Raw genomic sequence first — 142,837 nt, 5'->3', positions numbered from 1 at the left:
GAATTAAGCCTGGGCTTTTCTACACGAGCCACCAGCTTCAGGTGTAAAAGCCAACCCCACTTCCACACATGGACAAAATAAGAGGTTTTTCAACGGGATTGCGTAAGTCTAGGAGTATAGCTAGATACTAAATTAAATCGTTTGCTGTCCTTTGTTTCAGATCTCAAACCTGACCAAAGTTCCTTTTTCCCAAGGTCACATCCTTCAACACCACTAGTAAAACCATTTTTTGTCCACATCATAATTAATTATGTCAGCATAGAGCAGCATGTTGAACAGCAAGCTTGCACAGACCCAGATAAAGATCAAAGACTCAAGTTACACGTGGGAATCTTGCTCTTCTACCACTTAGCTGTAGAAAGGCCTAGAGGCTGCCTAGTGTAAGAAGCCTGTAGAGGCTGCCTAGTGTAAGAAGCATGGCTTGATACCTTCATCACGTATCACCTCCAAAGAACAACTGGATCTCAGGACAACTCAGAAGAACCACATGCACACAAAGCAATGCTGAAGAGCTGTGCTTACGTAGATACACTGAAATCACTGACACCGTGATTTTTAATTTACCTAGCAGCTAAATTAAAAAGGTGAAGAGAACAAAGACATACGTGGAAAGGTTAACAAAGTGTCCTCACTGTTTGAAGCTGTGTTAAATACCCTCTCCATTCGAGTTACAGCAAATCCTTATGCAGATTGAGATCCTCGCAGCATTAACTCTGATAAATGCTCCCTGGCAGTCGGTAGCATGCATGCCACTCACCAGGTGGCCAGTGGAGAGAGCCACAGGACCACCCCCAGTCCAGTGGCAAGATGCAGCACCATGGCTGCAAGCTGCTTACTGCACCAGTAGCAGAGATACGTGCCTTCATTCCTTGTCATTTTTGCCATTACTCAATGAAGTCTTGGCTTTAACTTAAGAGGAGGACATCAGCTGAAGATCTTCATCTATTTCCAGGAAGACAGTTTGTCCCCATTTGACTTCCAGTGTATCTAAATTGGGTGTCGGCAACGTCTCAACTACAAATACTTCAGATAGACGTTTCACATTCTGAGATACAGCACCTTTCATGTAGATCAAATAACAGCCATTTAGAAAAGGGTTTCTTACAGAAAAGACTTAAAAATGTAGGTTTAAAAATGCTATTACTTTTCTGATTTTTCCTACCTGTGTCTCTTCACACTGCTCCATTTCCCTTTGCCCAGAAAATTAGAGCCTCTCAAGACTACCAAATAAGTCAACCCACTTCCCTTTCTGTCCTACCTTTCTTGGCAACATAAATCCTCTTCCTTATACATTACCTCCTGTGAAGGAGTCTTTGTCCTTTATCCCAGGCCAAGAACACGGCTTATCTGTAAGAACTTCTGCTTCTTTACGTTAACTGCTGGTGGACAGACAGATTGCTGCCTTCTACATCACACTTTCTTACCTGCTTTCAGTTTGTTCATTCATTCTTAAGCTGTTTCCCTGCTTAAGAGTATGAAAAATAATTCATTTTTCAGAAGACTTTTGAAGTTCCCCACATGCTGGCCTGGCTGTACAGAGCTATTCCCACATTTCTTACCAGTCAAAGGGAAGAATGGGGCTTATTGCTAGAACTCTGTAGAGGTAACTCATTCCTCAGTATTAGAAGCTAAAGGGAAAAAAATAAACTCCAATAGAAGTAATTAATTAATCTGGTCCCCTTTATAGTTACTGAAGACTTCTATTCCAGATCGCTTGAAATTGCTCCTCCAGGCAAGAATTACTTAGATGGTCGTTTAAATTATTTCAAGATTAACCAAGATTCTGCTCTGAACACTTTCCAGGGCATCTCAGTAGGAGCTGGGAGTGCCACAGTGCACCTGGCTACCCACAAGCTGATGTGCTGCTTTCTCTGGTAACTGCTGTAATGCCAGTGTGATCCCCACGAAAACAAGGTAAGCTACCTTACATCTATTTTAAGCCAAACTCTTGTGCATGGACTGCAACTACAGAGCAATTTGTGTACTGTGTGTTCTCACCCGAGGTCTACCCTGTAGTAATGTACCGTGATACCTGTGACTTCAGTGCAACTATAAATGAAAAACCTATTTAGATACTTACTTCATTCAGGAAAAATAATCTACCTAAAGTCATGTATTTGTGCTGAAGCCAAAATATTAGAAGTTAGAAATGTCAATGGCAACTACATAGAAAGGACTACCAGTAAAACTCAGTATTTCTCTTTTCTCAGTTTCTACCTACCAGTACTTCCAGCTTGCCTCTACGAGAGGAGAAAGATTAGTACACTGGAGTAGCCTAGTCCTCTTATTTCTACCTTTCCTTTGCAACATAGCCTTAGGAAATCAAGGTGTGGCAGGAGGAACAGATAGTTCACAGAGCTCCAGAACTTACCAATTTGAGTCTCAGAGTCACTTAAGCAAACAGTTTTCTTTGCATTAAAACAATTTGGGAGCACATACAAAGTTGTATATTAATGCAAAGTTGTTAGCTGGAGGGCAGTAACTTCTTAAGCTACTCAAGTTATTCCACAAGCTCTCGTATGATTAGCCACAATGTAAGAACACTGTGTACGCCTACTGTCCTAAACAGGCATTACAGAACTAGACCCCTGTCAGAAGTTACCTCACCAACTACTGCAAGCTTCACAGTATTTCAATGACAAATAGTTCAGTGTACTGTGTGAGTTGGTCAGCCATTTGCAGTACAGGAGTAGTGAGGAGCTCCAAACTTCCACACTACATCAGCTATCTTAACCTGAATGCCTGGAAGATTTCAAATAAGCAAAGAAGGTGTTTCATAGTTTGAAAGAATAAAGTAAAAAACAAAAAGCAGACCAAACACCATTAAATTTCATTTCTGTATTTCAGTAAAACCTACTTGAATACACTTTGAAACAAGAGTACAACAAAATAGAATATACTTCAAATGTTGAATATACAAACTATTATAGTTCATTCTGAACACTGGTACTTCCATCTTAACTTCAACTAAAAAAAATTTACCGGTTTAGAATTACCTGACAAAAGCTCATGCTGGGCGTGACCTTTCAAGTGACAGGGTAGAGCTGAAACTGAAATGTATGCACGGATGTCAAGGCTAACTGAGAGACACAGGTATGTTCCAGCAGAAGGCTGAAAGCCTGCTGCCATTTTGTCCACAATTAAGAAATTTAGACAGACTTTTAACTACCATACAAAATATGTTACATGTAATTCTATAACAATACTGTGCTAGGTACAAGATTTTAAAAAAAATTGTTTTAATAAAAAAGCTTTACACAAACAAGCCATTAGCTTATTTCAAGAAAGATAACTGAAAATCAGTCTAAGGCTTTCATTTTGAATCTGCTTAAGCTGTATGATACAAAAAAAAAATCCCTCTAGGTCTCTGTCTTCATTTAGAAGCTCTTTAATCTTCTCTTTTTCTTCACATTCTACAATACCTAGGAGCAGAGTTTTTCACATAGCACCAGTTGAGTACTGCGGGCACACAGCAGTAATTGCTGGTATGCATAGAACATGCATCAAATTTTGTAAAAATGAGACTTTCCTCTCCCCCTGAAAACTAAAAGCCAAGGCAAACCTCTCACACAGCTCTCTTTTTAGTGTTCCAGGTCTTAGTGTAACTTGGTAACAGGTAACGTAGTGAACTGTTTGGTCCCTTTTCAGTTCCTCTCTCTTTCCTTCTCTGTAGGTTCAGCTGTTTCCCAACTGGAAGAGGCAGTTTTTGTCAGCATTATACATGTGGTTCAATTCCCACTGAAACACGGGAAAATAAATTGTTTTTTTTTGCAGTAAAGTCTTCAACATATGCATGTTTATTGACATTTCAAAACTCTCCTTTTCGACTTTGTGATTGCATCACTTCCCCCCCCCACAATTATGTCAGTATATTCAAAACCGTAACAGTCTACAAGTCCATGCTAGAAGCAGCCAATTCTTCATTTCTCGCACGTTATGATTCCTTCTCTTTTCACTGTTACAGGAAGAGCAATAGCTGAGGGTGTGCTAACTACTACCACATGGGTTACAGTCTTGCTTCCCTCTGCCGGCTTTTCTTCTTTTACCAGCTGCAGTGCTTTCATTTCACGATCCTGTTTTAAAGACGCTGTGTCTGATTTGACTTCTGGACTTTTTATAACAGCACTAATCACCCTGGGAGGAGTCTGGCCAGATGCCTGCTGAGCAGGCACTGATAGTCTCATTACTGGTGTCCCATGAGCTATAGACACTGGGGTTAGTGCTCTAACAGCCAACGGGGTTCCCACGATGTTAATACTTCCTGACCCAGAGAGGCCTGTTTTTGTTTGTAACTGACACTGCGTCAGTTGCGTGGCAGGGATCGTAATGATTTTGGCAGGCTGCATTGTGATTTTGTCTCCATTCTCAGCAGAGGTTGGCATCACAGTAGGGATTGTCTGGATTACTACCTTTGGAGCTGTTCCTGTTGTTGGACTTGTGTTGGTTATTAACGGTGACCCTGCGTTTACCGGCTGCACTGCCACAGTGGAGATTTTCTGTCCCAGAGAGGTCATTACAACAGGCACTTGCATTGCCACACGTACAGTCCTGCAAAATAAAGACAGACGGGTGGTTTTAGGCCAAAACACAGGGCACTTTCAGAGATGACAACAGGGATAGACAAATCTAGGACTCAACTATTTTTAATGGTAAAAGCAAACGAACAAGAAACACCCACACCTTTTGCACATCTAAAAATAGGACTTTGGAAATTCAGTAGCATTCATCTCTCCCTCCCTCTGTATATATAATCTTAAAACGTGTAAGGGCAAGCATATTAAGAGGTGGTTCTGATCACATAAACCAGACTTTCATAATATTCTATCATGTTGCACTGCTGCTTACAAATCATACATGATTTCCAACATGCAAAACATAAACCAAAAAAACTAAAAGACAGCTTTCTAGCCAAAAAATTGATTGTCATTACCAAATGACAAGCCCAAGCCACACTAATACAAACCTTGGAGCTGTCGTTGCTGGGACAGTAGTAGTGGTCGTTGAGGGACGAGATGATGATGTATCATGTGTTGGTGAGGCAATATTCACAACTCTGGTGACTGCTTTTTCTGTTCTGGTACAGCTTAATGGAGAGGAATTTTTTCCTCCACGTGCAGAGGTTGCTCCTTTTAGAAGGTTTTCTGCAGATAAAGACACTCTTTCCAGTGACTTTTCATCTGTATGCATTGGTAAATCTTCATTGCAGGACTCACTTTTGTCATCATCTATGACAACTATATTTTTTGGCATCTCCTTAAACTGATACACAAGCCTCTGACCCTCAACTTTCGCAAGGATTCCTCTTTGATAGTAGTATCTGGAAGAAAAGTGTAATTAAGTAGTAACCAACATAGTGACAGATTTTGAAGAAAATGCCATTCTGTGCTCAGAGGAAAACCTGAAGTAGCCACAGTAAAATCTACAAAGTGAGAAAATACAGAAAGAAGCTGGCAGAGCATCTGAAGCATCTAGCTCAAAAAAAATAATCTGACCTTTTAAATATGTACTTCAGGAACTAAACTGAACATTAACTGATAACATAAAAAGCAATAGGAACTGCAAGACACTGAGGCTTTCTAAACAGCCAAGTCAGCAAGAGGCCAAAGCTTTTAAAATCTTGAAACTATCTGCCTACATTTCTATAGGTAAAATTAAGAATCAGATTTAAAATTACAGTAGAAAACATAAAACTTAAGAGTTTTTACCTCAGAGCTCTTCCCATAGTCTCATAGTTCATGTCAGGTTTGTTTTTGTGTTTTCCCCATAGCTTGGAAACAGCTTTTGAGTCCACAAGTTTAAAGATTCCCTTCTCTCGCTGAGTCCATTTAATGTATCGAGGACAAGTATTTTTGTCCTGGAGAAGGTCCAGAAGAAACTCCCATAAGTACGTTGTATTTCCTATAACCAGAAACCATTTAAATATTAGAAAACCACTTTTAAAGATAACAGAAAGTCATCCATACGTAGGGAACTCTGAATGACCTGCATTACAAGCAAATGTTAGAGAGAGGATCCTATATAACGCAACCTGCACACTTCTCCTTCATTCTGTTTTATAAAGCTTCCATAAATATTTACATTCTGAAAGGAGCCAATCCAAGGGATCTGCTACACAGTGCAGGAGCCTGTTCAATCCTGCACCCCTTCTTAGTTCTTGAAAAGAAGTGTGGGACAGTGTTCTGAGTCACTGCAACCTTCATCTGTAAGAAGAGTTCAGGATGTTATATCCTCCTGTCCTTCAGTATCAGAAAATGCACTGACATTTCCATTTCCTCTTAAAGCAAAAATAAGAAGAAAATCATAGCATCAGAGTTGTGTGGCAAACACAAAATTGTGTGGCAGCCACAACTTCCCTGGGCAACCTGTGTCTCTCCAGTGCCTCACCACACTCACAGTGAAAGGCTTCCTTTTATCTTATCTAAGTCTACCTTGTTTCAGTTTCAAGCCATTCCCCTTTGACCTGTCACTACATGCCCTTGTAAAAAGCTCCTCTCCAGATTTATTGTAGCCCCCTTTAGGCACTGGAAGCTGCTCTAAGGTCTCCCCAAAGCCTTCCCTTTTCCAGCCTAAACAAGCCCAACTCTCTCAACCTGTCTTCATAGGACAGGTTATTACTACCTATCTTAACACAGAGTGGGTTTTGCACAATGAAACACATTTTTTGTGGCCAGGCAATTATTACAGCTGCCAGCTACTTGAGAATGTTAGCTGCCATCTCAAAATAGGATTAATGGCCAGAAACTACAGGAATGGTACAAGGTGCTGTGTCTATCACCAAACTGTCGCACTGGTACCAGCATCCATGTGGAGAAGCTGAAAGACAGTTTTGCTCCTCCCAACCGCATACACTTTCTACAAGAGTATTTCTGCAAAAGAAATAATATGTAAAGAGAAACCATGCCTGAGCTGCCAATCCACTATGTGAGGACAAAAAAATACTATCTGACTTTAAGAAAAAATACTAAGAAGTCTCCAGTTCCTCCTGTATGATAAACTGAAGGCACAATTAGATCAGATTTACATCTGCCTCACTTTGCCCCAAAAAAGGTATCAAGTCTGCCAACATTAAGAAAAAACATGTATTTTATGCCATTTGTAGTGTAAAATATGGAAAGAAATACCCTGTGAAAACAATAGACAAGTAGATCACTATGAGGAACCACAGAAATAAAAAACAATAAAAGCAGGACCATTTCCCACTTAATAAGACAAAGCAGGACCATTTCCCACTTAGTAAGACCAACAGCTAACAGAATGAAATCACCAGTACAGACAAAAGCTAGAAGGTACAGAAAGATGAGCTTACTTCCTCCAAGTTATTTGTGCAGTAAACTAAGAACTGGGACATAGTACTATTCAGATAATGAAAATCCGTAATCGTAAAATCAAAAATAGAAAAGCTAAGAAAGCTTTTAGAATACTAAAAAAAAAAAAAACAAAACAACCAATCCAAAACAAAAAATACCCACCCAAGATGTATTTTTCAGTAAAGAAGATGCAGTATCTGTGATCTCCCTTGAGGTTGACTGCTACACCCAAATCCAAAGACAGCAACCATGTCCACTGAAGGGAAGTTTAACTACTGTTGTGCTGGTTTTCATAAGCTAACATCTGCACAATGTCAGCCTCTTTCTTCCTTGCCCTACTGACAAACGTAACAACTCAGGAGCTGTATCCCAGATAAGCAACTACGTAAACAGCAGAGATCTTGCTTTCAAACAAATCCCAAAATAATAGTGGAGCTGACCACTGCACACTCAGCTGGAATGCTGCCACTGAAAGTCACTGAACTTTCCTTCTCCTAGCTACAGCAACATCTCCAAATGACTTTCAGTGAGGCAAGTGGGAGAGAGATCTGCATTTTTCACCTATAACCAGGGGAAGAGTGATACACTGTATGCCAACTCAAAGGTAACCTGTGAGCAAATGCTCTAGTCTGTCTCCCTGCTAGGTGAATAGCAGGGGCTTGAAGTCCAAGAAAGTATCCAGTTTTTGTCAGGAGAAACATTAGCCAAGTATGACTCTCCTGCATAAATTCCTCACTCAAGCAGTGAAGCAGCGTATCACCATTTGTTTTTCCCTTTAAGCCAAACCAAATTTATTAGTCAAGCCGCATATTCACACTGAAGTTTGTGAACTAAGAAAACTTACTTTCAACCATCACCATTACAAATGCCCATAAGCTGCATCTACTTGAGAACAAGCCTTTCAGCAGGAGCTTAACAAATTATGTGTCTAGCAGTGAGTTAACACAAAAGACACCACAAGTCAATAAACACAAAGGAAAGCAAATGAAAAATCAAAGCTTATTACAGGGCACTTCTGGAGCAGTTCCACACATTCTTGTGCTAGACCTTAACAAATTTGAAGACATCAAATAAAATTAAAACTCTAATGAGGTCAGCACAAACTCATCCAGCAAAATTTAAAGATCTGTGTATTTCCTAGGACAGATATAATACATACACACTGCATGATTTTAAAGACTCAATAAATGGAAAAACATACCTTTGCCTTCTCGAGGTTTCTTCTTTATACCCAGATCTGGAGATCCATCAGGTATTTGTTGGGTCTTCGGTTTACGGCCAGCTGCACATAAACATGGGAGGGAACAAAAGTATTAATCACCCACAGAATAAAAGTATTTTACAGTTTGTCTTTGCTGAAAGAAGTAGCTTGTGCATTTTTTCCCCTGCCATTTCCTTGCTACAAGTATGGACAAACTTAAAATTCTTCGATTATTATGACTACTGCCCATCCAGTTTAACTCATCATTTCATTGCTTGTTTCAGAATCAGATTTAACTCAATTCCAGACAAGTTAATGGCAGGTGAGGTAAGCACCACATGCATGAAGTAAAACTTTGTAGCATCTGGTTTTCTCTGAAATGTCTTGTTTCTTCTTCTGCTATGTTTTTTGCATCCTAGCATGGGTGTTGACCAAACCATCAGTCTTCCTAGGAAATTTTACTACTGAAACAGTAAACATTCATTTCCACCTTGCACCTGTCTATTAAAAGCTACAGACAAAAGCTTTCACTCAACACGAGTGGTGCCGCACAGGACTCGCATATGGCAGGCAGGGCATTAAGACCTCCAAGCAGCACCCACAGCCTCAGGGATGCAGGACAGCTCGAGGCACTGCTGGCAGCCTACCTTGTGCCACAACCTCAGCTGCCCACGAGTGGGGTGCCCTGCCCAGTCTCACTGTGGGCTGGCTGGCAGGGCTCTCCACAAACCTCCTCCTACCCTCTACCTGCACCTCCAAGCAGGCTCCAGAGGGAAGGACTGTCGGAAGCAGGCTTAGAGCTGCCTACCTGCCCATGCCATAGAAATCGTCTCCCACCAAGACCTGTGGCTTCCTCATCATTTCATACTTCCGCTGACCTTTTTAGTCAAGGTAAACAGGCAGGGAAGAGGATCATACCCCACGGCAGCAGTAGGCTGTAAACATTCCATGCTTCTACCTTCACTTAAAGGGAAGCTGCAACAATTAAAGCTCCTACCTCAGGCACAACAACATTAATTTTTCTGATGAACAATGCTCTTTATTAAACATTGAATTTCAACAGGCATTAATTATGAAGACCAAAGTTATGGCTCTGTAACTAGGGCTGAATAACCTTAGACAATTAAGAGTAGGAATTTTAACAGGAAAAAAATATTTACAAAATAACCTTCATAAAATTTCCAAACTTCCTAAGCACAGCCCTGTAACACAATGTACCCAGGAATGACTATTCAAACAGGCAGCTGAATATAAAGAAATAGTTTAAATCCAGTGTATGACTACAGATTAAATCTACAGAAAACCTTTAATCATCATTTTCTTGCTTATGTAATTTACCGTAGAGTTACAGTTGTGTTTTTATTAAATCTAGAATTCACAGATCTTGTATTTACATCACTTTATCACTACATTGCATTTTCCTCTAAATTACAAGCAAATATTCCATCTTGGCATGCCTGGAAGCTCTAATACAACAACATTCCTTCAGTTATATGAATTGTATTGATGCCTGTAAGAAAACTGCTAGACCAGAGAAACCTCACCAGGTGCCAGCCTCTCACTGGTAACTGTGAACTCCAACGCTATTCTGAATAGTTTCTCCTTCAAGACATGCCAATCAGATAAAGAAGATAGCTCTCTCTCAGAAGGAAGATCTTGTACTGATTCTGTAAACAAATTTATGGTTTTGTAGCTTAGTATTTACCCTGCTGTTTCATTGGAAGAATCCTGAGTCTACCCACTCCCCAGATATTTCCATGTTTCAGACACCAATGCTTACCCACACAAGTCCTCCTTGAATTCTTCTCTACCCTTCCTCCACTTTGTAAACTGTGCTTAAAGAAGACAACAAGGAAATCGTATTTTCCTTTATGGCTTGGCAAACCCCATTCTCTTGCCTTTTTTTTTTTTCCTCTTTTCCTGTTGGAGACCCATTTTGTAAGAACCCACATTTCAGCCTCTAGTCAGTCTGCTAATATGAGCAGAGAAATCAGATCATCTAACTTATCCCCACCAGTATCAATCACACAGTCTGCAGCAGTGCACATGATAAATAAATTCTGAGATTGCTCCTACAAAGACCTATACATACCTTTTTTCTTTTTCATTGGTTCATGGATATCAGGAGAAGTTGGAACAGAAGATGCATCCATCGGTTCAGATTCCTCCGTTGATACCTCCACTACTGTTTCTGTGATCACATCAGGTCTCATGGCTGCATGGATAAATTCTGGGTTTGACACACAAAGAGAGACGAAAGTCTTCACTATGAGCAGAAGGGCAGGGGGGGAAGTATCTGATGAAGTTTCTATTATTTTAGTGTGTCTTGAAATTACACATTTTTTTAATCAAAGAATATGCAGTAGTATAGCAAAACTCTGCTCCAACAACTTGTCACCTAGAAAATCAACCCAATTCCCTAAAATATGCATGCTTGCCAGTACTGTTAGGCATTGAACAAGTATCACACCAATATTTTTCGGAATTCAACTTCAAATGAAACAAATTAAAGCTTAACCTTTGATCCTTACTCTGATCTCCATTTCTTATTTTGTAGCTTTTGGGTTTCAGTTTAACCATTACTTTGTCCAACATATTCTATGTAACTTCAGAAGAAACATCAAGTTGAAGTAATTATCAAATTAAGCTTTGGGTTTTTTAACAGGTAATACTTTGCAGCACAGTGTATTCAGATATTCCTTCTAAAATAGGAACACAGATAAAAATATCTTTCCCTTAATATAACTCTTTTTTTTTTTTTAGCAATTTAAAATATCAAATTCACAGAACGGTAAGGTTAGAAGTGACCTCTGAAGGGCACCTGGTCCAGCCCCTGCTTAAGCAGGGCCACCTAGAACTGGTTGTTCAGGACAGTGTCCAGATGGCTTTTGAGTATCTCCAAGGATGAAGACTCCACAACCTCTCTGAGCAGCCTGTACCAGGCTTGGTCACCTGCACAGTGAAAAAGTATTTCCTGATGTTCAGATGGAGAAGTTCATTTTAAATGTGTAACTACTCGTAGATCTCTACCCAACAACCTTTCTCAGATAAATGATTTAATCTGTAAGCATGCTTGTTACAGGTAGAGAAATCTTGCAAAAACTCAAATAAATCAGTAATTTTGCAGTAAGAAAACTATATAAAAGAAAAATAAGGAAAAAAGTGTTTTAAGCAGCAATCCTCCACAGAAGCCACTTTCCCAATTTGCTTGTTTTACTAATTAGTGGAAGGAGAAAAGGCTCATAGAGCAGAAACTGAAGCTCACATACCAGGACTCCTGGAATCTCTCAGGCAGGTAGGAGACTCCATATGAAGCAAGGCCTCTGCAGCTTCAATTGTCTTATCCCTGCAGTGCACATTACTTCCATGAACCGATGCCTCCACTACAGAAGAATAAAAATTGAGACCAGATTAGTTACAAAATTGCTTATTGCTGTACAACTGCAATATTCAGCCTTAAGCATGATAATGCCAAAACTGTCAGGTGTCTTCACACCTTTTGTATCTTCCTGTCAACAGAAATGTGTAGGGAAGGCACAAGACAAGCAGAACCAACACTGTCACTTCTCCCAAATAAATTTCTGGTTCGCAAGCGTGCTCCTCCTTTCTACGAGGTGATCTGGAGCTTACAAAAGCAGACTTCTAGGGTTTGTCTTCTGCCTTTAAGCTAACCACAACAAACCAGACTGCAGTGAGTATGGTTACAAACTGACACAGCAGAGCAGGGAACTAGCAGCATCTCCAACTATTACCCCATTAAAATCTAAAGGCCACCTCTCTTCATATTTTGTTTGGATAAATATACATATATAAAAATTACAAGGTTATATAAACATTCCAGTTCCATTTTCTGACATTTACATTCTATGAGAGTTGGGTTTAGCGGGCTTGGTTACTAAAAAAACAAAACACAAAGCATATACAGTATGCAGGGGCTGGGGTTTTTTAAGCAATAATTAAAGGAAAAAAGGTGAAATGATCTCATTTTTCCAAGTTCAGAAAGTCTATACAAACTACGTAATTAAAGTAACTTGAAAAGATCACATTTTAAAGTTTGATACAGCACAGACTGCAGCAGCGACACTAGGAAACCCCCACTTATCAATTAAACCCAGGGTCCTGCTCATGGCCCAGTCTATGTTGCTCACCCTCGCAAAGGTTTTTACAGGCGGTGGTGGTGGCAGCACCTGTTGCCCATGACCCTCTGTCTCACAGAGGTATGCCAGCACTCTTCCCCATTGCTCTTTCCATGTATGGCCATCTGCTAAAAGCCTAACTGCTCCGGCAGCCCAGGAAATCTATCTTTAGCACAGGCTGGGTCACCTATCTCCAGCGTCAGAGAGCTAAAGAAGATTTGGCAATCATGTTCTACAAGAACTTCAGGGCACCTATCCTGTTACTGAGAAAGTCTAAGGAGCAACTTGATGTTTATTTAGATAAAGCAGGGAAAACGCTACTAGTGTCGCTTCTGACCTAAGAAACAGATTAATGCCGGCACACACGGCGGAAAGCCTTCCAGCAAACTGCAGCTTATGTAAACGCAAGGGCTAAACATATAAACCAGACACTGCAAGTGAACAAAATCTGGAAGTATCACAAATGGACAATTCTGGAGGACTGAAACATCTGGCTGACCCAGGCCTGATGCCCACCCACTAGCTGGCTGCGGGGATTCCCACTGCAGCCCTCTGCAGCAATGCTATTTAGGGGGCTTTATCTTTTGGAACAGAAGATGCCTGATAAAGCTGACATTCCACCACCACTTGCTTCACCCCAGGCTGGGAACAACAAAAACCTATCTGAGAGTGTAGGAACCTCAGGCTAAAGGAAAAGGTCCCCATGCACACTCTGTCCCTGGAATAACCAGTGGGAATCAACAGCAGTTACGCTCTCTGAGCCCTTTCCCCAGCTGCAGGTCCTGGGGTGCTCCCCATGCCTGGGGAAGCTGCTGTTTCTTTCCCAAGCAGTTTGGAGGTGTCCCAAGCCAGAGGCTGCATGACTGCACTGAAACTGAGTGGCCCTGCAGGAAGCTCTCCACCTGAACTTTCTTCTTTCTAAAGAAAAGCTTCAGTTGCACAGAAGTTGATGACTTAAAAGTTTCCCTGCATCTACCAGATAAAACCTTCCCTGATCATCAGAATACAGGAACAATATTCATAGTCATTATAAAGCACAGAATCATAGAATGGTTTGGGCTGCAAGGGACCTTAAGGATCACCTAGTTCCAACCCCCTCCTACCATGGGCAGGGACACCTTCCACTAGGAGCAGTTGGCTCAAAACACCATCCAGCCTGGCCTTCAACACTTTCAGAGATAGGGACACTGCCAGGAATGGGGAATGTATCAACTCTACACCAATACTGAAATTGGAAATCGGAAACCAGAAAGTCCAAATCAACATTTAATGTATTATTATTCTAGTAAAAAAGATTTAAAGCAGGTCAGCAAAGCCTTCCCACCAACTCCTCTGCCTCCCCTGCAGCAAAGAGCTGTACGATTTTCACTTCTGTTTCTGCTGGTTAACAGTTTTGGGGACAACTAGCTAGCTAGGTTCTGTGCAGGTATCAGGTTCAGTTTATAAAGCAATTCTATAATGAAACTCAAACAACAGTTGCCAAATTTCAGTTGTAGAAAAGTACTGAATTAGAATACTGAAGTTGTCATTCCCTAAATGCTTAAAATCATACAAAATTTTTGTGTGTATCCCCTTTAGGGAACAGTTTAGATGCTGCACCACATGCAAGAGGTACTGAATGCAGGAACAACGCAAAAACGATAGCTGAGAGCCATGTCTGTACTTTTACAGTATTCTGGCATTCTGCTGAGGGGCTGGAGTGCAGGGAAAGGAGATGACCCCCCAACCCCAGCATTAGGGACTGATGCTGCAAAACCCTACCAGCAACGCAGAGGGGCAAAGGAGCTACCCAACCTCTGCCCTAGGTAACCCTTCCATTTCCAATAAAACTAGCACCATCCACTCCTCAAAAGCTTCTGGCATTTGGAAATACACACTTCACAAACATTCTTCCAACATGACTTACCTAGAACTCCACTAAAATTGTCATATAAAAAAACATAAGGCAAAAAATAGTAACACTTCTGGCTTTGATTGTAACAAAACATATGCTGCCTGTCTATCACGACAGTTAACAAACTAACCTAACATTGCCAAAAACACATCTATTAAAATACTTACTAAAATGAGCACTATTACCAAGTTTGACATCTTACCAGCTAGCTACATTCTCCATGGTTTTAGCCTCAGAAGTGTTCTTCTACCCAGTGTGCATTAGTTTTCAGTTGTGCTTGGGCAACATTACTGCACCAATACATCTGGAAAAGTGTAAATCTGCATCTCAGCACAAATTTGTATTAAAAATGTCTTTTTGCCAGGCTAAATAATGCCTAACGGAAGACATGTCTTCTGTTAGACTATAAAAGTGTCATAGTGCTCAGGCAGGAGAGATGATACTGATGAAAAATACAGCTAGACAAGATACCCCAAAAGATGACATGGGGGAACAGGTTCCCTCAGAGGGTGGATAGGACAAAGGAAAACCAAGCAGCTGTTCCTGCAGGTAGCTATATCCAATGTCACCAACTAAACACCACTTGTATCACATTTGGTACCACTTCTCACAATAAAGAGGAGGGGGAAAGCAAACCAAAGACTAGGATTCTGCAGTAAAAAAAAAGCCAACTTCAGTTGGAAGCCATCACCACAGAAAACCTGTAACTCTGTCACCTTATATACTCATTTCACGAGGAATATCACTTGCCCAAATGAAGTAAAATACATGGATGGAAGTAAATTTTCCAGACTTTAGTAACTGAATAACATGAGAACTGACGTTTACCAAGCTAGAATGCATTAAAGCTACCACTAGAAATTTCTCTTTTGTTCTTTTAAATCAAATGTCATCCTACTGCTTTTACAAAGAAATCCGACTCCTTGGCACTTTATTTTAAAATAATTCCTTAAAAAAGTTTATGGCCTGTTTTCAGAGGGAAAAAAAAATCCTCTTAGAAGAGAAAGTTAGTTTGATTTTTAAAACATAAACAGTTAACTAGGCTATTTGATGTCTATCTTTACTGTTGACCTAATGTCTTCTAGCTCCATTCTCTAAACAACTAGCATATACAGTAGATGATTCAAGGCTCTCAACAGCTGTTACAAAATACCAAACTTGGTAATTAAGTCTGACAGGATTGTACTTTTAGCTTTACAGAAGAGAATACTGGCAACATACCCATTTTGTAACAAAGTCCCCAGTTTTAACATAAAACAAGAGCAACAAAGTGAATTAAAGCAAGTGATGTGAGGGAAAAAAATGGGACTGAAATTTTCGAAATTATACTTTCTGAAACTGTGATAGAGCTCTTTATCTGAGGAATTATCAATGTCTGCAGTTACAAGGTCAACACTTCACTGCAGCACCCGATTTACAATAGCTTATCCTTTAATACTATCAGGCAACTAAAGGAACACTTTAATGAAGAATTCAGAATTCCAAGCATGGAACTCAGTCAACAGTGACTACACACACACATTCTAACAGACCTCATTAAAGTTTATTGGTGTTCACATGATGGTTTTATCTCAGCATTTAAAAGAGCACAGTAAATAGCAGTGTAAGGTAGTAACAGCGCCGAAGCCACATTTTAATTAAAAACAGTTGAATTGCCTGTACAGGTAACACCCAGAAATCCTTCTGTATGCAACACTTGACTGGAAAAGAAATCGTTTTCAGTTTACTGCTTGTTTTATGGCAGGCATTTGTTCAGAAACTGAAGAACAACTCCTTGGGTTTTCCGGCATTTCCCTAAGGCTGATTCTGTTCCTTCAGAAGACTTCCAGCTGCTCACAATTTAAGGATGATAAGGATGATGTGATCCACTACACACTGGCAAGTAATAATGAAGACAAGGGCAAGCATCTCAAAACATTTGTTTCGCTGTGAACCATGTGTTAGCAGCCCAAAATCGAGAGAAATATTAGCTACAAAGCCAAAACACATCTTTGCAAAGTCATTGCAGAGCTGCTCTTACAACCAGCAGTTAAGATAACCTTAAGCAGTAAAAATTTTGGTCCAGCTTTCTTCCCAAAGTTAACAAATGTTCTGAAGTTCTGTCAACACCAAGGCCAGCAGCCACAGAAAAATGCAAGGCATAATTACTATAATCCCTTAGGATATGGAATTCCTCTCTTAAATCCACGTAATACTATCTACATACATAACTAAGTAAACAGACACAGTATCCTGACAGTATGACGACGGGAATACTAGATGTGCGTAGGTATCTGTGTCCCCCACTGCAATGCAAATACAAAGGGGAAAAAAAAAAATAGGAGAATTAAGTTGGCTGGGCTAAGGACAGCAGAAAGAGCAATACAAAGGTCACTCGTTATTTACCTAAGGGTTGGCTTACAAGCAATCTAGTTACTGTGACTTAAGAAGTTGTTAACACAATAATCAACTACTTAAACATTCTTTATTAATCAACACTCAAAAGTAAAAGACAAGTAAGTGGAATCTCCTGAAGCAGCAAGCCCTGTAGGAATCGGAGCTCTGTTCTGCTGGCAAAGAGAAGCTATCTCCTCCACCACACACAAGAGAGGGCCCAAACACTTGCAGCGTGGCTCTGCTGTTTCTGTTCTGCACCAGAACAGTCCTCTACTGCTTTGTCATGGGGGTCTTTTGGGTGTTTCTGGGGTTTGTCCTTCCCCTCCAACAAGCCCTGGCTTTTCATACTAAATAAAATAAGCCATTCTGAAGATCAGTCAACTTGCCCCCCCTTTTTTAAAAGGGTACCATAGCACACAGTCAAATGGCAGAGCCTAATGACCTTCAGCACATGTTTTTGCTCATACTGCTATGTAAACGGCAAGCCAGTATGAAGGTATACTGCTGACCAGCCTCTGCCTAGGCTCTAGCTGCACAACTCATTACCTATACTACTATTCTGTGTACTGCAGTGCACAACTTCCAAGGACTAATTTAAAAAGTGGAGCTCCATGATGTAAAGACAAAATCAGAGCTGGTCCAACTTCCATGGAGAGCTGAAAGTCTGACATCATATTTGTGTTTGTGAGCAGTGCAACCTCACTCATGTTTTCTCCAGGGCTGCACCACACTTACTGACAAACCCCAGCACCACCTTAGTGTGCCACCATCAGAAGTGGCGGACGCAACAAAACCAAAGTGCTTGGTTCTCAAAGTGTGCGTGTCCAACAGGGTACCAGAGCTCAGGTAAGTACCCCTTGCCACGTCTGGCCAGCGGGCAGGGGTATTCCTGATCTGAATGTGCGTCCCAGAGCACCCAGGAGGTGCGGGCACCTGCTGGGACCGGTGGCAGCGAGCCGTACTCCCGCCGCGGGGCTGCCTGAAGGCCCTGCTCCAGCAGGGTCTTCTCACCGAGGGGGCACCTGCCCGGCCCCTCTCGCGGTGTTGGGGCGGATGGCGCTCCCGCCGCCCTTAGCCCCGTCCGCAGGGGGAGGTGAAGAAGGGCAGGTAAAGGGGGGGGCGGCCACGTGCTCCCCGGCGGCGGCGCCCCCCACTTCCGTGTTTACACTCCGCTGCCCTCCAATTCCGTGCGTGCCCCGTCAGCGCCGCGGGGAGCCGCCACTCCGGCTCACGTCGCGCGCCCATTGGCTGCCGCCGCGCCCCGCCCCGTCCCACCGCCCTCCGGCCGCCAACGGCGGCGGCCCCCATTGGCGCGTGGCGCCCGCCACGCCCCTCGCGCTTAAGGGGCCCCGGGGGAACGCGCAGCTTCCGCTACGCAGCGCGCGTGGGGGAGGGGGCACCACCCCCCCCAACTCATCCGCCCGTCGTGTCCCCTGTGTCTGTGTGTGTGTGTGTGTGTGTGCGTGCCCCGCTTCCGCACCGCACACGTGGGCCGCGCCTCCTCCCGCCCCGCCGCCACAGCAAAGTTTAAAAGGACACCGGTGGAGGGAGGGGTGGGGAGCACGCACACGGGTGCGCGGCGCACGTGCGCAGCTCTGCGGTGCGCGGCGGCGGTGCTCGGCCTGCCTGCTCAGACAGCGTGGCGGCGGCGCTCGGAGCGGAGGGCCGGGCCGGGGGAAGCGGGGGGACAACAATCTCACACACTTCCTGGTTCTCGCCCCGGCCGCGAAAACCCCGCAAAACTCCCCCGCCCGCCCCGCCACAACTTCCGCCGCGGTGGCGGCGGTACCGGGACCGCCGCGCCGCGGGCAGGTGCCGCGGGCCGCCACTGCCGGCGGCCGCACGCCGGGCCGGCCGCTACCAAGGTGATCACTTCCTGATTGCCCTCCATTGCTTCCCCGCCCGCCGCCGGAGCGCGGCGTGCGCCGCCGCTTCTTCCCTCCTGCTCCCCCGCTTCCACCGCGCTCCCGCCGCCGCAGGCACGGTGCAGCTTACCGGCCCGGATAAGGAGGTCGAGCTGGTTCGTGGGCCCCTCATGCAGGGACGTCGCCATGTTTACGCTGCCGGAGCGGCTTCACATTGACCGGCGTGGGGGCGCGCGCCGGGCACGCGCGGGGGCTGCCGGCGGCAGGAGCGGCGTGGCGCGCTCCCGCGGGGCGGCGCGGCGATAGGAGCGGGCGGCTCGGGCAGCGCCACGGCACGGCGGCGGCGGCTGCAGCGCTTCCTGCGGGGCGGCGCGGCACACACGATCCTTCCGCCGCCGGCTCAGACAGGAAGTGCCGCGCCGGCACTCGCCGCCGCCGCAGCGCGGGGCCGCCCGCGGGCGGGGGAAACACCGCCGGGGCCCCGCCGGCCGCCCGCGCCCCGCAGCGCAGGTGGTTCGTGCAGCGGCGCGCGCGGGCAACGCCTCCCCGCCCTGCGGCACAGGCTTCTCGCAGCGGAGGTGGCGCAGACACTGGCGAGGACTGACACAGATGCGAGCGCAGCCCCGGCCCGCCGCCGGTCACTCCGTCTGCCCGCTGCCCCCAGCCACTGGCACCCGCGACAGGCTGTTCATAACCATAACTGTTTGGGGCAGCGTTTCTCTCGGGACACATCTGATGGCCCTCATCGAGGCAACCCCTAACACCAACAAATCTCGGCAAACTCCTGAGCTACCTACTCTAGTAACGTTTCGCCAGAAAACCTGTATTTGCAGACTGCAGTCCACCTTCTCTCCCTGACAGCAGTAAGGCTGACTCCAAAGAACTTTAGATGTCTTTTCCAGCTCGATCCTTCTTCACATCTGGCCTCTGAACAGATTGGGGGGGGGGGGGGGGTGGGTGAGAATACATTTCTTTCTTAATTAGAGAAAAGCCACTCCCACCACTTTTTCGGATTGTGCCCTATTCCATATGAACAACATGCCTCAGTAACACCACAGACTTTCCTGCCAGGCTCCTGGCACACAGCAACAGCCACAAGATGTTCTCCGAGTTCCCGGCTGAGTCCCTGTGCTGCTTACTCTGAGGGTAAAACTTGAGACTGGCATGCAAAGAGCAGCTACGCCAAGGAAAGCAATGTATGTCCTACAGGGAGCTACACAAGGAGATCCCGCATAGGAACTCCCTCAATGCCACAAAAGCTTGAGGCAGCCTTTATCATTAAGGCATTAGAAAGGATCAAGCAACCACTTAACTGCACAGAGACTTCCCTGCACATCACAGCTTCAGCGCTCCATTAAAAACAGGACAAAGCCACCAGATGCATCCCAGCTGACAATAATGAATCTGTCTTTCAACTCTCAAGTTTTAGTACTCCTGGGATCTAGACCACAAGCAAGGATTTAGCAGCATTTTCCCTCGGCACCGAAATCACAAGATAATATCCAACATAAGTCACCTGGTAAATGCAGTACCTCAAACTTCTGACAGCTCATACTCCTACTACAACTCTCACGTTTTTTTAGTGATAATTTAATGAATATATTTACATACGCAAATGAAAATACATACATTTTGTGCACCTCACTTACCTGCTCCTGGCTATAAGGAATAAAATGTATTCATCACCTTGTCATATAACAAACAAGACCTGCAAAAGCAAGCTCGTTCATTCTCACGTTCAAGCCACAATACGTAGGGGTAGGTCCATGCTCAAGTTTTGCTAATTGAGCTCTAACTAGGCAGGAGCATGGACAGAAAAGGCAACTCCCCAGCTCGCTGTGACGGCAAAAACCTCCTATGTAGATGCAGCTTTGCCAACTGCAGAGTGCTCCTGTCAGCTTATGTTATTCAGAGAGGTGGAACAGCAGTGTTAACAAGAATTCCTTCCATCAGCGTATTTCCACTAGAGGACTCTGCTGTATTCTCCAGCAGAAAATGTTTCTAGCAGAGACAAGCCCAAGGACAAGTAAAGGCATTTAAAGTAGGCACACGCTTAAATGCACAATGAAACGTCATTAAAACGTTCTCAAATTGAAGTGGAAGCCTCATGCAGTGTTGTTCAGCAACACCGCAGATTCAGCTTGCATACTGAGTGCTGAAATAACTGTATACTCCAGTCACTTAGTCCGACATACCTACTATTGTTAAAGACCGTAATTTACCCACACTTCTCTTCAAGCTGTCACCTCCACAGCACTAAAATATGGTTAAAAAGTTGTCAGTTTAGATCCAAATCAAAACTGAGACAGTAAATACCTCTGAAGATCCAGACCTGTGTCAACAGGCGCTCACACGTTAGAAAAGTGCTTTTGTAGTTTGTTGCCTTACTGTTCACTATATAGTTCAGTGAGGATTGTTCACTAATTGCAACTTCCAGCCACAAACTGAAGTGTTTGACTCACAGCCAAGTTGTTCCCTCTATCTGTTATGGGCAGAAGGAAGTTTTGCCGAAGATATGCGCGTTCCTTGAGTAAGTGCATTCAAGTAATCTACGTGTATAATTTTTCACAAACACCATGTGTCTGAAATGAATTTCTTTTAAAACAGAGTATAAACATCAAGCTCTTGGTTTAATACCAGTGTTCTAAGCAGCATTTATTTACTACTCAAACACAGACTGTGTGTGCCAATTCACATGAAATGGACTCAAGCAGCTGTCCACATTATTCTGATCCTTTACTCTCCCTGAGCTGCCACAGGCTGCCCAGGGGATTCTAGTCGACTGAAAATACTCCAAACCCATGCACTGTCAAGATTATATTGTAAGCAACTACAATAAATCTATGAAGTGATCATTTTGACTTGTGTCCAACTTATTTGTATAAGCATAGTATTAAAGCATAACACCATCTTTAAGGAGGAATGTCATTTTCCTTGAAAATCCTGCAGTTCCATCTGTTTAAATTGTATTACTTCCAGTATTTTATGCTGAACACTAACTGATTTGCCATGCTAATAAAATCTTACCGTTTCAGAGGGAAAAAGCCCCACAGTCAATAGGGAAAAAAGAAAACAATGCATGTAACTTTTTAATCTATTCTAAGGCCTCTTTTCATAGAATCATAGAATGGTTTGGGTTGGAAGGGACCTTTAAAGCTCATCCAGTTCCAACCCCCCTGCCATGGGCAGGGACACCTTCTACTAGACCAGGCTGCTAAAAGCCCTGTCCAGCCTGCCTTTCTAGGCAGAAGGCCAACAAAGAGGGCTACAAATTCTACTCAAAGAGTGGTAGGTGGCCCAATGAGGCAAGAAATATTTACTGTCGTGTAACAGGACCATATGAAATTACAGATTAACTTGTTTTTCTGGCAGGAAAAAAACACAATACAGAGAAAGAAATCCCCAGTCAGCATCACTCTTTGTCAGACAAATACATTTATCAGCTACTTTTTTTTTTTTTAATTTCTGTTAAGAATATAAACAGACTAAGCTTTACTCTAATTTCTTAAGCCACAAGCTCAGCTGCCAAGACAGCCAGGCAGACCTACATGCTTCCTCGCATAATATATCTACCAACTGCCAGAAAAATAAAGTCAACATGTTCTAATATGCAGGAAAGCTGCCATTCAAAACTATACTTATGTCATATGAGTGCAGTAAATGTAAACCTTAAGTAATTTCAAGACAACAAAGAGTATTCACATTTCTAGCTGACAGCACCTCCATCCCTGTGTACTTCAGAGTCTACAGACAACAGGATGAAACATGTATCAACTCCTGCTTTCTTGGGAAGGGATACAGACAACTTTGTTCACATTAAAGGAAATATTCTTTGCAATATGCACCAGTTAAACTTCATTCTGGTTATTCTGAAAAAGTGAAAGACAACTCAAGAGAAGAAGCTGGATCTGATTAATTGCAAGCAAGACAACAGATGTACAAATTCAAAATACGAAAAAATGAAAGGTTTCAGCAGATCTGCAGAACTGGATGGGTGTGTGATCATCAATTATCTTAAGCATTCCTTGAACAGTCCTCAAACCTAATACTGCATTCAGCGGCTACAGAGGAACTGCCAGTCTCTCCTCCCATAGTCTCCTGCGCAAAGCTGCCTTTTCCACAGTTCTGACAACTATGTTGAAAACATTCTCCAGTAATAGACTGTAGTTTCACTTGGAAAACTATTTCATAAGCTTTGTAACTTGAAACGCTGAAAGTACAACCTGCCAATGGCACCTTTTGCCTTCACTGACAGCAAATGATGAACCAGAAAGAAAAATCCTGTGTATTTAATTTGCAGTGTACGTGAGAAATTGGAAATGATAGCAGAGGAAAAACAGTGAAATGCCAACCAAGTTAAAAAGCTTCTTGTAACTTCAGGAGTCCAGGCATGTTCTGACCCAAGTGCTGAAACGACCTACGAATTCTGAATAGTTACAGAAAGGTCAGCTTCACCCAGGATCCTGAAGAAGTAACATCTAATTAGATTAGACAGAACTAGTTGCTGTCCTTAACAGCAGGCTGTCAAACTATTCATAATTATTACAGCACTGCAAGGGTAACACCACAGAGAAACATTTTTAACAGTTAGATTCCAGAAACATGCAGAAAGATGTAGCAACCTCCATCAGCTCATCAGCTCAATCATTACCATACACTGTGGATTCCACAATAAAATATTGCAAAAGTAATTGCAAAATAACCACAAAGTATCCCCAGAGGAACCAGGGAAAGACTGAGGGAAAGACTGAGGAAAAGAGGTCAGTGACCGTATCATGCTCATCTGCTCGACTACACCATATGAAATGTCATCATACCAAAGCCAAGAGTCTGTCACAACCTGCACCTTTAAGTGGACTCAGGATCCTGGTGTCACTCCTACAGCAATTAGAGATACCTCACAGAAAAGCAAACGTATTCTCAGGGTTTGATACCACCTTTGACAAACAGAAAAGGAGTTACTCCAAACAGTAAGTGTCTACATTCCAGCATTATTACTTGTGCATGCAGGGTAAGAAAAACTTGGATGTCTCAAAAAAGAACCCACCCTGAAATTATACATGCAATTAACTTCCTTATAACTTTAATTCTTCAATTTCAGGCCAGTCTGGCAGACAATTATGAACAAGGTATCTGCATAGCACATTACATGAATTTACAAAATTGACAGTATTTGAGATTTGCAATAGGCTGGCATATGAACTATGCCACTGTTGAGTCATTTCTCTATTCAAGACCTAGCATTTACAATTCCTAAAGACTTCTCTGGTAACAACAAATGTCTATTCTATAAGCCCACTAAATATTTGTAAGGACTGCACGTCCTGCTCAAATGCATATGCCTTTGCTGTGTGATCCTAGAATCTGTTGTCAACTACAATCTCTCTTTTATTATGCAGATCACCTTTAAAAATTACTTTCAAGTGTGTTACTCTATTTTTGATGAATAAAGACCACTACTTATGCACTCCTACCACAATAAGCATGCCACACTGCATTCTAATTTCATGATACAAACCACAGAATTTTTCTGCTTACTTTCTTAATTAATTTTCTTACTCTTTCTTAATTAGGAAAATGCTGTGGCTGAGCCTTAATAGGAACATCATACAGTTTCTCACCCCCAGCTGCAACTGAAGTTGGGTGCTGAGAGTGCACCCATACATGTGAAGTTCAACCTCTAACACCCCACACTACCAAGCCATTCAATTACCCTCACACCAGCCGCAGAAAATAAAAATTATACCTGGAATGTGTAGTTAAATTAGGCTTTATTACAAAACACTTAGTCTTGCAGTGTTCTTTCAATATGAATGAAGCACTGAATGCAGCAAGGCAGAAACCTGAAATCTACAAAGAACTGGACACTACAGCCAGGCTGTTGCTGTTACATTATAATATTATCATCCACAGAGCAGCTGCACAGCTCCTTTCATTGGTTTCTCAGAGAAAGAAACACCAGCAAGAATGACATAAAATTTAATTACAGCTGAATTCTGTTTCTGAATTGAGAATGTTACTGACAACAGAGGTATACGCCGCCTCTGGTCTAACTGCTCCAAGCACTATAAAATAGTATATACAGTGGGAGTGGGATCATTTTGTTACACTGTCATCAACATTTAACTAACAAAAATGCAATCAATTTCTTGGCAGAGTGAGAACCAATGTGGCAGCAGCAGAAATAACATTAGCCCACATTCAAAGAATAAATTCTTAATTCATGAATGTGTTGGAGACATCCAATTCTTGCAGTAGAGCAAATACTGCATGCAGTTTTATCTCTCTTTTATGCTTTTATCTAGCTAACGGGTTTCATTTTAGCTCTTTGATGAAGGTAGTACCAACTTAAGCACAGTTTAATCAAGCAGCTAGAATGTCCCAACTCATTTGCTTTCAGTATTCTAAAGCAAACTGCTCCCCACTTTCAAAATTCTCATCAAAGCTGTCTGTGTCAGAAAATTAAATTCAATCAATAGGATATGTCAGCACTATCAAAACATACACCAGGTGTTTGTGTTGTCTCAGGTTTATTAAGAGGCAGTTTAATCAAATAATGTCTGGAGAGAATGGACGAAAATGTTGGTTTGTTTATCTCTTCAGTGCACATACCACAATAAAAGGCAAGATTCTAGCCAGATCTAATACTGACTTCTTTGTATGTGGTATTTAACAAATTATGGAAACTTATCTCAGATAAACACAAGAGTTCATAGCCTCAAATTCACATAAAAGGAGTCAGAAGGAACCAGTTTAAATCATAATAAAAGACAACATACAGAGGCAGGAAGAACAACAGGTAGTAACTACAGACTTTTACACAGATATACAAAGCTTGCTATCCACAGTGGTATCAGTGCAAGTAGTAACCTGGTATTTCCTCTGGAAAAGAAGATTTTGCCTTAAAGTATGTACTCTATTCATGTATTTGTTTAAATTAAGGGAGGAGTTAAGCCTAAACTCACTATTTATTCAACCCCCTCCCTCCTTAAGGATGGCCATCAATTTACAGGATAGTTTCAACTTCCCGGTGGGAAAAAAAATAATTTAAGATATATAGACAAACATACCATCGTTGTCTTTGTAGCTCAGTATTTTTCCACCAGATCGTAATCCTGGAGGGGCTTATTTTCAGATCCCCATTTTTTCATGCAGATCTTCTACCCCCCTGTGGCAATAACATTTTCAGAGTTAAAACAGACTTTCAACTCACACCACAGGGAGGGTTTCTGATGGAACATCGAATTGAATAATGTGGTGATAGTTCACACATCAAATGATAGTTCAACTTCTCCAAAGCACTAATTTTGTTTCCTCTTTAAAGTTGTGAGGAAAAAAAAAAAAATCCCAAACCTGTACTTGCTGCTTTGATGATTACTAAAAACTAAAGGGAAAACCACTCCTGATATGAGAAGTCAGATTAACTGAACTGATTAAATCAGGGTCTATATTGGCAATATGATTTTGGTATACCTCTCACAGGGATCAAGCTTTACTGTACTTATAACTTGTTTAATAGCTGCCTACTGTTCAATACAACCTGTAAACAACAAACACCACCAGTTTTTCAAATTCACCATTAGGTAACACAGAAGAAAAGTAATAATTTTAGGTAACACAGAAGTAATACTTTTACGCAGGCATAAAATCAGTACAAAGGGACTTCAGAAAGTACTAATCAATTTTAATGACAATGTTGTAGATAACTTGGCATTTTCAAAACAGCATTATCATACTTAAAATATTCATTTAGTGCCTTATTTGGTTAAAAGGCTACACAACTTCCATGTACAAGATTTGCAGCTCATGGCTATGGTACCCTTCAGCACTACACATATGGAAAGCTCAAAGATTAGATTACCCCATTAGAACACCTACACACCCACTTTACGGGTTCTGTGTCATGACAAACAGAAGTATAGCAACTGGCAATTTCAGATTGACTGCTTCTTTGATGACAGCAGCTTCTGCTGTTACGTAAACTACAAAGGTTTTGCTGAATAAAGCCTAAAATTGAAGGGCTAATTACAGAAAACTACTCAGGAAACAGAAACCAACAAAATTTGGATATAATTAAAAATTGTTAAGGAGAATGCATTGTTTATAATATGAACACTTCCACTGTTGCAGTAAACTAAATTTTAAGAGTGTATCTCAGTCCACTACAGCCTAGAGGTATTGCTCCTAAAAATGATAGTGTACACACAGGAAAAGAAATTGAAACACTATCAATCTAAAGCTTATACTTTAAGACGTTACAGAAGGCACTCAATACTTCCACTAAGAAAGTCATAAGGTCACTTGAAAAGATGAAAATTCCTAAATTTTATTTTTTCCTAGAAAACTTTTGTCAACACTTTTTTCTATTACAAGCAAATAGACTTTTTTTTCTGGAACAGGACAAAAAAAAACAAACTTGAAACATTAAGTCTTTCTTGTTTGTTAAAACACTCTTGGGTTTTACTTTTATAGTTAATTGGTTCATTTTTTAGCTAAGGGATTAATTATGAATAATCATCCTCGATTAATGAGACAAAATACATTAGTGGGAAAGATGCTGAAAGGAAAAAAGAAGCCCTGTACTCCACCAGAATTAACTAAAAATTCATCAGTGTTTAGAGATATAGCTATTTTATTTGAATTGCAGTTTCAAAAAAGTGAGAATTTTAATGCAAAATAACATTACAAGTCCCAGTTCTGCCCTTGGATCAGCACTGACAGTCCTTACAGTCCACACAGTCTCAAATCCAATCACAGAATAGCAAATCACAAATCTATTTAGTACACAGCACAAATCATCTCTTCAGTGTCATAAATAAATTTTACCACATCAGCTACCAGACTACCTTTACCACAATAGCATTGATCCCTTTCTCTGAAGGCTAGAATAATGCTACATTTTACTAAATTATGCAGCTTTAGATTAACTGCGAAGTAGCTCAAGGCTCTTGAAATATGTTATGTTGTAACATTATAAAGCATGTATATCAGCAGTCACTGGAATTGCCAATGGAATGTCACAAGAAGGGAAAAGAAAACAAACAACTCTGGTCCATGGCCAACAGTAGAGATACTGACAACAGGGAGCGGATTAGGTTATGTGGGCATGTATTACTCCAAATAATGCCAAGACTTCTTTAAGATGGGTTTTTAGCATTTATGATGCAGAATCTAGAGCCACAAAAGGTATTAAGTCTACTCATTCTTGGTGCAACAACTACTCATTTATCAAATGATGTGAAATTTTTTGTAGCAGCCAACTGACATTTATAATTTAGTAACAATGGATTTTTCTTCTAAGACACACTGAATTCAAACTGTTGCACCTATCTAAATCAGGATCATTAGCATAATAAAGGTATGTACTTGAGAAAAACAACATCTTAAAAATGTTTTTTAGATAAACATTATTATACCTTGTTCACCGGTTCCTGCCCTAGCCTGCTTTCTCATTGCCATTTATTACGGTGCCTCTTTACCATCTCTCCAACATCAAACAGCTTCCTACCGGCAGCCCGGTATCTCTTCCGTTGCCCATTTTACCTCTCTATATTAGCAGTTAATTCAACAAGAGTCTTGGGTGTACCAAAACATCAGTCAAAACACATGCCCCACAGGACTGCCTCGCTTAGAACAGTCTAAACCAAACACTTCTTTCATCAACATCAGATACAAGCTCTGCGCAAGAACCATTACTCACTGTCATATATAATAACACCATGAAAACTGCACTGGATTAATAGCTTATATACTATATAAGTAACAATGAAAAGTCAGAGTATGTGAACATGTGCACAAGGGGAAATTACCTCTTCCTAAAGACATTTTGAAATTGCAAGTGATGCTATTCATTAGCAGTTTATAAAAACTCGAAGATTTTAAAATAGAACTTTAATTTTTAAGATGCAGCTTCTTGGGAAAAATCACCCTCACTTCTCACCTTAAGATTACAAGGTCTTATTACCATAGTCAAATAATAATATTTTTTTTTAAATCTCCTAGTTTATCTTTACTTGAATTTGTTGAACTTGTAATTAGCATATTTAATTCAAAACACCTTTGAGTAAACTAAGTATTCTCCAAAAACCTGAACCATCCATTCACACACATCTTCTGAAGTTGATGCATGTGACTTTTTGATGCAGTGCTGCACAAGATGAACACCCAGATTCAGAAAGATATATGAACAACTGCATCCACTGTTTACAGAGAAATCTGCACTGAAACCTACCTAATCTGATGGGAATGCACATATATTTACTGGGCTGCCAAGAGTCTCTCAGCTTTGTTGTACTTGCCTAATAGCATGAATTCAAATTCCAACTCTAAATTAAGCAGCCCAAGGATAGAAACATACGCTAACCATTTTCTAGTCAAGTGGTCTCATCAGTTCAGTACAGAGTGCTCAAGAAGACCTGCTCTCGCTTTGGCTGCAGTCGTATGCATTCCCTACCCCAGCACTCATCAGGCCCTTGGCTGAGCCATGTCAACATGCTCATCCAGCAAGAAGATAATTGGGCAAAAATACACAACAGTTGAGGGTTTCCTTGCTATTTTTTCTTGCAAAAGTAGCATACTGAAATGGCTAAAAAATGTCCAACGAGTATGAGAAGTAGCACAAGAAAGCAAAAGGGAAGGACAATAGGGATTGCAGCACAGCAGCAGCAGGGCAGTCAAGTATAATTAGGCTCCCATAGGAGCACAACTTCTGTTTCTTCACACAGTTTAAACAGACTTTGGTCACTCTCAAAGTTCAAAGCTCCTGAACATGTTCTTTGAACAGAGGTGTACAGAAAGAGACATGCTTATCACCACACAGGTCAGCTGCTTTAATGCCAAAGCTCTCCTCCTTTCTCCATTTGTAACTTGTTATTTTACAGTATTGATGGGTTAATTTTCAATCTATTAGGCTTTTTGCCCATAAAAGGACAGTCCAACTCCATCCTCCCCAGCCATGAACTCCTGCCACTAAACCATCAGCAAAGTCACTCTTGGACCAAAAATGCACAATAGCAAAGGACAGAGTCTGTGGGAAGGAGAAGAGTTGGAAGATAGGGTAGAACCACACAATCCATAATGTCAACTTCTCTGCAGCTATTTGGCTCAGATGCATTGTAAAACTAAACTCTAACCAGCTTCACGGCTTAGCTGATATTTTTTTTAAAACTCAAAGTTTAGTTGTCTAGTTAGCTCCCTGCATAAGTAAGTAACAAAGAAAAAAAAAAAACTGCCCATAAGGGTACATGGTGTTACTTAGGGTGACATTTTTACCTGCCAAGCCCCAGTCCAGTCACCACTGATGCTACAAAAAAAACTAAGCTTAGAGAGAAGAGATGTGAATCCAGGTCAGGATCTCATCCTGTGGGTAAACACAAAGTCACATTCCTCAGGTACTTCTAAAAATACAAAAATTTCATAGGTGAAAAAAGTTAAAATTAATCTACCTGTTTCCACAGATTCACTCTCAACTTCTTGTTCCTCTGCTACGTCTTGCATCAGGTAAGTCTCGTCATCATAAACCAGGACCTGTGCAGCATATCCCTGTTCTAGTCTGGCACTAGGAACTGGCTCCACAATCACGGCTGGGAATTCAGGGACTGGCCCATTTTCCTATATAAAGAGGGGGAAAATAAAATTAAATTAAATTAAAATATTTAAAAAAAAAAAAAAGGAAACACAGAAAAAAAACATGCTCTAAATCCTGAACTGCTGAGTTGAACTCTACATCAATATTTTCCTTTACGGTCTTACATATTTCATGGAATACTGATAATAAAGATTTTTAAAGGAAATTGTCTTATACAGCAAGACACTTTAAAAAAAACAAAACCAAACAAAAAAAAAGACAGCTTATCATCCTCCAAAGGGATCTTCCTCAATCTCAAAGATATCTTCCTGGCTTAACACACTTAAAATTTAAAGCATCAGACGGCTTCAAGATATGGGAAAAAACAAAGTTTTCTAATTAAGACATTCAGCTGTAGAAGTGTTTCTTGCCCTCAGCTCCATGAAATTTAATCAAGCCTTTGCATATGTTCTGCAACATACCTACATCTGATCAGTACCTTATGAACACTCATGTTTTGGATTAAGTATGTAAGCTATCAAAAAAGAACTGTCTACTTAAAAGCCCATACGCCTATATCTACTTATTTAAGGACCAAAACATCTGTAACAGCATATTTAATCTGTTAAAGTATTGCAGGATTGGAGCCCTGTCAGATTCAATTTACTACAAGATATAGGAGAGTAGAACATATTTATTGTTTGTTTATAAGAATGCAAAATATGAGCAAATACATCACATTGGCTAACTCTGAAAAAGGTCCTTCTGTTGTTCTGCTCCTCCTGTTCTACACCTCAGGACACATTCAAGATCTTTACTTTAAAGAGATGCTTAGTAGAGAATATAATTTTGTTAACCTATTCTACAGGTGTATTGCAGACTTTAAAACTTACTGCTCCCACTTCTCTGTGATAATAAAAGATATACGAAATACGGACTGCTCTCTTCCTCCTTATACAACAGTCTGTAATCCATTTCACTTGTTTTCACAGCAAGTTTAAGGTGAATTTTTCTTTCACATTAAGATCAAAGTTTTAAAGTTTGCTAGTAAATAAATAATATTTGTTTTCCTAACCTCTTGATTTTTTATTTCATTGCTGTCGAACTCCAGATCAGGGTCTCCCGTGTTAGTCACTGCTGATGTCATGGTGCATCCCCTGAAGATGCTTTGAGAGTTGTTATCTATCTTGAAGACAGTAATGTTAACAGCCTGCAGTTATCAAAGTCTTAAATTCATAATCCACTTCTGTTGAAGAGCAAGGCAGAGGTGTCTGAAACACAAAATGATTTGAAGTTAGTAGTACAGGTTATATTCAAAAGCCTTCCAACATTTATGAAACCTACTGCATGCTACATCTCAACATCAAAAGAGGGCATCACTGAACACAACAAATGCGACAATGTGCTGAGTGAATAGTGCCATACAACACAAGTTTCACACTAATCTGTAATACTAAGATAAGACAATTTCAGTTTGGTTCTTTGCCACTTGCTAAATTGCACGCAATTTTTAAAACAAGTAATAGATATTATTTTGGCCCTCCATGGCCAAAATCATTAATTTCTCACTGAGGTCAAACATCAACTCATTTTTTGAGACATACATACATTTTGAGTTAGTGCAGCTTTTCTAAAGTTACTGTTTTCCTATTAAATTCAGAGATGGAATTTTCTTCTTTGTTTTACTAGTTTCATAGTAATTCCATAAAGCTATTATTTCCTAAGTTTCATAACTGGTTTTATACAGCTTTCAAATGTACTGCCTTTTTAAAGTAATGTATACATAATATACATCTCACAAACACATGTCTGATTTCTAATCTAGAGTTTTATTTGAAATAAGAAGTATTGCAGCAGTTCCTCTTTTATTTTTTTTCCCTGTAGAAAAAGTTCTTACAAGTCCAAAAGGAGTTGTTCCATATCATAATGCTTCAATTTGGGCATGCCATGGACTCACTGAACTTACGAAGACATATAACCTCCATCTTTGTGGATTTCTTTAAAACTAGCTTAACAGCAGGACTTCATTTCTAAACAACTGCTATTTATTTATTCTGAATAAGTATTATTACTCATATCCTGTCTTTGGAAGAGACAAATAATGTGTCTTCATAAACCCTGGGCCATGAGGAGCGGTTTACTACTTCAAGATGCAAACTAAGAAGTTTGGCTTCTTAGAACAGAAAGCACATATTCCATGTGAGACACAAAAACCCAGTCTGTTATCAATTACCCTTGTGAGTAACTTCACTGAGATCAATGCTGTATAACAGAAGCCAGAATTTAGCCCAGCACTTTTAATAAAACTCATCAATTTCTAAAGCTAGCAGAAGCACCAAGGTCTGCAAGAAAACAGGATCTTCCATATACTGAAGAAAAATTACAAATAATACTCCAACGGGTAAACGCAATAAGCCTGCTTCCAATAGCACACAGCCAGCTTAAACTAAATTATCCTTGCACATACAGGGAAAAGCTAGCTCAGATTCATGCACAGTAACTGGGCTTCCTATGGGCATGGAAATCTTTCCAGGCACAACAGTTTAGGTGTACTAGTAGAACTGATAATTACTGATCTCCCCAACTGGATGTCAACTAAGCAAGAAAGTAAAAATAAAAAAAATAAAAATAAAAAACATAACTATGCAAAAACTGTTTAAAAACTTTATCAAAGGTATTGAGGATCCTCCAGCACACCATAAAAATATGTTCAGAAAGGCACCAATTCTGTTGCCATATCAACTTAGTACAAAAAGTCAGTAGCCGTCTGGCTACTGTGGATGGCAGATTACTACAAAAATAAACAAATCAAAACAACAGCTGTCATAGTAGCAGCAGAATGATTACAAGATATATTTTATCTTTCCTCTTGGAATATAGACCATTTAGGAAAAAAAAAAAAGGCATTTTTTGCTTATATAGGCAATCAACTCGACATGAAAAAGTATGACTCAAACCTAAAAATACCTTATTTGTAACAGCACACACACACAAAAAAACCCTACAATACCACCAGTGTAATACTTTATCTTCCATTGTTTCACTTGTAAAGCCAGCACAACTTTTTGATTATCAGTATTTTCCTTGATGAGAAAGAAAGCAAATGCCTCTTCCACTCCCCACACAAGTCTCAAGCATTCCTGGAGCCTCATACATGTGTCCCCCTCCAGCTCAAAAAACCTACTCCTTCTCTGCCTTTCAATTGCCACATTATTTCAGAAGTCTTTACATTCACAACTGTGCAAAGTAGAAAAACAGCTGTTTATGGAAACATTAATCCATCAGGAATTAAAAAGAAAAAAAATATCCTAAAACCCTTTTACTGTAAAAAGCCTTTTTTCCTCTTCTACAGTTTTCTACCTACATCCACACTAGAAATCCTGCCAAGCAATCATAACCTGAAAGAGAAGTCCAAAGAATGGAAATTACGTTTCAATTTGGAAGTATAGCCTCCAAGCATTTTCAAACATCAGCATTATTCCTGGATTTCAGACTTGCTTCTATGTGTAAAGAAAACACAGCACTCATGTAGTACCTTTGCATAGCTTAAGCATGTCACAAAGCTAATTTAGTTCTCACGAAGTATATTAATGCAAATAAACAATCATAAACAAGACCACATCTACTGTATATTCATATTTTATCTACTATAATCCCACACAGGTGGCTAAACAGCTGCCAAATTATAGCAACTGAAAACACTTAATACTATGTACTAGATCAGGTCATGTCAAAAACCCACTATTTCTGTATCCTAGGTTACAAGAGGTTTAGATGACCCTTGCGCTGATTTCTCTACATAAATTGCCAATTGCCTATAGAAGTGAAGACAGAGCAATGAAGAAACGTAAATTATAATCCACATTTACCAGTTCCAGCAGAAATTCATAGTAAGAACCTTACAAGGAAGAATATACAGAAGAATCTGCGAGATGTTAAATCTTAGCGTTCATGAAAAGGACAGTGTTTTTAGATTGAATGCACAGAACAGACAAGGCAAGGAATAAATTACAGGCCCAGAGCTGTTATACAACAGGATGTGAGCTTCATACTAAGGGTCTTGCTATTCAGCAACCTCTTTAAAAACCTGACAGGGTGGGGAAAAAGGCAGCCCCCTGGCCAGCACGTGGGATGTTAAAAGGGTTTCAGTCAGGTCTGGTTTACAAGTTCTAAGTTAAAGCAAACACCCAAACATACCCCACACACCTAAATGCACATCAGATTCCTGCAGGCGTACTTCTTTAAGTATGAACCAGCTAAGTGTTCGCCCTCTTGCTTTTTCCTAAGCAGTATGGCCTTGTGGAATCTTTTCACTTTTCCCTGAAGTTCCAGTAGAATACTGAATCTACTCCTCATCTTCTGCCCAGCAACTCATGACTAACTCGACTTCTGTAAAAAGACAAGACTGCCCAGGCACTTGCAGAAATCAGTTCCAAAATTCACATTTCCCAAGGCTGACTGAGACAAAACCACCAAAGATAATTAGACTCAGATTTTTAAAGAAAGAGATGATTCAGATTTGTAAGAGGACCAGGTTATTCCCAATGATACAATTAGCCAGCAGAAAAGCTGATTCAAAGAGTGACTACCTCTGAATTACAGCAGCAGATTTTAAAATAAAAAACCCCCCACACACCACAAATTGAACTCCTGGACAGGTGCTTGCAATAAACCAAAACATGGGATGACACCAGAGAGGAAAAAACACAAATCTGACATTTCCAAAAGACATGACCAAATCATTTTGTTACAGATCTGACATCCATTCACGGAAAAAGCACAGAGAAACTAGTTCTGAAACATTTGGAACATCCCTTACAACAGGGACGTGAGCTTTGTTGCATCATCCTTTATTTTTATACATATGTCATGGGAAAAGAAAAGTAAGACCAAGTGCTCCCACCCTCAAAATAAAAGAAAAAACCAAAACCAAAGACCTGAGCCTTGAAGTCACATTCACTGCCTCAACAGCAAGAGGTTTCTAACTGTTTACCACTATAAAAGACACAACAAAGACCCAAAATTTTAACCATTTTCCCTGGTCAAGACAACCGATTACAGCATGTACATCTTCGGAAGCTACAGAGCACTTCTCATAAAGACTGCAAAATACCAAACAGTTTACTCACATATTTAATAGCGCATTTGCACAGCCTACATTACGTATCCGAGTGTCTGCCTACAATAGATCCACACTGTTCTCCTGTTTTCAGCAGCTACCAGAGAAGCTTAAAACACTAATCACAACTGTGACAAATTAGTAGTAGTCCCACAAAAAACAGAATCTTAAGTCGATCCCCCTGTGCACAACCACATGTCAAGTTAACAGAAACGCAAACATGCAACTCAACAGAATTAAAAATAATAATAATTGAAAAAACAGCATGGAAAGGATGGCAGAATGTCAATTCGACTAGGCCAGGCTCAGAGTGAAGCTATTCAAGACCGGCTTCATGACAAAACTCTAAATAGAAATCTGCAAATAATTTTAGTACGCTTTTATTTAAATTATAAAACAAGCAAACAAACAAACAAAAAAAATCAATGCTTGAAAAAAAGATGCACACAACTCGTACACACAGAAGAAAACAAGACAAACATGCAGAAGCCTGGGCAGCAGTGACTGGAGGCAGCTGCTCCCGCAGCACTCGGAAGAAACGTAAGAGTACTTGGAACAATGTCCCCCTTTTATTCCTCTGGCATCCCAAATCCTGAGAAGAGATTTATGCGGATACCTACACAGAAGCAACCGCAAGGGCAGTACTGCAGCCTGCAGTAGCATCTCACACAATTTTTTTTTCCACAAAGGCCTTCCTTTAAAAAAAAAAAAAAGTTAAAGAAGTCGGCTTGAAAATGAAATTAGTTATACAGAAATACAGGATCCCGCTAGCTGTGACAAGGCTTCCTATAGGTACAAAGGTGGTCTTTCATAGGCAGCACTTCAAATACACAAGTAAATGTCGCTGTCAGTCTGATACACATAAACCATGGCACATACTGTAAAAAACTGTGTCAACCAAAAGGTCTTTTTTTATGGTTTTTCCTAGATAATTTTTATGCCTCCAGCTAATTGATTCACACAGGCATGTGCAGAAGAAATGGTGAATTAACTTTTTTTTTTTTTTGAAACTCAGAAAAGTCTAAAACCTGGGGGAAAAAAGTTACCAAAACAGCTAACAGAGTAAAAAAAAGCCAACCAACGTAAATAACTAAAGCACTGGGGGCTATACTCAAAAGGATGATACAAAGTATATCTTTACATTCACAAGGTCACTGGAACAATCCATACAATTTACAGCACTTCATACATTACATAAATCTCTAGAAGTTACAGCAAAGGAGATGAAAATGAAGAATCATCAAAGCAAGTATTTCTGACCACATCGTACTTCAGAATTTCCCATGCAACAAGGCAATAACTTTATTGCTGAACACACATAAATTATTACATTGGATCAAATGAATGATGTACCAAACCCAGTTAAGAACCTTAAGGAACTCTTTCCTCACATATTTAATTTGATAAACTGCCCATCCAGAGTTTGCTCAGAAACCTCAACAGCTAAAGCTTATAATCACTTAAAAACTATTAACGTTCTGCACAAAGCTCTGTGTCTCCAACAGGCTTCTCCTGGACTTTCCTGTATTTCATGATATTAGCAGGCTCTCTTCCCACTGCTCTCTATTTAAAGATCCTTCAAACGTTCTCTTCCTTCTGACAGGACGCACACACTTTGTACCCTCACTTTATGCCAGCATTTCTCTTTCCATCGGCTTGGTTGTTGGTCCTTAACATCCATTTCCACTCCCCCACAAGCCAGAGTAGGGAGCAATTATTCATCGTTTTACATAATAAAAGAGCAGAGAGGACGAAATTAAATGGTGAGGATGCGGGTTTAAATAAAAAACCAAAACCAATCAATCACAGCACACATACAGATAAAAGGAAGCAGCACACACAAGCTATGTAGTTCATTTTCTTAGGATATTCTAGATGGCAAAAGGGTAAGTTTTAAGGTAGACAGCTTTATGGAAGCAAAGCCCCTGAAGGGCTTACACAGCTATTAAACACAAAGATGCACACAGAGTCTGAAGCTTAGGGACGTTCTGAACCAGGTATTACTGAAACCTGAAAGATCAAAGAGTATGCCACTGAAGGGACTACAGAAAATAACCATCCTGCTCCCAGAACCCTTCCCAGAGCAGCTGATCCTGTCCACTGCCAGAGATGGCATGAGGGGAGAGGGAGGATCTCAGATCACACACATTACATACCATTTTGTAGACTTATATGTAATTTCTCTAATATCCTTGAAATAAAGTTCAGTTCTGTGGTAGCAGTCACTGACCCAGATCTCCCCTGCAGTACTCAGTACAATAGATGGCTTCATGACGTCGCCTCTCAAACAATGTCATAGGCTTTTCAACATACCCTTACTAACAGACATTTCTGTATGTTCTTTCAGCTTTCCCCAAATCAATGTCCACGCTTCTGGATCATTTCAAGTTATAGCACAAAACACACAAACATGCAATTTCCATGGTTTTTAGGCCACAGAAATACCTGAACTGCTTTGTAATTTTATTGTTAGAGCACTCTTTTTATAGAGGCTCAGGAATTCTCTAATGCTTATACCCCTATACCCCTGCACTCCACTTCATGCTACGTGTCCTAACTGGCAAGCTCTCAAAGTTCGATGCATGTATGCATTAATCACAAAGTGCCAAAAAGCTTTATGATAAAGTTGTAACAAAAGTGAATAATTATCAGCACTCAAGACAGACAACCTCAAAGCACGACAAGAGGTTGCACACAGCAGACGGAGAACCCTCCTCACAAACTAGTTTTAAGCTGGCAGCCGAGGTTTAGCCGCCTTTGCTGGAGAAGTTAAATGGTTAAAAAGCTCACAAGGACCATGACAGTGACTAGCCATAAGGGAGGGAACACGCAGAATGAAGAACTGAATTACTTAAGTGGGGAAAAAAACCAACCACTGTGAGAGAACACGTCCCAAAAGGCAACAGATAAGCACGAACAGCAGAGCTGACCGATACCACGTTTTACAGGCGCGGCGAGGTGTAATTAGGAATATGCCGGACTTGAGCTCTTTGGTCAGGGTGCAGCCGGACCAGCGACCACGGGATGTGTGGTGGCCGGGCGGGAGGCTGCAGGCCCGGCGGGGCTCCCCCACCGCCAGCACGCATGACAGCGACTGGCCAGCACTCCTGGGCTGCCATGTTCTCCCGACGCCCTGTGTAAACAAGGCGCTGCCCCCGCCGCGCTGCCCGGGCCGCCGCCCCGCTCCCGCTCTCGCCGCGGCAGGGGCAGCGTGGCCCTGCGCGGCAGGCCGCGGCCGCCTCGGGGCTCTGTTTACACTGACAGCCTCTGGGAACCACCCGCCGCCCCCAAGCGCCCCCTCAGCCGGCGGGGCAGGGTGCGGACACCGGCGGGCCGGCCGGGGGAGAGGTGATGAGGGGCGGCCCTGGCCCCACGGCCGCTCCGCCGCGCCCAGCCCCGCGCCCCACGCGAAACCGAAAGTGCAGCTGGGGAAGGAGAAGACGGGAGGTGCCGCCGGAGCAACCCCCGACCCCGTCACCCCGAACCCGCCCGACGCGCCTCGGCGGCAGCCCCCGAAACGGGACAAGCCGATCCCGCGGCCCCCTCCGGGGGCGGCCGCCCGCTCGCCCCCTCTTTGCCTCATTTCCTCGCTCGCTCGCTCGCTCTCTCCCTCCCAGGGCCGCCTGTCAGCGCCCGTCCCGCCCGCCGCGGAGGCAGAAGCCGGTGCCGCACCCTTACCGTGCCCGTGTGCCCGGAGGCCGCGTCCGTCGCTGGTCCGGTCCGGGAACAGGCGGCAGTGGGCACCGCCGCGCAGGGGCAGAGCCGGGGCCGGGGCCACCCCGCTGCTGGAGGGGCGGGCGCAGCAGCGCAACCTGCCCGGCCCCGGCCCCCCCCGCGCAGAGCCGAGCCGAGCTGCCGCCTCTGCACATGCTCGCGCCGCTCGGCGCGCGGGGGCGCTGTGGGCATGCGCGGCCTCTGCGCGCCTGCGCAGGGGCCCACGAGGGGCGCTTCGCTGGTCAGGGCGCGAGGGTTCCCTGAGGGAGCGGCCGTTGACGCGGCGGCGGGATGTGCCTCACGGCCGCCTGGCTCCAGGAGGTTCGGGCCTTCGTGTTCAGAGCTGACGGGAGCCACAATCGATAGGATTGGAAGGGACCTCTGGAGAGCATCCACGCAGGGCCACCTAAAGTGGGTTACACAGGAGCATGTCCAGGCACGTTATGAATGTCTCCAGAAAGGGAAGCTCCACGACCCCCTGGGCAGCCTCTTTCAGTGCTCTGCCACCCTCAGCCTAAAGAAGTTCTTCCTCGTGTTGAGATGAAACTTATTGTGTTTTAGTTGATGGTCATTGCTGGGCCATTGCATCCTATTGCTGGGCACCACGGAAGAGAGTTTCTGCACCGTCCTCCTGGCACCCGCCTTTGAGGTATTTATGTGTTAGTGAGATCCCTTCTCAGCCTGCTCTTCTTTACACTAAACAGGCCCAGCTCCTGCAGCCTCTTTTCGTATGACCCCTGATCATCCTTGTGGCCCAGTATCTCCTTCTCTTACCTTGTACTGAGCACACAGTACTCCAGATGTGGCCTCACCAGGGTTGAGCAGGAGGGGGTCACCTCTGTCAACCTGTTGACCACACTCCTCCCGATGCACTCCAGGATGTGCTTTCCCCTCCTGACACTGATGGCTCATAATCAATTTATCATCCACCAACACCCCTGAGTTGTTCTCAGTTGAGCTTCTCTCCTGTAGGTCAGCCCCAGCCTGTACTGGTAGTTGGGGTTGTTCCTCCCCAGGTACAGGACCCTGCATTTGTGCTTGATGAACCTCATTAGGTTTCTCTCCACCCAATTTTCCAGCCTATCAAGGTCCTGCAGAATGGCATCACAGCCTTAATGTGTATCAGTCATTTCCCCCAGTTTTGTATTACCAGCACGCTTGCTGAGGGTACATGCCAGCCCTTATCCAAGGTCATTGATAAACAAGTTGACGTACAGGATGTAGAAAGCAAAGATGAGAGGGAAATCCCACAGTAGACAGGGTCTTGGTAACCCTTGGATCAGCTTTGCAGATTCAAAAATCCCTCCTAATGACTATATCCAGCCCTAGAGGTGTAATGAGCTTCTAGCACCTGATTTTGGTAGGTAAATGAGCTGTCCGTGCATCTGAGCAGTGGTAGAGCCCCAGGCATACAAGGCTGAGTCAACCAGTGACTTGTAGGAGCAGTGCTGGAACATCAGCGTCAAGGTTTCATGAATCAGCCATCTCTGCTGGAGCACATCAGTTTTGAAATTAGCTGAATTCGTAATGCAGCATCCATTGCTTCCTTGTCAATATGGGATACACTGTCAGAGTCCGGTCAAAAACTGAGCACGTGCTGAGGCTGTCTTGATCTAACCTGATCTGAGAGGTTTAGGTCAGAATTGATCTTCTTTACAAACACTGGGATTTAACCATTATACCCTTCTTTGCATTTAACAGAAATATACAGATGAGCCTTAGCTGAATAGAAGGTGTTTCATGTTAATTATAGATGAACAAAAAAAAAAAAAACAAAAAAAAAAAAACACCACACCACATTGCCAAGGAGACTTTCAACATTGAAAAGCCACTTGCTCGGAAGGAAAACTTAAGACGGAAGGTTTTCTGTTCAAACTGATTTGGGCCCCCTTGTGCCTGTACACTGTAAAAGTCTGACATTCTTTTTATCAGGAGCCCTCCCAGCACTGAGCAGCAGGTACAGTCATGCACAAACACACTTCACCTTCATCAGTGTGCAAAAGCACATCTCTGCTACATTTCAGTTTCCACCTGCATAGTTTTTGAAGTTATAAATGATGCAGCTATTGAAAAAGGAAGATAATAGCCGCCCTTTTCACCCACTCACCATGTAGACCTGCAGTCAATTCAAAACTGCTGTTGTTGGGATACTGCTGTGTGATCGCATGGGATCAGCAATTCAACAGATGCTTCCCTGCTCCTTTTGCATATAGAAAGCTGTGGTCCACGTTGCTTTTTAAACATTGGTCCTCAAAAGACTGTAGCCTATCTAATTCTGTATGCTGAGCTTACTGCCTTTGGTTGTTCAGATGAAAGGGGAGAGTTACATGGATTCAAAGCCAGAACTATGACCTAGAAGAAATGGCCAAGAAATGAGCTAGAAGAAATAATATAACCCTTCTGTCAGACAGAACATTCTGTAAATCATTGTTAATGAAGTAGCAGTAAGTGGTTTTTGCCTTCCTAGGTTAGACTTGCAGAACATACAGACTACTCTGTGAAAAATAGAGTCATAGAACAATAGTAAAAGCTCTTGGTAATTTCTAAACCAAAAATGTCTTTTTTGTTTCTTTTTACATGAAATTTTAATATACTTTATATTGTGCTTATAGAAACATAGAGCAGCATCCCATTTTTGCTGTGCAGTGTTCCAACATCACTAAATTAAGCTGTATTTTACCCTAAGAAAACAAGCTTTATTGAGACCTAGCTACCTGTGCATACATCCATCTCTGCAATTCCTTTCCCTTCAACATTATTTGCCAATTACAGCTCACTTTTATTAAAAGGTACAGATCTCAAAGTCCCTACAAGTTTCAAGAATACAAGTATCAGAGCAGACAAGACGAACACCGATATGTGTACCCACTAGAAAACAGTTATTTTTTTATGCTGACCCACAGCAGCCAGTTGATGTATTGATAGGCATATAGCTGTGTACCAGCTAGGATTCTAGGATATTCATTGTCAGCCTGCTACAAGGGACATTACTGGCAGCTGCTTTACATACTACTGAAGCCATCTTGGCAATAAGGAAGGAAATTCCCAGTGGACTGTTTGGGATGGTTATTTTCTTGCATGTATTTGTCCCAGAAGCAATCACTTCACTAGCAGAACTCAAACATTTGAATGTTCTTGCTTTTATGTAAGATGATGTCTGTGACTCTACCACACACTCATAGGAAAAGAAAGTATTTAAAGTGCCAGTGTTTTAAATCCATGTCACTGCAAGGTGCTGATCAAACTATCAGTTGATCCTAGTAAGCAAATCGGTACTCACACTTTGCAGGGGCAGGCGTTCCATCTCCCAAAGCCATTCCTGCCTGCAGAGCAGGGAGGAGCACACCTCACCCAGACTGGTGATCAGGTACTCTTGGCATACACAAGCATGGCTCACCAGCTTTTGGAGTTATTTTTGCAGGGATATGGGACCTAATTTGAGGTCTATAGATCCGATGATTTGCATGTTTCTATTGGCAAGGATAAATACCAGATAAATAAAGGTTCCATCTGTGAAGAATTCCAGATCTGACAGCTTTAAGGCAAAATTTCAGACTCCTTATTGCCCAAAAAAACAAATTTTCTGTGCTGTAAAGACACATGGCTAGTGTCAGCTTAACTCAAGCTTAAACTTCCTATCTACCTCTTGATTTTCTTCATGCTTTAGGCTACTAAAACAGCTTATGTTATACAGCGAAGTCCTTTAAATTGCACATCTAATCCTAATCTCTGAATTCATTCTATCTCCTTTATAGTTTCTCCTTAATGGCCTGATACTTAGAATAAAATAAAATAAAGCCTCCACTGAAAAAAACCAAACACACCCCCTCTCTTCCTTAAAACTACAGCACTGCTTTGCTTGTAAAGTAGGAAAGCACAAGAAGCTTCTGATCCTCAGCACTGCAGGGGCTGTAACACAGCTAATTACATGGGAGTTGTGCAATTAAAGCAGGGGAGCAGTGCAGTACTGAAACAAGCCCATTTCAGGTGGGATTTTACCCTTGAATAAATATGTGTTGCTTTTAAGAAAGAAGGAATTGCGTAGATATAAAGGAGGAAAGTCCATAGCACTTTGTTGCTGTATGCTAGATCTACTTTAAGATACAGCAATTGCAATATTTTAGAAGAAAGATTCAAAGTTAGGATAAGTGTGAAAAAAGACTTTACCTCATTTTCACTCAAAAAAAATACATGGTATATACATGACATGTTGATTTTTCTACTTTCGACACAGCAGAAAACAGAATGCTCACAAGGGACTTTTCTGATACAGAAAAACCCTTTAGAAACATGGTTTGTGAGAAGAAATTTCTTACAGAGACCATCTAGTTTCTTTTTAACTGTTTTGCTTTAAAGAAAAATTGAAAAAAATAATTACCTCAAAGGTAGATTTATCTTTCATGGCAAAATATTTCAGCATTGGAAGCTATTTTTCACTTAGGAACGTCCAAGCTCTGCCATCAGTAAACATTCTCATGGGGACAGTGCCCAAGTGAGTATCTCAGAACTGGCATAGAAGACAAGATTCTGCAAAGAGACGTGCTGAAAACAAACGGACAGGGCATGGAAATCAAACCACTAAGGTTTATCTCATAAAGTAACAACTTCAAACACTTCAAAGTCCTTCTGCCTTTGTTCATTACCAGGACTGAGTACTTTGTGTCACCTCCTTCTACTGCTGATACTTGTAATAAGTTAAAAGGGTCAAGGCTGCAGTGATTTTGATTTTATAGAACTTCATTAATCAATTAAATGAAAACAAAGACATTCACACCCAGCACTCAGTGCTCAGTGTTTTCATTTGCAAGAGCCATCAAGCCTTGCACAGTTACTCCAGGTCTGGCTCCTCTCATAATAGCCTCAGCACCAAATACTTTGCATTGGAAATTAGTCACTTACTACAACAGTGGAATTAAAAGGATCTGCATGATTTGGACTTCCTCCAAACCACAATTAAACTTAAAAAAAAAAAAAAAAAAAAAAAAAAAATCAAGCCAATTTTGTCCACTGAAAAAGCATACATTATTCATTTCTTCCTGTATTGTTCAGCTCCAGGTTTTGAGGATAGGGGATCCTTCCTCTGTTCTGGGTTTTTGTAATCAGGCTGCTTTTGATTTAGTGCCCTCTTCTGCTTGATAATGTGAGTGCATGTTGCCCAGTGGTTAATTAGTCTCTGTTATCCCTCACTGTAAAATAACATCTCCCAATAACTACTGAGAAAGAAAATAGCCTTACGCAGGAAGAAATAAGCTGGGGAGTGAAAAATAAAATCACATTATGGGAAGGCAATCCATGAGTCTCCACACACATCAGTAATTTAATTTAATTACAGAGAGAGAAAGAGGAAATATGGTCTTGATACATATTGCTGTCTCTCCTCTTCCACTTATTCTCTATTTTCCCCTTTAACTTAATTAGCTAGCATATTGCAGTCAATGCTCAGTTTTTCACCCCCTAACCAGGCAGCAGCTGATTATGGACAACAAAGTGCTACTCAGCTGCACCATGCATGTGACAGGACAAGGGGGAATGGCTTTAAACTGAAAGATGGTAGGTTTAGATTAGATATCAGGAAGAAATTCTTCACTGTAAGGATGGTGAGGCACTGGCACAAGTTGCCCAGAGAAGCTGTGGCTGTCCCATCTCTGGCAGTGTTCAAGGCCAGGTTGGATGGGGCTTGGAGCAACGTGGTCTAGTGGAAAGTGTCCCTGCCCATGGCAGGGGACGGAACTGAATGAGCTTTAAGATCCCTTCCAACCCAAGCCATTCTCTGATTCTATATATGCACACTTGCTTATCTGCTGGCAAACAACAAAATAAGCCACTGATGTCCTCAGCCATCACTCAGCTGGTAGGAATTTTGTCCCCTTCACATCTCTCTCTTAAAACAGAAGTTGAGGTTGGCTAGTTGGGTCAAAATTTTTGAGGGAGAGAGAAGAAAGGAGAAAGACCAACAGGTGGGAAAACAGCACAGCCTCAGTTCTTGGCATGGTTTGGGTTCATTGGAACTGTGTGGGGTTCTGTGGTTTTTTTTATTCCTCAGAAATACAGGTAAAATTAGCATTTTATCACATCATCAAAGCTTGCTGCACAGGGACAAGAAATCTTGGTTAAAGTATTTCTCAGATTCCCTAAATTTTGGGTACCAACTTGCAGTTTGAAATGATCTTTTTAAGCAACTGTCTTTTTAAAAAGGAAATTAAAAAGTAAATTCTATATTGACATCAACGGGGCAAAGAGTAAAACTGAAACTGCTAGATGGACTTCATCTGTCTTCAGCATTTCAGCAAAGTGAACTGCTGCTAGCAGCCACAGGCTGATATCCTTCACATGAACCAGCACTAGAGGGAGGTGAAATGCTTTGCTAATGGGCCTCATCGATACTTGCTGTCCACAAAGGAGCAATTTTCAGTTTGTATAAATTCAGGAATCTCAGGTTTTACTCTGAGCTTTGAAATGTTTTGTCAAGAACAAACCTTTTGCCCCATCTCCTGTAGTTCTGCATTAGGTCTGCTCTCTGCTGTGGTTGTGTTCCCCTTAGTGAGCCAAATCACCATTTTCTACAGTTCATCACAGCCTTTGTGTAGCATGTCAAAAATTCAGTTTTCTGGAGGTGGGGCACAGAATAATATTACTCTGTATGGTAATTAGAGTCCATACCAGCATCACTGCTGAAAGTGATCAAGAACCACCTAAACCAGTAAGACAAAGAATTTCTGGTGAAGCAACAAGGCATCCTGCATGCAATTAGTGGCTGTTTTTCAGAGCAGCCCGCTACAAATTGCAAAAGCTCTCTGTTGTTGATCTAGGATTTACTTTTTGAACTTGGAAGGGTGAAAAGCTTTGGAAAGCACACCATAGGTTGTGCTTCAATTCTTCAAACACCTCTCTTCCAAGGCTGATACGTTTTGCCACATACCAGAGCAGTTCCAGAGATAAAGTGGCATTCAGCAAAGCCAACAATTTCAGAAATCCTAGTGCCAGCTGCAGAAATTAGAAACAGCTTTTTTCACAAGGAATTAGTGAAAATGAAGAAATAGAACATTTAAGAGTATGCATCCATCACAGGATGCTTAATCTACAAGATAAATAAAGACAGACTCTCATCCAACAAACTATCAGTCCAAGACTTTTATTCCAGTAGCTTTGACAAAGATTGTTTTTAATCACAGTGGCTTTATCCTTTAAGCAGAAGGCTGTGGAATATGGCTTCTTGAAGCTCAGGAGCCTGATTTTGCCTCTGCATTATTCCAGTTATTCCTAAGCAGATACAGTGGCAACAGGTTGTATTTTTGTTGGAACTTTATTATAATTTGCTTCATGATGGCAGGAGCAGATGTTGCTTTATGCCGTGGGCAGGAATGTCAAACTGCTGTCATTTCCCTTTCAACATCTTTCCAAAGTTCTGCTTGAAGAGAAAGCAGTCAGATACCCCTTGTAATTCACACTTTCTATGTAAAGTGTGTCTAATATACCTTGTTTGATCCCAGTTTAGAATTATTGCCATTCTGATGGCTGGAATGGGTCTCAGTAAAGATTCTGTAGTAGATGCACACTCATGCACATGCAGAAAGTGCAATGGAGGTTGAGAAGAACAGCGCCATACAAACCCATAATTCGTTATAGAATTTTTCATTATTAAGATAATACTAATAAGATTTTGTATCTATTCTGTTTGTTCTTAGTCCCTAAGAGTCCTTGTCCATTTGAACACATGTGACAAAACCTTGCACAGGGATTTCGCTGGCCATCTGCCAGCACTCAGAGAGGAGCTTTATCATAGCCTGAACTGCTTGTGATTTGTACAAGTGTTCTCCAAAAACCTCGGTGTTCTTACGCCACTGTTAAGACATAACAACACAGAAAGACTACAGCAAGGTTTGGTTGGAAAAAGGCCCAGCTCACCCAAGGCTGGAGCCACCACTTCAACCAATGACGGTAACTTCAAACATGGCTATTTTAAATTTTCATGCTATAAAATACCTCTTGCTACTACTTGTAAACAGGTTTTGTTCTCAAAGCAGGAGCCTTAAAAATGTTTACTCCTAGATACTATTGTACAAGGAAGGGTAGTATCTAAAATGTTTACATAAGGGATAAATCAGATCTTATACAGCCAAAAGTCCTGTATTTACAATTGCAAATCCGAACTTGGGAGAAAACAAGGTTATTATTTTCACCATGACCCAATTTATAAAACCAAATAGGTATTTTTTATAAGCTTTTAAATTAGTTAAAACCTTTTACTTACATTTTAGCATGGAATGTTAAAATGGTAAAACTATGCACCACAGTTTGGACCAAAAGCAAGACATTAATGTACGTAACAAGACAACACAGACCCAGAATGAGTTTACTTGACATGGTTTCAATTAATTCTACCGCTTCTCTTAGCACGTGTATTTGTTACATGCTGGGTGGTGCTTTGGAAGTTATTACTGGATGCTACTTTAAAGCAGAGATGTTAATCACAGAAGCATCTCTCTAACCAACTTAAATCGTATTAGGTTGTCTGTTGCAGCACTGAATACTGGTCCTAATGAGCAGCACGTGGTATGAGAAACTGCACAAACTCTTTTGTCTCAAAGGAAGAGTATGGGAATACATACAGGAATCAGCTGGTTGATTGCGCAAATATTTCCATTAAATCTTTTCAAAGGCTTCAGCACTGCTTACTGGGAAAAAGAAGAAAGAATCCGATTTAGAGGAAGCAACAATAACCAATGTTTAGCAACAGACTTGATTTACCAGGTCTTTTTCTTTGCAAACATTTAAACACATTGTGAATTTGGCTGCAGGTTGTCACTGAATTGCAGTATATAAACACTACTGCTGTGTAAATCATGTTTATCTGATGGCTTGTGAAAACTTGCTCTGCAGCAAAGCCCAATTTCAACAAATCCCTCATCTTCAGCCATGTTGCTCAGGTATAACTGAATTCCTCTGTATGCTGGATATATTCCACTAAACCTTACTTCTACAAATAGCTGCTTGCTTAACTTGAAGCACGAGGTAAACCAATTGTGTTTGATGAGATTACTGATATAAGTAGCTTCATAGCAGTGTGAATCTGAGGCCAAGAGCCACACACTGTAGAGTTGTTGTACTCAGAAAAGAAAGTGGAATAATAGTATGTTCATACACAGCATAAAGGCTTTATGTGAAGATTTTACCCATTACTACTATTCTATTCTTTTACATACACAAAATAAATGAATAAATATGCTTCTCCTGATTGGGAATGCATTGTAGCTCTTAACCTATTAATTGGAAAAAGTCAGTCAGCCTACTTCTAGTCCTAAGTAGTAAACTGTTTCATACAACTTTTTTCTCCCAACAAGATCAAAGTGGACCTCAGAACAAAATTCATTTTGTAACCTTGTGATGCTGTAGTCCTAAAAAGTAATTCGTTTTAATCAAAAACAGCCCAAGCAGTTTAAGCAGCATTCAGTGGACCTATATTCTGGTAGCAGATTCATCTATTTTTCAACTATTTTCAATTTGTTTTATCAAAATTGCTTCCTACAGCTTCCCTTCCCTCCCACTCCTGCCCCTTTCAGTTACCATCTCTGCCTTCATTAATCAAATTGGCTGTATTGGGTATTTGTTGTCTAAATCAAATTCTGGAATAACAATGCAACAATTTGTAGGGTTGCAAGATGTTGGGGGTGGGGGGGGGGGAGGGGAGATTCCTAACTATTGCTTTCCCTGTGTTACTGCATTTATATGTCCTGGTGTGGACAGAATTTCTTGGTAATTTATTTTTCTGACGCGATATCTTCAGGTGCCCTTAGCTTTCACTTTCAGCAAAAACAACAGCTTTGAGACCCACACTTGCAACTTTTCTGCACATCTCACCTACATCCATTAAATATCTGTTCCCCTTCATGATTTTGGTTTTTTTTCTCTTAGTTTTAAATGCTAAAACATCATGGAAAAAGACTATGAAGTTTAAGAATATTTACCTTTTATCACAAGCGGATAAAAGGCATTACCTTGTTTTATATTGCAGTGGATGATGGAATAAGCAAACACTCATTTGCAAATGACTCATAACATAATGATAAGTTTTCATAAGTGTATTTAGAAGATACGTTTTGAGACTGCAGTGAAAAATCCTTCTCCTCCTGCACTGTACTCCAAGAATTACTGCATGACTTGCTAACCAGCAGCACAACTAATTTTGAGAATTCCTGGCCTGGGAGGTCTATTTGCTCAGCTTTCAGTTGTTTCTATTTTAGTCAGTATCTTTTTTTACCACTATTCCTGTTCATATTTCAGCCAAACTTTTTATTTCCTCAGGTTTCTATCACAATCTTACAGTCCACTTTTTGGAAATGGGAGTCACAGGGAATAGCAAAATAGTAAGAATATTGGGGGAAAGTATCTTATTCTGGAAGTTAATAAGGCCAACTGAGCAAGATACTGCGTGAAGACCTCATAGCAGCCGTCTAGTATCTGAAGGGGGCATATAAGGATGCTGGGGATGGACTCTTCATTAGGGACTATAGTGATAGGACAAGGGGTAATGGTTTAAAACTTAAACAGGGGAAGTTTAGATTGGATATAAGGAGGAAATTCTTTCCTGTTAGGGTGGTGAGGCACTGGAATAGGTTGCCCAAGGAGGTTGTGAATGCTCCATCCCTGGCAGTGTTCAAGGCCAGGTTGGATGAGGCCTTGGGTGATATGGTTTAGAGCGAGGTGTCCCTGCCCATGGCAGGGGGGCTGGAACTTGATGATCTTAAGGTCCTTTCCAACCCTAATTATTCTATGATTCTATGATTCTACGAAACTAGTAAGAATATTATAGTCAATATTTTTCATTAGCACAAACTAAAAGTCCCAAGAGACTAATTGTGAAAAATTGAAAAATTGTTTTTAAAGAAGTGAGTCTGGAAGGTTACAACTTCACCATGTTTACACTGAGGATAGCAAGAGTTCACTTGTATAGGGCAATTACCCAGAAGTCCAGTATCTACATAATTTAAACTAATGTCAAAAGAATACTTTTTGCCTGGAAGAAAGGTACAACTCCTGGGTCTTTATAAAGTTTGTAAGGGCCTAAGATAAAGCCATAAGTAGACACCCAGTGTGACAACTGATGTAGAAAATTTTTGCTCCCTAGCCTCTGAGATGCCAGCAATGGTTCCCAGGCAATAAGAAATACTTCAGATCTTTTTTGCAGTGTACTCGTTGGGGATAGAAATGCAAATTTGCCATCAGAGTGCATGTGCAGACTTACCACATGCTGCAATTGCCACTATCTGAGAAAAAAAGAAAGGTGAGGAGCAGGAAACCACATGCTGCAATTGTACTCTGTACCTTTAGGGTTCCTTTGCAACTTCTTCAAGTGTCTTCTCCTCCACAGAAACTGAAAATGGAGACAAAACACCAATGAGAAATGTTGGAATCAACTTATTTGTTTCCCTGCAGTCTAAATTATCCTTTGGCCTAAAAGGATACAATTTACAAAGCCATACTAGGTATACAGATATCTCTCTTTTTGGCTTTTAAATTCTAATCGTAAAAGAGTTTAGAGGCCAAATTTCTAAACTCCTTTGAAAATCTCCCCAGTGAGGATTTCAACACACATTTTCTTTGGCATTCAGTTATATTGTTCAACTTCAATAGCAATACAGGAGTGTTTACAGCTGCACTGAAACACTGCAATGTTTATAAATATCACATGCGCTGTATTTTTCTTTACAGCAATGTAATTTAAGAAAATTCCATCTTTCAAATTAAGTCAGACTTCAAACAAAGTATGTTACATCCCATCCAGCACAAGGGAGAATTTCTTGTTCTTGAATTTTACATCTAGCCACTTAGCAGGACACTGAGCTCAGAATACTGCAGCAATACACATAATATATATTTCTACTGCATGGCATATAATGTCAAAATTCAGCTTTCAGCTATGACTACAATGCTAAACACAGCCACCACAAGCAGCCACTCCCGAGTTACACATGTGCTTGCAGCTAGTTCAGTGCAAACAGCCATTAGTGCTTTCAGAGACAAAACATTTCAGACCCATCTGTACTCTTGCACCTTCTGAAATTTGCCCCGACTCCTCAGCATCAGTGTCCTGGCTCCTTGAGGATGTGTCAGAAATCTCTTGAGCTGCTGACACTGCTTCCTTGACACTGTCTAAGTTTTCCTCATGGGCAGAAGAATCTGAAACATCCAAGACTTCACTCACAGTTTCTATGAATCAAATTAGAGAGATAATTGTCTTCTCTTTCCATTCATCAGCATAAATGAGGGCGAGCAGTCAAGGCTCACAAAATATGAACTAAACACGCATGTTTGAAATAACTAAAGACAACAGAATCTATCAGATTATTAAATTTTATCACACAAGTAAAAGTTTGCAAATGGAATTCCAGGGAAAATCTGACTTCCCAACCCTAGGGCAGAAAACTATAAACATGAACTGTTTTCATGTCTTTAGACAAAGGTAAATATTCTCTAACACCACAGAATGGTTTGGGTTGGAAGGGACCTTAAAGCCCATCCAGTTCCAAGCCCCTGTCATGGGCAGGGACACCTTCCACTAGACCAGATTGCTCCAAGCCCCATCCAGCCTGGCCTTGAACACTGCCAGGGATGGGGCAGCCACAGCTTCTCTGGGCAACCTGTCCACCACCTCACCATCCTTACAGGGAACAACTTCTCCCCAGTATTGAGTCTAAATCTCTCCACTTTCAACTTAAAGCCACATACACTCTCTTGCAGATACCCTCATTCTGTTTTCCAATTTCTGCCAAACTATTAATGTCATGCAAGATACTAATGGTAATGTTTCCATGGAAATTACCCTGGTCTGATCCATGCCACAGGGACAAACACACACAAACATTCCACATAACCTTGCAGAGGGTAGTTATAGTGTAGAAATATTCTAATATCAGCCTGAAAGTTCAGGCTGTGATTCTAGTGTAGCATGACTGCCAAGTAGCCATTTTTCAATACTCCTTATGGATAAAGCAATCTATGTATAAAAAGTGTGTAATAGTTAATATGTCTATATGCAGATACCCTACGGGGAGACTGAACACATCATCCAGCAGTTACATGTCAAATTTTAGTTGAGTAAATTCTCTCTTACCAAGTTCTCTGTTCCTCTACCAAGGAACTCTGTAGTTATAAACTGTAGTCTATGGGGCGGAGTCTAATTGGAGGCCTGTATCTAGTGGAGTGCCTCAAGGGTCGGTACTGGGACCAGTATTATTTAATATATTCATCAATGATTTAGATGAGGGAATTGAGTGTACTATCAGCAAGTTTGATGATGACACTAAGCTGGGAGGGGTGGCCGACAAGCCAGAAGGCTGTGCTGCCATCCAGTGAGACCTGGACAGGCTGGAGAGTTGGGTGGGGAATAACTTGATGAAATATAACAAGGGAAAGTGTAGAGTCCTGCATCTGGGCAGGAACAACCCCAGGTTCCAGTATAGATTGGGGAACGACCTGTTAGAGAGCAGTGTAGGGGAGAGGGACCTGGGGGTCCTAGTGGACGACAGGGTGACCATGAGCTGACACTGTGCCCTTGTGGCCAAGAAGGCCAATGGCATCCTGGGGTGTATTAGAAGGGGGTTGGTTAGTAGGTCGAGAGAGGTCCTCCTTCCCCTCTACTCTGCCCTGGTGAGACCTCATCTGGAATATTGTGTCCAGTTCTGGGCCCCTCAGTTTAAGAAGGACAGGGACCTGCTGGAGAGAGTCCAGCGCAGGGCAACTAAGATGATTAAGGGAGTGGAGCATCTCCCTTATTAGGAAAGACTGAGGGAGCTGGGTCTCTACAGTTTGGAGAAGAGGAGATTGAGGGGTGACCTTATTAGTGTATATAAATATATAAAGGGGGAGTGTCATGAGGATGGAGCCAGGCTCTTCTCAGTGGCAAACAATGATAGGACAAGGGGCATGGGTACAAACTGGAACACAAGAGGTTCCACTTAAACTTGAGAAGAAACTTCTTCTCAGTGAGGGTGACAGAACACTGGAACAGGCTGCCCAGGGAGGTTGTGGAGTCTCCTTCTCTGGAGACATTCAAAACCCGCCTGGACACGTTCCTGTGTAACCTTATCTAGGTGTTCCTGCTCCAGCAGGGGGACTGGACTAGATGATCTTTTGAGGTCCCTTCCAATCTCTAACATACTGTGATACTGTGATACTGTGATAAACTGTCCCCTGTGCTAAGCTACGTGTATGGGAAATACAGTCAACTGAACAGCTCCATTAGAAGTTCAATAAATGCGATACATGGGAGTTTTGTAGAGCTAGCATCCCATGCCTTTTTCCAAGTATCAGCTTGCAGCTTTTTAATACAGCTAGTTCTGAACATCAACTATTTCACTTTATTTTGTAGAATATGGACCGAATTTTAAAGAAGCAACAGAAAAAAATAATCAGGAATTTCTACCTTTGTCTTTACAGGGAGGAGCTATGCAATGAAGATAGCACATCTTAAATTCAGAATGTTAGTTCATAGCTAGCATCACTTGATGTAATGCAATATATCTGCTACAGTAACAAGTTGCTGGTTTTGAGTTTGTAACATCACTCAGTTTATATTACCAAAAATTTTCTCTCTGGATATTATTTCATCTTCCTATTTTTTTTTTTCTGGTGATGTTTCAGTGTTTTAATTTCTTTTGCATTAGTAAGAGTAAATCGGTAAGCAACTAGAGGGAACAACATGGACTTTCCTGCTTTTTAATAAAACCTCATTTCCTTTGAATGGGAATTGTGTTTATCACCACCTACAGGAATACCTGCCTTGAAACAAACATTAACACCTACACCGTTTGTACTGAACGATTTTTGTCTGGCCTTAAGTATTATTTTATGGCTATCAGAAAGGCAACCTACTGCAACAAGAGATGGATGACTCTTAATGTGTCCGTTCAGGTCTCTGCAGAGCAGCTAAATACAAAAGGCCTTGTTGCAACAGGCATTACATTCTTCAAAACCTCTGTCTGTACATGTAACTGCCCTTGCTCACTGCAGAAAACCCCAGCTGGTGCTTGTACTCACATGGCTTTCACATCCCTTACTTGAGCACATGTGGCTACAGTTTCCTGGGAGCCACCTTCCCAGTGCCTTAGATGAAGGCTTCTTTCCAAGAAGAGAAAGCCTGCATTAGCTTCCAGTCCACGCACACTTGCACACAGCAGCACCAGGCATGGCAGCTTCCACTGGCTGTAATTCCCAGCAAAGACTCAGACTGGCTCACCAAGATCATTCTGGCACAGTTTCTTTGGCCTACTGCAAGGACAGAAGCTATTTAAATGGGGTTTGGTGCTTGGAGCACCGTAAAAATAAGAACCAGGTCATGTATTTTGAGCATTAATCTGATGCACCAAAACAAATCTCAGTGTATTTTCTGGTGGTTTGTACACAGCTCAGTCTTGGACCAAATGCTCTGTACCCCACTCAGGAGGTCAACATGTTTTAGTCTTATGGAATGGCTGTGATCTTAGGGCAACAGCAGGTAATGAATGATGACCTGGCAAGCTGAGAACAAGTCCCTCATCCCCTTTCATAATTGGGTCTGTCACACAGCCCCTTCTCTGTGAGGAACATCAGACACATTGCCCGAGTCCCTTGCATCCTCAGCTGGTAGCAGAAAGCATCAGAAAGTTTAGGAACTTCTTTTTGTTTCCCTGGATGTTAAATTTAATCTTGGTGCTATTTTCTCCCACACGTTTTGTTTTTGGGTCATGGTTTGTGTTTTTTTGGTGTTTTTTTTTTTTTTTTTGTTGGTTGGGTTTTTTTTCCCCTTAATCTACATACATTTAATATTTTTTAATTACCAGTCCATCTTAATCTCTCACAGTTGTTCCATGTACAGTCCTGCAGTAACAACCTTTTACGTAAAGAGACTTTAATCTATGCCTGGTACAATGATGACTCATTTTACATAATCCTTGGAAGAAGGATTTTACTTCTCTGTCTATTCAATTATTGCAAAGTTGTTCATAAGCCTGTTGTAAAACTCTACAGCAGTTAATGGATGTAACTGAAATCACTTCTAACTTTTTTCAGGTCAAATACTAAATCACTTAAGCTTCTTCATTTTTCTCAGAAGAGAGATTTAGAAGAGTTACAACATTTTAACTGGTCCTGTGCTGTTTTCTGAATGATGACCAGTTTGAAGTTCTGAAGTCCCTGTACTTCCTTGTGCAGCGATGACTATGACCCATGTTCTCTATTTATGCCGGCTTTCTTACAGCTTCTACAGGCTTTAACTGAGCAAAACAATATGCATTGTGCAACTGCTTCTCTGCAGTGAAGACATGCAGTACTCAAGTGCTGTTTGTATTGTTTTCTACTGAATGCCCAGCTGCTGTATTATCACTACCACACAGTGCTGCTGCAGCTCCCTAGCATCTTTAACACCACACCCACCTGCAGCATTACAGTCAAACTGGTCTCTGTCAAATGATGATTCACCCTGACCCATACAATTTAAAATCTGCTGGAAATGGGAACGTTCTTCATTTTTTTTAGTTTCTTCTTATAGCCACAACAATAGAGTTGGTTGGGTTTTTTCTTAGTTTTGTAAGGGAGGAAACACCCCTACCCCTTTGTTCATCCACAGCATTGGATCTAAATGGTTTCACAAATTTACTGTTTCACTGTTTGGTGTGTTGTGTCCCTCCTCTTCCTAGTAGGATGTATTCCTCTACAGAAGCTGTACACTTCACGGTTTCATACAAGGCATTATACTGGTAGCAAAATCTTAGTCTTTTTGTATAATATTAGCTATTTTTTCTGAAGGAAAAAAAATAATCTTTTATGCTTCTTCACCAGACATTTGTAATTTTTAAGTTTTCCCCTGAGATAAACAGATACATCCCAGTATCAGTGGCTACAGGTTTCTTCAATTTTGCTAGGCATTTGTATATACCACTGAGCTTACAGATCTGCATTAGGAGGTTAACATTTGTAGTTTCAACAAAAGATCATATAAAAGAACTTCAAGCCTCAGAGAAATCAAACTAATCACATTTACTAACTACAGGCAAGTGGTTAGGCTTTGCATATGCATCCACAGCTGTTTTGAAAGCATTTAAAGGGATTTTAACATACCAAAGATTCTGAGGACAAGCATACCCAGGCAAGGTAGACACAACCATCACTACAGAAATCAACACCTTTGTAATATCCAATCCTTACATGGAACACTGAATATCACCTGCTTCATCTCATGGTAGTGATATACACTCCCAAGTGGTCTTTATCTCCTCTGCATTATGAGATAATCAGTCTGAGAAGATGTCCTTCCACATTGCACATGCAAGAACACAACGTGATGGGGCGAGCACCAGCAGCACATTATGTGTGCACCAAATACAATAACAAACCATTTATGTTATGAAAACACATCTGGTTTGAGTTGAGTAAATACAGAAAAGGAAATTGATTTTACAGACAAAAGGAAATTAGGGGGTTTGTTTAGAACTTTGTTGGGTTTGGGGTTGGTTTTTGTTTTTTTTCCAGTAAGACAGCAGCATTAGGCAGCTCCAGTAGCTTATCAGCACAATATACAACATCTTGTTCCACCTAGAAATATAATTTTTAGGAACCTATCCCTATTATTTCAGGGAGAAAAAAAAAAAACCAGAAAAAAAACCAACAACCCCAACAAAGCTGCTTCCTGTGTAAAGTCGCTATTCCTGCAGTCTTTAAAGACATATTTTTACTCTCACAAGTGCTACAATTGCAGGACTGAGAGCGCAGGACTCTGCATTGCTGTGCATTCACAGTAGAATAGAAAACAGCCCCAACCCATGCTGATTCTGCATCCTCATGGTGGTCAACTGACTGAACAGCAGCGACCTCAGCATGCCCCCAACAGAACTGAGTCACAGTCAGCAGGGACCTGCATGCCCCGTGTCACTGACGCATCTTTGCTCCAGCTAACAATAAGAAATGCCCCACCCCCAACACAGACTAACCTTCTCCTGCCAGTCAATAAAAACCCCCAAACAACACAAACCCCATGCACATGGACTGACTTTCAGTACGCAGATCTTAATGCTTCAGAGCAGCCCTTCGAAAAACTCAACCATGTTAACGCAAGGGTTGGGTCTGCACACTGCCACTGAAGCAGCAGCTCATTAGCAACTGTTAGGAAAACGAACACCACCCCACCCCCCCCAACCCCCCCCCCCTTATACTGCATGTAGAAATAAACTATTCCGAAGAGGAAAGAACTGCTTTTCTCATGCAGATGGAGCACTTCACCTTGTGAAGGAAATGCCTCTTTTTGTCAACAGGTAAAACCAGAGGAAGCTGCCTCGAGCAATTTAGAGAAGGGAAAGTACTAATATTTTAAAAGCTAAGGGACACTCTTGGAATTCAGAATTTCCCTCCGACAGAAAAAAAAGACTTTTCCAGCTTTGGCCAGCCAGCTCAGCACTGCTACGAATGCTCCCCCTGTTCAGAGTCCTTTTGCGTTGAAACTTCATTGTTAGTATTTTTAACATCTATTGATGCCAGTTGACAGATGACTGATCCAAATAGCCTGTAGGCATAAACCAACTTGTATGCTGTATTTTTAAATCTTTCTGGATTTAAGCCTGCGGTTGTTAAGTGGCTTTGTTAAGTTTGTTTTCCTTATTTACAATACATATGGTAAAGAGAGCTGTTCCAGATTTTAAAATTAAAGCTATATTCAATCTTTTCCTTGCTCAGGGAGAGGTGGGGACCCTCCCCTCCCTCTACAGGAGGAAGTTTCATAACAAGATCCTGCCATACAGCCTATATTTTTTTCCTCCAGTTTTGCATTTCCCTTCTAGTATATATAAAACAATAACATTTTGATTCTAATCCTTTGATTCATTTTACAAGTGATATTTCCAGTTAGAAAAAACAACAAAATCTGAACAGGCACTGGTTAAAAGATATTTAAAAATACATTTTTATGAGTGAAGCATTTCACTTAAAGCGGCATCCTTCATGTCATGCATTGGTTTTTTAAGCAATCGAGATGAAGCTTGTATCTATAATGCAAACCACTGGGTGGAGTTACTTTAAAAAATATTCTTTGCAGAAGAATTTGGCTTTATAAATCCAAAATAATACAAGTTAGCCAGCATAATACAAATGGAATCTGCCTGGAACGGACAAACCAAAGCTGGAGCACAAAACAAGGCTTTGATATGTCAAGCTGCCTATAACATAATCAATGCCACACACTAATTCCAAAGGGGAAAAAAAAGAGTAAAATTTGTGAGAACAAACACAATATTCAATATTTCATTTACAGCCTTTCAGAGAACCACTTGTGATTACATAATGCTTTGGTTTACCTTAAACCTCTCCTCAGTAAGGTCCTCTGAGAGTCTTGAGATGCCCCCTGAAACATTAGGATAGGCAGAGCGAAACATTCTCCATTCCTTTTTGTAGTTTAAAGACCTGATAATGGGAAACCGACAGTGGAGTAGTACTCACTTTTAAAAAGTCGAATTCTGCCATTTTTTGAAAGGTAGTTCATGAATGTATTTGAGAGAGACAGCAAAATAGAGCACAAGAGGTGGGGGTACCTGGTTCCCTCAGATCTAATCCAGGGGAGAACACAGCAGTAGCAGCAGCAAGAAACTGTGATTCTCTTTAAGATTACCTTAAAATCTTTTGGTTCCATCATCAGCTTAAAGGAAAATGGAAAACAAGTTTGTTCAGCAGTGGCTTCTGTTCTAAACCCTGTGGTAGTGGTGACAGCTAAGGCCCTCTTCCTCCCTTTCTTTCATCAGAAGCCACCTGCCACTCCAGGTACAGGTGACTTGGGTTCAGCACCTCCCCCCTCTGCCTACAGGGCTCAAACTACCATCAGCAACATTAGCAATAATAATCACCAAGGCAGTTTGGGACAAAACAGGCAAAATTGTGCATATGTCACTCAGATCTACCCGAAATGCTCTCTCTCTGCTCACTGGCATTTTATTCAGTGACCACTTAAGATTATAACCAGCTACAATAAGTTATTCATCTCTTCAGAAAGGATAAAAACCACAAAACCCCAAACACTTAACAGTTAAACATTGGGCTTGAAAAGGAAAATATCTACAGATGGTTAACCACAGACCAACGCCTCCCTCTGACACTGTGAATTCAGCACTTGAGATTCAGATAGGAAAAAATAAACCTTTCAGCTCCATGCAGTAAACTGAATCAGGGAACTAACAATTTAGAAAAGTCCTAATTATTTTTTTCAGACTGATCGGTTCCTTGAATGCACAGGACAGGAACTAGTGGCTGGGAGCTGCCAAAGCCTATGCTCTCAATAGATTGTTTGCAGAACTGCCCTGGCCTAACCACCCTGTTGTTTGGACCTGGCATGAAGGCAGCCTCAGTGTTCCCTATCCCAGCAATACCTTAACTAGAGCACACTGGCATCAAGAGTTCTCTCTCTTTGGCATTTCAGGTACACCATAAATTAAACCTGAACTAGTGGCTCAGAGGCCAAGGTCTCTGAGAAACTGACGAACAAAGGAAGGCTGGAGTTTCTAATAATCCTGCCACTATAAACATATGACACCTCTTTCTTTATGCATGCCATCCAGAAACAATTCAGTTAAAAATCCATCAGATCCAGCCAAGAGCCTAACCCATGGTATTGTGAAGCACATTTTTAAGAATAAAAACCAAACCAAAACAAAAATGTTCTTCACTCCATACAGCAAGAGAAGAAACAACTTCATTCAACCAAACATTTCACAGGTTGTTTGTGTCTAATGCAGGTCACCAGTTCCTATGAAAAGCCTCATTAGTTCATACTAATGACCAGAAGAGTCACTTCAAGAGAGCTTATTCTACAATGGCTGACTACAAAAAAAAAGATTCAGAGATGCCTGAATGGTCAGAATAAAAGCAAAGCAGTGCATACCACATTAATCCAGACTAGTTTGTAATACCTCATATAATTTCAAGTATATGATTTTATGTTCTGTAACAAGGATTTGTAGCAATGAGAGGCAATTCGCATTGTGGTTGGTTGTTTTAAACCTCTAGCCACCGATTGGAATGGAGCATGAGGAAAATTAACGCAAGTTAACATAAACAGCATATATGAAAATGAACTAATAATTTGATGCATGAAATCCTTCAGAAGTTCTAAGAAGAACCCCATTTAGTTAAAGTTAAGTATTTTCTTTAACGCTCTTCATACAAAGTTTTACCCATTTACATTGTTTCCAAGGGAGCTACTGAAGTTCAGCATATTGTTTTTTGAAAAGGCTGTTGCTCTTTAATAAGTAACACTGCCCAAAAACCAATATGAAAATCCCTGCTGTTACCATTCTGGTTTGAGCCATTCTCAACCACTGGAGAACAGAAAGGAGTTCCCATTGACATTTCCTCTAAAGTAGGGCACCAACAGTATTCCTCTACAGCCTGTATTTACAGAAAATTTTCAAATAGCACAGGTACTACTACCTAAGGTCAAGCAAATGCTAACATTTTCCACTGAACAAAGCGAGTTCTTGCTTTCCAGTTTAAAGAAATAAAATTATTTTAGGATTCTTTTTAAATCTTGACTATGAGCTGCAAGTATTTTATTAGTGAAAAGCGCTAAGTCCATTTTCTCCTTAATAGTAACAATCATTTAGGCATTATTCACTTTATGTCCTTTAACTAGTTTTAACCTGTTGTTGAGAAGCTACTTGTCCCCTTGTGCTAGAGCAGATAAATAGGAAGACAGTTATCTTACATAGTTCTCCCCCACTTACTTGTTTGCACTGATAGCTGTAAAATTCTAGAGTTTTTTCCATTTTATTGGAATCTTCTTCCCCAACCCAGTGCCTGCTGTGGAATTCTCTTTTCATCTATGCTGATCTAAACCAAACAGCCTCTCCATTTACCAACCTGCGTCTTCAGATGCTCACAACTTTTACAGAAGTCTTTTCTAAACATTGGTCACATTCTTTCTACAGAGATTCTCCATTTGTGCTGTGACAACTCATCTGCAAGCTCAGTTTTATGAAGGGAAAAGAGAAAACGAGGATAGTGACCAGTTCGTGGTAATCAGAGATAAACAAGATAAATGCAGCAGCCCAAGGGCCAGATAAAGTGATAAATGTGAAGCAGAGATACTAAACAGAAGTTTCACATTGATACCTCCCCAGCAGGATATTATTCACATAATTGTGAGCCTAATTTGGCTAGCTTAGTCTACCACAGTCACTGAAAAGGGGGGGAAAAATCCTCTAAAAAGAGATTCAGAATAGAAAACCTTTAATACAGTTGGTAATTAAGCACAGATTTTGTCAGATGATACAAATACTTTCCCCAATTCCATCTGGGAAATCAGGGAAACCAATCTACACCTAAAGACCCATTTCATGCCATGACATATATATGAAAATGCCACTGACAGACCTGTTACAAGATGCTTGTGATCTATACAAGCAAGGCTGAGAAGCAGTGTCATTATCTTCACGAGGTCTAACAGTGAACAAGAGGTTTAGCAGTAAAGGATAAGGTTTGTCCATGCTGCATCTTACCCCAGTACCTAAGGTTGTAAACAACTGCAGGTTGAATGGCTTTTCCTTTCTGCATCTCACACAACAAAACACCTAGAAAGATGTTTGTTCTGCCATGCAACATCATTCTGAAAGCTTTTGAGTAAGGATGAGCATTTGCAAATTACTTTGAGGACTTTTCAGCTATCTTCAAAATATTCCCAGTGTCAGAGCATTTGAATACACACCCAGGGTTTGGGAACTTCTCAACCAAAATCAGTGTACACTGAGCACGTTGGGCATTTTTATTTGCCTGGCACTGTTGTGTGGTGGGGTCAGCAGAAGTCCTGTCCAGAAAGCAGTAACTCCTGTCCAGTGTGGCCTATATTTGTTTCTCTAGGCAGCAGACAACTGGCACTGTAATGTCATTCAAAGCATAACATGGAAAATACTGGCATATTCACAGAGTAATCCTCCCCAAGCTGTTACTCACTCCAGTGGCATTTGAAATAGCAGAGAAGAGACCATGTCCTTCGATACTTGCAAAATCAGGAAATAACCTATGCACTGAAGTCAGAAGTCCAAGAAATCATGTTTGGGGGTTCACAGATTTTACTATGCCAGTTGATAATGCCAAAACATTAAGCCTCAATACTAGAGTTGGAGAAAAGTTTATAGCAGCAATATAAAAATTAAAAATCACAGATGGAACAACTCTGCCTAATCCAAATAGCAGCCTAGCAGCTTGCCAAATCGTGCATTTTATAGAATTTGTTCTATCTGGAGAAAAAATGATCGTATTTCATGGTCCCCCCACCCAGAGTACACTAGAAGAACAGCAGAAAACTTACCAGCATCAGGCAGTAATCAAGAGTGACAGCCCAATTGCTCAAGCAGTAAAAAGGTACCAAAACCTAGAATTTAGAGGAAGCTAAGACTTTGGGAACACAGTAACACGGCATAGGATTTCACAGAATTCCAGATACTTAAAAAAATTTAAGGTTTTAAATTGTTTAAATTGAGGCAAGGAGAGAATTCCAGCCAGGTACAATTGTAATTATTTGTCTAAAACTGAAATTACCCTGATTAAGTACCTACCTCCAAGGTTGTTTTTTGTTTGGTTGGTTTGGGCTTTTTTGGTACACCTATGCATAATCACATGTTCATGTTATCTGTATACATACACATGTATGTGTTCTGGTGCAGGAGGTAAATGTTCACTAGCACCTTTCACTTCCAAATATGTTACAGAAAGCCTTAGAGATTAAAACTGCATTTCAAAATGCAGGAGTTTACTGTAATGACAAAAATACTTGCACCTTCACCAGTAGAACTAACACCAAGCTACCAACAAAACTAATAAAAGTTATTTGACGTATTCTTTTTCAAAGCTCAAAGGCTTTGCATTTCCCTGGGAAGACCTGAAAGAAAAATCCTTCTCTACCTCAGTAAAAATTAAGATACTTTTCTTTTTTTCCTAAATGGAGAGAACACAAATGATTAAAATAGCTTAATACAAAACTGAAAGGTATTTCATAAAACCATAGAATGGTTTGGGTTGGAACTTAGAGATCATCTAATTCCAACTGCCAGTATTTCCAGACTGATTTTAATGATAAAAATGTTCTTTTTTTTTTTAAACAGAAATAGATGACGCCTGCAAGTAACTACTGAACAAAGTGGTACATAGAGAGCAGATATTTTTTGAATCAAAACACCTTCTTCTTCTATTTTAAGTGTTATGCCAATAGCAACTAGCTTATACATAGCTTGAAGGAAAGGGATACCAGTTTAAGCCTGTGCATGTAAGACCACATGCTGCTTGTTAAGCCCTTCACACAGTCAGGAGCCAAAGGCCCCTGTCAGTTCCCAGGAAATCCAAGGGAAGAAGCTCTTCAGCGGTCACGATGCCCTCCCGTAGACGTGGTCAGGAGGAGAGGAGCAGCCGAACACTGAGGTGACCTGACTGGAGCCTCTGCAGCCTCCCAGGGCAGGACTCGGGTTATGCAGCCACCATAGGGGCTCAGTCCCAGTGAGGAACCTCAGGTGAACTCCTTATGAGACCCATAGGGTTCACCCCTGACTCAGGCACACCTGTTACCAACAGTCACTTGCCAACAGTGCACGGGTGACCAGCAGCATGAGAACACTGCTCTCAGGAGCAAGTTCTAACAGCCCAGAAACATCACAGAGGTCAGGCAATGCTACACCAGGGAGAATGCTCTCTTGCTTTAGAAACTAGTAATTACTGAGACGAACTACAGCTTCTGCTGCTTGATATGAAATGCTTCAGCTTATATGGGATCTTAGCTGTTTCCTCTTCAATAGAGCAGCAGGAATACTTACTGTATGGAAGACCCTGCCCTATCCAAGAATAAACAAATATCCCTGGATAAACATCGTGAAAGGAATATTCAACTAACTCTAGATGCAAGCAAGCATCCACTCCTTAAAGTGAAATTTTGCAATTGCTCTGGAGAACAAGAGGTGAATGCTGCAAGACTTAAAAACATTCTTTAACAGCTCTAATTCACTAACCTTAACATATATTAGGCTACTTCTTCTATAAATGAAATGGTCTAAATATTCCATAGAAATGGAAATTATTTTTAGCAGATTGGTCCAAGTATTGCTTTAAAATATTTATAATTTTATATATAGGCTGGTTTGTTTATAGGCTGGTTTTCAGAGAAGCACAGGAGGTGTTCACACATGAATTAAACCCCATTCATACCTAGATCCTTCACAAGAGCCAGCTATTTGACATGCTGCACAATTTCTCAAGTTCATTTGTTAAAAAGGCAGTTAAGATGCGTCTATTCCTTGCTGAAGTTACCAAGGAAAAAGGCAAAATCAGTTCTAGAATCTGGTAATAACTCTCAAGGTACTGTGATAATGTCCCACAGATTAGCATTTAGAATACTTTTCATCTCAGTTTGGCTTGTTTTAGATATACCCTTTCAAGTAGATGCTTGTTTTCCTCACTCAGTCAAAGATGAGTGTGCAGTCAAGATTCCATGCTTAAGTCAAGCTGAAAGCCATGTCAGTGGTTTTTATACTTGCTACAGCCACACTGAAGTCTTCCCTTCCAAAGCAAGAGCAAAGCTGCTCTCTCATAATAGGCTGGCAAGATTTTGGTTGGTTTGGTTTTGAACTGAAGACACCAGATGCAAATGATTGCTGCTTTCCCATAGAATGAGAAATTGCAATTCTTTTATGCATGTCCCTTCCAACTTTAGCTGAACAGATCAAGAGGTGCTCTGCCCTTACAGGTTAGTAGTATAAAATAAAACTAAATTAAAAAAAAAAAGAAAGAAATGCTAAAAACTCAAGCTACACTATAATCCTGTATTTTGTGCAACTTATGGATAGGTTCGCATTTGTATTGTGATTTTTTGAAAAGCCCAGTAAACCAGAATATTTCAAATGCCCTGACAGTTCAAAATACTACCTATGTAGCCACTTATCAACATAAGTGTTTAATGCCAATTTGATGTTTTATTGAATTTTGACATTTTTAACCCACTATAACCTTAAAACTGAGATCATGACAGTATTTTGGTTGCTATGAAGGATTCTGTTGAAGTTGCTTTAACAGCAAAACTATTATTATTTAGTGTGAATATCTTGGGAATGGCCAGTGAAATAAGGCATTTAGATCCCTAAACAAACCCTTAAGAACCAGGTCACCGAAACAGCTCCTTAGCTGATCATATTACATGCTCACCTCCTTAAAGAAGAGAAATAGAATGGGGTAGTAAAATAAATTTTTCATCCCACTAGTTTTAGACGGTGACTGTGGTGCCAGAGGCAGCATGCTTTGAGAAACACTGATTTAATTACTAACTTAATTACCTTAAGCACATCATATGTCAAATTAATTCCTCAATTACTGCAGGACAAACTCCATTAGGAACACTGACGTTTGTTCTTAATGTTCTGTAGTAAGAGGCAGAGTTTTAGGACTCACAAAACACATAGACAAAGACTGTTCTTAACCTTGCACTGCAGCAGCTTCTGAATTAGCAGCAACTTCCAAGTCAGCAGCAGCTTCCTGCTGTGCTTTCTCCACAGCCGGGGATGATTCTGGAGCTGGTAGGTCATTCTCCCCTCCAGTTTCTGGGGATACCCCAGCATTCTCATCCTCTGCTGCAGGTCCAGCAGCAGCTACTACATCAGCCTCTTCCGTGGCTGTCTCTGCTTCAGTGACTTCAGCCGTCTCTTCTTCATCACCTTTTAAGGATTTATTTAATACAATAAAGAGAGTAAAGTGCATGCGTGCAACAAATTCACTCACTGCTTTTTACCACCATTCTCCTTTAAATTTAAAATGGGAAGCTAAGCTTTGGGATCAGCATTTACAAAGTCAAGAAATTAATAATTAATCCCCCCATATTGTCTAATGTGGCACTGAAAATGATGTTTACAAGATGAGGAAACCATATTCTTAATTACTGAGTTTTGTAATTGCTTCAGTGTAGTAATAAATTGTGGCTTAAAGCAAGTATCTGAAAGAGGTGGAAGTGCAGGGAAGGATAAAAAAGGACCTCACCAAGTGTTGCTCCAGCACTCTGTACTGAAAGGGCCGGTGATAATGCACTCACGGGTGTCAGAGGGAGCAGGATTCTTGCCCTGTTTGCACCCAGCAGTGGAATTACCACACTAAGAGCAAGACATTTGCTACCATAGTTCGAAGCTGTTACGGAGCTCATTATCCATCAGGCTCAGAACCTGCGAGATGTGCCTTCAGTCTTCGCAGGGCTCGTTTTAAGGTGGCTAACTTGGCTGGCAATAGTTACAATAATGCGGAGGCCAACAGCCATCAGTTTTCAGATGAGTTTTGTGACATCTCTTAGCCCTGTGCTGCCACAAGTACTCTGCTATCCTTTTTGCTCTGCTTTCTTTAGATTGAAGGCAGTGTAACCCCTGCAGGAGCCATAGCACTCAAACAAGAAAGGTCAGGTCTGTGGGGCAGAATAAAACAGGGGACCCTTACTGAAACTATGTGTGTATCAGTAAGAAAATAACTTGCTAATTTGAAGTGGTCAGCATTCACTTTACTGGAGATATGACCGCTTATGACTAATAATTTTCTTCTTACAACTTCCAGCTGTCTTTAAAGACTTGACTACACTTCTGTGGGTCAAAACTGCTAGAATCTCAAACCCCCAGTGTTTCCTAGTCACGCATTACTTCAAACTCAACTGAGACAAGTCAATAGAAACTAATGGCACAAGGCAACAAAGATGCACAACCCCCATGCAAGCATGCACTAAGATCAAGTTAACAAAAGAAAAGTTATATACCAAGTATTCATTGCAAGTTTACCACTAGAACCAACTCACCATGTGAAAACACAGAACTGGAAATAAAGTTTGTAATACAGTGTAAACTAAGTGAGAATAGACAGGAAAGTGCTTAAAGAGACATAGTCAGAATTCATTTTATTCCTTTCTATCCATTTAAAAACTAAACAGATCAATTTTAATTCTGGTTTTCTTAGGCTAGTGCAAGCCTATCTTTTTGTGTTCAGGTTTAAACACAAGGCTATTAGTTGCTCAGCAAAGAAATCGAAGCTTTGTATTATACAACCTGATCATGTCCCTTTAAGAGAATGCTATATTCAAAAAAAAAAAAAACAAACCCTAAATCAATTACACAAAGAACAGACTAACAGCCAAGCTCAGCATTCAGTACACTTTATTGGACAGTCAAGTATAGAATGCATTCATTCAAAACAGCCAGCTTCTCAATCTCTGAACTGCCTTCTGCAAAGCAGATTCAGTAATAAGCTCAATATGGTTTGGCCTTGCAAACATAGGTCTTTTAGTCTCACAAGTACGGAGTTTTACAATAGAAGGTATAAAGTCATCCCAAGGTAGGCTGCAAGGTACGCAATGGTGAAGGACTGTCCTTTGTTTGTATTTAACTTCCTCAGGTTTGGAAAGAGATTTCCCTTGTATTTTAGTCTGGAAAGTGTAAAAGCAGAGTATAGATTAGAAAGATTGAATCAGCTTGCATTAAGTTAAAAAGAAGTCATTGCTAAAAAAGAAGGAAATCAGGAACAAGTTTCAAGGAGACACATGCACATAGAAGAGAAAACTCAGTTATTTGCTAAATAAGCAAGTAGAATGTTCTGCAAGGAAAACATCATTTTACAGTTCAAATGATGTCCCAGATTTCCTACTGCTACTTGGAGTCAGGCTTCTGCCAGGAGCTTTTTTTAAACCCCTCTAGAGATTTGTGAGCAGCTTTCAGTTAAGAGCTAATAGATCGTATTTTTTAGTGTCTGATATCCTTAATTATAATACCATTAAATATAATTTCAACCCTCTAACAAACAAACAAACCTAGAATAGCATTTGATTATTTCTTTGATAGTGATAGTCTTGTTCACTACATGCATTACTACATTCTTTAGAATAGACACTTGGGGTTTGGGGACAAGTGAATTTTCCTCAGGATGAGAAAACACAAAAATAATTCATATCAGGAGAGTCTCTTTCTGATCAGCTGCTCCATAGTATCAAGTTCTTTCAGCTAGAAAGGTCTTCTCTTATGATAGGACATGCAGCAAATATTCCATGAAAGTGCTGTTTGGCTAGCTGCTTTTCTATCTATCACTTCATACTGTTACCAGCACTGGTTTACAGCTTATTTTAAGCTTGATTCTACATGACCCTAAAAATATTTGATTACTTTGAGAACAGAATTTTTAATTGCTCTTATCAGCAATGCTCACTGTGAAAAAGTGTAAAGACTGAGTCTAAAGAGTGGGGAAAGAAGCTGCAGGGGCAATTCTGGGAAAAGCAATACTATGATAACAATCTGTATCACAATACATACAAAAATATGACTACACAGGGAACAGGAGGAAAAGGGAAGGAAGGGAGACTAATTCCTTTGAGAAAGCACACAGAGGATTCCATAGGAAAAGTAACAAAAGAAACCTTTTTTTGGAGGATACAGTTGGGAATGAAGAAGGATTTTTATAAGAGCTGATTCAACAGTAGCTTTGTATTGTGAACTGGAATTAGCCACTCAGAAGTCCAGTTAAAAACTCTTAGTTGAGTGTTTATTCAGAAGTCAAATATGAAAAATAACACAGGAAACAACTTTCAACCGTGTTCACTGTATGGTCTTAGAAATGCTTTGGACTTCTTATTGGCAATACTACCAATAGGAAGGGAGGCAGCAATCATCTGCCATCACTAAGCAGCACAAGGCATCAAATTCTTGGATGTCTGGAGAGTACCCAAAGTCAGAATTAAGTTGCAGAGCAGTGAGTATTCCTGCGCTAGTCTTGGGCTACACAGGTATAACCTTCAGTGGGTCACATGCACCACTGACCTCCGGTATCCCACTCAAATCTTTTGGAAGACTGGGGTTATAACTCAGTACCTTGCAGAAGTGAACCTTAAGAGAAAAGAGGTAACATACTGGCATTAACTGGAATGCTCTGGAAGGTTTGTTTAATGCTCTCACATCTACAATGTCCATCTGGGTATGTTAGCCAGAACGTAAGTGTGACCCTCACTTCTTCCCTCAACAGCAGATGACTAGATCACTATGAGGAAATACCAACTACTTTGGTCCTGTCTAGAATTTCTAATTTTAGGGCAAGGAAGGACTGCATTAAAATTGTGGCCAAATTCCCAGCATTTAAAGAATTAAGTTTAAAAGCTGTAGTGCTTCCAGCTGCTTAAGAGAAATTAAGGTGTTTTGCCATTTTAAATCTTAAAATCTGTAATTGTAAAGTTCTAGAACTAAAGAATGTGTTGTGTAACCTCAAGACTAACAACTTCAAAGAAATTTAGAGGCAGAGAATTTAGAGCATGTTCTCACATTGAAAGCAAAATTTAACCTCAGCATACTCTATGCAAATCTATACTTCGTGTGCATGCAGATATATTAAATCAATTCTTTAGATGACAGCATCAGAAAAATAAGGAAAGTGATACAGCATTAATTTATTTTAAAAATAAAAATATAAAGATGCTGAAGAAGCCATTTTTTCTAATTGTTTTTCCTAGCAAGGCCATGCTTGCCAAAGTTCTACCCTTTATATTAATGCTGCCATAACACTAATTGATGTAGACAGAGACAACATTCCATTACAAGTATTTGAACTAACATGGTCTAATTATTTAAGCATGAAGAGCTGTTAGAATTTGATATACGCTTAGGTGGTATCTACTTTTCATTTAATCCTGAATTTAAAAGGACAAAATGCAAATTGTGGGACAAGAATAGGGTCCAACTTACAGTATTAAAAAAAAAAAAAAAAATCAAAACCTTAGTTTTTTTCCTTTTGAACTGTATTCCCTGATGGCATGTGGCCTGGAGCCAAACTGTTGGCTGAGGAACAGATATTATCCCCTTCGCCCTCAGCAAACAAAAGACTAAAAGTGATTTTGACAGCATTATGCATTTAGTAAGGTTTCATTAAGCTTTCAGTAAATCCAATGCAAATACCCAATGTACAATTAATGGTTCACACTTCAACTTTTTTCCTCCAAAGGTACTTCCGAAAGTTGATCACAGGCCAGATTCACTGTCTAAACATTGTCTATTCCCAAAGTTTGTGCAGAAGTAGCTTTGTAACAGATCCCTGCACGACCACCTTTGTCTTTACTCCCATTTAGAGAACTCAGACAAGCACTTGGACAGGGTTAAGGCCTGATTAGACAATCTAAAAATCTGTTCCAGATCCTCGCGTACCCGGGGAACAAGAGAGAAGAGCTCAACTCACGTTTCTCTTTCCGCCCCTGAGATCTCTCATGAAGAATATTCACATGTTCAATGTAGTTGCTGCGGGATGAACTGACTACTCTGTAGGCCTGAAAGGAAATGATACCTAAACTTATTGCTACATCCCTACAAAATTACCAAACAAAAAGAGTGGAGAGGAAGAAAAGGATTCTGAAGCAAGTGCTACTGCCCATCTTAGAAGGAAATCAAATTATGCTAAGCAAAGTTAGGAAAATAAATTAAAAATCTATTTTGCTATACTAACATATTTATACATTTCATATTTTTCTGTTGTTAGAAAGCAAACTCAATATACCATGCAGCTTTCAAAGTGCTGCAGCATTTCAGGAATTGAACACAGGATTTTAAAAGACAATTACAATTGGATTATTTATTTAACAAAAAAACAACTATGGTAAAAAGGTGACAGCAAGAGAATTTGCTATTCCTCCAGATATGCAATTACACAAGTTTTATGTTTCAAACAAGTAGAAGCTACTTACCATTCAAGAGGACTGTTTTGTGGGAGAGGGAAACATGCAGCTTTCTGGGTGCTAGCCACTACCGTGCTATCTCAAATCTTGGGGGATGGTGGGGTAGGAAGCTATGAAATAGAGGCTTTAGGGATGTGAAGCACAGAGTCTGATATATTTAGTTGCAGGGAGGACCATGATTATTGAAAAGCCTGACAAAAGTAGTTGTTCACAGAACTTTAACATGCTCTTTCTAAGTAACTAATATACTTATCTTCCTTTGTGCCCCAATTAACGAGGTTCATAATCTTCCCCCTGTGGCTTCAGACAGCTGATTTCACATCCGTCTTGCCCACTTTGAGATACTCTTAATGTTTGTGGTTGACAAGAAGAAGCAAGGGGTTACAGGCAGGTGCCTTACTATGTCTTTGGGTACATTTCACATAGCTTTAAATACATTTTCCACTAAGAATGACAACAGCACTAGATAGCAAAGGTAACAGTAAAACAGGCAAGCGGCAGGCATTCAGTTTCACCAGTTCTCCTCAACTTGTTTTTAAGTTAGATTGTCTTGAATTACATGCTATGACATCCACGCTCTATTGATGGTTTGATGACAATTTATAAGCAAGAACACACCTTACACCATGCCAACTCAGAAAGCACAACAGTTCCATTCCCAAACACTTACATAAAATAAACCACCAAAAGCAGCAACACCAGTAAGAAGATAGTAAAACATGGACTCTCCAGAAGAGCCAGGAACGCTCCCAGATGACATCTGGCGAAGAGGTGCTATAAAAAAAATTACTGAAATCAGTGTAAACATGCAGCTAAAATACAACCCCAAAACAGAATGACAGGATCTTAATTCCATACGGGAAAGGATGATTTAAAAATGATGTAACAAAACAAAGAGGTGTTTAGTACAACTGAGTAATGCAGGGCATGGTGCCTAACCGAACAAGATACCAGGCTGAGCTCTTCCTCAGATTTTACATGACCTACATTGTCTATCAGCTTCCAAGTACTGGATGCAATCTATAGAGGCTACGAATGACCTGAGAAATGCAAAAACATTTCTGTCTAAGGTACATAAAAGAATTAATCTATCCTTATTCAGCCTTGCTGCAGTGATGAAACCCTCTTCCCTTTAGTAACAAAGCACTTTAAGAAAAGGTGTTTTCCTCTGAATGCTCATTCCCTCACCCTCAAACAGGCTGGGGACATTAAGAGCCATGCCCGTACCCCATAACCTCAAATATTGGCCAACAGGGCTAAAAGGCAGCATTACACAATTTTACCCTTAGTTGAGTACATATTCACTGTAACAGCAGCGTTAGCTGTTTATTTACATTCATCAGTTCTGCAGCTTTGATGCTTGCTCTAGCCTCGAGTTCTTCTGTACATCTAAAAAAAAAGAGACCTAGGAAAAACACAATTCTGTTTGTCAACAATGCTTTCAGCCGAATTTTGTGACTCTATCCCAGAGGAGAAACACCTCACTAAAAAGGCACTTGTTAAACATAAAACAGCTCCAAGCACTGCAATCGGTAGCTGCAAAAAGTCTCCATCTCAAACCACTGCCATCGTGTGCCAGATTATGTTTAGCGTCATCCGTCTCATGACACACTTTTCAGACTCCTCTTGGACAGTCAGGTAGCCTAATGGATCTTCTTACATTTATATACGATCTCTCGTAGTGCCCTGGGAATACCATCTTCCCAAAGGCTGCATGCTATAGGTACGAGAGTCCTCAGCGACCCTGCAATCACCCAGCACGGCAGGACGATTTATTTTTTTATATGGTGGTTACACAACTCCTGATGCGTCAAAAGCCACGGCTGCAGCCCCGCAGGTTGATTCCCGCTCCCCGGGGGCTTGCAGAGCGCTGAGGAAACCACCGCTTTGGCCATACACCTGAGGCGATTTTGCGGAGGATGGAAGTTAGGATAATGGCGTCCGCCCCGCTGAGAGAGGGGGATTACACCTGCCCGACACCGAGCCTGCTTCACGGATGTCGGGGGAAGCGGGGCGGGGGGGAAGGCCTAGCCGGTTCTCCCAAGGACGAGGAGCGCGGTGCCGCCCAGCCGAAACGCGGCGGCGATGCCAAGGCAGCCGGTTCCCAGCAGAGCGATAACGGAGCAGCCGCACCCGGCTCCCTCCTTCACCCGGCGGGGATGGCTAACTGCCGCGCCGTGCGCCCGCCGCACCTGCGGCCCCCGGCCCGCGACCTTCACGCGTCCCCACACCGCGGACAGGCGACGGCGCGTCACGTCCCGCCCCACCCCGCGCCTCCACCACCCCCCGCTGTTCCGCTGACCTCTACCGGGCCCCGGCTCGGGCTCCGAGGCGGCCCCCTGCGTACCACGCTGCTTGAGGCGGCTCACAGCAGAAGGAGCCCTGCTCAGGCGAGAGGCCAGCGCCTGCGAGGCGGCCCTGCAGAGATACATGGCGGCAGCAGCGGGAACCGGAGAGCCGAGAGGACACCTCAAGCTAACTGACAGCTCAGGACTCCAGCCGCGGCAGAAGACACCGATCCGCCCGCTCCCCCCAGCACTGGAGGGCGGAGCCAGCGGGGGGGGGCGGGGCCAGCGGCAGCCCCGCCCCGAGCCGCGTGCAGCCGCACCTGGGCGCCGCTCCCGGGCTCGTGATGGTAGGGGAGCCGGTGCCGCAACGTCCGGACCGTGGCTGCCGGGACGCGGGATAGAGAGCGCCGCCGCGGAAGGGCAGGGCTAAACAGACACTGGCGCGCCACACGCCAGCGGACTGCGACAGGGGAATCACCGGGAGCTGTACAGGCCCGGAGCGTGCGGAAAGATAAAAGGGGGGGAGGTTGTGAGGTGCGGGGCTGGAGCTTTACTAGAATAGAAAGCTCTCCAAGAGCGTTCCTCCGCCAACAATTTCTGAAGAACTCAAGCTAAACTGAGAGCAAAAGGCACTCGGGGACAGGGTGCCAGTACAATGGGGTCGCTAAAAAAATGCTTGCAGAAGTAAATCCATCCCACTACAAGTCGTGTCAGCTGTTACGATGAACGTGTGCGTCTAGGTCAGAGCCACACAGCTGTCCTCTTCCTCCCCATATCGTTAGACGGCTGTGCCGTTATTTCTCCTCTACACACTACTCTGATGGTCCCTCAATGATTTTCTGATGCCATATCCTGCCGCTTGTCATTATCCCCTTTTTTGTCCTTTGTCCTTGTCTGACCTTGATGCATGAAGAGACAGCTCAAGCATTCCAAAGGCAGCACTCACGCTGCAAACCGACAGCAGCTCTGCAGTCTCACCACAGAGGCTCCGAGCATCTTTCAGGCCAGAGCAGTTCCAAAAAGAGCAGAAAACACCAGCCTCTCCCCTGCCACACAGGGCATGAACCCTGGGTAAGGCACTGCACAGAACACCACCATCTCAACTGCCAGCTACAACTTCTCCAAGGAGCAGTTCCTTGGAGAGTAGAAGGATACAGCTCCATCTGCAATAAACCTGAAAGCAGCAAGACAGAAAAGCTGCTGTGCTCAAGAGAATGCGTGGTAACAGTCCCTGAGGAAGGGACAGACTGAGGGGTCAAATAAACAGCCTCCAAGATTCAAGACTGCTTTTTTGTCCTCACCTTCTGAAATTACAGAATACATTTCAGCTTTGCAAGCAGTAGCAAAAGCAAAGCAAACTTCCTAAAAAGGATAAAGATACATAGAATTTAAAGGCTGGGCACCTCCAATTTTTGTTCTCTGACACAGCTTCATCTCTGCTCTAGGGGAAGAGAATTAGAAATAATTAAAATCAATTCAGACCACAAAGGACTGAAGAGCAACAGCACTCAAGGAACCAGACCAAGCTTGCAATCAGATGTGTAATGTTGGTTACGGCATCTGTAAGTCACTAGGTCAAGCTTTGAAAGCCTACCTGGTCAAGATTTGAGTTGAAAGCTGCTTCTCTGAGGCACAAAGTAACAAATGCACATTTTGGCTTTTGTACAGATCATTTTTATCAGGCTTCCCATAAATGCCATTCTTATATTTGCTTATCTCTTACTTTATAAATATAGCAACGAAAATGCTAGCAGGACAAGGGTATACTTAGCTTCTTGAATACTTGCTGAGCTTCCTTCTGAGCCAATGTCTAATGTTGTAGAACAACTTCCAAAGGGTTTTGAAAAGAACGGTGATAAACTATGGAAGAGAAATGCCACATAAAACCATTTCAAGACCAGCAGAATGAAATATAAATGGAAGAAAATTCTTCATAATTTTCTTTCCTATGTTATAATTTATTTCATAATTCTGCACATGAAATGTATGAACATGTAAGTATTTAGATACTTTGTACTTCTGCTGCTCTCACTTATTTGCAGGACAGGTGGTGAGCACATTGCTTCTTACTGATCATACTGTCAACCTAAGAAAGAGGGAGGAAAAAAATCTTAGCAACAAGAAAAATAGACACAATGGATATTGTCAGAAACACCTCATAGCATACTGCATTTATAGCTGGAGAGGAATAATTATGGGAAAAATAACCACACCACTACAAGTTTTCCTATACTTACTATTAGCAATCCCATTGTGGCATATTAATTGCCCTGAGGCCACAATTCCCAACAGACATTTTAGCTGGCAGAAATACAACTTTTTTATATCAAAAGGGCAATGACCACACACAACTTGCATTGTAGCACAAGTCTTCAACATTGACTTTATATCATTCTTATGCACAATATATAAGAAACAGAAAAATGTTTCCCACTGTAGACCTGTTAAAATAACAAAGGAGACAAAGATAAGGTATTCTTAGTGCACTTGATCACCTTGCCCCTAAAGCACTTGTAAGGTATTCTCCTTGCAACCTAACCTTATTATAGACACTGTAAGAGATATATTATTTTCCAAAAGTCTGCATGTCCAAGACAGCTGGCAGTGAACATGCACACAAATGGATGTATGAAAATACTGATCAGTCACCTTATCACTTTAAAACTGGGAATGAGTTAGATGAATAGCAAAAGCCAAGATACAAAATATTAAGGAAAATAAGGGAGGAAGACAAGCCAGTCCAGTATCTGATTGCAAACCCAAGTCAAAGATCTGCATAATTTACAATCAGCTAAGTCAAAAGCATCTGTAGGTATACACTTACTATGAGCAGTCTGTACACTTATGTTGTTTCTCTCGTTTTCTTCTTTCATATTCCATTACATCATCATTATGTTGCTTGAAAAGCTATAAAATAGCAGTATATGATAAACATCTGGGACAACAGAAAAATATTTCTACAGCACATAAAACTGCTATTATCAGAATACAAACCAATATGTAACTAGAACAATACAGAGTAAATGATCTGTAAACTATCAATTGTCCAGTAAGGCATTTTTTTCTGCAGCTTTCTCAAACATTTTCTGCTAGCCAACTGAGAGTGGGGGGAAGGTTCCTACTGTCAATCAATCCACCACCACCACAAAAATGGGAAAAAACCCAAAGGGACCCCCCACACACACTGAAAAGTGTGGTCATCATGGGAGTGCTGCTTATCCTGAACATTTCTTCACAAAACCTACCATGCCCTGCTTGCTTTATCAACATTGAGCCTATCAGTTCTCTGAAACAGGAAACATCTTACATCTACATTTTGCTCCGCAACACAGTTTCATTTAGGCATACCCCTAGGTTTTTTTCTTCCCTTATTTTTCTTTTCTTTAAGATCCATTGGGGAAAATAATGTTAAAGCCTTAAACCAACAGACCTGAGGAATAAATTCTTCTGCTGCAGATGTTTTAAGTTTGCAACAGAGAAAAGCTTAATAACCTGTTCACTTTCATAAAGAAAAGCGCAACATAGTTTGGGAAAACATAATTAATAATGCTTCAGTCTTGACACCTGCTATAAGCACCCATTACCTCATTCAGCTGAATAGGTTGCAGTCATTAAGTTCGGATCAGTATGGTTTGGGAATAGTTCAAAACCACATAAAGTTCAATAAAACCAAATAAAACCACTTACATAAGCCCACAAGGCAGCACTGGTGCCAAAAGCCAGGCCAACTCCAAGCCAGTTTGGTTGGTCATAATTACGTTTTCTTGCAACAAATGCAGAACGAGTAAAAGCTAAAACAGCAGATTACAAACACGTTAGCATTTCTCAGGCTTAGACTACCACGTCAATTACTGACACTCAATCAGGGAAAAAACCACACAGACCACAAAAAGATGAAATAAATGCAATTATCACATAAAGGTGGTCACCATAATAGCATTACAACTCACCCACGTATAGATAAACTGCAGCATGCGCTCCCTGAACTAATAAGAGATGAGGATCTATTAACAGTTCAAAACAGTCCCTTTCTCCCTTTCCTACCCTACTCTTTTACTGGGTCACCTGTTGCTGACCCCAAAGCTTCCATGACCGCCCACCCCACGCTCCCCGCCCTCCCCGAGAGCATCACCAGCACTGCCTGCCTGAGGAGTGCCAGCACCACATCCACAGCGGAGAGCATAGGATCACCCCTGGCCATAACCAGCTCCAGCTCCACATCGGAAAAAAAAAACGAAAAACAACCCAATATACAACTAGTTGGTTTAAATTAAAATACACAGAGGAAAACTGACACAGCAGCTTGCTGTAACTCCAGGCACAAAGCGAAGAGCACTCCAGCTACCGGGCACGCTGCTCACACCCCGCAGGCAACCAAGCTCCTACAGCACCTGGGTCAGCGGACAGGCCGCGGGGCACCGGTGCAGTCCCCTCAGGCACCACGCTCCCAGAACACAGAACAAGTTCCTACCCGCCTCAACCAACGCGGGTTCCCTACTACTCCGAGTCGCGACAATAGCCCCGCTTGTGCCCTACGGCCGCTTACCGAGAGTTGGCGTTCTGGCCGCCAACCTCAAAGCCTCCCTCACCCTCAGTGTCACCGCCATCTTGTCGGCTCAGCTCCGCCCACGGGGGAGGGACTGCCCTTCCCGGGCGCGGCGAGCGGACGCGCTTCGCAGCACGAGGCCTGCTGCGCAATCCCGCCCTCTTCCCCCACCCGTAACCCTACTTGCTGACGGCAGCGAGGATACAGCTGCCTGTCAGCTCTGCGCGGGGAACCGGCTCCTCTAGCCCGGCCCCGTGCGAGACCCCCTCGGGGCTAACCGGTGACGGTTTCAAGTACAAACACCGCCCGGCGGGCAGCGGCACGCAGGGTGCTCCCGCCGCGGGGCCAGGCACTGACTCAGCGGGCGGGCTGGGATACGCCCGTCACCTCCCATCCCGTCCTGTACCACCTGTCGGGGGCGAGGGCGGACCCGGCGGCGGCGCGGGGTCGCGGCGCATGCGCGTGGTCTGCCGTGACCCGGCTGGGGAAGCCCTCGGCGGTGGCCATTTTGGCGGCGCCTCTCTCCGGCCTGTTCACTTACCACGTGAGCCGCCGTCCGGGGCTCGGCTCGGCGCGCGGCTCGGCGCGCGGCTCGGCGCGGGGCAGCCCGGCGCGCGGCAGCCCGGCGCGCGGCAGCCCGGCGCGCAGACGGCGGCCGGGAGAGGCCGGGCCCGGGGCCGGCGAGAGCACCGTGGTTTGTGGGGGGGAGGGCGGGGGGTGGGGAGGCGGCGGTAGTAGCAGACAGACTTCGGCGGGGAGGCTCCCGGCAGCGGCAAACCAGCAGCGGGGACGGGACGCTGCCCGGTCGCTGCCCCCCCCCCCCCCCGGAGCCCTTCGGCAGCGCCCGAGTCAGCGGCGGGGAGGATGCCGTCGGTGAGCTTGCCGCCCAAGGAGAACGCGCTCTTCAAGCGCATCCTGGTGAGTGGTGAGGCGGGAGGCCCGCGTTCGGCCACTGCGGGCCCCGTGGGGCAATGGAGGGGAAGCAGCGGCGGCTCCTGACCCGGCTCTTTCCCCTGGGCTGGTGGGGAGCAGAGGCCCGGTGCCGCCTCCCCAGCGCTGGCGGCGCCCAGGCCAATAGCTTCTTCTTGCCGGGGCAGGCTGGGCCGAGAGGCGCCTGTCACCCGCGGCACGTCCCGCCTGGGCGCGGCCCCCGCGGGGTCCGAGGAGCGCTGGGGGCGGCTGGGCCTCGCGCGCGCCCCCTCGAGCCGATGCTCGTAGCCGGGCACAGCCGCGGGACTCAACCCGAGGGCCTGCCCCGGGGCCCAGCGCTGGCCGCGGCGATGTAAAACCACCCTCGCGGGTGCTTCATTCATCGGCTCGCTGTTTACGAGAGCTCGGCCGAGCCCTCCACCCCAGAGATTCTTTGTTTTTACAACTCATTTTTTTTCCGTAGACAGTAACCAGATTTGTCGGTCGGTGGGGAAGATGGCTTTCAAAGGAGGAAGTGGAGAAGGATGGCGATTTTGAAGTCTTTCTGAAGTCTAGTTTATAACTACTATTAGAAGTTTGTCAATCGATTTTTCTGGGCGGCAACCGGTATACGAATGAAAGAAGCTGCAGTGGAATTTAGGCTATAAATCTCTGTTTTAGATGAGATTAAGATAGCATACAGTCCAAACACCACCAAAGCATGCACAACTGAGTTAGATCTTAAGGAACTTGTTTTAGTTTTGATACAGTGTTGCATGGACCTTGTGTTTCTGAGAGCTTGGGATGAGTTGAAAATTACAGTTATACTAGTGGGTAACTTAAGTGGATTTATCTATAGGATTATGTTATCTGGGTCAAGCTCTGTTTTGTTTTCTCTCAGAAAAAGAAACAGTTTTATCTAAAAATCTCACGTTTTCTTTCAGAGAGGCTTAGGCTACTATTTTGGATCCTTCCAGAGATCAGAAGTAACATGAGTACTTTAGTCCTCTAGGAGTGACAGCACTCTTAAAGCTCTTTTTTGGGGGGATGTCTGTAATCTGTTGCTTCTTCTTTTCAAAATATTTTTGTGAAAATGAAATAAATCTGTAAAACTAGAAATCCTTAGGTACAAGCATCTCATTACGAGACATGCAGCTTCAATTAGGGTTAAAGAGTAGGTGCAATGAGCTGTAAAGCTTATTACTACTTTGAAATATCCAGTCCTGCTTGGCAGTTGATACGGCTTTGTACTAAGTGTAATTTTTGATGTGTTATGAGCTGGGGAAGTAATAGCCTTGTTGCTCAGTCACCCATTGTTGTAGTGAGGATGGCTTGTGTGGTTACAAGTCTAACTGAATCAAGGAGCCTGTCTAAAACTGACTGGTTTGGGGTTTGGTTTCGGGTTTTCTTAATGAGCTTGGTGCATGTCTGTTTGATTATTTGCGTGGAGAGCAGGAAAAAGGGAAGAGGAAGAGTTTGTTTGGAGAAAATGCTGGCTCAGCACATGTGAGTTGAATGAAGCTTCTCAATTTGTTTCAGGTCAGAAAAGAGAAAGGTGTACTCCACTCAGGGCAGATTTCTGTAAACTAAAGCAATTTTAATGCTGGCTTAAAAAAAAAAAAAGTTGAAAATCTTTAACAAAAATACAGAAGTTTCACATACTGGGTAGGCTAAAATTTATTCTGGCATTTTGTTTTTTTTTCCTGTATCTTGCAGGGATGAACCTGTGACATGTAGCCTAGTATTAAGATTGCCTTGTGATTAGGCACCTTTGTAACACGTGGTGAATAGCAAAAGCTTGAAGCTGGTTTTCATCGCACTGAAAATTTGTGAATAAACTACTTGTCTGTCTTGTTACGGATAATGACCCTACTTTGTGAAGTTTTGATTACCTGTTTGACTTGAGACGTCTTTTAGGAAGTCCCATTTATCAGCACAAGTCCAAAGAAACATTATTGTCATACTCCTGTGCCTTCACTCCACCTTTCTCTTCCTACAGTCTCTCCTCTGTTTACTCCTTCTTTTCAGGAGACTGTAACCTGTCATTATGCCATATCATCTGCCACCTCTTCCTCTGACCCACTGGTAGCTGAACATCAGCAGCAGCAGCAACAGGAGCTTGAGTCTTGCTGGCAGCTGGCTCCCTGGTAGGACCTCTGAGCCCTGGACCAGCTAAACAGGGGAGTCTGATTATCTGGCCCTGGGTCAGCCCATGCTGTCTCCTGGCTTTGGCAGACCCTGGAGTCATTCTGTTTGAGCAGGCTTGAGTGAGATTTACTTTTTTTCCCAGTATATGCTTGGGTAAGCAGGCCAAGTGCTGCTGAAAGGATGCATTACCCTTCAAACAGATAATTACTGCTACATAGACTGTTAACAGAAATACAAAACTGTTCACATTTAGATTTTCATGGAGGTAGTAGTAAACACAGGAATTAAGTAGGTAACAGCCTTTTGTTTTTGTAAGTGAAGCATAAAATGGAAAAAGCAATCTGATTTTGTGTGTGTTTTAAGTTCCTGAGGCCTCAATTCTTTGCTATTTCTAAGAAGTATACCTGTAACACAGTCATTAAATGTTAAGGTCTACACCAAGCTGCCCAGCTTTCCATAGTGAAAGGGATTAATTAGCCTTCAGAGTTTGGGGTTTGTTTGTTTGTTTTGTAGCAAACATCTTACAAGATGAGTAAATTTCTTTTGCATAAGGATGTGCTTGCAAGCCAGCATTTCCACTTAACTAACAAATTCTGAGTTCAGAAACGTGTGCACTTTGCCTTTGTGTGTTGCAACGCTAACTAGACTAACCTAGTCACTTCACAGGTATGTGGAAGTTCTTATAGAAACATTTTTCCATTTGGAAAGCATTTTACAGTGTTCCTGTAGTACAGAGGGAAAGAGATCTGCACGATTAATTTGGATTAAAAAAAAAAAAAAAAGACACCCACAGGATTATTGATCACTGTTCTGCTAAAACTCACGCTTCCATTAAAAAGAAATTTTCTAGCTAATATTGGTTTTATGGTTTTAACTATTTGTTAAGGTAGATAGTCCTGTTCTGCTCAAAGGTGCTAGAAGACAAGTGGATCTCTACATTTTTTCCCTTCTTGTTTTTGATCCATTTGAATATTTAAAATTAATTGAGCCTGTATCATTCTTATGGGCACACATAATCTCTAGGCAGTCCAGAGATCGCCCAAGAGTTCAGGTGGAGGCAGAGGAAAGGGTAGAGTAGCAGAATAGTCTGAGGAATAGAGAAATTGACTTTTGGTGCCCAGGAGGCTGGATGAACTCTGAAGTAAAGGGAAAAGCAGTTTACTCCGTTTTTTCCTCTTCTTGCCAGCAAGTATGGAACTAGTTGTAGGAAGCCGGGTTGGCTGATTTATTTTATTTTAATTTTCTATTTTTCTTTTATTAAACATAACTGATGAATGTTCCTGGCATTTTGTGAAGTTATTTGTCCACTGTGTATGGTTGGGTACAATTCATCAAATATGTTCAGTTTTATTTCACATATCCCAAAGACAATATTTAGTTAACTTTTGTTTGGACATGGAAGTCAAATATATTAAAAATGCATTGAAGAAATACTAAATAGAAAGCTTTTAGAGTTGCCATGTATTATGTGGAAGAGATTTTCAGTTCCTTAAGGCAGCAGAGGAGAAAGTTGTTGGAGTCATGAAATTCTAGCAGAGTAAGATGGTGCAAATACTTCTCACTATAGCTATCCTCTAGTTGAATATGATTTGAGCAGGGAGAAAAATGCCCAAATATTTAAGTGAAACGCTTGTATTTTATGATGCAAACAGACAAGTGAAGAACTAAATGTGTTCAGGTCTTGTTTAAATAGTTTTACTGATTTATAACTCAAATACATACTGTAGAAGTAGCGTGCTGAAGATGCAAGATGCCATGCTGTTCTGGGCTTGTGTGTATTACACTGTATGCAGATCAGAGTTCCGCAGTTTATTCAAGAGTAGTGATTATCTGTGGTCTTCATATCTGTAGAGCCATACATTTTTTATCTCTCAGTTATCTTATGTGCTAAGCAGGCTTAATTATGTGTGGCCAGAGCCTCTGTCTTCCAGTGGGGCATTACAATAACCAAGGTTTTTGTTGGGGGGGGGGGGAGGGGGTGCGTGTTTGAATTTCACTTTTATTTGGTCATTTCTACAGTAACAATGCAGTACTTGAGGGTATTTGAGCTGGTGGTCTTCTTCCTTTCCATGCTGGCTTTAACAAGTGTTCCACGAAAAGGTACAGGACCTTCCTAACAAAAAAAAAAAAAAGCCTGTTGAACAGCGTCTCTTCAGTGTCTCTGTTGCAAATATGCCAAGTCCCTCCTGCTGGGACATCTTCCTGTTTCTTCATTCCAGAGTCTGCTCCCCGTCCCTCCACTTTCAAACTAGACCGACCTGTGCTACTTCTTCACTAATACTTTGCCCAGCACCAGTGCATTAATGTTCTGTCTCAGAGAAGTTCATGTGCTGACTTTAAGGTTGCTGAGGTGGCAGTCTTGGAAATCTCCACTTAAGTAATCTTGATTCAAGATTAAAGACCAATTTCCAGAATTTCACTTCTATCAGTAACCAAGTGAAGTAGCACATTTTGTATGCAATCACTCCTGCATTTGCATTACTGTACAGTAACAAAGTGTGCTCGCCACTGGAGTTTCACCACATACTGTCTCATCTGAAACATGGAATTGCTAACAAGGCTTTTCCTATATCTTGGCTGTTTAGATGCCAATCACTTAGTTTTGCCTTTGCCAAAAGGAATACACCACTTGGCTTTGCTGAAAGTAATAGGAGAAATCATGTCTTGCTTGAAACGTTGGAATGGAGGTAAAGAACAGACCTGCTACCGTAAGCAGGGTCACTATCCTTGTTTTTCAGAAATATTTCTCAAACCTGCTGAAGAAATTAATTACTGTTTGAGACTAGGATGTCATTAAGGAATCACTTGAGCAGTGCTGCTGTTACTAAAGCCTATTCACCAAATCAGACCATTTGTTGTCTTTGTGGCTGTCAGAAGTTGTAGAAACAGGATCCCTTGCTATAAATTTTTGAGGAGCTGTGTAATTTTGTTCCTTATTTGTTTTAGTTACAAGAATAAAAGACTTGTTAATAAAAAGACATAATTTCTTCACAGTTGTAAGATCATAGCCAGTCTCTAAGTTGTTATGCCTACAGATACTCTTAGCTGAACCCAAAGCGGTTTTTGTAGTAATCTGAAACTGATCTTATTTGGGGCAGTAGATTAAATCCGGCTTACATGGTACCACCCTTTATATTGGTTAGAATTTTATCAAGTTGTGTTTATTCCTGTTCTTCAGAGGTTTTCTTAATGGGTTTTTTGCTCATTGCACTCGCGGACATCCCAAGTTTAAGTCTCCTGTCCACAGCAGCACTGCATCAGTGCAGCAAGAGTGGTGATAAGGAGTTGCGTCTCTCATGATTTTGCTGATAGGGGATTTAGAGAAAATGAGCAATTACTCCTTGCCACTCTTAAAACTGAGATCAGTGAGACTTGCTACAAGGATTTATGTTTGCTTCTGTGATACAATTAGCAAACCTTGTAATGCTGAAGAATAACCTATCTTATTAGCCACATTTAACTATTTATTTTGCAGTCAGTCAGTGCTACAGGACAACATTTTGCATACCTCAGAGTTAAGGGTAAAGACTGCTACAAAAGTAGAAAGTGCCAGTAGCCTCAGCATGTGTCTTGGGCTGTATTGTGAGATACAGCTGAGTGAAAGTATAAGTCCCAAAGAACCTATTGTGTGGAGTCTTTTAGCCGTTTTCATATCATATCTTGGAATTTGAATTAAGTTTTTTCCGATGGTCATTAAGAGATGCAGTTAGTTTCATAAGAAATTCAGAGGTGAGACCTGAGCAGGCTAATGGACAGTGATCTTAGTTGATATGGCAGATTCACAGTAATTCTCCCCAAGGAGAGGTTAAAGTAAGCAAATACTGGCCAACTGAGCTAATGTTGAATAATGGATTTTTCTTCAAGAGTCTTGCTTTGGTGTGTGCAGATTTCTGGTTTTACTTCTAGAAGAGCTGTAGCTATTCATCAGCAGTTGTTTCCAGAGAGATTTTGTCCAGTACTGGAATGAGGCCAGTTCAGAAGCATATACATGATACGGGTATTTTTTTTTTCCCCTGCCTTAATATTAAATGAAAATGTACACATATTTCTTACCTTCTTCCTAACTAATTTTGGTTTGAACTTGTTCTGTTCCTCTGGTTGTATTCTGCCAGGTAGTGCTAGCTATGAAGGTATTCATCACTGTGCAAGAGGAGGATTTATTAGTTCCTTAAATTAGTCAACTGCTGAAGCTGTTTCTTACACAGAACAGTTCCATTCATTAACACTGCAGAGCAATGGAAGGGGGTGATTGTTTTTGATTTGACAGAAAATACACAAGTTTCCCCCAGAGTTTTTCAGCATTAATGTATCTGTAAAGTTTGTGTGAGTTTTATTTTTCAGTTGTCAGGTTCATACATCTCATATTTGTCGTGAAACTGAATCAGTGTGGTGGAAGTTTTGCCTAGACCTCTTGAGCTGTTTGATATGGTTAGTGCCCAAAAGACCCACTAATTCATGGTGAGTAGTTGCTCCTAATAGTTCCAGCTTTCAGAATCTTCTTTACTACATTTAGCTTGAATTAGTGTGCCTTAGTGACGTGACCTCATCTATCTGTAGGGGGAGACTAACTGTGCTGGAAAACAGCTTTGAGACATACAGCGCCTGGACTTAACTATCTTCTGAGTGCTACATCTGAACTGTGCTGGAAGAAATAGATAGCATCTGAATGGCAGACATGCATGTCATGTGTTGTAAGCACACACCTTAGCAAAAGCTAGGGCCAAATATGCTAACACTTCCTGCTGCCAAAGGTCTTACCACGTCATTGCCAGCATTGCTGTGTGATGCTGCAAGTGTATGTATTCATGGTTGCTACTGGGAGAAACTGCAGAGTCCCTTCAGGAGCACATGCTATATCTGAAAGGATTTGTCCACCTGGATTCTGCTCAAGCCTTGCAAACCCTCAGGGAAGAGAATAACAGGATGTGAATCCCTGAATTGTTCTGGTAGAGCAACCCAGTCTGCACTGGACTTTCTCCTGATGACTTCCAGATGGAAGTAAACACTTGGCTTTTGCTCAAGCGTAGATCAGTTGTCCTGTCTGTTAACTCTTGTATATGATGGGGAATAGTCTGCAGTATTGCCTCTTACGATGACACAGGCTATGTGATCTCCTGAGGAAGAGAGGCTGAGTACAGTGGACTAACAATGAGAACTTAGGTTTTTATCTCTGTTGTCTCTTGGGGCTGAATCCAATTTTGGTACTCATTCAGTAAAGAAAATTACATTCTTCAGCTAGTCCATCATTGGCTGGATTAGGGTGCTTGCTTTAATGGAGTTTCCATCAGTTCAAAGTGGTTTCCTGTGGGGTTGCTTGTGGTGGTTTTGGGTTGGTTGGTTTGTTTTGCTGTTGTTTGGTGGGGTTTTTTTGTGTTTAAGTACTTGAGTTTGCATTCATTTTAATTCTGTAAATTTGCAGATATGGGGGTTTAAAAAATTGGCCTTAAGTTTGAGTTAAAAGTGTGACCTTGGAAAATACATAATCTTAGAAGATGATGTAAAGTTCTTAGCTTTTTTTGCAAAATTCTTTCTTTTTAATATAAATTGCATGCTATTGCTTTCTTACTCTTCTAGTTCAAAGGGCATAATGTTTGGGAATGTGATCCTATCCCACATGCCTGGGTCTGCTATCCGTTTTACTCTCATCCCACTACTCCTTAGAACCAGCTGCACTGGTCCAAGTAAGAATAAAAAAAAGCAAATAATAACACCCCAGTGCTTCCATTTGTGACTTTGAGGAGTTAAACAGTACATGCCACCTTTGCTTTGATATTTATTCTTGAGGAAAATCCTCTAGTTTTTCATGTTTCCAGGTGAGAAGACAGACGGCTTTTTTATGTTATGACTTATCTTCAGCTTCACCATGAGGTACTTTCTGGTCTGCTTCTCACCTGTTTAATCAGCTGCAAAATCCAGCCTGGATGGATTCTTTTTATTTTTAACTAGTGTAAAGTGGTTTTAAAATGCTCTTGAATCAGCTGGGTTGGACGTAGGCATCTTCTCAAGTGCCCCTGCTAGAAAGGCTGCTTTACGCTTGCTGTTTTGTGATCTAGGTGATTCTTTGCTTAGATTGAGTCATGCCAGCGTAAATTTACTGTGCTATGAAGCTTCTAAATGAGACCCATAGTAAATCCTGGCATTATACTGACTTATACGCTGAGCTGTTGTTAATCGTTGATGTTACTGAACATACAGGACAGTTTAATCTGTGGTGTAGTCATTACAAAATGTCTTAGAAACAGCGAATTTAATTGGCTATTAAATTACCTAGTTATTAAATACTTGTAGAACACAAAGACTGCTTTTTGATAAAGAGGATTTGCATATCTGTGAATATGTGCAAAATATGTCATCTGTAATGGCAGGGTCTGGTCTGCTGTGTGCTGTGTATTTGATGCTGGGATACTTCCTGCGTATTAAAATGCTGCACTTTATTATCCTTGCTTTTTAGTTGGAAGCATATGTAATTGACTATTAAAATGTCTATTTTGAGACGGAGGCAGTATGTTGGAGGTAAAATGTGCTGCTTTTTACAGGTAGCAGACAATTTGAAAGCCTAGTTCAGTACATTTCAAACTTACAGCTGTAAAATTTCTAAGAAAATATGTTTGTATATACAATAGATAAAGAGAACAATGCTGAATTAAGTCTGCATAGAAGTCATCTCTCTGCTGTTGTCAGCAGCCCTTAGGAGTGCAACTGTAATCAGTAGCATGAACCTTCTAAAGTAACTACCATATGGGTAGTTGCTTAAGAATCCAAGTCAGTCTTAATCACTAGCTGTAGGTTTGCTGACAAGGTTTAGAAAGTAGATGCACTAGAGAGGGAAGATTCAAAACTCGAATGAGGGTGGAACAAACTCCATCCAGCAGTTAGAAGTTTACATGCAGGTAAGCTGTAAATAGTGAAGTCTTTCCACCTTATGGCAGCCGCCAAAGAAGAGATACAGAGCATTCAGACTTGGCATGCTGAACCATATGTAAGACATCTGCTGTCCAAAGACTGATTCTGCACAGATGCTGAAAAACGGTTTAGGGATGCAGATACCATAGCATGAGCTCTCCTTCCACCCAGAGCTGATGAGAACCTTTCAATACATGTAAATGGATATAAACTGGTAAACTTTTCCTTCCTGCAGCCTAAAGGGAGGATTTGTTGTAATTCTCAGTGAATTTACTCTGTTATAAAGTACCCTGCATCGTAAGTCCTGATTACACTCGGAAAAATTTATGTGCAAATGTTTCCTGTCTCTAGCGTGTATACCATCATGGTTGACTTTCCTTAAACTTCAAGGTGAAAGACTGGTTGTTAAGAGTATGCAAAATGGAACTGTTTAGAGATAAGATTTCATGTTCATAGCCAGCATCTGAGAAGCTGTACTTAAAAGCAAATTGCAAAACCCCAAAGTACCCCTTCTGCTTGTGACAGTGCCTTAGTTACACTGGAGATGCATCCTTAAGTTCTTGCAGCTGCACCACTTTTGTGGCAGGTTTTGCTGCTTTCACAACTACCTAGGTGGGAGCAAATGGCTGTTCTGCTTTAAGGGAGGAGGCCTGGGTGGTAATCTCTGTGACTGGTGATTTCAGTTTACACACACACACAAAAAAGGCCTGATCTTGTGTTGTAACCTGTAAGCTCTCTTCAGCTCTGACCAGTGGCTGATTGAAGTGACTCAGCCAGCTACTTGAAAGCAGGTAATGACTGAAAGGTGTGAATAATAACAACCAGGCATGCATAATTAAAGGAAAAAAAAAGGCCTCTTATGATTTCCTCTTAACTAACCCTTAATCTTCCTTTGCTAGGTGGGTGCCCTGCTTACTTTTCCTGTCCTTGGTGATACAGGGAGTTGTCTTTCAGAAGCGTTCGAAGTCAGGGTTCAACAGGGCTTTGAGCAACCTGAGGTAGTGAAAGATGCCTCTGCCCATGGCAGAGACATTGGACTAGGTGATCTTTGAAGGTCCATTCCAATCCAAACCATTCTGTCATTGTTTTGTTGATACACTCCTCTTTCAATCCATTTTGCTTCAAAGGCTCTCTTCTGAGCATCTTCATCCTCTTTTTCTTCCATGATTCCCTTTCTGCAAAGGGTGGGAACAGGGTGAAGGGAGAAAGATCCTTAGTTTGTGATGCCTTTTGGTCTTCAGCCTTGATGTTTCAGCTGTATTTACCTAGAAAATAATACATCCACTTAGGAGTATACCAGCTTTTTACACCTCTGAATTTATTTTTGGTGTTTCCATCTGTGCTTTGGAAGAGAAAGCTGGACACTAAACAGCACCTTCTGTGTTGCAAAAGCAACGCAAAGCAGGGTGTTGAGGTAGATGCACCATTTTCTTTGTAAGCATTTCCATAACATTCTTGTAACTTTTCAAAGTTTTATCTTTAGAACTTTCTGCTTGATGGGAAGACATGTTGGATCTGCCTTCTCTGAGTCGTTTTGTTTGTTGTTTTTTTTTTACGGGAGTGCTTAGAAGACAGATGGTGTCCATACGTGCTTATGAATGGTCTTGCATAGTTGATTTGGAGCAGCACAAGGAAATGGGGAATCCTGAACAAAACTTGTTTAGGAGGACTTGAAAACTGCTGGCTGTAAACAATTTTGCACTCCTTTCAGCCATCCTGCCACCAGAACTGGTCAGCTGGAGTCAGTGAGATCCTGTTATGAATGATTTCCTAGTTATCAAAGGGTTTGGGTCTGCTCAAGCAACATGTTTCTGTACTCTTACATTCAAGTTGGAACATTGGTGTTACAGTAATTCTTATCATTTGCTTAAGTGATTTAGTGTATGAATTGTTGTTTTCAACATTGTTTCCTCCTCCTTTGGCTTCTATTTAAAAGATTATCACAGGGAGTGGTTTAATTGAAGTGAAATAACTAAAACTGGTTTTAAACATTCATGCTGTATGCTATTTCACATTGCAGTTGCCTTGCATAATGAAATGAAACTCAAACAGAAACAAATTGCTAGAGATGGATTAAAAAAAAAATGCAGAAGAATGTTTTAGTTTCCAGGATGGCAAGATAACATTAGTATATACCAGTTTGAAAAGTTTGGGTGTCTGTGAAATATATGTGGTATTTACACTGACGGTAAAAGTTTGCTTTCAGAGGCAGTTTAATCCAGATTCCAATGACTTAATTTTCTTTCCTGCCTATATGGTTGTTAGAGGTTATGTTGTGTGTTTCTATGAAAGGCAATTAAGCCAAAGTGAGTTGGATGCATACAAAGATACCTTATGACATAAAGTTTGCTTTTATGATAAAAGAAAGTTGAATCTCTGTAGGTACTTCTGCTTCCTCTGGTATCTTATCTGAGAAACTGCTGTATAATAATGTGGTCTTCAGTTATATATTTAATCTTGTGTTCTTACTAAAATATAGTAAAAATTCTTTCCATCACCAGAAAAAAATAATCGCAGAAAGTTCATTAAACAAGATCCATTAAAATATAAGTACTTTTTCTAAAAGCTCTAGCTGCATTGATGCTTTATGTTGGGAGTATGGAAGTACTTTAGCTGTATTTTTAATAAATTTACCCTGCTCTTCTTCAACAGAGGTGTTATGAACATAAGCAGTATAGAAATGGGCTGAAGTTCTGTAAACAGATACTTTCTAACCCGAAGTTTGCAGAACATGGAGGTAAGTTTTCAAACGGCATGTGCTGTCTCTTTTTCCAATACTTTGAGTGGTAATTTGTAAACGTTATATTTATGGCAGTTTATTATTAACCTTTTGCCCATAAAGCAGTAAGAGTGTCCAGAAACCTTCACCAAGGTAAGCAGTTACTGTTGGTAAGATTTTTAATTTTAAACTCTGGTCTTGCCAGTTGTCAGTATTCATAGCTTTACTATTCTTTGTCATTATTCTGCAAGTCTAATATTCATTTTAGCATGGTGCAGGTTTCTTAATACAACTATGTATTGCTTAAGTCACTTTACAGGGGAATTGTTAGTCACTCATGTAGAAGTGAAAGACAAAAGCAAGAGATTGAATGTTTAGCACTGTCTGCCTGCAGTTTGCTACTTTTTCTGAAGGAATAGTTTTATTGTAAAGAGAAGGAAAAGGTGTTTGTCCCTTGCTGTATTTTCAGTCAGCTCTTAAGACTGAGTGAAGAGTTTCTTCTCACTGTCTAGAAATGTGGTGGGTTTTTTTTCTTTGCTAACTAGCTTGGCATGGGTGGATGTGTAGAAGTCTATGTTGCTGATAAATACTGAGTAGGTATAATGCTACTTTACAGTAAAAAAGAAAAAAAAAATCTCATTTTTCTCCAAAATGTCTGTAGAACAGTTTTTAGTGCCTAGAAATAAAATGCTGCTTCACTTTTGGTGGAAGTAGTGCATGCAGTTTATTGTCATGTATGATACACTTTAGTGGATAACTGCCAGTATAGTTTTCCATGAGAAAAAGGAATGGAAAACCTTGATGCTGATAATGGAGTTTAAATTTGTGTTCATGCTCTCTTTAGAGTTGCTGTATTAGGCTTTAAAACCTATGAAAATGAATAACTTATACCTATTGATTTTTTTTATTATTATTATTTTTTTTAGAAACTTTGGCCATGAAAGGTCTAACATTAAATTGTCTAGGGAAGAAGGAGGAAGCTTATGAACTTGTGCGTAGAGGCCTAAGGAATGATTTGAAGAGTCATGTCTGCATCCTTTTTGAAACAGGGCATTCACTTATGAATGGAACAGGGTTAATTTCTACAACCACTTGATTTATAGAGTGGCAAAAAACACTAGTACTACAAACTAGTGTACAAACGGAAAGTTAAGGATTTAAGGTTTGTTTCCAACACACAGTGTTTTGTCTAAGCTATCAAAAGGGCAGATGCTTTGCAGCTAGCTGAAATATTATTCTGGCTTGCATTATGTAGTTTGTTTGGGGGTTTTTAATCGTTAAGCTGCAAGTCTAAACTTATGGTGGGCTGAACCATGCATTTAAGCATGTGATTTGCTTTAAAAACACTAACAGTTGCCATTACATTGATGAGGACTTATATACTTCGAGTGCAGGAAGTGCAAGCACTTTAGCTGCCTGATATAAGCACTTACTCAAAAAATGTGTTTGAGTAAGCCTGATAGTCTTTTCAGAGATCCTGTGGCTTTATTTCCTCCCCCCTCATGCAAAAAGTACAGTTTCTAGCATATTATATGCACCCTGTACATATTATGGGCAAACAGTTCTTTGTCTTCAGGTAGCAAGCAGTTTTCTTCATACAGCTAAAGAAAAGGATTGTAATGATTGTGATAACACTAGTGTCTGTTTATAAAAAGCTTACAGATTTTTACCAACAATTCTGTCCCTGGCATGTTGAATCTGTGTTCTCCCTGCTCGCATTCAGTAGAATCCTTAACAAGAGTTTTCCAGGTTGGCACGTCTATGGCCTTCTTCAAAGGTCAGACAAGAAGTATGATGAAGCTATCAAATGCTATAGGAATGCACTGAAATGGGACAAAGACAATCTTCAGATCTTGAGAGATCTTTCTCTGCTACAGATTCAAATGAGGGATCTTGAAGGTTACAGGGTAAGTATACATACTGCATATATACTGTTGGATCCAGATTGTTAAAACTATGTGCTCCTCAATACTTTGTGAAAGTAAAAGCAGATGTGCTACTGAGCAGTTTCTCTAAAGTATGTAGATTTAGTGGCATGTTAAATGAGTCTTTTCAGCTCAGCGCAGAATTGTTTGCTCTTTTTAATGCTGTATAATCCAGCTGTAGACATTCCTGGTCTTGTCTTGGATGGATTCCTGCAGGTAGAAGCGAATGCATTCAGATGATGACTGTTACTCAGGCAAAGGAGTTTCTATTTTTTTAATAACATACTACCACATATCCCCCCTTTAAAGCCAGTTGCCACTGATTTGCTTTTGACAGTAGGTAAAAATAACAAAGCAAGGATGCTGCATGAAACATGCCCATGCTAGGCATTAGTAACGGCTCCTTTGGGTCCAGATACTCCCTTAGGTTTTCTGTGAGCTGTAGGACTGTGGATCAGAATTCTTGAATATTCCTCTTCTTTACCAATTTAATACCCAAAATGTTTAGATTATTGTTTAATGTTTATTTTATAGTAAAGCTGAACGCAGTTTGGTAACTTAGTTTAGAACCCTCTTTCTTCCTGTTACTGCAGCACTGAGTTACTTGCTGCCTTGCCTCATTTGTTTGTGTTTGCCATGTGAGATGTTCTTTCATGTTAACTAGCCATTATGAGGTTGTAGTGTCATGGCTGTGATGCTTCTGTGAAGAAGTAAACTTTCTATTGTCTTCTCTATAAATGCTATTTCTACTGGAGTTAGGTCTGTTTTTCTGTCTTCCTGAACTGTGAGCTGATGTCTAGCTTGCAAATACCTTTATTTCTTAAGAAGTAGCAGCTTCTGCTTATCATGCATATAGCAGAGATGTTTTGTTTTGTCAGGCTTTCATCTTTCCAGTTTTTCCTTGTACACTTAAAGTTGTGGTTGTTAAAAACACGTAAGTTGGTCTTTTCATAGATTATTTCGTGTTCAAGTTAGGGTGATGTTAGTATGGCAAGAGCAAGTTCTGTTCTCAGAGCCGTGTGGAACCGTCAGCTAACAGAGGTTCTCAGTGAATGTATTCCTGAGTTAGGATGGTTTTTTCACATGAGTAATTTAGAAATTCACCACCCTTCTTGCTGAGACAAGATAGCCAACACTTAGCATAGGTACCAGAAAACATTTACGAATGTGTGTTGTCTTGGCCTCTAGATAAAAGTGAATACAAATGCATAAGTGCTAAACAAACAAGGAACACGTGATTCTAGAATGTATTAAGGATTAAATGTTAACATGCTTTGAAGCCTTGATTCTTGACAGATCATATGCTAGTTCCTGAAGAGTGTGAATTTACTCTCAAAACTGAAAGTAAGGTTGTGAGTAGGTTTTATTTGTTTGTTTTCCTTCACTTTAATTTCCACCTTGTCCTACATTATGCTGTTCTGAGTGATCATCATTCTAGTTAAACTGCTGTAACTGGTTTTAGTCTTTATTAAGCCCTACTTGTGACTGGGCTTTTTACTAGTTAGTAACTTTTTTCCTTTGTTTTAAATTACTTAAAGATGCCTTTCAGGCGTCTGCAACAAAATCAGTAATAACTTCTTCCTCAGGTTAAAACAGCACGATACCAAGCAAATCTGTTGCATCTGCCAGCTGTAATTATCTTCCTGCCAAAGAGTAGGCATACACTTGCGTGACCTATTTTGCCTAATAACACTTGAAATTATTAATACACATGTACTTCCAGGGTGAAGTTGGAACACCAGTATTTAATAAATGTTTCTGCAACTCAAAGTACGCTTAATTGCGTTCTGTGTATAGGCAGTGAGACAGGAAAAGCATGTGTGTCATACATTGACAAAGTTAGTCTGACTCATCAGTACTCAATTGGATGTGATGTGTTGGGGGGGGGGTTTACTCTATCAAGACCATCATAGTGTTTTAAAGCTTATCCTTTCTTTCAGTTAAAAAAAATATATTTGCAGATAGAAAACTAAATTTTAGTGTCATTCCTTAAATATTAGAATACTGAAGACAGAGTATGGCCTAATGGATTCTCAGAGCATCAGAATAAAGTCAGGAAAATTAGTAGCTACTTTATTGCAGGAAACAAGGTACCAGTTGCTTCAGCTTCGACCTGCACAGCGAGCATCATGGATTGGTTATGCTATTGCTTACCATCTGCTGGAAGACTATGAAATGGCAGCAAAAATTCTAGAGGAATTCAGGAAGACACAGCAGGTAAGAGGAAAACATGAAATTTCTATATGGATTGCTGCTTAAGCCAAAAATAAAACTGTTGTGTTCAATGATGTGAAAACTTTACGCAGTTTCTGTAGTGAAATGAATTAAATCCAAATGTGTTCTAGAAGGCTGAACTTTTTCATGTGTCTTCCTTTCTTATGTAGACATCACCTGATAAAGTGGACTATGAGTACAGTGAACTGCTGCTGTATCAAAATCAAGTGCTCCGGGAGGCAGGACTACATAAAGAAGCCTTGGAGCATCTTTGTACCTATGAAAAGCAGATCTGTGATAAACTGGCTGTTGAAGAAACTAAAGGTAATTACTTTTTAAAGATACATTTAAAATGCTTAGTATACAATGGAATGCCTGTACTGTCAGCTTTTCCCATCTTTTGGAATGTCATCTGTGATTTGGGTGTAGACTAACTTACTTAATTCTGCTGTGATAAAGGATTCACTGTTTCGCAGCTGCTCAGTCCTTACCATACTCTTCTCCCAGGTTCACAAGACATCAGTAGAGTAGAGATACACCATTCTGAAACTTACTGAGCTGATGAGCATTTCAGGCAGATGATCCTGAATTGATGTCCTGAAATTCTGTTTTGGTAGTGTACCCATTGTATTACAGCTTTGATAGTCGTCCTGACAGGGAGACAGTCGTTGGCAAAGAAGGCTTTTAATCATACTCATTCAATCTTGCAGTATATGGAAACAGGCTCTTCAGCTGCAACCCAACATAGGTTTCTGTTACTGTATTATTATAGTCCTAGTGTATACTATTATAACAGAGCAATGTAAGACTGTATCTTATATTCCATAGCTGGAATTGCAGTGTGATAGAAGTTCATTCTTACAGCTCTATTATCATGTGCACTTTTTCAAAATGTGCTTTGTTCCTCTTCTGCCCAATGTTCATACAGTCCTTCTGTGAAACTTCCAATCTGTTGAAGGTACTGTTTGTTCATGGCCCACATTGGGATCTGTTCGAATGATTGTTTGAAGCAAAGAGAAGAAATCCTTTTACTTTATAATATTATTCATGTAGATGTTGTGATTAGCTGCCTGTTCCTGCTAGCGGTTAATCTGTCTCACAAAAAAACCCTAGGAACTGAGTATTATGGAAGGTGTGTTGTACCTCCTTAAGGAAAATGATTGCAGGTGACTCTATGCAGTTGCCAAATATGTTATTTGGGTTGCATATGAGTGGAAATGGGTGCAGAGATTATGCTATCACTAGATTATATTTCAGACATAATAGTGGGAGTCTTGGTTTGGGCAAGGGATGTTGGTTAATGACTTACCTTTTATCTGACACCCTACGTGTTCCTAAGTTTTTGATTGAAGTCCAGGGCTGGAACTGAAATAGGATTTTCAAATATGACTTCACACAAACAAACCCAACCCAAATAAACAAAAAGCCCAAACACATACAAAGCTTGCTAGCAAGTTACTAAAAAAAAAGGATAGCAATAATCTTTGCAGTGAATGAGCTTTCAGTTGGGTAAACTGACAAATTTTTGGGGGGCACAGCTCCTGTTGCATTATTAGTTGTAACTTAATTGCTGTGCATACTACAGAAAAGCCTGCTAATAAGTGGGTGTTTTCTGTGAATTTTAAATGTGTGCACAAAAGCCGTTGTGGATGAAATACAATTGAGAAACACTCAAAATAGTATTAGCATTTGCCACTGTTGGATAAAAAATATGTAACTTCTACCTCAGAGAAAGTATTTAGGTCTGTTTCCCAGATTCTCTCATTCTCAGTGAACATATTGATGTTTTCCCTGGCATTAGATGCTGCATGTAGTCTTCAAGTTATCCTCTCTTTGGGAAGCAGTATCTAATGTAAATCTAAATCACATCTAAAATAGCATCAGTTGTGTGACACAGGGAAGAAAAGAGGTAGTGCTGACTCAGATTTTCCTCATGAAACTGCATGATAAAATCTTACCTTAATCTAGAAAAACACTCTTATCACCTCTGGTGTGTTAATCTTTTAGTACCTAACATTTGCCAATAGCAAAGCTCTCTAAAACATGATTTCTCATTGTGAAATGGGGAATTGACTTCTGTTGCTACTCCAGCATCAGCAAAGATGCTTTATACAGTTGTTAGATGTGAACTTTACTTTTAACAGCCGTATCTTGTAATGGAATATCATAAAAAGGAAACTTTGTTTGCAGAATCTTGAAAATTCATTAATCAGATCAGTGGTATGATTTAAGACATGGAATTTAGTTTTATGAAATTCCACACTGAAGAACCATTCTTTTATTTGCAGCTCTGCAATTTCAGGTTGTTTTTCAAGGTGCTATATATATCAAATGCCATGTGCTGCTTTTAATTGCCTTCTGTAGTAAAAACTGTGCTTAAAATAACCAGTCACTTCAGTAAGTGAGAAAAAAATCTTGTGCATCTTGCTTTTAACAGTAAATTTTCAAGTAAGTTTCAATAGTTACTGGCCGATTGTAGAATCTTAATGTAATTGCAGCTAATGTCAAAGTAAAAGCATATCTGTCAGCTCGTTTATGATGGAACTGTGATAATTTTTTCTAAGAAATTAGAATCTGCAAGGAGTTAAAGATTATCTAATATTTTTACTGTAGAATGGTTAATATTGCACTGCTTCAGTGTCTTGTTACCTTAATTTAAAACTTCTTGGATTTCACACAGGAGAACTCCTGCTTCAGCTTGGTAGACTTGAAGAAGCAGTTGAAGTCTACAAAGGGCTGCAAGAAAGAAATCCTGAAAACTGGGCCTACTACAAAGGCCTAGAAAAGGCACTTAAACCAGGTAATGATTTGTTAAGTGTTTCTGCACATTTGGAATGTAGAATTTAGTAGAAATAAATAAAACTGTTATTTAAAAACATCCCCATTTTAAGTTTTAGTTTTTAGTCATAGTGTATAGTCATAATGTTTTGGGGTTTTTTTTGTAAGAAAGGATGGAAGTATTGTATTGTTACCTTGTCTTGTCACCAAAGCAACAACAACAAAAATACACTAATCTTTGTGCATGGTTGAAAGAATCGAGTTATTTCTTAGGATATAGTTTTAATTTAGAATTTTACTTTTGCTGTCTAGTATTAATCTTATATTGTAGTTAATACACATTTTGGAAAAACAGGCACGATTCTCCTGAATGGCTTATTTATTGAAGATTTTAGCACAGTGATAAGACAGGAACTCTTTCTTAAGATAGAGGTAAGCAATTAGTCTTCCACTGCTGGAAGAGGAATTTACGGATACTGCATACCTGAAATCACTTAGTACAGCAGTTTAAAAAAAGAGTAAAATAGAAATTAATGTTCTTTAGGAAGTACAGAGCCATTAGTTGCTATATATTCTGATTCTTTTTTAACTGGATATAAATCACCCTTCTTCCCCCTATCCCTTCTTGCCAAAAAGGAAGGAAAAAGTAAACTTTAAAATTCTGTTCCAGCTAATATGATGGAGAGGCTAAAGATCTATGAAGAGGCCTGGACTAAATACCCTAAGGGATTAGTTCCAAGAAGATTACCGTTAAACTTTTTGTCGGGTAAGTGCATTTTTGCAGGTAGTGGTCAACACTTGTGTTTCTTAGATACTAATGTTTTAACAGCATAAATGGTCTGCAATTGATGAGTAATGTATGGTAAAACAAAATCAACAGGTCTTTTTCCTCTCAAGGTGAAAAGTTTAAGGAATGTCTGGACAAGTTTCTAAGGATGAATTTCAGCAAAGGCTGCCCACCAGTCTTCAATACGTTGAGGTCGTTGTATAAAGACAAGGAGAAGGTAGGTTTTTCCCCCCAGTTTTAACATGTTCTTCCTAATAGCTGTGATGCATTAAAAAGATGTAAGAAACTTTTTTGTTCATCAGCACTTTTGTACTTTATGGCTTGAAAAAAAATAACGTACAAGCATAGATAAACTTATGCCAACTTGGCAAATACAGAAAACTAAGATTTACTAATTAGAAGCTGCAAAAGTGTTAACCAAGGAGGGGTTGGTCGTAATTTGTTATAGATGCTGAGATTGTGTTCCTGTATTCAGGCTATTATAGAATTTTCTTACAAAAAAATAACTGGTTCGGGTAACACCAAGTAGGTTAAGTTGGAATAAAATACCATCTTACCCACAGGATTTGTTTGGTTTTTTTTTTTTTTTTTTGTGTGTGTAGGTGGCAACCATAGAAGAGCTTGTGATAGGTTATGAAACCTCTTTAAGAAGTTGCAGGTTATTTAACCCAAATGGTGAGTGCTAAGACTGTCATATTTAATGGAAGTAGCACCTCGTATAAGCATATGTGACCATTCAGAGGCCGGGGAATCAGTGGGGAATAAAGAATTTGAGATGATGGGGGTTTTTCCCTTTTTTTCTTTCCCCCTAGCATAGAACTGAATCGTAGTCACCCTTGGGATGGATTTGAGCTGTCAAATATAGCCTGTATTTAAAATCTAGTCACTTGTTCTAAAAGTTTCTCCTGGATCCACAGGTTTGGTCATCTCTTTGCAGTTTTGAGTTCAGGTATTCTCTTTTCAGGACTTTAATTTATCATTGTCCAGGAAATGGAAATTTGAAAGCTCTGTTAAATCTTTAATTCCAAATAGAAAGAAACAGATCCTGTGATAAAACAGTCTTCAGGGGGAGGGAGTTTTGGAGCTTTTCGTGAGGGCTGGGTTTTGTATTCTTGGGTGTTTTGTTTGACAGTTAAAAAATGTTTTCCAGGTTTTGACTGGCAGCTGCTTTCTTGTGAGACATGTGTTCTACATGTATTGAATCCAGGCTTCATAGTTGTGTCTCTGGTAGCTTTATGATGTTTAGTCTTTTCCCTAACTGCTTTGTAACAAAAAAATCTCTAAGAAAAAGCTTTTCTGTGTAGAATATCAACATAGTTAATAGTCTGGAGATTTTGGTAGATGAATTATAGTGGTGTAATAATAAAGATAGCATGAATGACAATATATGTGAAAAGTTTACGAGACAATCTTTAATGAAGTTAAAACTAGTTAATTTCCTGCAATACTTTCTTACAAAATTCTCACCTAAGTTGCCTGTTATACTTTTCCCTTAAATTCAATGCTATAGGCTACAATATAGCTACTTAATACCTGTTGAAATTTGTCCAACCCTTTCAAACACATTTGTGATTTACTGGTTTAAGGAAATAGCTTACTGTTGTTCCAGTTCAGTATTTGCTTTGGTACTCAACTTCATTCATATTAAAATTCATTCAAATAAACAGTTTTCTGCTCCCTTAAAATGAACCAAGTGCATGGTTATGTTACAGACTGAAGAACCAGAACCTTCTGGCAGGAATAGAGCCCACACGCCCTGCAAGGTGCTTTACCTCCTAGTAAAAATTGAGTAGTGAACTTAACTTCTGAGACTTCAGTAGTACTTTCTGATTTCCAGCAAAGCTCTCTAACTTTCAAGACTCGTTTGTGTGTAAGAAAGTTTTCTAGGATACATTCAGGCAAGCAGTGATGATAAGTTTGTCAAAGATGGAGACAGAACATCTTTTTAAAGCTATGTTTTGCAACAGACAGCCTGTTTTGTTTAAAAATATTCAAGTATGTGGGCTGAAAATATGCAAACACTGAATGTACTGAAATCCTTTACATTGCTACTGTGCAACACCTGTGTTTAGCAGGACTCTGCTGTACACTTAATCTAAATCAGTTTTAGATAGGAATTCTGCATGCACTGCAGACTTGCACATATGGCTGCCCTGATTAAGGGACTAGTTGGAACAAAGTGCAGCTCTCTTCTGACCCACTAACTTGCTTTTCCATTCCCTTGACACCATGGTATGAGAAGGGAGCAGTGTATGCTCAGGTCTTGTCAAACCATAGCCTTAGAAGTTAATGAACTTACCTGGACCCAGGTATTTAGATGCAGATCCAGGTGTGGTATGACAGCCTGCTACAGAGACAGAATTAGCTTCAGAGGTATTACATATTTACCATTCTGCTTTTGGCATGTTTTTTTAATAAACTGGACATAACCTCCCTCTGTTTTTCTCCTTCAGATGATGGTAAAGAAGAACCTCCAACCACTTTACTCTGGGTCCAGTATTATTTGGCTCAACATTATGATAAAATTGGACAGCCATCCCTGGCTCTAGAATATATAAATGCTGCTATAGAAAGTACTCCCACTTTGATAGAACTCTTCCTTGTGAAGGCAAAAATCTATAAGGTAAGTTTATCTTACTCTTAGTGACCAGAGGTTATTAGTTTCTTAGGATGGAAGTTTTTTATGTAATGTTTTTCATGTGAGCATTGAAGTGTATTAAGCAAGACACATAAAGAAATCCATGGAAAGTAACTTCATAGTTGTAGTGAGTTTCTAGATAATAAGCACTGGAACAGGCTGCCCAGGGAGATTGTGGAATCTCCTTCTTTGGAGACATTCAAAACCCGCCTGGACACGTTCCTGTGTAACCTTATCTAGGTGTTCCTGCTCCGGCAGGGGGATTGGACTAGATGATCTTTTGAGGTCCCTTCCAATCTCTAACCTACTGTGATACTGTGATACTGTGATAAAAGGTATTGTTTGGCTACTTTAGGTTTTTTTACTGCATAAGTCCCTAGGAAGGTTTTTAAGTCATTAAAGGAAAAATATACTGCAAAACATGAATTCTTAATTTAAAATTGTTTCATGTTAAAAATCACACTAATAAATTTAGTTGATGGCTTAAGTGTCTTCCACCTATTCTTACTACCTGTTTTTCTAGCTACTTAAAAAGAGTTCTTAACTACACTATGGTATTGTATCAGAATGGGATTATCCAAAGTGTTCTTTAAGCATTTTCAGGAAAGACCTGTATTACCGTAATGAGGCAAAGTAATTTTTCTGCCTTTTTATTTTTTTCCTTAAAGACTTGCTGCTTTCCTGAAGAAAGCCACTGATATAAAAGCGTGAAAAAAAATAATAAATGTATTATACAGTGAATAGATAAAATGTAAATGTTTTAAAATTACTGAATCTAACTTGAACTTCTGTCTCTTTAAGCATGCTGGAAATATTAAAGAAGCTGCAAGGTGGATGGATGAGGCTCAGGCTTTGGACACAGCAGACAGATTTATCAACTCCAAATGTGCAAAATATATGTTAAAAGCAAACTCCATTAAAGAAGCAGAGGAAATGTGTTCTAAGTTTACAAGGGTTTGTTGCATTTAACTATAGCTCTTTTGAATAACATGGACCTAACCCATTGTGGAATAACTTTGTATGTTAACTTTCCACTCACCTTTACTATAATCTTTTAAGTAGTCTCAGAGCAACTATGTTTGCTTGCTTCACTAATGGTGGTCATTATTAGGTCATTACTAGAATCTTGCATAAGCATGATTCCATACTATTTAGTAAAATTGCTGAAACTTGGACCTGATGATTTTTTCAAAGTAGTCTTTGGGTATAATGTTGATTCTATAAGAAACATGGAAGACCTGATTCAGTTGCCCATGTCTGTGACTTCTTTTTTTTCTAGTAAGTTTGAGAATTCAGAATTGGGACAAAATTTGGTGGTGTTGCTCAATGTAATCTTTTTTTATTTTCTTTTGATCTTAGGCGTAGCACTGAAATACAAGCTTCCTAATTAAAAAGCAATAATTAAAGAAGACCTAAATTAAGCATAATGAAAATGGAACTAATTATTTCCTCTGATTTTTAGCTGCCTAAATGAGACTGGTTTGAAGCCTGCCTTTCTCTTTCATTTGGGGCATCTTTTGAATATTATCTGACATTTCCCAGCTTTAGCTCTTGGCTGATTCTTGACTAGGATGTTTCTTGCAAGATTGAAGTTAAGTCAGAATGGCTGCATCCACCCCAGGTAGCTGCCTTTGACGTTAAGTTTGAAAGGCATAGGATAAGTTCTACAGATCTCTGCAAGTATATATAAATATGAGATTTGAACGACCACTATAATCTCCTGGGTTTTTTTAGTCAGTATGTATCAGAGCTACCAGTATGCCATTTGCTTTGCCACTGCTCTCTAGTCCTGATGGCATAAGAAATAACCTATTGCCTATTCTGTTACTACGCTTAGCTCAATCAGCAGGTCTCTAGAAGACATAGATGGTAGTTTTAGGAAAAAAAAAAAATCCCTGCAGGTGTCAGTGTCATGCAAAATACAAGAACTTCTCTGCCATTTTTCTTCATGCTGCAATGTGTTATTTGTGTACACAATGTTAAAATCACTAAGCGGATGACTTCTATCGTAAAAGTGAGGAACTGTCACAGTTAAATGGTTATTCAGTGTGTATTCTAATAAGTGGAACACAGAGGAAATGTTTTTTCTTTTTTTAATGAACAAAACAAGTCCATGTTAACTGTGGCGTTTCTTGACTTTTGTGACTCCAATTTTGAAGTCTAGCATTTTTTTAATAGCTTCTTTATTTGTGCTTTTAATTAAAGCAGGATAAAAGAAATGACCGTTAACATATTGAATGAGACTTACTTTTCTTCATAATGCTGTTTTTGCTTTTAGGAAGGAACCTCAGCGGTAGAGAACTTGAATGAGATGCAGTGCATGTGGTTTCAGACAGAATGTGCGCAAGCTTACAAAGCAATGAACAAATTTGGAGAAGCACTTAAAAAATGCCATGAAATTGAGAGAGTATGTATCTAGTTAAACTGACTGGGTTGGAACACTAGCTTAAGTTGACTGTGCTAATATGTTTCCTTTCTGAGCAGTAAGAGTGTACTTTACGTAGCTTTAAGGAGGTGATTTCATTTCATGTTGGCCACTGGTGAGTTGACTGAATTACATTTCCTCCTAAAAATGCCATTGTAAACTGTGTATTATAAAGAGATTCTATGAAATCATATAAAGATCAACGAAAGAAAACTCTCAGAAATAATCTTACTTTTGACAGGGTACACAAAAGTATGTATTTGGGGTAAAGAGGGGATATGTACTTTAAGTCCAAAAAGAACATGGCTGAGCTCACAAGCCCAGCCTTAAAGAAAGGATGTTGTTTTGGTTATTGTTAAGCTCCTGTATTTTAGAGGGAGAGAGTAAATGTAAAAAGCTATAGGAAATATTAAGTATCTTTGCCTGTAAAAAGTACTAAGCTACAGTTTAGAAGAAGCCACTAGAAATAAAGACTTTTTGGAGCAGAAAATGTATCCAAAATATGGGGGTCTGCTTGCGCATTAAATACAGATCCATAGCAAGGTAAACAAAAGAATTTTAATGCACATCTTCTAAAGTAAGTATGGGTTTGGGGTTTTGGTTTTGGGGGGGGGGGGTTGGTTGGTTGGTTGGTTTGTTTTCTGTTTTGTTTTGTTTTTTGGCAAGGGGGGGTTGTTTTGTTTCATATTAAGGACACTATGGTCTAGAAAAAAGACCAGACAGTTGAGGTTGTAAATGAAATGCTCGAAGTTGAGATCTTAGTAGGAAGCTACACCCATTTGCAAACAGAGAGGCTTAAGGAGATTTCAACACTAATGCTTTTCTGCAGAGGAAGATAGTCCGTGGAATATTTGCAGACTAGAACAAGTCAACAAGTGATTTGCCAGAATCGTGTTCTTTAAATCTTAAATAAATTTGTGTAAAATTCTGTTAAAAGAAATAGTATAAGATACCGCTGGTCTTGTAAATTGTCTTAGGTACCAGAAGAGCTCAGCAAAGGAAGAGCTAACTTAGTCACCCTAAAAAGCATTTCTAAGGAATTAAGTCACCATGTTTAATTTATTTATTGGATTAATTAATTGGGGATGTAGTAAAGATCAGAAGTAAGATATGTTGTATTCAGAACACATCAACAGTGCTTTTGTAAGAAAAAGCAGTGTCTCTTTAATCTTTTAAAAGGGCCAGTTATGCTTAAGGCAGTCTAGGTGATAAAATGTGTTCTGGATTTCAGAAACACTTTTGATGTCATCCTTTGCATCTTGAAGGATGTAAACTACCTCAGAAAAAGAAAGGATGTTGATCTCATGGGTTTAGTAGCTGGTTTGTGACTGGGAAATAAGAGTAGGAGCAAATCATCAGCTTTTACAAGAAAGGGAGCTTATAGAGATGACTAAGACATCTCTCTAGGGTCTCCATTTTTTGATAGATCAGTGAGTGATCACAAAGGGAGTGAGTAGTGCAAGGGCAACACTTGCACTGTCTCAATACTAAGTGGTAAAATGGTGCAAGAAACGATGTTCAACAGTGTAGTTGGCGGGAGGGACAAAAATTCTTTGCTTATGTGTAAGTAGTAAAAGGTTTTATATTAATTATTTCTGCTCAGGAAAGAAATCCTGGAACTGTTATAGGCAGTGCTGCAAAAAGGTCTGAGTTGGTATGGAGGAGCAGTCAAACAACAGTGTTGGGGGTTTATTGAGTAGAGTAGTAGTACTCTTCTTCCATTATATAAATTTGTCATACTGCTTACATCTGAATATCACACCTCCTTAAAAACGTGCCAGTAAAATACATGCCATGGAGTAACATCAACTTGAAGAGATTGCAGTTAGCTTGGCATGCTTACTATTTTAGCTGCAGCTCTGACAAGCATCAGCTGAGTTTAGGTTGAAGTTACGTGAGATCATAAGTACATGAAGAAATTGGAGAGGGGAATGACTTTTCACTGCTGCTTAAACCAAAACAAGGAGACATCAGGTGACAATGAGGAAAGCAGATCTTGAAGAAAAGGAAGTACTTGCTCGCACCACATGTGATCTAAGTGTGGAACTCACTGCCACAGCATTTAATGGAAGTCAGAATTATACTTCTGACTGAAAAGATTAGAGGAGTTCATAGAAGAAAAATCCTTCAAGTGCTGTTTAAATACAACAAATGTAGAACTTTCGTTCTTTGAACCACATATTGTCAGAGGGTGGTTACCATTGAGAGATTGTGAAATGGGTGAATTTTGGTTCTGACCTATGATGCCTTCTGTTCCTTTTCCCATTACTTTAATTTGGGATGTTTTTTCACTTACATTTCTGTAAGTTAGGGTGTATTTGTCAAACAGCAGACCTTTACTACATAATTCCTTTGGGGAGAGTGTATTAAAAAAGTCAAAGTTAGTATTTAATTGCTAATACTTGCTAAATAATCTTATGTTACATTGTGTTAGCATTTTGTAGAAATCACAGATGACCAGTTTGACTTTCACACTTACTGCATGAGGAAGATTACTCTTAGGTCTTATGTGGACTTGTTAAAACTAGAAGATATACTTCGGCAACATCCATTCTACTTCAGAGCAGCACGAATTGCCATAGAGATATATTTGAAACTCCATGATAATCCCTTAACAGATGAAAATAAAGAACACGAGGCTGATACAGGTATTCAACCCTGAGGATTTATTAAATATGCAGTTTTACTGATTAGTAGATACTTTACTAAGATCCAGCATTGTTATAGTTGTTAACTGTGGTAGACAAAACCAACTGTTAAGTAGGCAAACTGTAACTTGGCCTGCATGTAAAAGGATATGTTGTATTGAAAGTTGTACATGGTTTTATTTTGGTTCCTATAAAACAATGATGGGGCTTGTAGTGGCAGTTGTAATTCTTAAGGAAAAACATGTTTCTGTTACGAAATGGCCGAGAAAACAAGGAATTCTTGTGATTATTGGTCTGTGAAATAACGGATTAAAGCAGGTGTGCTTTGGTGGTAGCTCTTTCTAAGCATTTTATCAGAATGTTAAAATTTGACTGAGTAGAAACTTAAATTGTATCATCTCTTGTTTCTGATGTAAAAATGTTTAAATCCATCTCTGGAGAGCAACTTACATGATTATGGTTTGGGGCACCTCAAGGGGTATGAATAGAGGCTGTTGAATCCTTCAGAAGGAATTTGACAAGTTTTAGTATCTCTCATCTGAGTTCATTTGTGTGGCTTAAGGTTCAAATTAAAGCACGTAGATGTGTAACAGAATTTCTTGTAGCCACTTCTTTTTTATGTGTTTTAAATCACTTCTCTATGCTTTTAATTAGAGGAAGGAGAAGATCTAAATATGAATCAAATGTAAGACATCTGTAGGGCATTAAAAGTAAAACTGGAATTGTCTATAACAAAATACAACTATTTTGGCTTATTTTTGTTGGACCATTCAATTACTACATTAAACATAAGTTGTGTAATGCCGGAGGAAAAAATCAGTGTGTATTGGTGTGCACTTTTACTCCTGGCACTGGATTTGTTGGAGTCATGCAATAATTAGTTTGTCCCACTTTCAGCATGTTATATTATTGTTCTAATTCCTACTGCCCTGATTTCACAAAGGAATTTGTGAATTATGAAGCAGCAGCATAGACTGCAAAATAATCTATCAATAGTAAATAAGCTTTTACAAACAGCATTACTAATTTGTACATATGGTTTAAAGATGATGATAGTTTCTTGCAACTGATTGATATTGTTTAATATTAGACATCAACAGTGTCTGTTTTTGCCCTTTGCATGCATACAGCAAATATGTCTGACAAGGAGCTAAAGAAGCTACGAAATAAGCAGAGAAGAGCGCAAAAGAAAGCACAGCTGGAGGAAGAGAAAAAGAATGCTGAGAAAGAGAAGCAACAGAGGAATCAGAAAAAGAAGAAAGATGATGATGATGAAGAAATTGGAGGACCGAAAGAAGAACTTATCCCTGAGAAACTGGCAAAGGTGCTTACTAATGTAATAGTCAAGTCATAGAAATGTCTAGAAAAGTTGCAATAAGCACATGTACAATTTGAAAGCCATTCAGATAACTTCCTTTTTGTATGGCTTCTCTTCACAGGTGACATTTTAGACAGAATTCTTTTCTAGGAATAGTTGGTTGGATATACTGTCAGTAATGTGATGAAATCACTGCTTTTGTGTGTGGTTCTCAAAGGCAGCAGTTGAATATGTAGACATTTGCTGCACGTGGAATTAACTTCATGTGTGTATTGCACTAACTTGTTGATTATGCCCTATTTCTAGTTGATCGGATGGAAGTCTTTCTATTCTGAATGTAAGGTGATTATCATTCACTCTTTATGTCCCATAATATTTTTTATTAATAGTAGACAACCTGTGAAAAAGAAGTCCTCAAAAGACTGAATGCTTTAAGAATACTTGTTTGCATTTAAAAAGGCATTATAGAAGCTGTTTGGAAATACCAGTAGGCTAGACTGAGATGGATGTTGAGATCTGGATTAAGAACCCTAGAGATACATAAAGGGGAGATGACCCAGAAGACTATTCCTATGCTAAAAGTTTTACCTGTAAGGAGCAGGAAAACACCTTGAAACTGCAGGGAAAGATAATGAAAATATTACATATAGACTGGAAGAAATAATTTATAGTAATAGTAGTATAGAAATTAATTTATAGTAATAGTAGTATAGTATCCAAGTACTGATAGATGCAGTATTCTCACATCATACATATAATGAATATTACTGACTCTTGAGGATATGATATTTGAAAGCTGAGACAGTGAACTTCATTCTGTAGCCGGGAAGCAAATGACTTAAAACAACTTGACTAGTCATTTCAGAATATCGTCAGTATTTCCATTGTTTAGCTCAGTGGTTGTAAGAAGCAGTGTTCTAATGGCAGTGCCAGTTAAGACTGAAATGGTCTCAATGTCACGTATGAAAATTGAATTTTCCTGGGTTTCCCAGCAAGAGGTTTAATGCATTCCTTTGGGAAGTCTTCCTTAATTACATTCCAGAAATAATACCGGAATCATGATACAGACTCTTCAAAATTCAGTTGCTTCCCAGTGCCAGAAGACTTTTTCTGATATCGCTGGTCGCTTGCACCTCAACCAGTTGCCCCTAGACTTCTTTGGCATTAAAGGCACACATTTGGAATCTGTTTTATTATAGGTTCCAAATAGTCTAAGTGCAGTTGTGACTGATGCATGCAAACTCATAACAGCACATGTAAATGATGCATATTTAATTAAAACTTCTGTAGTATGTGCTTAGCAGGATCTAAGGTGTTCATCGTTGTCTTCAATTCAGTTGCTTGCAGTGAAGTGTATTGCTTCAGCATTACTACATTGTTGACAGACAAAATTCAATTTTATATCCATTTCTGAGAGTAGCCTACGTTCATAAAAATGTTAGTATGAAGAACAATGGACAGTTCTCGTTCAGATTATCCCTAACCTCTAGATGCAACAGACCTGTCTGAAAGAATCTGCACAGAATGAATTTGTGTTAAAGCTGTCCATTTACTGGATTACAGTAGCTAAGACCAGAAGACCATGATCAATATCTAGTTACTTCAAGCTTGCTGTTAGTATCTTAGCTGTGAATGTTGCCATGACCTGACAGGTTTTGCGAACTTCTCTTAACTCATGAACGTTGTCATGAGTATAAAGTAGTCATTTACCAACATGTCAGTCCCATCTCAGTCCCATGCATCCATGGGGAGCCAGACTGCCTATTACAGCACAGGTTCAGCTCTAGCTGTGGTTACTCCTGATGTATGATAAAAGGCAAAGGCTTGCATCTCTATAGGAAAATGTGTTTTGTAACCATCACAAAGCAACTTTTTAGACTTGACAGTCTGTATTTAGACACTAATATTGAGTGAAAGATGCAAAATCTGGAACACAGGAGGTTCTAAGCACCTTATGCATTGCCTTATGAGAGTAACTTTCTAATGTGACTCAGAAATAGCCAGTTCTCTTGCTGCAGTTACTAGATTTAAACTCTGTGACTAAGTTGCATGTCACTTCTTTGAATCTGTAGGTTGAAGCACCTTTGGAAGAAGCCATTAAATTTTTAACACCCCTGAAGAATTTAGTGAAGAACAAAATAGAGACACATCTTTTTGCCTTTGAGATTTATTTTCGAAAAGGTAGGTGAGAAAACAAAACAAAGCAGTTTGGTGTTCATGAAGATGTATAATAGAGTTCAAGCAAAAATTACTGAGACATGAGCAGTCAGCGCCTGTCGGAACACGCACAGCTTTTCATTGGACCAGCACCCAGCCATGAACAGTCTGTGGGGAAAAAAAAACCCAGCAAAGTTTGAACATTTGGTGATTAGCCGCTTTCTTTGCTGTGTTTAAATGTATAAGCAACAAGATTGTAGTTAGTTCTCCCCTCTTGCATTTGCCCTGCTTATTTGCTCTGTATCTGTAGTTAGAGCTACATGCTGTAAAGAAGTGGTGTCCAATTGTCCTGCTCACGAGAACTGGTCTTTTGAAACACTGGACTTCTGAATTCTTATATTATGCTATAAGAACTTAGTATGTTAAAATTTACTTACTAGTTTAAGAGGCCTAACTCACTGGTTAATGAGTTTATCAATAATAGCTGTTGCAGGACACTCGGCTTTTAATTTATTCTGATCATTCAAATTTCAAACACTAAATGCTCCTGCAGCATAATGCAGCGAGTTCCGGCCAAAGGTGTTGGAACATTTGCCAACACTTTCTTTTCCAGAGAAGTTCCTTCTGATGCTTCAGTCTGTGAAAAGAGCCTTCACTATTGATTCTAGTCATCCTTGGCTTCATGAGTGTATGATTCATCTCTTCAGCAGTGGTATGTATCTGTTTGATAAGACTTCATCTGTACACACTTCCAGATGATACCTAACCTGTGTACAGACATTGCTACTTAGCTTATAGACTGTTAGCTCAATTAATTAAAAATATTTAATACACATAGTGGAAAGCTTTTTAACAACTGATTCATGCTAAAATTAAGTATGTTTATTATGATTGTAGCTGGATTTAGTTACTCCAACAAGTACTAGCAAATCTTTTTGAGACCATGAGTAGTATGGTGAATCAAAGAGTGAGTGAAGAAACGAAACTGCAGAGTGAGGAATCTGGCTTTTCTGCTGGCAGTCTGTGTCAGCGTGCGAGAAGGCCTAGTATTCTCTCCTGTTTGTTAGAAAGCTGGAAGGGTTCTCTCCCACCCCTTCCCTTCCCTTGCCCCAAAGGTCACCCTTCCAGTTGGTGGCTACAGACTAGGTACATTTAAGAACAGAATTCTGTGACCTCAGTCTTTGAGCTTCACAGATTTTAATCAGTAAGGGGGAATGTGTATTGGAATAAAAAGGCTTTGGCTTTTTCTTAGTATCAGAAAACTGTCACAATTAAGCTTTTTCCAACCAGATCCAGCTAATTTACCTTTCAAATTTCATGCATCTTCCTTTGACTTTTTTTTTCTATTGATAATGTAAGCATGACAAATATGACAATAATGCATAATGCATAAAGTTAATTTTACTGTGATTACCTGTGCTCACCTCAGTTAACTGCTTTTTTTTCCAATTCAATAGTATCTGAAAGTAAGGACCTGCCTGATGCAGTTAGAACGGTGTTAAATCAAGAAATGAATCGGCTTTTTGGAGCAACTAATCCAAAGAACTTCAATGAAGCTTTCCTTAAAAAGAACTATGACTCACTACCACATAGGTTATCAGGTATTTTGTCTTTTTCTGTCCTGATTGTGTATTTTTCTGTGCTTATCTAGCAGTGGAATCTCAGCACTCAGTAAAAATTACTCTTTCCATCAGGAATGCTTTTCTTCTCTTAGTTTGCATTTTTGTGACATGACCATCATGTTGTCTGTGGTTTTAATTTTTTTTTCTGTATGCTGTTAAAATACAAATTTTTGGACCTCTGTCCTGTTTTCATTTCTGAATAATGCTGAATGTATAAGACTGTAACTGTATTTAATGCATCTGTAAAATTGTTTGAGCTATGTGAGGTAGTATTTCCGAGTTGCAAAGTTTTGATATATGTATTTGAAGAGGCTGACTGCAAGAGAAATGTGCTGAGTGCTCAGCAAGCCAGGTAATGCCCAGAGCTGTTGGTGTGCCTAACAAGAGGAGCTTAGATAGTGCTGGTTGCCTGTTATGAAAGACTGTCTGTCTGTCAATAGTGACCACATTACAGTGGGCACGATAGGAGAAACAGGATGTAAACCACCCAGGGGAGCAGAGCAGCATTACTGTTGTGGCTCAGACCTGGCTGTGAAAAGCAGCAAGTTTACTCTTGCATTGTCTGGCATCAAGTCCCTTCAACTACATCTGTGCCATGGAACTGTGTCTTGGTTGTGTCCTGATACCATATTAGAAAGAGCTCTGTGTGCACATCTTTGTGAAGGAGATATAAGCAGTGGTGCTGGGAGGGAACTGTGACATGTTGCAGAAGGTCTCATTTGTTGTCTTCACTGCCTGAGACTCCACAGTACACTGCAAAATGCTCCTACCATGCAGTGTAGACAATGACTGTTATAATGCTCTGTCTAGCATTGAATAGTAGACTTAAAGGTACCTTCCTACTTGCTCAGGTGTCAACATTTAATACACTTCAATGTGGTTCTAATTTGAACTACTGCTGTGGAGTTCAGTATCTCCTCTTGGTCGTAGTATCTCTGATGTTTGTACTTAAGTTTTTGGTCGTCCCCTGGGTGATGAAGCTTATTTTTCCTTTTGTAGCTGCCAAAATGATGTACTATTTAGATCCTTCCAGTCAGAAAAGGGCAGTGGAGCTGGCAATGACCTTGGATGAATCCCTCATTAACAGAAATCTTCAGGTAATGGATATTCATAAATTGTAAAAAAAAATCTGGTATATCTGTGGAAGCTTTATGCAAATTACGGAGGTAAGAGGAAGCTGGGATGATGGCTGTGCGTTATGGTAAGGAGGTTGGGTTGGCATGAGAGAAAAGGGTATCAGGTTCATCCAAACTGAAATGTTTAATGACTTAATTTAGTTTTGTCAAAAAAGATAGGTAGCAGCAGAAACCGTGTTATTGCCAAAAGTAATGGGAAAGCTTATTAAACACCAAGGTGATTCACTTGTAAAGATGTGAATTCATATCTGATGCATACCCACTTTTCTTCATGATTTAGAAGAGAAAAAGGATATTTCCTGTGGTTTTTTTTCAACTTGCATTCCAGACATGAGAAACCAACCTGCTGAGCTTCACTAAAGCCTGGCAGCATTTTGCATCCATCCATGTCATGTATGCTAGCATTAGCATAGTAAGCCAGTCTTTTTCCAGTCCTCTGACATTTACTATAGCTTTTATTTATTCTGTGTATTAACTGTTCTGTCCTGCTGCTATGGGGTCATACGAAGTTCTCTTCAACAACAACTTTTGCTCACATTTGCTTTTTGCGACACTGGCATCCACATGTCATCTATATCTAGATTTATGCCTGTGATGTGCCCTGGGACAGCTGGTCTTTGCTAAAATGAAACATGATAAATTTGATCTCTTTGCACACAAGAATGCCTTTCAGTGACTGCCTGGACTCCTTCAGAGTTTCTGGTTTTCAGGGCATTTTGAGTTTCCCCACATAAAAGTTCAGTAGACCTCCAACTCTTACTCCGTGTTGGCACCAAGAATGCTTTAATTGAACTTTTTAATGTTGCATATATAATCCTTATACACTGCTTCCTTTAGTCCTTCCAAGGTAACACCTGTAAAACAGCCAAGCATTTTCTATTACATTTTCATGTTTCCCCAGTCCAAGTCCTAGAAATTGACTTTCAGGCAAACAACACCACTATGAGGCAAAAAAAAGGCTGCTTAAGGCAATTTAATTTGTTTTCTAAAGCTGTTAATAATCTGTCTGAAGCTTTTTGAAACTGCTTAAACAGTTACACAAAAATACCCCACAAACGAGAAAAGAGTACTGAATATATACTTAGATTATAAGACATGAATTTGTGTCCTATAACCAGATAAAAGAAATAAATAGCAGAGAAAACAGCTAGAGAAAGGATTTGAATCTTTAACATACTAGCAAGTTCATAAGTTATGGCAAATTATTTCCTTTTCTCTTTTCCCCCTCTGTTTTGTCCAGAAATCCTATTGTGAACTTAAAATCCCTCACAATTAAAGTTCTGTTGAAGCCAGCATATTTCCAAAGGGATGTTTTTGGAAAATGCTGTGGCTTTCCCCCAAAATAGTAATTTTGCAACGAAGTCCAGCAATTTTACTTGCAATAGATCTAAAAAAAATTCTTGAGTCGCCAGACATAAAAAACACAATAAAGAAATGGAGTGCCAGGGGAACCAAGAGAAACGAAACATCCCAGAGTTTGCTCAAGCCTGACAAGGAATCTCTCTAACACTTAATTAAATGTGCTGGACACAGTGATGCCGAAGGAAACTGTTTGACTGGGATACAGAAATAATTTAGAAAAGACTAGAAAAAAGAGAAAGGACACTTTACTCCTTCTCTGCTTTTTCAGGTAATGTTCTGCCATTGTGCAGTCATGGGGATGCACGGAAATGTGTATTAATTCTTTATAAGAAACTTATGAAAATAGTAAAAAAAAAAAGTCAATCTTTTTTGCCTGTATTACAGCTAAAGCTCAGGCAGACTACACTTTTCTTACTGGGAGGCTTCATTTTGAATTGGACTACACTGATATTTCATGCTGTATCTACTTAAAGTAATTGGTTATTGATAGAAACCTGTAACTGATATTGAAGTTTGTTTTCTTTGTAGTATTTGCATTTGTGGTTTGTGAGCATTCAGATGAATGTTTAAGGAACCATAACACTTCCTTATTTTTCTCTTTAATTAGACTTGTATGGAGGTATTAGAAGCTTTATGTGACGGTAGCCTTGGAGACTGTAAAGAAGCATCTGAAACTTACAGAGCAAATTGTCATAAGCTTTTCCCTTATGCTTTGGCTTTCATGCCCCCTGGATATGAAGAGGATATGAAGATCACAGTTAATGGAGATAGTTCTGCAGAACCTGAAGAACTGGCCAATGAAATATGAACAACTTTATTGAAAAAAAATGACATTGGACCATATCTGGTGTATAATATTTTTGTCACGCACCTGCTGAATTGTTCTAACTTACACAGAGAACAGAAGGAAAAAAAGGTTGCCTTTTTATCCTGCTGACAAAGTATATATATGAGATATCTAACATATTACTGGATATAGGTTGTTTGGTTTCTTAAAAATTAAAAGCTGCTAAAATTGAAGAAAAGAAAAACCCTTCTCCTTACCTACCCATGTTTTTAAACTAATTTATATGAGTGAAATGTGGCGGCACATAGCCCCCCGAGCAGGTGTGTGGCAGAAATATTACTTTAAATTTGTCTTGTGAGATTACTGTTATCTCAGACAGCAAAAATGCTGTTTTAGCACTGGATTCTTTCACTGAGCACAAAGAGTTGATGGGGCTTTAGCATCTGACTGATTTTGATACGGGGATGATTCTGTCCATAGGAAGTATGCAATGTGAATCAAAATATAGAGAAACCCTCAACATACATGTTATGTTGTGGATGCTGGGACATACGGATATCAAGCAGAATTAAGAAACATAGTGTGTTCAATAAGCTTGTTGTGTCTCTGAAATTCACTGTACACAATCAATTTGGTGTTCTTGCACCACAGTTTTTAATGGAAGGAAACAGTTAAAACACTCTCTCTCTCTCTAAGTTAAACCGGGGGGGGGGGTCAGAATCAGCATTGCTGTTTGTGAGATGGACGTGGTGGCTTAGGTTGGCCAAACTTTTTAAAACTGTAATGCAAGAACCAAATAAAATTATGCACTGTGATGTGGCACCAACTAATTAGAAAGATCGCATGCATTTTTCACTTAGAGTGAAAACGCAATGAGAACATACTATGGCTTGAATTTGCAAAGAGGAGAACTCCTGACTACCGTTTCGACTGATCAAGAGACTAACAGTTTAAAACCTCAGCAGGCCTTGTTCACGTTATGCAGAAAACAAATAAAAAGTGCTGCAGTTTAGATACCTCTGGAACTTTTCCACAGTGTCACAGGTTTGTAATACTTGAAGCCCTACATTTCTAAGAATATATTTCTTGCTCAGTTGTTTCAGGCAAGCCCAAGACTTTGTAACTTTTAAGGGGCCCAAGATTTTTTTTGAGTAACAGACCAGCTTCTTATTTCTGCAGTTACAGATGTAATTTCCTTTGTCAAACATAAGGTACCAAATATAATGCAATAAAATGTTTTGAAAAACAATTGTGTGAATATTTAAACCGATCTCTGTTGTACTTTGAAAATGAATGGGTTCACTAGAGTGCAGCTCAGGGTTGGCTTACTGTGCTGTCCAGTTATGCTAATAATGTCACTGCTGATGGGCGGTTGTTGAGCCTAAGTGCAAATGCATTATATGTAAATACTGAATGTCTGGGAAGTCCTAATAACATAGAATGCTTTACTACTTAGCTTTTAAGTTCCACCACTGTTACACTGAATTTCATTTTCCAAGTCAAGCTTCAGTCTATACGTATGTTAATAATACAGATAAGTGCTCAAATATTGTTTTTTTTATAGGCTGAACATACAAAACAGATCAGAAAACAAAGTACAGCTTATGAAGTGAGTGCCTTCTTTGCTGCAGGAGTTCAGTTACAGACTATGTGAAGTGTGAATACACAGCCTTCCTCTTCCACATGATTGGAATTCAGTGGTTGACATGAGCAGTTAAGAAATCCAGGGAGACTTACTGGGGTTTGTAGTTTTCTAACTGTCAGAAGAACAGGTTTTTTTTTCTTGTATATTCAGCACCACTTTCTTTTCATGGTTAGATTATGCTTGTGTATGTTTTGCAGTGTAGTTCATGTTGGAAATGTAAGTTGTGTTGCTATATTTGTGTATTTAATCTGCTGGGCTTTTAGGGACTAGAATACCTATAGAGCCTTTAATTGACTGGTATTTATTTCTCGATCTCAGTCTTTTCTGCAGCCTGAGATACCTGGACTGCATGTCTTCTGCAGCTGCTGAAGATGGTTCAGTCTTGCCTACACAAGCTATGAGCTTTTGGCTTTGCCTCTGAGTATTGCTGCTGTTTTCTTGGCTTCTGATGCTTAGCAGGAGGCAGATGACTGCTCACTCTTTTTAACAGATTGTGAATTGCATCAAGCAATTTTTTTTTCCCCAAAATTCTGGGTTTTGGGTGCTGCCTATAAATGGGATTATTTCCTTTTTCACTGCCTGTTCTTGTGTTGAAATAGATGAACTAAAAGCAAGAAGCTACTTGTTATCTTTGATTATGCAAGTGGGAAAGGATATTTCTGTGGGCCTTCCAGAAGCTTCCATCTACACTATTGTGATTTCCCCAAAGACATTTCATAACCTTATTGAAAGGCATCCACAGTGCTTCAGAGATGACACTTTTGGATTAAAGAGGTTCCTCATCCCTTCCAGAAGACTGCAGTCCCAGGAAATAAAACCAAGTCAAGAGTTTACCTGAAGAAGAAGGTTCTTTGATTGGCAAAGGAATTGCTATTCCTTCATCTTTGTGTATCTCATGTTAGATGCAATACTAACTTTTGATGAAAAGTTTCCAAGAGCTGGAAATGAAGTTAACAATCCAGTGCAATGAGTGTTGCAAAGCAGTGGCAGAGTGCCACCCTACAGTGAAAACCTGCCCGTGCAGCTGAGATCCAAATTGTAAATCACTGGTGCTTGGCTGCCAAAACCATGAGCAGGGATTGCAGTCGTGATCAGAGTGAACTGGAGCGTTGGCTCATTAACAGCATGAGTTGTCTTGATTCTTCCTGGCTTCCGTGGCAACGGTGTTTCCACCATCAGTGGTGCTGCTGGTGATGACCCATGCCATGGATATCTTTCCTGAGGTGGGTGGGGGGAAGTTTAAGCAACAAATTTTCCCTAGATAGAGACTGTAGATGATGCAAATGCACATTGCATGAAGCAGTGCCAGAGTCAGAAGTGGACTTAAATTGTAAGTAACAGAAAATGGTTGGTTGTCCCAAGGTGATAGATGAGGTAGTCACTTTTTCCATGTGGAGACCAGAGCATTCAGGCAAGTGGTATGTGTGAAAAAACGGGCAAAACAGTCTCAAAATTACGTATTCAGTAACTCCTTTTGTTTCTTTGTATCTTAAATGCCTTAAAAGCCGCTATATTCTTCTACAGTTACATTTTTCTTTCAGTAGAGGTCTTAATGCTTCCACGTTCATAGGGAAGGAATCATGTCCTGATGTGGCAGCCAGAACACAGGAGATTTGTAACTCTGTTTTCTCCTAAGGGAGAAAACACCATTTCCCAGGAAGCTCTCTAGGGCTAGATGAGGTATATTTAATTTGCTTGTTAAATCTTCCTTTCATGTGTGCTTTGTGTTGGAAGTTGGTTAGCTCCTTACTCTTCAGCCAGCTTGAATTGTCAGTGTCTTCATAGAAAGAAAATACATCAATAAGAGTAGGGTGAGACCAGGCCTGAGAAACCAGAGGTGCAAATACGATTTCAGTATGGTGAGCAAGTTCAAATAAGCAAACTTCAAATCTTTGTCTAACCTAATGCCTTTGAGGGCCCAAGCAACATTTGTGCCATCATTCCTGCAGTGCTAGCATCCCGTACACCACAGTTGTGCTTTGAATGCGTGCCACTAATGCTAACAAAACCACTTGATACAGTAATCCAGCTCAGTATACCTGAAATAAAATTATTTTTCTCTTTTCATGATGGCTTTAAATGTTTTTGTAAGTGTTCTGTGCTGGGTAGCTAGCTAGCTTTGAAATCTTTTCCCTCTTTCCCTGTAAAAGGTCTCCTCTAAAAGTGCAGTTTGTACCTAAGTGGTAATGTAAAATAGCTCAGACTATGTGGAAGTAAGAGTGATGCTTCTCTGATAACTTACTGCTTCTGTGGAGGAAAATGATGCGAATGTAGTATGTAATTAGTTATATCCGTAAGGAACTGAGCAGTCTATATACTCACTAATGAAAATTAAAGTTCTGGATGGAGAAAGACAGTTGCTGAGCTTGGGAGAAGACTTGCTGTCAGGAGCATTCCAGCTGTGAACTTCTTGGATGCAGTAAGGAGCAAAGGGCATATACGGTCACAAACTCTTGGTCATGCTGTCATGACTGTACTTTATGCTTCCTGGAAATTAAAGCTGCCATCTACAAACACCAGTTTTAATGCCTCTTTTGGGCACAAACTCTTCCCAAGAGCATACAGCAGTGAGAATGGCAAGGAGCAACTGATAGAGCAGCTCGGCAATACGAGACTAAAGTGAGCTGTAAGGAGGTGGCATAATAGAAAACCCATTTTAGATAAAGTATAAATAGCTTTTTTATTACTAGAAAGATTACTGAAGCTGTAAATACTGTAAATGCAGTCTTCCCATGCCAAGGAAGCTGTAAATGCGTATTACTTCTAGAGTGGTACAAGCAAATAGTAGTATGTTCACAGATTCTAGCTTTGTATGTTGGTCTTCAAGTAAATTGTGGTGGAAAACTCTGAGGACAAAGACTGTCCAGTTTACAAGGGACCATATCAAAGGGTTTGTAAGAACATTGCAAGAGAAATATCACTAGAAAATCCAAAGCATCTTAGAAGAGCTTTCCTAAGATGTTTGTTTGTTTTAATTGAAAATGTCACATCTGCTAACTGTTCATAACAAAAGACAGAAAGTACTTTGACAGAATATTTCTGCCTGGCACTGCCCATTCAATATCTACCTCTACTAGTCCTAGTCTAGTTCAGCTACTGCGTGATTTTAGCCATTTAGCACATAACATGAAAAAGTGTCATTTAACCTGGTTGGTGAACAAATGTATGATGATGGATAATGTTTAAACTGTAATGCAATAAACCACAAACTTAGTTAAAGTCCTGTTGTTGGTTCAGTGCAGCAGCATATTTATTGCTTCATTGCTGATCCGTTAAAATCTTAATTATAAACTCCACCAAGTTACTTGCAATTGTACTGGGATTTGCTTTCCCTTCCAGCCTTCCTAACCAGTTATCAATGTTGTACTGTGTTTTTACGCTCTTCTCTGGTGGTAGCAAATATCAAAACTGGCAGGAAGTCAATCAAAGAATAAAAATGCTGAGTTCTGTTTGTAAATGAGTGCTAGTGTTTCCTTGTAGGTGTCAGCGTCTTCCATAGCTTTGTAATAAATGAGCCTTTCGTTAGTTCCTTTAATTCTCCATTGCCTCCTTCCATGCTGATGGGTTGCCATTTGGCGTGTGGGTCTCTCGAAAGGGAGAAGGATCTGTAAGGAACGGCGGTGGTTCCCTTAGGGGCTGGGCTGGAAAGGAACCACCTTGGCAGGGAGCTGCCTTTCCTACCCTAAAGGCTAATTGTGTATATGTTTAAAAAGATCATTTGCTCTTTCAGGCTGCAAAAGGCCAATGTGGGGATTTGGGAAATGGCTTGAGAGGCAACCTGAATGAAGAAGCATTTCCTAGCTCGTTTTGGGGAGGGGGGAGAAATAATAAATCCCATTAGCCTTCTGTTGCCCACCCATATGCTCTCCTGATTCTAAATCTTTTCTGACTCGGCATTGCCGGATGTCCTGTGGTTTTAATCAGTCAGCAGACAAAATAATATGGTTATGCTGACAAATTAGAGCAAAAGTGACTAGCAGCTGACGCATCATTATAATAACCTGTAGTGTTTGTTGTGGATGTGACAGTTAAGATGACCTGGGAAAAACAATTTAACTCCTGTGTATAGTTCTGATCAACACTGCACAACGAGCAAGGGCTCCAGCAGCTTGCAGGTTCTGTATTTCATTAGAAGTATCCAGGGGAAGGCAAAGCAGTTATAGTAATACCCTCATCTTCACCCCTTCAAAAGGGGAGCTTGTTGCTTTGCACTGATTGTACCTTACTAAAAAATAGCAACCCTTCCTTGTCAATGGTCTCACTGTTCTTTTGTCCAAGGGGAGCAGTGTTTACACTGGCAGTTCATAGGTTATTTTATCTGCATAAATCTGTCAGGACTGACTTTTCATCAGCAGTACCCCTCCATTCCATCAGGTATATGCCTTGTCATTATGCTTCTGGAAACTGTTCTGAAGACCCCACATGCAGCAGCAAAATGACAACATCTCTCTGCATCACTGTCCCTAAAGAAGCTGAAGGAGATGGATGCTAATTGCTTGGCAAGTCCCCTTCCTGCAGCTAACAAATCTCACCAGGTGCTACTGGAGGTGAACAAATGCTGTTCTAAAAGCAAACTGGTTGACTCATCATACAGTTGGCAAAGCAATGTCAGGGTTTTGCTGTTTATTTATTTTTTTTAGCAATATACACAAAAGTAATGTTCTCTTTTGGATTCCATGACTTCTGCAATGCCTACACTGTTGTGAAGCAGGGGAAGGAGGAATCCTGCCTGTGCTGTGTTTGAAGTGGTCAGCAGTACTTCCAAACCAGGCTTGACCCTTACTTTATTCCCATCTTGCCTTCATGCAGCTGACCCAATGGATGTGTAAATGGTCTTTATTGAGGGGAAAGTAAAGGGTGACCAGAGATGCAGCTCTTGGGTGGTTCACGCAGTAAGACTGGCATTTCTATGGCAAGCAAGTGCAAGTCTGGGGGTTGTGAGGGCTTTTTCAGGACCCTGCAGCATCTGGCATTTTATCCTGAACTTCTCAAAACCAAAAGCCATTGCTCTGTTCTTCTAAGGGCACCACAGAGATGTCCTGTCAGCCCGAGAGCAGAACAGCTCTGTTTCACTCCACATACTTTGTGCAATTTTATCACAAACATATGAAACAACACCAGACACTCCTTATATTAGCTACTTTCATTAGTTATCTGCAAATTTCTCTTGCAATTGTATTTTCCATCTACAAGCATTTTATAAAGCTTCAGGAAAATGTTGGCTTCTGGCTGTTTCCATCCTGCATATCAGGCCTATTTTTTTCCCATAGGAATCACCAAATTCTCGTAGTTCTACATCTCATTCCATTTGCAGTATCAAGAAATGTCCTAATGAAATGTAAGTGGGAAATATGTTTATGTGTTTGAGCTGAGAAAACAGTCTTTGCCTTCTTACAGGATAAACTTGTTTGTGCTTTTGAATTCCTGTTTTGTCCTCTGATGAGCATCTTTCCACCACATGTCCTTTACCTTTAATATTGCAGGACCCTGATGGTGGAGGATAGTTATCCCTTCAATTAGAATTTCACACTGATTGGCAAAACTGGGGTCAGACTTCTTTATACTACCATATGCAACAAACCCAGCTCTCAGCCTTTACCCAGGCTTGCAATCCTTTGACCATTTTTTGTGGCCCTTCTCTAGACCCTCTCCAGGCTCTCCACATATTTTCTGTAGAGCAGGGACCAAAACCACAGTATTCCAGGCTGGGTTGACAAGTGCTGAGTGGAACAATTACATCTTCATCTCTGCTGGTGTTATAAAAATTCATCTTAGCCATGATCTCATTTAATCATTTTATTACAACTGATTAATATTGAGAGGCAATAAGCAGTGCTGGGTGTGCCGGGGAGTCTCCGCTCTGCCAGCGACGCACACCGGGGTCTTTGGGGTTCAGTCTTTTATGTTTTGTGGTCCTGGGTCTCAGCCAGTCCTGTCTTCTCCTTTTCGTCGACGTGGCTCCTTTCTATTGTTGTTCCTTGGTTGCTGGGGTCTTGTCTCCGGTTGAGAAACTTTTACCCAACCCCTTCCTTAAAGCACTCAAGCAGTAAAACAAAGCCACAAAGCACCCTTATTATTTTAACAGTCAAAATGATTAAAGAGGGGACTAGTCTATTCCCTTGTTTCTTCTTCTTTCCCATCATTACACTGATAGCAACATTTATTACACATGGCACACTGGTCACAGGTGCACTGGTAACAATGATTCCTAAGTTCTTGACACGAATCATTCTTGTATTCTTTACACTGGTGATGTCCTGTTGGTGTAACCCAACATCCTGTTTGCTGCTCACTGTTCATTCATACTGAGCTGCTTGTTCAGCTCTCTGGTTACCACTTTCTTCTTTTATAGCTTTATTCTGTGTTTTCCACTGCAAACCAAGCCAGGAGGGAGAGGAAGCTGAGAACAGCACACAGACTGGAGAAGAGTTTAGGCGACAGGGGCCACAGAGCAGTTGGTTTCTTACCCCTCCAGCCTCCTCTGCCGCTCAGGTTGCTGGAGATGTGCCTCGCAGGGGTGATACCCTCGGCAGAGGTGAGCTGGAATCACTGCACAAGGAATTATGTAGGGGTAAAGGAAAACTTCCACCAACAGAGGGCACAAAAGGAAACATGATGCTGCTTTTGAGACAAAACCATCGATGAAAAGTTGAGAGTCTACCACATCTTCTGGCTTGGTTGCATTGGAAAGGACAACTGAGAGTGAAGCTGTCCTGCATCTATAAATTATTGATGGGTACAAAAACCGCATGCATACTATGTGAATAATGCATGGCGACCTAGATTTACCCATACATAAAAATCCCTGGAAGAGAAGGGAGTGGAGGAGAAGCCTTGAGCTGCAGCTAGGTCAAAGCTGAGGACACAAACTGACCTCCGTGTCATCTCTCAGCTGGGAGTCCTGAGGCACAGGCTGCTGCTGAATGTTTAGCAAGGGCAAAAGAAAGACTGGAATAAGCACAAGCAGGAACTTTGAATACAGTAAGAAGCTTCAAAATCTGACAGCAGAAAGGACATCTTAGCAAACCACTGAGAAAATAGCCTCATACCTGTGTTAATGATATTAATGAATGCATGGCCTCCATCTGTTTTGGTTTGTTTTTTTTTTGCTTTTTCTGTATACCTATAGATCATCCTTCCTGGTGAGATCACAGCATTTTCAATAGCACAAACTTATTCTAGTATTTGTTTTCTAATCTCTTTTCAGACATAGCCCTCCTACGAAGCAGGTTTGTGTGGCTGACAGCTTGCGGGATGATATTCTTTGGGAGGGCATATCCTTGGAGCAGTATTTCAGTACAGCAGTAAAGAACCAGGTTAGATATCACAGCTTCCTGGGTCTTTCCAGCCTCTGCTCAGAAATCAGTGACTGATGCTACTTGTAAGGTTTTGGGGGTTTTGGGAGCAGGAGGAAAGCAGAGGAAAGGTTTGCTATTTTTAAAGGTCGTGCTGATTTTATGGGAATCCCCTAATCTTATTCTTGCTGAAAACAAAACTGATGATGCTGTTATAAGTGTGATTTTACCAAAAGGTGGGGGCACTTCCCAGTTTTGTTCACAGGTGAGACTTTTTTATTCAATCTTTTAATTAAAATGAATATGGCCCTGATAACAAATGAGACCCTGGGAAAAGAAGGATGAAAGTTTATTCTGGCAGAAATAAGTAACAAACCCCACCCCCCTCTGATATCATACTGTATGAAGAAAATCCTGTTGCCAGAAAATAAAACGCTCAATACATCCTCACATTGAAGTCTTGGGGTCAAGGTCTTCAATCTGGAGATTACACATGCAGGCAAACTGTTGGCAGAGCACAGTACAACTGGATTTATTTGCTGCCTGGGAATGATTTATCAGAGGCCATGATGCAGTCAGGTAAATACAGAAACTTTGTGACATTTAATGGCCATTTCTTCAGAGCTGCTTTGAGACATGAACAAAGCCCCTGAGCACAGCATGTGCAACTAACTGCAGGGAGAGAGAAAGCAGGGACACAGCTTCTGGATTAACACACACTCAGCAGATCAAAATGCTTCAGAACAGCTCTGGTCCACTAGTGCTGTCTGCACCCCTGCTTCCAAGGTGTTCCCTGTTAGGTCTGGCGATGCCCCTAGGGTCAGTCAGCCCAGAGAGGCAGAAGATGCCCAGCCCAGAGTGGGGAATGCATATGCAACATTGATGCAGGTTTGGGACATGTAGAGAGCCCATGTTTCAGTGACAAGCCCTTGATGCAGAGTTTATTCAGTTACCACCTCACCTACCTGGGTTGGAGGCCAAATGGCTCGTTATTTCAGTCACTGTCATCCAAGAACTGCATATCCAAGAACAGCATTAAGTTTGCACATGGACCCAAAAGGCCAAGCTGTCTTTCAAGCAATGAAGATGCAACTGATGCACTAATGCACTAATACAGCAGTTACTCATTGGAGTGAGTCCAGAGGAGGCCACAAAGATGGTCAGGGGGCTGCAGCACCTCTGCTATGGAGACAGGCTGAGAGAGCTGGGCTGGTTCAGCCTGGAGAAAAAAAGGTTCCAGGGAGACCTTAGAGCAACTTCCAGTGCCTAAAGGGGGCTACAATAAATCTGGAGAGAGACTTTTTACAAAGGCATGTGCAGATAGGACAAGGGGGAATGGCTTTAAACTGACAGAGGGGAGATTTAGATTAGACGTCAGGAATAAGTTACTCACTGTGAGGGTGATGAGGCCCTGGCACAGGCTGCCCAGAGAAGCTGTGACTGCTCCATCCCTGGCAGTGTTCAAGGCCAGGTTGGATGGGGCTTGGAGTAACCTGGTCTAGTGGAAGGTGTCCCTGCCCAAGGCAGGGTGATCTTTAAGGTCCCTTCCAACCCAAACCATTCTGTGATTCTATGACTCCAGTTCCTATGAGTAGGGATGTCCAGTGGGTGGCTGCTATTAAACTATCACTCACAAAGCTGCAGGTGCTGCCTTAAGCACTAAGGGGTCAGTTTTTCTGTGCCCATGTTTGGCAGGGGATTCTTACAGCTGAGGATGTAAGGTTTCATTCAAACAAAACGATGATGTTCTGCCCAGTGGATGAGACCTATTATCATCCAGACAGCCTAAAATATACACTGATCTGAACATTAAACCCCCAGTCTCTCATCACGCATGCAGTAAGAACAATATCCATGCACAAGCCAGAAATGGAAAATCTTTTCTTTCTTTTAATTTCCTTAGAAGCTTTTAGTTTTATAGTTTTCACAAGAACAAGGGCATGGAAGTGAATGAGAAAGTCACATTCCAGTAACCAGCATTAAAAGCAGCCGTGTCAAAACTTTATTTTAGTGCAAAAGACAGGACTTTTGGCTTTGTGATTTCAACAGGGTATGTTAATACTTGCTTTTTCAGTCTGCTTTAAGAACCTGGCATATGGGGTCCTATCTTCTCTGAAACTGTCCTTTGTTGCTGCAACATTTCTGCAATCTGTATTTTCTCAAAAAGGGACATGTCGATGGGAGGTGAAATTCTTCTTAGACTTGCAGAGTCAAGTATTGCAATAGCAAAACTTTTCCCTACAAAAAAAGAGGACATGAGGCCTCCCACAAAAGGACAAAGAGCCCAGAGGAATTCAGAAGGCAGAGGTGAAGCATCTCTGCAGAAACATTAAAAACAGTTTTAAACTGCCTGTCATAAACTACCAGGATTGCCTGGAAACTTGGATCCCTTCAGAAAATAACAAGCACCATGAGACAGTCTTAGACTTACACTTCTTTCCTGATTTGTTCCTCAACTTAAAACCTAATAGATGTAATTTCTAGCTATTGAACAGTCTGCATCTTCATGGGACTGGCAAGTTAAAGTATGTCTTCAACGTAAGACACAAATAACTATTCTTGAAATACTGAGCAAGTCCAGAGACTTGCAGCTATTTTCAGAACCCCCTTACTTAGAAACTTCAACATCTGCTAAATAAAAATAACTGTAAACTCAGGCTCTTGTACATTAACTCACTGAACACATCCAAACAGCATATTAAAAGTACTTGTCCTTGCAAAAGAAGAAAACGAAAAACATTTTCAAATGCTTATACAGCAAGAATCATTTTTCATTTATTCTGTTACTATAAATAAATTCAACTATATTTCCTGGTCTCCAAGTCAGAAATAGTCCATGCTGGATGAAATGTAATGCTCTAATCAACGTCTTTATCCTTACATATATATATCAGAAGTGATGAAATTCCCAGTACTACACTGAAATAACTCCTATACAATTGACCTAATCCAAGATTCTCCTAAGGTCTCCCTCAATAGTGAAGAGCTACGACATCAGCCACCATTTTTTAACCCATCACTAATTAAAAGAAGATCTGGCCTTGTAACCTATGGCTTCACAGAGGACCCCCACAGAAGTGTAGGGTCCTCCTTCTCTATAAAGAAAATTGGTAAAGAAATGATGCACCTCCAACTTTTGTTGGCATCACCCATGTGTTTGCCAGAGTGAGGAGCGCTTTTGTTAACAGGGATTCCAGAAGTGCATTTCTCCCTGCTGCAGTGCTAACCAGGCAGCTGTGTCCACCCTGCCATGCCCCTGGACAGGGGGAAATGGGGCAGCATATGGGAAGATGTGAACCGACATTTTCCCTCTAGCACTGAAATTACCTCTCAAAATGTTCGGAAGTGCTGTTATGGCTCGTATTTGGAGAACGCTGTAACCTAGCATGTTACATTCAGGGTTGGCCTTATTTGATGAACAAGTGATGTGTACTTCATCTCAGGGCAACTGGCTGGCATACAGTATCCTGAGGTAGAAAAATACAGAGCTGCTGAGGCATCAATTATGGGACAGGATTTTGGACCCTTTTTCCTTCCTGCAGGACTAAAAAGCAGGGCTTTACTGATGACTTTTATTATTTCAGCATAAATCCTGTGCACTTGTTGCTCCAAGATAAGCACCTTTCATAGTGAGAAGAGACCATTACCGAAAATGCATTCAAATACTAGTGTGAATGTTGCTTACAAAGAAAGCTGGAAAGAAATTTTACCAGGTACTGATAACTTTCACTGTTCATTGACTTTTCACTCCCGATGGAGTTTGACCTTGTCATACAAGTTAATTTTTAAATCTCTAATGCTTCAAAAGCAAGAGTGACCCAGTTTGTTGTACTTCTGACTCAACCACACTGAGAATTCCTGTAAGAGCCGCATGGATTGATCTAAAGAGCCTTCAAGTTATTAAGTATATTTGTAAGTTGCTCTTCTGTAAGCACTGCAAAGTAATAATAATTCAAAAAGAGAACCATATAATCTTGTGATATACTTATCTTTAAAAGGTGCTTTAATAACAAATAGATTTTCTACTGTATGGCTATTGGTAGAGCACTTCCAGTCAGTTAGAGGATTAACTTTAAAGTAAGTTTTAAGATAATTTTTAATTTACAGGTAAAGTGTATCATAGAATTATAGAATGATTTGGGTTGGAACGTACCTCAAGATCACCAAGTTCCAACCCCCCTGCCTGGAGAGTCTCTCATATGGAGACAGGCTGAGAGAGTTGAGCTTGTTCAGCCTGGAGAGGAGAAGGGTTCGGGGAGACCTTAGAGGAGCTTCCAGTGCCTAAAGGGGGCTACAATAAATTTGGAGAGGGACTTTTTACAAGAACAGGTAGTGACAGTGGCACTCACCCACTCTATGAGACCCTGGATCAAGCCCCTTGTGATGGGACTGAAAAATGAAATCAGATTTGCTGGATCGGATGCATTTTTTGCTGTCACCTATTCCTACTTTCCTGCTCTGGATCTGACCAGATGTGCCATTCTGAATCACAGAACACTCTCCTGGGGACATTTTTGTCACTGAAAATACATTCCCATGAAAAAATTAAATTGACAAACTGGAATTTTGCCGTCTAGACAATTTAGAGATTTAAGCAATCTCTACACAGCTTAGGAATTCTGGCTGCAACTATGACATTTGCACATGCCTACCCATTTAAATCAGCTGACCATTCCATCTCCATTTTACCACAGTTTGGAAGGGCAGTGCCATGTGCCCACCAAACACAGAATAGTGGCAGTGACTGCTGTCCTCTCAGTGGGAAGCCAACTTCCCCCAAAACTCCTGCTCTGGGTGGACAGCTTTAATGGAGAAAGGAGGAACAGGAGCAATGGGTGAAGTTGCCTCGTGTCAAATCACTGATTCCTTACTGGTTTGCTCAGGCTGATCAGGAGGTCTTATGACTGGAGTAATAGGGAAGTTCAGAAAGGAGTGTTAAAACTCCCACATGTACTTTTAGTTGCTCAAGCTGAGGCAAGCCACTGCAAGAAGAGCAGGCAAATTCTGAGTACCACCAAGAAGATTTAAGTGCATGAAGAACTTCACTAACTGCATGTTTAAGTGAAGAGTGTTATACTCTTTCCTTAAAGAAGTACTTTAGTTTCTGTGCCCAGAAACACTGAGCAAAATCTTTACATACTGTCCACATCTGGAACAATATTTAAATTCTCAGGAGGTATTTACTTCAAGTTTGTTCTTCTAGGGGCCAGCTGTGTTCCAGAGCATCGCGGGGAAGGTGGGTCTTGTGGCCTGTCTTGTGGCTAACAAAACAGAAACTAGGGTGGCTTTGGCAATACTGACAGGCAAACTCACTGGCAATGTGTTGTCAGTGTAAAATCAGAATAGTATAAAACCCTCATGACTAAGAATGCCTTCAGCCACTAGATGGTGTATCAATTCCGCCATTTAAAGGGTCTTGGTTGTTGAAATAAAAGATGTTACGAGCTGTTGAAGAGCTCAGATCTAATTATAAGTCTCTTTGGCCTTCTTGGCATAACCCAGATCAAACTCAGTTAAATGAGCTGTTGGCAGACGCTGCCAAACAGCTGTATAATCTCTCTTTTTAGCATGCTAGCCAGAGCCTAAATCACAGCACCCCCTACTAAAATCCAGATTTCTCTACTTCTTTAATCATTAGGCTACAGCGATAAGCTTTGCTTGTTCTCCCTCAGTCAAACGTATTTCACATTCTGGCTGCAAAAAGGAGCAATTTTATGTAAGGGACAGTTAAGAACTCCAGGGTGACACAACCTCCTCACCTTCCTTTAATCTTACTTCCACTTCAAAACAAAATTACTCCTCTTTTTTGACAGAATAAATGAAGGCATCTTGTCTCTGAAGAGGACTACAAGGTGGAGGCACTTCTCTACACTCTTCAGTTAAGTTGGTCCAAGGGAGGAGGCAAGGCTATAACGAGAACTAAGATGAGGACTGTAGCTGAAGTTGCTCTGAACTTGGAAAACGTGGTATGTTTTACTTAATCTAGCCTATTGGTTTTATAGATTCAGCAAAGACAGGCTGCTCAAAGCACTATCTGTAAACCACATGACCGTTACTCTATAGGGAGCAGTGATCCAAGGATCAGTCTTATATGTGCCAGCAGAAACCCCAGGTGGTCAGAAGCACATGTAACAGAATAAAGAGGACTCCCAATGGCTATTATTACGTATCTGATCCAAACACTAGGAATCCTGGCTCAGCTATTCACTTGCAGGCCATGGAGCCACTGTTAGGGTAACATTTCTCAATTACTGCTATCTACATTTGTTTCTCACTAGGAGTCAAACTCTTCAATTTGCTGGTGCACATTGCTTGGTGAGTTTATGAACAGATTCTTAAAACACTGCTGTACATCCCTTCTTATTGTGAGATATGTCAATCACTTTTGGTCCAAGCGTCCCTTTGTCAGGGCTGAACTTGCTGCTTTCTCATTATTGTACATGACAGCAGAGTGGTCAGGCTGCAGTGCAGTAATGGCATAGGGCTTGGCCAAGATCCACTTCCCATACACACACACATGCAGCCTCGACAAAATGCCTACCACGCAGTATGGGCAGGCTGCCCTGCAGCAACCTCCAGCTTGGGCAGCTGTGCAATCAGCAGTGACCCCAGTGCTCCTCTGAAGTATTTTGGGCACTCCGAGTAGGCCTCTTGTCTTCACAGCATCATAAAATGGTTTGGGTTCGGTGGGACTTAACAGCTCATCCAGTTCCAACCCCCTGCCTTGGGCAGGGACACCTTCCACTAGACCAGGTTGCTCCAAGCCCCGTCAAACCTGGCCTTGAACACTGCCAGGGATGGGGCAGCCACAGCTTCTCTGACATCTACAACCCCCGGCGAGGAACTCCTCCGGCAGAGGGGGTAGGGCTGTGCGGGCACACCCACTCCCCAAGCCCCGCCAGTGCCCGAGCTACCGCCATAACAGCACCGACCGGGCGCACCCCCCCATCCCGCCCCCAGCACCTCATTGCCCTCCGCCGGGTAACGCTGATGACGATACACACACACGGCTCCCCCTGGCGGCGCCGCTCTCTCACGCACACCCCCTCTGCGCCCGGGGATTGGTGGAGGGGGATCACGCTCTCTCGCGAGATCCCGCCGCGAGTTACCGCTCCCAGCAGAGGGGAGGGGCGCTGCGCTGCGCGGGGGTTGCGGTGGTGTGACGTATCGCGTCGTGGCGCTACCCGTTGCTTCTCCCTGGGGCGGCGGTTAACGGTCGGTGCGGCGCGCGGGAGGGAGGAGCAGGCGGCGAGAGGGGCGGCTGCGTCCCCTTCCCCGGTGCGGTGCGGTGCGGTGCGGTGCGGTGCGGTCCGGTCCGGTCCGGTCCGGTCCGACCGGGCCCCGCAGAGCGATGATGGCCGCGGCGGCCGACCTGGAGTCCTCGCTGGAGCTGAGCCTGACGGGCAGCGGCGCGCTCCCAGGCGGGCTGCCCCCCGCGCGTTCTCGCATCTTCAAGATCATCGTCATCGGGGACTCCAACGTGGGGAAGACGTGCCTCACCTACCGCTTCTGCGCCGGCCGCTTCCCGCAGCGCACCGAGGCCACCATTGGCGTGGACTTCCGTGAGAGGGCTGTCACCATCGACGGCGAGCGCATCAAGGTACCGCCGCAGCGGGACGGGTCGAGGCGGGAACTCGCAGGCCCTCTCCGGCCCTCTGCGAGGCTCTGCGAAGCCGCCGGTGGTGGTGCTGGCCGCCCATACGGCCTGGTGCTGATCTCCGGCCGCTTAAGGCCGTGCCCCAGCGCAAGGTGCTTACAGGAGAGAGCAGCCCGGGCCCGGTACAGGGCTCCAGCATCGCTGCAGGCAGCAGCAGGGAGACCAGAATGCGTATGCTGACATGCTAGGGCCGGTGAGGCTGCAGTTGACTTTAGAACTGGGTATGCCAGCTGCCGTAGCCACCATGCTGCTTGCCGGTGCGGCTCTGTTTCATGGGAGGGCTCGTAGGCTCGCCTATCGTATTTCCATACCCCAAAAGTTGAGTGGTGTTCTGTTGAATAGCTTCGCCTGTATCAGCTCTGAAACTTTGTTTAAAACTATTTTGCGTTGCTCCTATTGGAAATGTTACTAATACGTAGGTTTCTAAAAATTCCTACTATAGGCTAAACCTTTGTGCAGCTTTTAGCAGGTGTTAATCGGTAATTTTTCCTTAAAATGGACTTCAAGTTGATTGCATATCTACTAGTAACTTAGCATTGGCTGTGCCTGGTATCAGCAGCTTTTTGCCTCCCAAGAAATTCTGCTTCTCTGTTTAAACGATCACACCTACTTGGCTTACAAGTCCACAAAGCTATGTAGATGCCACTGTAATGAGCATTTTACAAATGTCCCCTTAAGAAACTGATCGTTGCTCAGGAGTGAGCTGCTGCTGGTCTGGTAGAAGATGTCCTTGCCGGTGGTAGGAGGTTTGGAACTCGATGATCTTCGATGTCCCTTCCAACCCAAACCATTCTGTGCTTAGTGGTAGCAGTGTGTTACAGCTTTTAATTTATTTATTTATTTATATATATATATTTATTTTTTTTAGGGTTCTGTTAATATTGCGGCATGTTTAGGCAAGTGTGGTACAGAACTGGACCATGACAGGGTGGATACCTAGCTCACATCGGACTCTTGGTTTTCACTCTGATTATAGGTTTAGCTAAAGCTTAGTCTTAAAAAATTAAACCTAGTGAAAAATTAGATAGGAGGAAGAAATGGTATTTTGCCTTCTTTGCACTGTAAAAGCCCGGTATATACATAAATGTTAGTGGTGATCCTTGCAGACATTTGCAAATTAGACTACTAGATGCTTACAAATGCAGTTTGCTTACTAGGAGTAACATGATTTTGAACAGAATCCCCATCTACTTCAGTTTTACAGTGTGTTTCTATGAGTAAAGTTTAATAACATGTAGAAAAAGGGAGTAACTGTAGTCCTGGAATTGTATATTTATTGAATGTATTTATGGCTATCATCATCAGGTTTTGTAATTACAGTTTACAGTCATATAGCTGGAGGCAGTGATTTTTCCTTGCTTACTTACAAATTAATAAATTGCAGGGGGCATGTAAGTCCATTTGCTTTCCTTTCTCTTGTGCTTTGTTATTTTTAGCTCATATCCTTATTTTTAACTAAAAAACCACAAACGAGTAAGAGTCTTTGTTAATCTTTTTTCTTTATGAAACCACTGAAAAGCACTTCTTTGGCTGATGGCTGAGATTCTGTACTCCCTAATCCATTGCTGTCCATGATGGAGAGAACCTCCTGAGGAATGTCTTCTTGTCAGCACCATTTTATTGACTAGCATTTTCACTGCCTCTGGATTATGCTTGACCTTTGTTGGAGAGAAGTGAAGAAGAATATAGCTTAATCCACAGTTCTGAGATGCTTCACAAAAGTTACTGTGCCATTTTGTTACAGATGTTGTGGTAGGTTGTTTTGCAGTGTTCTTGAAAATATTACCTGATGAATATACCAGTTCTAGTTGAGGGAGGCAGAAAACTGAAGGAGGCTCTTTTGCCACACATTGTTTCTGCAGGAAGTTCTGTTTCAGCTTTAAAAGGAATAAACTTTATTGTTATGGCCAGGCCCCCAGCTCTTAGGGGATGCTGTGTGTGGTCAAGTATGCACCAGTTTGGGGGGGAGGGGTTTTGCCACCTCTCGTGCATCTTCACCTTTCTTGGTTGTAGTAGTGAGCTCCAGCATGCCAGGAGAGAGAGAAGCTCAGATGACCCAGATTACTGCCTGTTCTTGCTGTGCCCTGAAGGGAATTTTTCCTCTTGCACTGAAGGAGATTATAAAGTAGTGTCTTCTCTTTCTCTCTTCTCCCTTCCCCAGCCAGCTGGATGGTAATTCTTGTGCTGCTACAGTACTGAGCATTTCCTTTGCAGCTGGAAAATGCTGTGTCACTAGCAGGAACACAAGCACAGTTCTTCTTGACAGGGGTCTCCCACACAGGAATTGTGTAGAAATCCAAGACACGGGGATGAGTGTATTCCTCTGTACCTTGTACAGTAGGCTAACAGCTTCAGATGAAATACTGATGTCTGAATGTGCTGAATAAATTAAACTTTTCAACAATTTTTTTCACTCTAAATTTTCCTCTTCCTAAATTGATCTCAGCATTGAAAATCGAAGAAAACAATGATGTCACTCTTTACTGACCTACATTAACAGAGCAAAGGATGCAGATGAATCTCAAAGAAGGAAGTCCAAACATCATGTCCTATACCTTTGAGCTCTTCAAGTTTTCCCCCCCTCCACCTTTTGTAAAAGGAGACATAGTTTACCATTTATCTTTTATTAAAGGCCAGTTATGTTTTTACCAGCATGCTATAAACTATGTGTGCTAAGGGAGTCCTTGTTTAGAAAACAGCCTTTCTGGACCCATAAAAAGGTGTCAGAAGGTGGGAGGTGCTAGCTGAGTCTGTATGTTTAAGTACCATTTGTCTTTCCGAGGGAGTGTGGCAAAGGGAGTTTGCCCACAATTTTATTAGCAGAATTATGCTGTTAAACAAGATTTTTGAATCACACATTTTAAAGGGTATTATAAAAAATGAGCTCCCTTGAAAATGGGTGGTACTAAACTAGTGAAACAGTAATCTGAATTCATCAATGCACATCTATTCATTTAGACCTTTTCAGTGCTGTTTTTCAGTAGAACAAATATTTCGGGGGGGGGTCAGAAATTGAATGGTCTCTTCGAGTTCAGATGGTAAGAGGAGAAAAAAAAACTTATAAAGTGTGAAATTGTCAGTGTTGGGGAAGGGTTTGCCTCTCCATGCAAATGACTGTGTGCCAAGAATTTTAACATTTTATATTTCAGATAATGCCCTTCAAGCTTGAAAGCTGCATGTAAATAAAATCTAGGAGCACCTGTAGCTTAAGCTTAACTTGGAAGAGAGGTAAACCTTTAATTTATTTTCCCCTTCTCTACTTAAGGCTGGCAATACACTTGCAGATCTGTGCTTGACTGAAAGATGACTGATTTCTGCTGTCAGGTAGGGAGAGAAGTGTAAGCTCACAGCTGCCTGTGAAAATGAGCTCCCTTTTAAAATTAATTTGATATAGTGTTTTCCAAGATTATTTAAGTGATTTCTTAACATTGTGTTATCTGAACATGAGGATTATTGCTGCTTTCTTCTCTAATTTGTCAAATTCCAAAATAACTAAAATCTTAGGTGAGTCCCCTGACTTTAATGTTTTATAAGTGCATTAGGAGTATCTCTCATCTGGGTAAGTGAATGAATCTTACCTAAACTTAGGTACCTATGTTTAATCTGATTGTCTAGACTCCCTTAACAGACAATGGAGATGCAGTCAGTTGTGTTTTAGAGTGTAATTGGCAAAAAGCAGGTAGGTATTTGCTCTAAAATGAAAAGGATTGCAACTGACTACCATTTTCTGTGATCAGAGGCTGGGGCAACTTGCCGTGCTTTTCTCATTAATGTTAGTGATTCTTTTAGAAGCAACACATGGATCTGTATAAGTCTGTGGATCAGAAGCTGCAGATAACTGAACTAGATGACAGAAGCCAAACTGTTCTGATGTTCTCATGTAAATTCTCAGTTCTCCTGATGGAACCAGTAACTGTCACTTGCATCTGCTTCAGCCTGAGTTTTTCTCTAGGGTGGGTAACCAGGGTTGAACATAATACAGCGGAAAAAGTCACACCATCTTGAAACATCACTTACTCTTTCCTTCACTCTATCACACTAGTGATTCATAACGTCCCGTGATTGACTCGTATCTGGATCATCATCCATTTTAATAATTTTCAAACTGATGAATCCTGCACTTATAGGAAAAGTCTTTATTGTTACTCACTGTTATGAAGACTTTGCATCAGCTTGTCTTCAGTTTCAACTCATTTCTATTGTTCCAGCTTTCAAAAAATCTATGGGATACTGTAATCTTCCTCTTTATCAGTGATGCATCTTCTTGCCATCAGCAGATTTTTCCCTGGTTCTTGTTTTCCTTGTTTCTAGTATCAACATCACTGTTAAAACTGGTGAGCGAGGCAACTTTCAAGACACTTTCCATTTCTAAGTTTTACTGAAACATTTGGATCAAAGGAATACAGAACTGTGGTAATGGGAGAACAATTTCATCAGAGGAAATACCAGCTGTACCTTTCATGAGAGTAGATTGAATTTTAATTTTATCCTCATTGTTTACAGGATGTTTAATACTCCTTGAATTCTGAGTCTCAAGAAAAACTCTTATTCCCAGGGAGAAAACGTTTCTTTCTGACATTCTCTGCTCAAAAGTTTAAAAGATGAAGTGCTGATCAACTGCCTCAGCAATCAGGGATCAGCTGTACAGGACAGACAGGAAGCAAGGCCTTGGCTTTGACCCAAGAAATTAAATGTTGTCTCAGGGTTAACACCATCACTAAGGTGTGCATGATAGAGCTCCACACTAGCTTATTTCTTATGGTGTACAGTTAATCTTGCCATGCAGGTGAACTGATCTGACTGCTGTATATTGCAGTCCCATGTCTCCTGGACAGCAAGGTTGTTAAAACACCACTGTGTCCAATTAGTGCACAATTCTGGAGCGTACTCTCTGCATCTTTGGACTTTCAGCTTCCATTATACTAGGATGAGTGATGCATTTGAAATCTGTATTAACTGTTACTTACGTCTGCTTGTGTTTCAAGGCTTGTTTTGTTTTAATCTGGACCTGAGAAATTTGAAAGCATTTTAGTTCTTCTGACTGGTTTCCTGCCCATTACACTTGACTAGGCTTCAGACAAGTATGTTAAGTCATTTCTGATAGAATGATGTGAACCTGGAAACAATAGTAGCATGTTAAGATAACAGGAGGTTTATGCTTCCCCCCCACACCTTTTATGAATTCTTTGATGGTACAAATCACAGTATGTACTGTGGTTTACTGTACTAAGCATTAAGTTAGAGATTCATAACAAGAGGGTATGATTCTAGTGGATACACTGCAGAGATAGATTGCTTTGTTCTGTTGGTGCTGGTGTTATTCATGCATGGTTTGATTTCTTCCTACTTTTATATAGTACCACAACAGGCAGTTTATTTCATGCTAAAAGCAAAACTTTGGGGAAGATGACGTTATTTTGCCGGTTAATAACATCATCTGAGAGTTGTGCTGTGAAATACCTGTTGTTTTTCTCAAATAAAAGTGCTATTGCAAAGACTTCAGGATTTGCTTTTGTAAAAATCTTACAAACTGCTCCAGTAAACTTTAAGAAATTCCTATTTGGGATCAAATTTCATCATCATTTCTTCTTGGCTTCAGTTGTGAGCAGCTTTGAAAGCAGAAGTTTCTGAAATTGTGTAAAAGCAACAATTTTCTTTGGCGCAAACTTCTCAGTATAATTAATTCTGAAGAGTGGATTTCTGTGACTCCCCTAGCTGCAGGTGATTTGCGTTATTTTCCAGCATGAGTAATAAAATGTCTTTTTTCTCTCATTCTCTTTCCCTTTTCAGATCCAGCTGTGGGATACAGCGGGCCAGGAGCGCTTCAGAAAGAGCATGGTGCAGCACTACTACAGGAATGTACATGCTATTGTGTTTGTGTATGATATGACAAACATTGCCAGTTTTCACAGTCTGCCATCATGGATAGAAGAATGCAAACAACACCTTCTTGCCAACGATATACCACGGATTCTTGTTGGAAACAAATGTGACCTGAGAAGTGTCATTCAGGTACCTACGGACTTGGCCCAGAAGTTTGCCGATACTCACAGTATGCCATTATTTGAAACCTCTGCCAAAAACCCCAATGACAATGACCATGTGGAGGCCATATTTATGACACTGGCTCACAAGCTTAAAAGCCACAAGCCATTAATGCTTAGTCAACCCCCAGATCGCGATGAAATACATATAAAGCCTGAACCAAAACCTGCTATGACGTGCTGGTGTTAAAGTGTACAGCTGTCGGCTGTCACCTTGTCTAGTTTGCAAATGCTTCAAAATTATGATCTTGGCAAAGTTCTAGGTTTTGGTAGCAATTACAGCAAATCTCTTTGGCACTTTAATGTGTGTGTTTTTTTTTAATTTCCTGTTGTAGATGTGCCCATCTCATGTTTTTGCACTTTGTAATTGTACTTTCAGAATTACTGAAGTTTCACTATAGATATACGGGAAAGTAAACTTACAAGTGAAGTTTTGACAAAGCAATTCTACTTGAGCTCTTGCTGCCTGAGATTGTTTTCATCGCTTGTGGTGAGGTTATAAATAGTAAGCCAGTTTACTAATACTTCTGGTTGCTGCTTGCATTTGAATACTGTAGGAGAAAAGTGTTTTGTGACAGACAGACAGACAGCTTGATTTTGGGGTCAGAGAGAGGGAGGTTTTTGGCATATGGAGGAATATTTGGTGACTGCTAGCAAATTGCTAAGCAAGTATCTTTTGTTTTAAAAATAAACCCCAGGACTGTCAGGTGAAGTTTGGGCTGTCAGTGTAGGAGCAAACTGCTAGCTTTTGGCCTGTCATTCCACTGTAAACTTCGTTTCCTCATGCAATGGTAAGAGAATTGACAAACTTGTCCCTACCTCTGTATACTTCAAACTTCCTTTTTTATTTTTTTTTCATGATTAGCATGTAAAACTCAACTATGCATTCCTTCTTATGGAAAGTACTGAAGCACAGGATTTAGGGTAACCTTGGGATTATAACTTCTCTGACCTTACTAAAACTTCAGTGAGGATTTATTTCTAAAGATGCTGTATTTGAGTTGTGTCCCAGGGTAAGTAAAAACAGTAAATGATTGACTGAAGTTGGCAAAAGCGTGCTGGTTTTCAAGGATAGGGGTTTCAGAGGGTTTTGATGATGATGAATGTTTCTCAGATACCTTGAAAAAGATTTTTACAACCAATCTGATTGCTAACATATTTTAGGGATGGAAATGTTTAGGAAAGAATGTTAGGAATATGGGACTTTCTTAAAATACTTCTGAATGCAAAATAAATTAGATCTTGGAATATGGAGAAAACCTGCCCAGTACATTATTTGTTACAGATTTTTGAGCTAAAACCTGTTTGTGTAATGTCATGGCTGAATGCGAGGCATCTATGGCATTGCTGTTGTGAGTTGGTAATGTGTTGGGTCAGATGAGGGAAGTTACTCCTCTAGAATCACCTTCTCGTAACTGTAGCTGGTTTATATTCAGAAGGTCAAGTTTCGTAATAAAAATGGTGCTAGATTGCACATAATTATGTAAGGTGAAACGTAAGCCATAGAGTGCAGTCTATGACTTCATTCTTGTGCCAAGCCAGACAATGTTTTCTGGCTTAGTTTTTGAAGAAATTGAAATAAAAATGAAAATTTTTGTGTGCAATGCTGACAGGAAACTAAGTGGAAGGGCCAGTTCAGAAGCTGCCACCCTTGTGTTCACATTAGAAGCAAATCACCGAAACAAGATAATACTATTTAAATTATTATAGTTAATAATATGTAATTCTATTGCAAGTTATACTGAAGGAAGAAAAATGCATTGACTTTTTTCTAGATTTAAAGCATTCAGCTTGGTCTCATATGGTTAAAATATAAAGCTGCTATAACCATGACAGTAATTTTGTTTAGGACACATTTGTAAAAGGGAACTTTTGTATTTACTCTGAACCTTATATGGCTAGAATTTGGTTTACAGTCCTTTCAGAAACAATCAGCTTTTTTAACACTAGTGTCCTTAGTGATTTTTTAAGAAAATGATTAATCTTAAATTCATGTGAATACTATTGTAAATAAATACGGTTTACAGTCCTCTTGGACAGTTTGTTTTTCACTCATGTCCGTAATCCTTTTTCTCAAAAGGAACCATCTTAACTGTTTGTATAGTATGTCAGCAATTTTTTTTTTTTTTTTTTTAATTAAAAATGACAGAATGAAGAATTCAAAAGTCAGTGAGGTTGGGGGTTGAGGTAAGAAAATTATGGAGCTGTAGTGTTAAATTTGATATCAAACATCTGCAAATCTGTTAAGCTTTGAGTTATTCGCAACCTGTAAATAAGGGCCCTCATGTCATTAGACTTGTGTGGAAGCAGTCTTTAAATATGTAATTTTGTCTTCAGCACAGAGCATGTTTTAATGGTTCTGCCATAAGGGTAATGTGGTCAGTATGCAGGATTCAGTATGCTTCCTGGCTTTCAGTGGTAACATGTTTCCCACAACATTGATGTCAAAAGTACTGAATACTTTGTCTATGTATTTTCACTTTACCAAATTGTAAAGTTGCGTCATTTTCTGTGTGTTGAGGGGGAGGGCAAGACATAATCCCAGAAACCTAATAAACTGGCTTTTCCACAAACTGTTGTCACTTGTTCTCAGTAATTATCCTACGAATGATGGTGTGATTTCTCATGGTAAGATCCATTAAAATACTGTAAGGGAGGAAAAAGAGTTTGTAGTTTCTGTTTGTGTGGGTGACAGTTGTGTAGAAGACTCTTATAGTACTTGGACTACTGTTAGTGCTTTCTTGCTATGGCTCTGAGTTGTTTTGAAGCACCTGAAGCACTTACCTGATAATTCAGAGGCATGCTTTGGTTTTATTTTGGGTCCCAGAAAAATGGGAAGTGATACAACAGTTACAAAACTAGGAATTACTGACTGTTGGAGGTATGTAAAGACCCTAAAGGAGTTTTCTCCATTACTCTTCTCTTAGTCTCACCTCATGTTCAGAAATAAGAGCTCTTAATTTCACATATGGGTGGGACTTATTTATCTCAAAAGTCTTGCTGGTTTCCATCCATGTACAGTACGCATTGCACATATGGAGCAAGGCTTCAGTTCCAGTTAAGCTGGCTTTTTGGTAAATGTCATAGCCCTTTCCCCAGAAACGAGCTTTCAAATAGTTTGTGTTTATACTGCTTTATTACTGTCCTATTTATTCTCCTGTTCTAGTTCCTCACTTAATGTTGTATTAAAAAAAAAAAAGGTAAAAGGTTGTAGAGATGGCTTGCCTCTTTAAATGAGATTGCAGTCATCACTGTTCACACAGGCTGTTAATTCTATCGAACAGCTGAAAGAGTTTGCCTGTTGATTGTGCATTTGCACTCTGGGAGTAACCAGAAGCAGCCTCAGTAGACTAGCAACAGTGCAGTGAAGTTGTGAGCCCTTGTGCTAGACTGATGCTAGCTGTTTCACCAGACTGCTTAGGAAGGAAGCAGTATTCAGCTTGGGAAGGCGAGACCAGCATACAGGCTCCATATGTGTCCTAGTATTCATGCAAACACTTGCTGCACATTAGGGTTTTCTTGGGGTTTGGGAGGGGTTTATGTCTCATGTCTTCCTCGTGATGCTATAGCTAAGCAGCATCAAAATGCATGGGGGTTTTTTGCGTATACTGTGATCTCCTGAAAGCAAAAACTGATGATCCAATGCACTGTCTAACATACATAGTTAGTAAAGAATTTGGAAGATGAAATTGCTCCACCATTTATAAATCAGTAATTTTAAAAGATTTCTGGGTGTAATGAAAATAGATAAGGCCCCCTAGTGAAAGTAGTGTCTTTCACCTTATCTCTGAAATATGGCTTAATGATCTAAAACTCGGTTAAGCTCTGACTTTGATGGAAGGGAATAAAGTTAGGAGTCCATACAAGAAGGAGGTTAGAGGCAGCCCTGCCTTCTCAACCTCCTCCCTCTCTGACCTTCATCACCTTTGCCTCTGACTCATGGGGGCTTTCCCACCCAGAATTGGCAAAACCGATCAGCAGAAAACATCACAACTGTTTTCCTTCAAACACTCTAGTTTTGCATAATAGCAGAAATGATCAGTGTAATGCTCACTCCTAGACCAACAGTTGCTGGGTTTGTGCCTTTCTCCTGTAATATTTGATGATGTGCTGGGAGGGCAGCTCCTCTCTTTTACAACTGGTTATAGATTCTTGTTACCCGAGTCATCTTGTTTGACACGCAGTTGTCATCTTTAAATTGTAACCTTGCACTGTCATTTTTCCTGACAGAACATCTGCCAACTTGCTGCTTTTATACATACGTTGGAAATCATATTTCTTGTCCCCTCTCACTTCCACCTGAATATATAGTTCTAATAGTCTTTCTCTCCAGACTCCTGGTTTCACAGGACCACCTTGATTCCCAGATAAAAAGTAGGGCCACATATAATTTTAAAATAGTAGTAATGTTACTTCTACAATGGCAGCCTAGTTTCCTATGCAAATCAACACAAAACCTACTTGTAATCTTTAAAGCTGTAAACATGAGAAATGGCCATTATTGTAGGACTCACAAAAAACCCACTGTTTTGAGTTTGAGGGTTTGGGTTTTTTCTCATCTCTTGGCACCGGATGACTGAAGAAAGCTTCTCATTCCTGTGAATCAATGGCAGCATCAGTGAGGGCTGTGAAGCGACATTGAGAGGGAAAGAATTGCTGCTGGTTCCCAGTGACGTCCTGGGGCTTGCTGGGCTCTGTACAGCCTCCCAGCTGCAAAACCAGTGTCACAGAGGCTGACACCTATGGAAGCACTTGCTGAAGGCAGCTCCTTGTAGTTCAGGAAGATACTGCCAGAGCCCAAAGGAAGGCATGTAAAAGCTGCAAGTCATCCAGGGACACCCACTGGGGTGCATAATCCTGCTCTGTGTATTGCCAGCCTTTGCTGAATCACCACCAGTTAACATGAATCTTGAATGATAGAATACTTAGGTAATCATACAAAATGAATGAAAAGCAAATTTCCCAGCAATACCAATGATCTTTTCAGAAACTCATAATCCTTGTCCTGTGCTGCTCTTCTCACCCCTGAAAAACAACCCAGAATGAATGTAATATGACCGAAGCCTGGGAACAGAGGTAAAGTGGTGACCACTAGCCAGAAATACGGCTTGTCGTTGCACCTAAGAGTGAGAATGTCAAATAGATAGAGTCTCAGGGTAAGAAGGCTCATTAGTACAGACACTATTTGACTGTACCAGCAGAAATGGTCCAGGCTTGAGCTGTGCTCACCTCAGAGGAAGAGGCTGTTCTGTGCCTCTAGCTACAGCAGTGATAGCTGCTTCACCTGCCCTCAGCTCAGAAAGCAACCAAGCAAACCAGTATCAACCATTCAAAAAGAAGTAGCCTGCTCTCTCTTCCCCAAAATTAACTATTGTAAGATTGGCTTTGAAATAAATGGTCCATCTTAAAAAAGTTGAGGGGTCCTGTCAGCTTGCATCTTATTTTGAAACCTGTAGGGTGCACTTGGATCTCACAATTTGGGTTTCTGTTAAAAGATGGAGTTTGAAAACAGATGATGTTGCTGTTGTTTCAAAATGTATAAGCTAAAACCCCACCAGAATCTTCAGGTAGTTACTTGCTCCTGGAGAATCAAGAAAAAGCAACTATATTCGACAACACTGAAGAGCTCAAGGGGCTTCTCCTGTTATCTGCCCATCATACTCCATCTTTCTGTATAGTCAATTCATATCGGGTCCTGGTTTAAAACAAGGAACTACAGCACTGCAGCAGCCCTGCCTCTCTGAGAGTAAAGCAGTACATTGGATAGTCAGATCTTGGTTTGGGAGTGTTTTTTCTTTCTACTAATACTAATATTTTTCAGTAGGAGGTAGACAGAATGTCAAACAAAAAGATAAGCATTGTCTTTCTTGTCTTTCTAACAGCTTGTAAGTTCCTTTTTAAACAGACTTTGTGTTTCAGATGCTGCCAAACCCCTGAAAAACAGAAGTGTAGCATAGGTACAGCCATAAACACAAAATCACAATAACGTGGATCCCA

At 40.8% G+C, this 142,837-nt stretch overlaps 5 protein-coding genes and 2 long non-coding RNA genes across 12 annotated transcripts; 3 read left to right on the top strand and 4 right to left on the bottom strand.

The window, feature by feature from the left end:
- Positions 1-2,823: 2,823 nt before the first annotated feature.
- ELF2 (E74 like ETS transcription factor 2) lies at positions 2,824-39,290 on the bottom strand. 3 transcript variants are annotated; one of them, XM_061357124.1, is made up of 9 exons: positions 39,143-39,290; positions 31,421-31,616; positions 30,224-30,389; positions 11,778-11,891; positions 10,601-10,738; positions 8,509-8,589; positions 5,706-5,898; positions 4,964-5,317; positions 2,824-4,548 (listed from the first exon to the last, which is right to left on the bottom strand). In XM_061357124.1, exons 2-9 carry the CDS (start codon positions 31,490-31,492, stop codon positions 3,921-3,923), a joined length of 1,746 nt encoding a protein of 581 aa, XP_061213108.1. In that variant the 5' UTR covers positions 31,493-31,616; positions 39,143-39,290; the 3' UTR covers positions 2,824-3,920. The 3 variants fall into 3 exon arrangements, with proteins under 3 accessions (XP_061213108.1, XP_061213109.1, XP_061213110.1); XM_061357125.1 differs by lacking the exons at positions 30,224-30,389; positions 31,421-31,616; positions 39,143-39,290 and adding an exon at positions 18,910-19,044; XM_061357126.1 differs by lacking the exons at positions 30,224-30,389; positions 31,421-31,616; positions 39,143-39,290 and adding an exon at positions 12,657-12,725.
- LOC133214323 (uncharacterized) lies at positions 25,595-30,430 on the top strand. The gene is made up of 2 exons (XR_009726096.1): positions 25,595-25,641; positions 30,209-30,430. It is a non-coding gene; the product is annotated as an uncharacterized LOC133214323 (long non-coding RNA).
- Positions 39,291-46,294: 7,004 nt separating the features above from the next.
- On the bottom strand, positions 46,295-73,427 carry MGARP (mitochondria localized glutamic acid rich protein). Of its 2 annotated transcripts, XM_061357123.1 has the most exons (7): positions 73,237-73,426; positions 71,560-71,663; positions 70,397-70,484; positions 65,644-65,877; positions 51,230-51,385; positions 50,501-50,549; positions 46,295-47,853 (listed from the first exon to the last, which is right to left on the bottom strand). In XM_061357123.1, exons 1-6 carry the CDS (start codon positions 73,319-73,321, stop codon positions 50,503-50,505), a joined length of 714 nt encoding a protein of 237 aa, XP_061213107.1. In that variant the 5' UTR covers positions 73,322-73,426; the 3' UTR covers positions 46,295-47,853; positions 50,501-50,502. The 2 variants fall into 2 exon arrangements, with proteins under 2 accessions (XP_061213107.1, XP_061213106.1); XM_061357122.1 differs by lacking the exons at positions 46,295-47,853; positions 50,501-50,549 and having other exon boundaries at positions 51,136-51,385; positions 73,237-73,427.
- On the bottom strand, positions 52,047-54,373 carry LOC133214325 (uncharacterized). Its single transcript, XR_009726097.1, has 2 exons — positions 53,353-54,373; positions 52,047-52,318 (listed from the first exon to the last, which is right to left on the bottom strand). It is a non-coding gene; the product is annotated as an uncharacterized LOC133214325 (long non-coding RNA).
- A 1,684-nt stretch (positions 73,428-75,111) lies between the features above and the next one.
- On the bottom strand, positions 75,112-77,827 carry NDUFC1 (NADH:ubiquinone oxidoreductase subunit C1). Its single transcript, XM_061357121.1, has 4 exons — positions 77,724-77,827; positions 76,865-76,968; positions 76,002-76,084; positions 75,112-75,263 (listed from the first exon to the last, which is right to left on the bottom strand). Coding segments are annotated over exons 1-4 (249 nt in total). The 5' UTR covers positions 77,785-77,827; the 3' UTR covers positions 75,112-75,262.
- Positions 77,828-78,445: 618 nt separating this feature from the next.
- Positions 78,446-114,330, top strand: NAA15 (N-alpha-acetyltransferase 15, NatA auxiliary subunit). Of its 3 annotated transcripts, XM_061357116.1 has the most exons (20): positions 78,446-78,641; positions 90,336-90,420; positions 91,329-91,433; positions 92,152-92,309; positions 94,410-94,544; positions 94,712-94,865; positions 97,222-97,341; positions 97,990-98,085; positions 98,217-98,323; positions 98,709-98,781; positions 100,560-100,729; positions 101,546-101,698; positions 103,023-103,151; positions 105,604-105,817; positions 106,948-107,141; positions 109,208-109,316; positions 109,906-110,004; positions 110,750-110,893; positions 111,914-112,011; positions 114,020-114,330. In XM_061357116.1, the coding sequence occupies exons 1-20, from the start codon at positions 78,588-78,590 to the stop codon at positions 114,218-114,220; spliced, it is 2,598 nt and encodes an 865-aa protein (XP_061213100.1). In that variant the 5' UTR covers positions 78,446-78,587; the 3' UTR covers positions 114,221-114,330. The 3 variants fall into 3 exon arrangements, 2 of the variants coding, with proteins under 2 accessions (XP_061213100.1, XP_061213101.1); XM_061357117.1 differs by lacking the exons at positions 105,604-105,817; positions 109,208-109,316; positions 109,906-110,004; ... (1 more) ...; positions 111,914-112,011; positions 114,020-114,330 and having other exon boundaries at positions 106,948-107,113; XR_009726095.1 differs by lacking the exons at positions 100,560-100,729; positions 101,546-101,698; positions 103,023-103,151; ... (5 more) ...; positions 111,914-112,011; positions 114,020-114,330 and having other exon boundaries at positions 98,200-98,323.
- Positions 114,331-130,449: 16,119 nt separating this feature from the next.
- RAB33B (RAB33B, member RAS oncogene family) lies at positions 130,450-139,413 on the top strand. The gene is made up of 2 exons (XM_061357120.1): positions 130,450-130,739; positions 136,587-139,413. The coding sequence occupies exons 1-2, from the start codon at positions 130,491-130,493 to the stop codon at positions 137,028-137,030; spliced, it is 693 nt and encodes a 230-aa protein (XP_061213104.1). The 5' UTR covers positions 130,450-130,490; the 3' UTR covers positions 137,031-139,413.
- Positions 139,414-142,837: the final 3,424 nt, after the last annotated feature.

Source organism: Neopsephotus bourkii, unplaced genomic scaffold (assembly GCF_033783945.1).
Source record: "Neopsephotus bourkii isolate Nb327-2 ecotype Australia unplaced genomic scaffold, CSIRO-AGI_Nbou_v1 NB_883, whole genome shotgun sequence".
Lineage (NCBI taxonomy): Eukaryota > Metazoa > Chordata > Aves > Psittaciformes > Psittacidae > Neopsephotus > Neopsephotus bourkii.
The sequence above is the reverse complement of the archived record's forward strand: the minus strand, read 5'-3'. Positions and strand labels throughout refer to the sequence as shown.

Excerpts from the sequence above, each read along its gene's own strand:
- RAB33B (XM_061357120.1), top strand. The coding sequence starts at position 130,491 with ATGATGGCCGCGGCGGCCGACCTGGAGTCCTCGCTGGAGCTGAGCCTG. Across the intron at positions 130,740-136,586 it reads TCGACGGCGAGCGCATCAAG|ATCCAGCTGTGGGATACAGC; the intron begins GTACCGCCGCAG and ends TTCCCTTTTCAG.
- MGARP (XM_061357122.1), bottom strand. The coding sequence starts at position 73,321 with ATGTATCTCTGCAGGGCCGCCTCGCAGGCGCTGGCCTCTCGCCTGAGC. Across the intron at positions 70,485-71,559 it reads CTTTTGGTGGTTTATTTTAT|GCCTACAGAGTAGTCAGTTC; the intron begins GTAAGTGTTTGG and ends ATTTCCTTTCAG. Across the intron at positions 51,386-65,643 it reads AGAAGCTGCTGCAGTGCAAG|AAACTGTGAGTGAAGTCTTG; the intron begins GTTAAGAACAGT and ends TTTGATTCATAG.
- NDUFC1 (XM_061357121.1), bottom strand. The coding sequence starts at position 77,784 with ATGGCGGTGACACTGAGGGTGAGGGAGGCTTTGAGGTTGGCGGCCAGA. Across the intron at positions 76,969-77,723 it reads GGCCAGAACGCCAACTCTCG|CTTTTACTCGTTCTGCATTT; the intron begins GTAAGCGGCCGT and ends CTGCTGTTTTAG. Across the intron at positions 76,085-76,864 it reads GTGCTGCCTTGTGGGCTTAT|CTTTTCAAGCAACATAATGA; the intron begins GTAAGTGGTTTT and ends GCTATTTTATAG.
- ELF2 (XM_061357124.1), bottom strand. The coding sequence starts at position 31,492 with ATGACATCAGCAGTGACTAACACGGGAGACCCTGATCTGGAGTTCGAC. Across the intron at positions 11,892-30,223 it reads GAGTGAATCTGTGGAAACAG|TGGAGGCATCGGTTCATGGA; the intron begins GTAGATTAATTT and ends ATTCTTCTGTAG. Across the intron at positions 4,549-4,963 it reads CCAGCAACGACAGCTCCAAG|GACTGTACGTGTGGCAATGC; the intron begins GTTTGTATTAGT and ends TTTATTTTGCAG.
- NAA15 (XM_061357116.1), top strand. The coding sequence starts at position 78,588 with ATGCCGTCGGTGAGCTTGCCGCCCAAGGAGAACGCGCTCTTCAAGCGC. Across the intron at positions 91,434-92,151 it reads TGATTTGAAGAGTCATGTCT|GTTGGCACGTCTATGGCCTT; the intron begins GCATCCTTTTTG and ends AGAGTTTTCCAG. Across the intron at positions 110,005-110,749 it reads GATTCATCTCTTCAGCAGTG|TATCTGAAAGTAAGGACCTG; the intron begins GTATGTATCTGT and ends CCAATTCAATAG.